Here is a 121896-nt window from a genome sequence, read left to right as displayed (position 1 = left end):
TGAAGGTGGGGAGAGTGATTGTCAGATATGAAGAGGAAGGGCATTCCGGGCCAGAGGCAGCTTGTGGGCGAGAGGTGAGGGGTGAGAAAGATGAGATAAGCTCATTGCGGGCAGGGAACGTGTCTGTTTATTGTTGTAGTGTACTCTCCCAAGTGCTTAGTACAGTGCTCTGCACACAGTAACCACTCAGTAAATATGATTAATTGAATGAATGAGATCCAGGTACAGTGAGTAGTTGACATTAGAGGAGCAAAGTGCGGGATTGTAGTAGGAAATCAGGGAAATAAGGTAGGAGGGGGCAAGGTGATTGTGTGCTTTAAAGCCTATGGTGAGGAGTGAGGAGTTTCTGTCGGATGCAGAGGTGGATGGGAAATCACTGACTGTAATCTCTTTGGATTTGCAGTTGCAATTTAACAAATGGTACTAGAGCATAGGACAGGGCCAAAGGTAAATCCGGTGGCGTTCATTCCCTTTCCGTCCTTTCCTAGAGAGGACGTGCCTTTTCTCCACTCTTAAACTGAGCTAGGGGGAGGGCAGGAAGGTGGTGGGGGGCGGGAAAGAGGGTGCTGGGGCCGAAATAAGAGCCCTTTTGGAGGGGGTGGAATGTTGTGTTCCAGGGGATGAAGCATCATGGATCTCCCAACAACATGGCCTAGTGGATAGAACACAGGCCTGGAAGTCAGAGGACCTGGGCTCTAATCCTGGATCAGCCACTCATCTGTTGTGTGACCTCGGGCAAGTCTCTTTACTTCTCTGTGCCTCATTTCCCTCATCTATAAAATGGAGATTAAGACTGCGAGCCCTATGTGGGACAGGGACTGTGTCCTACCTGATCATCTTATATCTACCCCAGCATTTATTACCGTGCCAGGCACGAACACCATTTAAAAAAGAAATGCCACAGACTTTTTCTGAGGCCATCTTGATCAATCGTGGGCTGGCTAAAATGGTCCCAGAGAACCCACTGCAGCATTCTACAACCACGGTTCCATCAACCGTGAGCGTAACTGTGACCCCGGCTTCCACCTCAGCAATGACCGCAAATCTGTACAGGTGGAACTGCCCACACTATTTGTGTTATTTGCCCTGCGAGCGGGTCTGGCTGGCACATATGTGTGGGAAGCAGCTGCGGCCTAGAAGCCTCTTTCTCTGCTTCAACAAAGTGGTTGCCAACGGACAGTAGAGGTTGGAAGTGGGAGTCAAATGATCTCTGAGAAGCAAAAGAGTGCCAGGCTCAGTGATGATGAGAGCTTCCTTAGTCACTCTTTCTGCCCCTCTCCTCCCCCAGTTTTAATACATTGCCCAGATGGATTTTCTGGCTTCATGCTTAGCAGACTGTTAGCTGCAGGGAAAGGAGGAGGGGAAACTAGCACCCAAAATCATCTATTTTTAGCTAATTCCCAAATGCTCATTTGGCTGAAATTTGCAGAGGTTTGGTCTTCACGCTCAGGACTAGGGTCATTTGCCATTAAAAAGTTAGTACGGCACAGAGAGGGAGCTCGGTCACCGTAAGTTATGCAAAAGTGTGAAAAGGAAAAAGCATATTTCTCTCTGATGTTGACTGATATAGGGCCAAAAAGACCGCCTCTAATTCAGTCAAGTTCTCCAAAACAAAACGTGTCTGATCAGTTGTATGTTCCGAAACAAATGATTGTGCACTTCTACCAAAGCTACCATATTCGCCCGTAGGCTGGCTATGTGTCTGGATTTTATACAGAAGCTCAGCTCGCAGCTGGTCTTCCTCCATCTGGTACTGATCCCTTAATGGATGGTATTTTATATTTTAAATTTAATTTTTCCTCAGCTTGAGTGACTGAGCCCAGCAGCTCAACAGAGGTGCCCCGGTGTAGAGAGGGCCGGGAGCAGAATATGACCACATGAAAGTAAAGGAGGGGCCCGTACTCTGCCCCTGAGATACTCTGGGTTCTGCATAATTCCAAGCACTTTATGACTTGTTTATGATGCTTATTATGTTTACATAATCTTCCTACCTTAAGTCTGATGCTTCCAGGTCCAAGTTACATCCAGTAACTGCAGTACCTTCGGTGACCAGTTTGAGGACCGGCCTGGGAGTCAGAGGACCTGAGTTCTAGTCCCGGCTCTGCCCCTGGATGACCTTAGGCAGGTCATTGGACTTCCCTGGGCCTCAGTTTACTCATCTTTAAAATAAGGATCCCCTGCCTGTCCTCCCTCCTATTTAGATTGTGAGCTGCAAGAGGGACAGAGAGAAGCAGTATGGCGTACTGGATAGAGCACGGGCCCGGGAGTTAGAAGGTCATTAGAAGTTAGAAGCGTTCTAAATCCGGATTTGCCATTTGTCTGCTGTGTGACCTTGGGCAAGTCACTTCACTGTTCTGGCCCTCAGTTACCTCATCTATAAAATGGGGATTGAGACTGTGAGCCTCACATGGGACCGCCGCTGTGTCCAAGTTGATTCGCTTGTATCTACCCCAGCACATAGTGTTTAACAAATGCCATAAGTGTTTATTATTATTATCAGGTCTGATCTGATTGTATAGCATATACCCCAACACTTAATCCAATACTAGTCACATAGTGAGTGCTTAAAAAAGCCATTATTATTATTGTGCCGCTGTGGGCCATATTTACAATAGATTTATGTTTTATGCCTTTTTGGCCTTTAGTTTTTTCCCTGACTGTTACAATGCCTCTTTCTCACATTCCCCCTCAGTTTTAGGATTTTTCCTAATACTGAATTCTTATCCGTTTTAGATCACAGAATTATCTGTTTCCGCTGTCTCCAATTTTTTTTTACAGTATTTATTAAGGGCTTACTATGTTCCAGGCCCTGTACTAGGTGCTAGGGAGGATACAAGGTAATGGGTTGGACCCACTTCATGTCCCCCGTGGGGCTTTCAGTCTTAATCCCCATTTTACAGATGAGTTAACTGAGGACACAGAAGGGAAGTGATTTGCCGGAAATCACTCAGCCTACAGGTAGCAGAGCCAGGATTAGAATTTAGGTCCTCTGATTCCCTGTCCAACACTCTTTCCTCTAGGCCATGTTGCTTCATTCCTTCGATCATATTTATTCAATCACATTTACTGAGCACTTACTGTGTGCAGAGCACTGTACTGAGCACATGGGAGAGTACAAAATAACAGTAGACACAACCAATAAACTTCTCTGGGGACTTTCAGTCTGAGGAACACTAGGGATATAGAGTCCATGCTTTTGGGCAGCACTGTCTTTTCTACCAACTACTCTTTCTTAGCTGTTTCCTTGTTCCGGAAGGGTTCTTCTTTTCAACTTTGTGTGACAGAGTATGATGGCATTAAGGCACCTGAGGGGTTCTTATTCTCTTTAATAACCACCACAATCTCACACTTACCACTCTACTTTTGTAGCAAGAATTTAAAAAATGTGTTTATAAAGTAAAATCAAAATTTCAAGTAACTCAATGTACCGTCTGAAAGAATGTTCTTTGATATGGATGGTGAGTTCTACAGTTCATCCTTTCAATCATAGTCAGCTCTTTATTCTGTATGATATGGATCCCACTTTAAGTTGTTCTAGCTAAAGACTGCTTTCATGTTTGCAGAGTTTCATGAATTTGTCTTGCCAGGAAAAGCATCAGACCTTGGAGAATTGTACTAGAAAAAGGTGTTATAGTTGGGGTGTCCTTCCACTATATGTGTGACTAAACACACAGAAGGTACAAACACAGTAAAAACTCTTGTACAGTCTGGAGAGGGAAATGGGGGCAAACAGCACGAAAATGTAAGTTGGGAGCAGTAGAGGAATTCTCTACTTGTACTCGTTGACAATGAGGGAAGAGAGGAGGAAGGGGAATAAAAGGAAGGGAAGGGATGGGACAAGAACTCTTTTCTCTAGTTCATTTCCAGCTCTTGTTCTCATCACCGGATTGGGACGCGGTAGGATTATAAACTACCCATTTTGTCCTCCCCCTCTGTAGCATCAGGACAAATCTCTCATCTCCTCAATCTATTCTTTCCAGGGTAAAGAATTCACAGTATTCTACACTATGTACACCAAAGTCAGGGTGGTGGTTGCTCCGAAATATATATCCCTTTTTTATAGTGAGCCCTATCTGGTACAGGGACTGTGTGCAGCCCGATTTGCTTGTGTCTATCCCAGCCTTCAGTACAATTCCTGACACATGGTCAACATTAAAATATCATTAAAAAAAATACCTTTCCTCTTCACCCAGTCTCCCACTATTTGTAAACAACTTGTTTCTGCCCTGCCTCCCACACTGTATTATCAGCTCCTTGATGGTGGACAGTGTCTTGCTGCAGCTGAACTCTCCCGAGTACTTAGCACAGTGCTCTACACAAAATAGATGCTCTGAAAATGTTAATGATTGATTCCAGATGGGCTACTAGGACGTATCACTGGAACACAGGGAAAAACTTGTCGGCTTAGAAGAAATGGAAAGTAGAGACTCAGAGTGTCATAAAGATTTTGAAACATGTACTTCAAAAAATTACCTTCCCAGTTTAGTAAAAGCTCTTTCAGTATTGAAGGGAAAAGATAGACTGGACAACTAGACCATATCTTCTTTGAGAGCATGAAGCATGTCTTCTAGCTCTATTGTGTTTCTCAAGAGAAATATTTTGCATAGAGTAGTTGCTCATTGAATAGATCAATCATATTTATTGAGTGTTTACTACGTGCAGAGCACTGTACTGAGCTCTTGGGAGAATACAGTAAAACAGAATAGGTAGACACGTACCCTGCCCACAAGAATCTTACAGTCTAGACGGAAGAGACATCAATATGAATAAATTACAGACATGTACATTACTGCCATGTTGACGTTTTGGGAAATAAGAAAGGTAAGTGTTATCTTGAGTACTGGATTTCAAACAAAATTCTTTCATAATTTTTCCATGTCTCAGAATTATTTATTTTTCATCCTGCCTGGCCTGATCACCTGTGAAAATTTGACAGAAAAAGTCATTTCAAGCACACAGTACAGTGCTCTGCCCACATTAAGCTCTCAGTAAATATCACTGATTGCTCATTGGAACTATCTCTAATTGCATTTCTAGAGTATACGCAACATTCCTACAGCATTTCTTTTAGTCACTAACATAATGCAGAAGAAAATTAAAACGAGCAACCTCAGATTATGTTTAAAATTCAGAAAGGGTAGGAATATTTCCTAGCGGTTGGCATGAACTGTCTGCCGGGAACCATTCTGTGATTTTCATTCTGATTCAGGTTTGATGCTCCTCTCTGTCTCCCTCTCTGAGTACTGTCTATTCTCAGGACCACTCTGACTTCTCAAAAGCTCTTGGCAGAGTAAACCCTGAACTCCTTAATGACAACTGTCACAATTTCAGTGGAATGCCACTTCAAAGAGTGATTGCTAGCTCTTCCCACATAGCAGACATTTAATGGCAATACAGATGACAAAAGCGTCTGAAGAGGCTTTTTGAGAGACTCATTGTAGTCACTTTTGACAAAAGCTGCTAAGAACTTCCAGAAGGGGGTCTTTGTGTGAGCCTAGTAATTGCATTCTAGAACTTCTGAATCCTTTCCTTGCGATCAGTAAGCTGTCTTCATTAAGTCCGTTTCAATTTGTCAACTGTACTTTTAATCCCTTCGCTGCAACTCCCTAGCATGCCCTTGCTTTCCCAGTGTCTAAAACTCGGCACCTCCTAGCAATCGCTTCTCAGGTCCCTTCACTTCCTTTAACTGGAATGTGGGTGAGTAATAAATAATCGTGTCTCTGCTAATGTCCTCAGTGAAGCAATTGTTGCTGATTGAATCCTGATACTTTCTGAGACTGAAAGGCAAGTAAGTGGCTTATATCGATCATGATAGTTTGGATCAGTCAGCCCATCTCCAGAGTTCAAGATGACATTTCCTGTTGAACAGGATGGAGGCTTAAGTTTATTAATACGTGCGTGCACTGTGAGAAATGCGGAGCCATTTCCAAATGCTTTTCATATGAGGGTAAGGAAAAGTAGGATTTTGGTTTGTTTTTACTGGTGTCGAGCTTGATTAGTCTTGACTTTAGAGCTGAGTGCATATGGGGGAAGGAGAGATGGGGCTCAACCACCTAGAGGCAGCAGTTCAGGCAGGCGACACCCCTCCAAAGAAACTTCCCCGACTCCACAGGTGACAGAGATGCCACTGCTGGTAAGAATGCAATTCACCTCATTCCCCGGCCCCTGTGGCTGGCTAAGCAGATTAAGAGCTTTATGCGCTGTACAATCTTCTTACTGTCTTCTCCACACCTCTTGAACCCTTTTACCCTCTATCCCCTGCTCACTACCTGCTCATGTGCACTCTTGAAACTGCCTGCAGTGGGGTCACATCGTTCTGAAACCCTGAGTGTATCCAAAACTAAAACCACCACAAAAATCCACCCTGCCACTCATATCACTTCTGCTGTGTGGATTTCCAGCCTCATTCTATCCTGGTCTTTTGGAAAAGCTTCCAGTCTGGAATAGAGATACCTGAAACAATGGCTTTCTGGCCAGTTAGCTTTTTGAGGTGTTTCCCTCCCAGTCCCCATACTCTCTAAAATCCCTTCTTACCATCAATCACACTGTATAAAGCATTTAGTTGAGCATAGTAAAAATTAGTATAAATGATCCCTGACCTTAAGTAGTTTTTACAATCTTGGCTAACACCAAAATTGCAGCTAGGTGAAAAGTACTAGAATATATAAGATATGTAAGTGATGAGAGAGAGAGAGAGAAAGCGAGTGAATGAGGGCTGAGAGGGTTGAGTACTTAAATGCTTAGGCTGTGTGGAAAGGTTGAAGTACAGTTGGGCTGTATAAGATGGAAGGGTGGGAAATTAATTGAGCAAGGACTTCTGAACAAAGTGTTACTTTTTAATTAAATCGTATTTATTAAGCATTTACTGTGTGCCAGGCACTGTACTAAGCACACCAGACTTAGAGAAGCAGCATGGCACAGTGGAAAGAGCCTGGGCTTGGGAGTCAGAGGTCATGGGTTCTAATCCCAGCTCCGCCGCTTGCCAGCTATGTGACTTTGGGCAAGTCACTTAACTTCTCTGCGCCTCAGTTACCTCATCAAACTGTGAGCCCCACGTGGGACAACCTGATCATCTTGCATTCCCCCAGCCCTTAGAACAGTGCTTTGCTCACAGTAAGCACTTAACAAATACCAGCATTATTATTATTACACAGGTTAATCACTTGGACACAGTCCATCCCACATAGGGCTCACAGTCTTAATCCCCATTTTAAAGATGAGGTAGCTGTCAAAAAGGAGTTAAATTACTTGTCCAAGGTCACCGCAGACAAGTAACAGAGATGGGATTATAACTCGGGTCCCCTGGACTCCCAGGTCTGTGCGCTATCCACTAGACCACACTGCTTCTCAAATTTCAGCTGAGTTTGAATGTGGAGGAGCTATATGGTCTGTGAAAGAGTGGAAGCTGGGGTACATGGGGATGGCAAGTGAGAGGTTGGTGAAAGGAGAGACAACAATGAACCACGTTGAGTAGGTTAGCTTGAGAAAAACGAAGTGTGAATTGGGATGAAAAGAGAGTGGATAAGTAATGGGGAGACAGTTGATGGTATTATAAAGCCAGTGACCAGGAGTTTCTGCTTGATGCAGAGAGGAATGAGCAATCATTGGAAGTTTTAAGGAGTGGGGAAGTGTTGGCAGAATGGTATGGTAAAGTATGAAGTTCGGGCTGGAGAAGGATAGGTCACTGAGAATGCAGATGCAGCAGTTAACAAGACAGTACTAGTACTGATTCTGATATGCGGACCATTATCAGTTAGTTATTCCTCACATATGGAAGATTTTTCACCTCTATTTCAGGGCATCCAACGATCATCCAGTAGACTAGAGACTGGAGGGTTAGTGCTATTCCCCGGAGCAGTTTCCTCTCCTTGTCCAGGAGATTTCTTAACTGGTCAGAAGGCCACCATTTGAGATGTCTTTATCTCGGCCCGGAAGCTCTCAGGTTTTGCAAGAGCCTTAGATGGAGTGAAGCTGGGAATCTTCACGGCGGAACTGATATGAGCTACAGGGCTGATTTCTGTGGAGGGTTTGGTTTAAGTGAGTGGAGTGGATTCAGGGTTCCACAGATTCACTGTTTTGCTAAGGCTCTGCTTCTTTGAGGGTAAGGATCTCTTGTCTTGTCTCTGCTACCTGAAGTCCTTCTTTAAACAGTTCAACAGTAATCCTACGGATGTAGCAGATACCGACAGATGCTTAATCTGCATTTCAACCTTCAACTTTCTTGGAAGTATACTCAGTGCTGTTGCCCTAAAATAATAATAATAATGATAAAAATATCATAACGAATCCATCAAGGAATCAGACCAAATTGTGCTAATAATGGAAATTTATTCAGATTAGCTTTCATCTTTTATCCTTGAAGTCTTATTTCTAAAGTTGTTATGCTAGGTCAGGTTAGTTTTGAGGACAGTTTATCTTGCAGTTTCATAACATCTTTGGGGAAAAAAAAATCTTTTTGTTGTGTTGCTAGGCCATTCCTTTGGAAGCAGAAGTTTCCTTCAGCAGGGATGTCTGATGTTTCTGCAGCCAGATGGCTTTCCACGTACCTTAGAATTATCACTAAGAAGGCTGTCTCCTTTCCTACTATACATTCTTAGCTTTTATTGGGCGTAATTTTGCCATGCAAGTAGCTCTAGAATATTTAAACGAACTAAACCCTGAAATACTGTAATGCATATATACTGGAGTATAAATGGAAGCTTTGAAAGTGTCTGTTGTCCAACGTGAAAATAGACCGATGGAAGCAGTGTGGCCTAATGGAAAGAGCAAGGGCCAGGGTTCTAATCCCAGTTCTGCCACTTACCTGCTTTGGGACCTTGGGCAAATCACTTAACTTATCTGGGCCTCAGTTCCCTCATCTGCCAAATGGGGATTCAATACCCGTTCTCCCTCCTACTATAAGAGCCCCATGTGGGGCCTGATTATCTTGTATCTGCCCCAGTGCTTATTACAGTGCCTGGCACATATAAAGTGCTTAATAGATACCACAGTTATAATTATTAAGTGTTTAGATCTGAACTTGAGTGCAGAACTACCATCACCCGGATCCTTCTATAAAAATGGTTCTGAATAGGGGAAAAATATCTCTAACCACATTCCTCGGTACTGTATTTCATGCTTCAAGAAAGGTAACTTATTGGATTTTACAAGTGGACCAAGATCAAAAGTTGACAAACTTTCCACATCAATTCAACAGGAGTGAGATAATTCAGTGACATTAATATATTCAAACTGTGCATATCTCCAAATTTATAGCTGGTGTAGCTTTAATTGTCTTTGGAAATTTCAACGGGAAGGACTGGATTGAGATAAACCTTCACTTGCAGTGAGCTACCTGCTGTCCACAGATTTCCAACTCATTCCCTCGTTGTTTTAAGCACTGTTCTAAACTTGAGGGTGGATATAAAGTAATTAGATTGGGCACAGTCCCTGTCTCCCATGAGCTCACAGTCTAAGTAGGAGGTTCTACGATTTCATTCTCATTTTCACTGATGAGGAAACTGAGGTGTAAAGTGACTTGTCCAAGGTCACAGAGCAGACCAGTGGTGGAGTTGGGATTATAACCCAGGTCCTCTGACTCCCAGACCTGTGGTCTTTCCAATAGGCAATACTGCTTTCCAAGTGCACATTTCTATATATGTAAAAACCACCAATACACAACTTGTTCGCCTGAGGTACTAGGTTATGCAATTCCCTTAATTACATAGTACCATACTTGCCACATTATTGAGATGTGGAAAAGTAACAGACAGGAAACATGTCTGTTATACTGTACTCTCCCAAGTGCTTAGAACAGTTCTCTGCACCCAGTTTGCACCCAATAAATATGATTGACTAACTGACTTGGGTCGGTGCAGGATGAATGATTTTTCACAAGTGACAGTTCTGAAGTCATGTCCAAATGGCATACGCAACCCCTTCCGGGTGGCTGGGTGTCAAACTCCAGGAGAAGACAGACACTCTCAAGAGGTTTTACAAACAACTAAGTAACTGTATCTGATGAAGAACCTAGTCTGTTACCACAACCAGCAAACGAATGCCTTGAAGATTCCTCAAGTAGGCAGCTATTAGGACAATGACCATCATTACCAAGCCATCCTAGGACTCTTTGGCGATAGATTGGAAAGCTATTTGCAGAAGAGTAAGCAAAGATACCTCGCGCTAACCCACGTACACACACAAACACACACCTTCCCCTCCCACCCCCCACCCCCACACCAAGAAGGATGGCATATCTTCTGGAAACTAAAAAATAAGCTTCAAACTCAACTGAAAATCTGGAGTAAATGTAGCTCAGTTCAGGTCTCCTGAAGGGGCCAAGCTTCCTTCCCAGAGGAACTTCTTTTCTTTAAGAGTTTGGGCTAAAAATGCAATGTATTTTTAATAACCCTGGTATTTGTCATGAATTCTAATGAGTGGCCTCTGGACATTTATCTCACCAACACTGCACTTGATAATGAGCCAAGGGCCACCTCCACACTAGTTATTGTAGAACAGTTACCTCAAGTTGGCAGATAAGCTATAAGACATTTTTCTTTCTTGGTTGAACTTTAAAGTCCCAAGACCTAGCAATTGAAGGTAGTTAAGTTGGCTGCACACAGAAGCTCATTACACAGTGATAATATGCAGAATTGAACTAGATATTAGAGAGAGAAAAAAAAATAAGGACATACTTTTCAGATCAAATGTCCTACAATAGAAGGACTGAATTCGGACTCCTAATTAAAAGGCTCTAAATAATTCAGAAATATCCTGGTAACATGGAAAGAGCCTGGTTTAGGGGAACAAATAAGGAGACTTGAGTTCTAGTCCTGTCGCTGCCACTGGTCTGTTGAAGGACCTTGTGCCAGTCACATAACCCCTCTGTACCTCAGTTTCCTCATCAGTACAATGGAGATCACATACTTGCTCTCTCTCCCTGAATATTTTTAAATGATATTTGCTAAGCACTTACTATGTTCCAGGCACTGTACTAAACAGTGGGGTAGAATCAAGATAGGCAGGTAGGACACAGTCCCCTGTCCCACAAGGGAGTCCCAGGTTTAATCCCCACTTTACAGATGGGGTAACACGCACAGAAGAGTTAAATGACTTGTCTGCTCTGTGACCTTGGACAAGTGGTGGAGCAGGAATTTGAACCCAGGTCCTGACTCCAAGGCCCATGCTCTTTCCTCCAAGCCATGCTGCTTCACAGTTTGTGAAAGACAAGTTTTTACCTGTCACCAGCCAAATGGATATTAAATTCCCTAAAATATCTCCATATAAAGTTGACTTTTGCAGCATGGCCTAGTGGATAGAGCATGGATGGCATGGATGGGCCTGGGAGCCAGAAGGACCTGGGCTCTAATTTGGTTCTGCCACTTGTCTGCTGTGTGGCCCTGGGCAAGTCACTTCTCTGTGCCTCTATTCCCTAATCTGTAAAATGGAGATTAAAACTGTGGGCCACATGTGGGACATGGACTGTATCCAACCTTATTATCTTGTATCTACCTCAGCACCTAGTTTTAATTCAGTGGTTGGCACAGAGTAAACTCTTACCTTAATATGTATATGTATATATATATATATTTTTTTTTCTTGGTCAGATTTTATTGGTTCTGCCACTTGTCTGCTGTGTGATCTTGGGCAAGTCTCTTCACATCTCTATACTTCAGTTACTTCATCTGTAAAATGGGGATTGAGACTATGAGCCCCTGATGAGACAGGGACTGTGACTAACCCAATGTTCTTGTATCCACCCCTATGCTTAGTACAGTGCCTGGCGTATAGTAGATGCTTAATACCACAATTATTATTCTAAACCAGAATGGTTTAAAAAAGCCTTGAACCAAGTCCAAAGGTTTCCAATGATCCACCCCCGTCCAGTGTCTACTTTCTCCTCCTCTTGCACAGCTGTTCATTAGCCAAATTTTCCCACCTGAGACTCCACGGGCTACTATAGCCTTATCTCCCCTCACCAAAGAAATAGCCACAAAACACTGCAGGAGCTTCAGGGGGCTCAGAAGAGAAATAATACCTTCCCTTAGCTTTTTAATTTTTAATAAATCAATTGTATTTGAGCGCTTACTATGTGCAGAGCACTGTATTAAGAGCTTGGGAGAGTACAGCAGAAATAGCAGGCATGCTCCTTGCCCATAATGAGCTTACAGTCTGGAGGAGGAGACATGAACATGAATAAAAGTAATAAATAATATTTGTTAAGTACTTACTATGTGACAAGCACTACACTAAGCACTGGGGTACATACCCACATGCCACATCGGACTCACTGTCTAAGTAGGAGGGAAAACAGGTATTGAATCCCCATTTTACAGATGAGGGAATGGAGGCTCAGAGAAGTGTTAAATGACTTGCCCAAGGTCACCCAGAAGGTCTTTTGACTTAGTCCCACGTTCTTTCCACTAGGCCCTGCTGCTCCTCAAGAGGAGAGGGAGAAGCATGGGAAAGGTAGGGATTAAGAATATTATTTTCAAGGTTCTCTGCTATCTCCATCAACATCACTGTCCTCATCAAATATACAGCTGAACATGCTCTCCGTTAAATTGTCAATCTGCCATTCATCCATGCTCACCTCTTTCCTGCTGCTGAAACTCTCCTTTTTATCTAGAAATAAAACTCCTGAAGCATAGTGAATCTGTTTTCTACTTGTATCGTACACTACCAAGCACTTAGTACACAGTTGGTACTCAGTAACTGCTATGGATCAGTCACTTCTTAGTCTCTACTTGGATGTCTACTTGAATGTCCTTCCGCCACCTCAGACTCAACATGTCCAAGACAGAGTTCCTTATCTTCCCTCCCAAACCCTGTCCTCTCCCGAACTTTCCCATCACTGTGGACAGCACTACCATCCTTCCCATCTCATAAACCCACAACCTTAGTGTCATCCTTGACTCCACTCTTTCATTCACCTCACATATCCAATCCTTCGCCAAATCCTGCGGGTGTCCCTTCACAACATCACCAAGATCTGCCCTTTCCTCTCCATCCAAACAGTTACCATGTTACTACAATCACTTATCCTATCCCGACTGGATTATTGCATCAGCCTCCTTTCTGACCTCTCAACCTCCTGCCTCTCCCTATTTCAGTCCATACTTCACTCCACTGCCCAGATTATCTTCCTACAGAAACTTTCAGGACGTGTAACACCCCTCTTCTCCAAAATCTCCAGTGGTTGCTGTGATGACTGTTTGTGATCCCATGAACAACAACGAGGAAGAGAATAGTGAAGGCACTGGAGACACGCAAAGGGCATGCAGGAGACATGCAAGAAGGGCACACAGAGGAAGCAGCACCGAAGCACCAGGAGGAGCAGCAGCATTCTTGAAAGCAGCAGAAGGCACCACCACTTGGAAGCAGAAAGAAGCAGCATTGGCAGAAAGGGTTCCCTTTACCTGCTTGCAGAATGGTAGTGGACCCTTGGTGGAGTGGAGTGAGTGTGTGGATGTGTCACTCCCTTGAACTTTGGGAAAACCTAGTAAAAAACTTCCCACAGTAACCTTGGTGGGCAGTGGTGTGATCTGACCCTACTATGTGTCACCAAAGCTCCCCCTGTCCAGGAAGGTCCCGGTTGGTATGAGCCGGGGGGATTTGCGACAGTTGCCTATCAACCTCAGTATCAAACAAAAACTCCTTCTTATTGGCTTCAAAGCTTTCCACCACCTTGCCCCTTCTTACCTCACCTCCCTCTCTCCTTCTACATCCCAGCATGCACACTCTGCTCCTCTGGTGCTAACCTTCTCACTGTGCCTCCATCTCTCCGGTCTTGCTGCCGACACCTGGACTGCCCTTCCTCCTCAAATCTGGCAAACAATCACTCTTCCCCCCCTTCAAAGCTCTACTGAAGGTGCACCTCCTCCAAGAGGTCTTCCCAGACCAAGCCTCAGCTCCCCCTCCTTCCATGTCACCTCTTCTCCCCCGCCCCACAGCACTTATGTATATATGTATATGTCTATAATTCTATTTATTTATATTGTTGCCTGTTTACTTGTTTCAATGTCCGTCTTCCCCCCACTAGACTGTAAAACCGCTGTGGGCAGGGATTGTCTCTTTATTTGCTATATTGTACTTTCCAAGCACTTAGTACAGTGCTCTGCACAAAGTTAGCTCTCAATAAATGAAATTGAATGAATGAATGGGAGATATGATGCTCTACAAATATCCATTATTAAATTGAATTAAATATAATTTATGTTTATTATTATTATGTTATTGATGTTAGCATTCACTCTGACCACTAAAGTTACACATATCTCTTACTCATCACAAGTCAGCAACCACTGTAACCACAAGATGATGACAGTATGTTTCAGTGGCAATAGAACAGTAGGAAGAGGATCAACCAAGTTGTCTTCCTTCTCATCGCCGCCTCTTCTTGCTTGGCAATATAAACGTGGTGCTCTGCTTAGAGCAACAATCTCAACAGCTGCTAGTTCCTTTCCAACCATGATAACACACTTGCTGGGTTGCAGGTCTAGTAATCTTTGCAAGATTCTGCCCAAGGCCCTCCTTGTCTTGTCTTTATCGTTGAGTCATTTCCAACCCATAGCGACACCATGGACACATCTCTCCCAGAACGCCCTGCTCTCCATCAGCAATTGTTCTGGTAATCTATAGATGTTTCTTGGTAAAAATACAGAAGTGGTTTACCATTGCCACCTTCTGCGCAGTAAACTCGAGTCTCCGCCCTCGACTCTCTCCCATGCCCCCGCTGCCCAGCATGGGTGAGTTTTGACTTATAGCAGATTGCTTTCCATTCACTAACCACTGCCCAAGCTAGGAATGGAATGGACAGGCTTCTGCTTGACTCTCCCTCCCGTAGTCGAGACTGGTAGAGGACTGGAAACTCTCCAGGTGCGACCCTGAGAGGGAAAAGGCCCTCCTAGTTGTCCCATATCACCCTCTTCTGTGTCTACCACCTCTTCTCACCGAAGGAACTCAGCCTCATGATCTGCTCTACCTCAACCATTTCATTCACCACTCCCACCCTGCCTCCCCCTTATTTATTTCCTCAGTCAAGGGGCAGGACCTTAAAGGACAGAACTCCAGTTGAGTTACAACATAAAATTACAGTTATACCTTGGGACAAGATACTGAATTCCACCACTTGGTATGCGGTTTACTTGGTTAGAAGGAAAATTACATTTTCCAAAAGCAGTTTAAAAATTCAAAAAGAGGAAGAATTTCCTAAATGTCCTTATTGTGCAAGCCACCGGGTGTTCAGCCTAACAATGATCGGTCCTGGAATCCATTCCCTTAGTTTAAAAATGAGAAAGAGCAAGGAAAGAGGGCCACTATTGTCCTGTTCCAAAGCAGAGCCTTCTTCTCTTAGAAAAACATTACAGTGAATTTAAATGGAAATATAGATCATATTTAATGGAGAAAATACTTATAAATTATTGAAATGTGAGGTCTGCCAAAGCAGGTTTTATACAAACCAATAAATATTTTAGCATCTTTAAATATTCATCCCTTATTATATTTCTTTTTTTTTTTGGTAACACCTGCCCGACCAACCTGCAAAGATGAAGAGAAAGGGGTGTTTACAAAAAAATTGTACCATTAAACTGGCAATCCTGAGGATTGTGGTAAGCAAGCAATTATGGTTCATATAATTGCTCCAGGAAGTTTCAAATAAATAGCCCAATAAATGACAGCTGTTATTGTTGATTAATTAATCCTGTAACAGGAAACACCCTCTTACCGACAGGATTAAACAGAAACCTTTCAGAGTAGAGTAGAGATAAGAGATAAATGCCTAACATGATATGATCTTTTTCACCACCGAATCTTTATTCCACCCCCACTTAAAGTTACTTTCTAGCTGTTCTGCTTTTCTATGGCATCGCTTAAAGAAAATCTGCTTCAGGAGTCTTTGATAAAGTATATAGTCTCAGATTATACTTGATAAATCTAATTACTTTTACCAAAGAGCTAGAATGTAGCTTTTCTTTCCTTTTCATTAGATCCCTTTTCCATTTTTTCACCCAAAGGAGATTTAGAAGGTTCTGGATTTATCGGCATTGAAATTTAAGTCCACCATCTTCATGAAATATCAGGCAGGATTAAAACAACTGTGCTGGCCTAATGTTTGGGGCCAAGATCAAAATGAAAAATTTGCTGTATAATTTCTGTAGGAGGCCACAACACTTTCTAATGGCTTTTGCTGCACCACAATAGGGTTTCAATAGTGTCCAAAGCATAAAAGCAGTTAAGCATGCGAAGGGCCAGGAGCAGAGGACTGCATTCTCCACCCACTAATATGCTTCTCCCTGGTTCTGGAGAAATAACCTCTGGAACCTTTGGCCCTCGCCAACATATGGATCTGTGTCAGGGGTGCAGAAATTAGAGAAGGGGAAATTATACTTGATGATACAGTCTTGCCTAGGAGACCTGCCGCTAGCCTGGGTGGTCAACCCAGCAAAACAAATAGTAATCTCTACAGTCGACCAAAGGCCTGGCTTCCTAGAAAAGATTTCCTCATTGCTCATTAGATACCCATGTGGCAAAGTCTCAGATGTGATTGACAAGAGGAGAAGGGGAGGTGGAGTGCCCAAAAGCCAGTCAATCAGTCAACTGTATTTACTGAGTGCTGACGGTGTGCAGAGCACTCTACTAAGCACTTGAGAAAGTACAATATAACAGAGTTGGCAGATATGGTCCCTGCCCAGATTGAGTTTAAGCCAAAGGTCAGGTCTCTTATTATCGGTATGTGGTTTACCACATAGGAATATTATATGGTATTTGGTTTATGGTATGGGAAGCAGAGTGGCTTAATGGATAGAACACGGGTCTGGGAGTCAGAAAGACCTGGGTTCTAATCCAGACTCCACCATTTGTCTGCTGTGTGGCCTCGGAAAACTCATTTCACTTCTCCGTGCCTCAGTTACCACATCTGTAAAAGGGGAATTGTGTCTAACCCAATTACCTTGTCTCTACCCCAGTGCCTGGCACATAGTAAGCTCTTAATAAATACAATAGTTATTATTATTAGTTGTCAATAATCCGACGTAATAAGATGGCTGTTAATAATATTAGTAACTGTGATATTTGTTAATACTTACTATGTGCCAAGCACTGTATTGAACACTAGGGTAGAAACAATGAATGCAGATTGGATACAGTCTTTGTGCCACATGGGGCTGTTAGACTGTAGGAGAAAGAACAGGTAATAAATCCTCATTTTACTGATGAGGCTACAGTCGCAGAGAAGTTAAGTGACTCACCCAAGGTCACACAGCAAGCAAGGGGCAGAGACGAGTTTAAAACCCAGGTCCTCTAACTCCCAGGTCTGCACTCTCTGCTCTAGGCTATGTGGCTTTCAAAAGGAGCAGTTTCCTTAGGAATCACTTCGCTTTTCACTCCTCTTTGCCTCCGGCTTTCTGCAGAGCGGAACCTAAACAGCAACTTGGAGTGAGAGAAAGGGAAGCAGAGCCTTCCAGAAAGAGCCCCAGGAGGTGATCTGTCAGTGAGGGTAGGTAGGTTACGGAAGCCGATCTCTCCAGTAACTGGCCCGCATAATCCACCTACCACAGGAATAAGGAATTATAGAAATATTAATTAAAAATTGTGTTTTTGTTAAGTGCTCACTATGTGTAAAATGCTGTACTAAGTGCTGGGGCCGATACAAAAGGAGTAGCCTCTTGGAGCTCACATTTTAAGAGGGAGTGAGAACAGGTAATTTATCTCCATTTAACAAATGAGGTAACTGAGGCACAGCAAAATTAAGTCACTTAATCAAGGTCACATAGCAGGCAAGTGACAAAGCCAGGATTAGAACCCAGGTATTATGACGCCCAGGCTATGACTCTACTGGCCCACAGTGCTTCTCTTATTTCCAGGCTCATCTTTATTGGCTTTCCTTCACCACCAAATCCTTAAGGACTGCCCCTTCCCCAGGATTTGGTGGAAAAGTAGGTCTTGTGTTTAGAGCCAGAGTGGCATTTTAGTCCCAAATGTCTTTTGTCCTCTGTTTATTTCCCTCAGCCCTCATCTCTTCTTCCTATCCCTCTCTTCATCCCTTTAAAAGGTTTTCTCGATTTACTTTCTTAACCTTCTCCCAAGAGAAACTGGGAGAAATTTCTTTAATAAAGATTGAACAATTAAATCAGATTTATGTTTTAATATGTAAGTGACATGAAAAGGCTACTTCAAAAATGGCTAAGGCAGTGACCTCCTCTTTGGGCAATAATCAGCAGAAATGTATTTGCCTGTGCCTGTGTGTGCATTTGTGTGTGTGTGTGTGTGTATGTGTGTTCTATAAACCATGCTGTTGGTCCAGTAGAAAAAGCACTATCCAGGGAATCAAGCTAAGTACTGATTATTATGGCATTTGTTAAGTGCTTACCATGTACCAGGCATGTACTAAGTGCTGGGGTGGATACAAGCAAATCAGGTTGGACACAGTCCCTGCCTTACACGGGGCTCACAATCTAAATCTCCATTTTACAGACGAGGTAGCTGAGGCCCAGAGAGGTTAAGTGACTTGCCCAAGGCCACCCAGGAAACACGTGGCAGAGCCGGGATTACAGCCCATGACCTTCTGACTACCGGGCCCGTGCGCTATCCACTACACCATGCTGCTTCTCGATAATAATGGTATTTGTTAAACGCTTACTACGCCAGGCACTATACTAAGTGTTGGGGTGGATACGAGCAAATCCGGTTGGACACAGTCCCTGTCCTCTACGGGGCTCACAGTCTCAATCCCCATTTTACAGACCAGGTAACTGAGGCACAGAGAAGGGAGGCGACCTGCCCAAGGCCACGCAGCAGACAACTGGCAGATTCGGGATTAGAACCCATGACCTTCCGACTCCCGGGCCCGTGCTCTATCCACTAGACCATGCTGGCCCAGTTAACGAATGAATGACTACGTATACCCGACTAACAAATACAAATACTACCCGTGCACTTCACAGTGTGCTGCACACTCTGTCCACCTATTCACTTGCTGTCTTTTATGCTACCAGAGAGATTGAAAATGGTTCCACATAAGCTACTCCTCCGTGCTGGTTCTGGGTCCTGAAATCTTAGGGGTGAGGCTCAACCATGGATCCTGATGGGAAACTCCACTCGAATTTCCTACTTCCTCTATTTCTCTGGATGGGTTGTCATTGTCCTAGGCTTGGAGATGAAAAATTTTTGGCAGAACAAATTTTCCAACGTTTTGTTTCTGATATGGATATAAATTTCTTCATTATTTCTTTTTTACTCTTAGGGCTATTTGACTCACTTGTTGAGCACCGACTTCTCCTAGCCCAACAATTCCCTAGCATTTTGAAAGGCAAAGAGACGGTGGATCTACTACACAACAAGAGAAATCACAAGTCCAATAACTAAAGAGTGAGTGTTTTAAATGCAGAGTTCCCAGGTTTAGCAATCTGCTCATTATATAAATAAAGCTGCCATTTTTCCCATGTGTTTTACACAATTTTGTTCTTAAGGTCAGTTACTAGGATTTTCAAGACATTTAAAATAAATGAAAATCCTGAAATTTTGCTGTTAGTATTAGTTAAGGATTTGACATGGGCTCAAATCCTCATCTGTTTTTCTTAATTTACTCTACTTCCTTAAAGGGGATTCCTTTAGGATTTAATTTTCACAAGAAATCATCTTGTCTGTCTGGATTATTCTCTATTTGCTTTTAGGCTTCAACAATTCTGCTAACTACCCACCATGGGAAAAGAAACTCCAACTCTTTATGATTTAAATAACTTCAAGGAGGCTAATTCTTCTAAAAACTGTTTATTTGCTTATCTTAGTATTGTCATCTTGGTTTACTGATGTTACTTTGCATGTGTTCATAATTTATTATCATTCTTTGAATCTTCTTACCCCCATTCAGACTGTGAGCCCATGCGGCATAGGGACTGTTACCTGTTTTAATTATATTCTATCAACTGCAGAACTTGGTACAGAGCTCTGCACATAGTAAGCACTCCATAAATAGCATTACTACAATACTACCACTTCAGTCAGCTATCCTAAAATTGAATACTAATTATGCCTCTGGAAAAATTAAATACTTGTGCCAAGCATTGAACTAAGTCAATCAGTGGCGTTTACTGAGTGCTTACTATGTGCAGAGCACTGTACCGAGTGCTTGGGAGAGTCCAATATAACGGACACATTCCCTTCCCACAGTGAGCTCACAGTCCAGAGGGGAAGGCAGGCATTAATATAAATAATATATAACCAGGTCAGACACAGTCTGTGGCCCACATGGGACTCACAGTCTGAGGGGAGGAAGAACAGGGGTTAATCCCATTTTACAACTGAGGATGCCAAGGTACAGAGAAATGAAGTGATTTCCCCAAAGCAATACTACAACCAAATGGCAGAGCCAAGGTTGGAACCTAGGTCCTCTTTCCATTACACCACGCAGCTTCTCAGTGCAAAATAATTAAAGTGTATAACTTCTTTATAAGCAAATCAGTTAATTTTAAAATCTATAGTACAAAAACTTCACTCCTTTTTCTGAAAAGAATAAAACCCCCTCCACGAAAAGGAAAGCATTAAAACTTGTAGGGCGAGTGCATTGATTTTGTGACCTTTCGTTCTGCAAAATCTTTCTACAGACTATCTATAATTTCCCTTAGAAAAGGTTTCCTTTTCAGTTGCCGGAAACGATGAATATTTATTTATTTCAGCTGCCTGAAATAATGAAGATTTAAGCTATCAACTCAAAAGACATCCAGAGGGGAAAAAAGGTGCTTCATTCAGCAAATCATACGAGTGACTCTGTGAGAGGCTGAAAGGAGAAAGCACGTCCTGCTCTACACAGTTAAGTTAGAAAGGCATGTAGGAGGAGGGTCTTCTGACCCTTGGGGGGGGGGGGGTGAAGGCCTGTAGGAGGAGGGTCTTCTGACCCTGGGGGGGGCGTTGCTCAACTAGGCTCCCAAAGCAAGAAGAGGGGCAAGAGAAAAAGAGGGGTCTTCAACCAAAGTGATCCTGCTGTGGCCTCACTAGGTGGCACCAGGAGATGGTGCTCTACTCTTTTGAGTTGGAAGGAAAGATGCCCCTTTGGAGCGAGCTGGCTTCCTTGCACTTCTCTTGGAGACGCTTTGGAAAGGCGACCGACGCTAAAGGGGCTTTCAATCTGTTTCCTGTCTTCAGTGGGAATGAAAAATATACCAGAGATGGACAGAGGGGATACGCACCTAGAAGTTATTTTTCTTTTGAGCCACTACAAGTAAAAGGACTGAGTATTCAGGGCCTTAAAGTGGGACAGAAGGTGGACCACTCGGCCAAGAGTAAGGGGGCCGGGGGAGGGTGGAAAGAAGATACAAGAGCCACACCCAAATTTGTTCACACACATACCATCCCCAAGAGAGCCACCCTGTTCACGGAGACAGCATCTCTCAGCCCCAGCAAAAGCAGGTGAGTGCGGGATAAATGAATAGATAATAATCGTGGTATTTGTTAAGCATTTACTATGTGCCAACCACCGTACTAAGCACCGGGATAGATATGAACAGATTGGGTTGGGCACAATCCCTGCCCCAAGTGGGGTTCATAGTTTCAATCCTCAATTTACGGATGAAGTGACTGAGGCCCAGAAAAATGTAGTGACTTGCCCAAGGTCACCGAGAAAACAAGTGGCGGGGTCAGAATTAGAATCCACGATTTTCTGACTCCTAGGCCTGTATTCTACTCACTTGGCCATGTGCCCCTCTCCCCAACCACTACCATTGCTTCTGCTTTTTTTAATGGTATTAGTTAAGTGCTTACTGTGTGCTAGGCTACTAAGCCCTGGGTTAGATCCATGATCATAAGATTGGACAAAATTTCTGTCCCACCTAATAATAATAATCGTGGTAATAATTGCTAAGCGCTTAAGTCTTGATCTTCATTTTCCAGATGCGGTAACTGAGGCACAGTGAAGTTAAGTGATTTGTCCAAGGTCACCCAGCAGACAAATGGCAGAGCTGGGATTAGAACCCAGGCCATTTTGACTCCCAGGCCCATGCTCCGTCCACTAGGTCATGCTGCTTCTGCGACACTGTGCGTAGCCGGCCGGAGCTTGCCTCGGTTGGCCTGGAGATGGCTCCTGTGGGCGCCTAAGGGCCGCACGTTGGAAATCCTTAGAGGAGAGCAGCCTGTCATCACAGCTTGGCAGCAGTGATGACCCTGGCGGGTGGGGCAGCATCAACCGTTTCTATGGCCTAGCAAAAAGAACGAAGTCCTGGACTCCTGGCTCCACCACCTCCCTGCAGTGTGACCTTGGGCAAATCACTTAACTTCTGTGTGTCTCAGTTCCCTCATCTGCAAGATGGGGATTCAATACCTGTTCTCCCTCCTCCTTATAATGTGAGCCCTACATGGGAACTGATTATCTTGCCTCTACCCCAGCACCACTCACCGTAGTGCTTGGCACAGTGTAAGTGCTTAACGAATACTGTTATTATTATTATCACTTGCTGCTAAAATTGCTTCCTGCAGAGCACTGGGCTCCAGGCTTTGGCTGCCACCACCTGGGGGAAGAGTGATGATAAGGATAATTCCCACTCAATGAGGGACTGTTCATTTAAACCAAATTTTGTAGTTAATCACGAGGCTCTCCCATGATCCCCCTCATCTCAATAACCAAAGCGCTGATGAACTTATCACAAACTTCCAATATAACACTCGAGAGACTGGGACAAACACCAGCTGAAAAACCTGCTCCTTTGGGCCCTCAGAATCAAGTTTGCAGGAGTGAATATGTTTAGTCTATGATGGTTGCGTGCTCGTTGAATGCATTCTGTATACTTTAATGCCAATTCTCACAGACAAGTCAAATTGAATTCCCCTAAATTGCTCTCAGAGGTTGCCATGGTAACCGGTGCTCCTTCATTTCCTGCTCAATGCTGTTGGGAGGTATAGTGCTATACTGCCCCATAATTACCATTTCTACCAAAGGAATGGCATCATTTCAGGGCTCCCTAAATTGGGTCCTAGGTACAGTTTTCAACATCATGAAAGCAGGGACTGGGCCATAGCTCAGGACACTGTGGATGCAGAAACATTTTCATACTAATAACCTCATTTCTTATGGGCAGGCATCATCGTTCTATAACCTACTCTTTCGTACTGTAACTTTCTCAAGGGCTTAAAGCAGTATGCCGCCCACAATAAGAGCTCAATCAATACCAGTGACAGAAAGAGTTATTGTTTACGTCCCCCTCACAACGTATACATTTCTTTATTAGAATCAGACTCCTGAGTTGACTGATGATTTTCCCTTGCTCTCTCCTTCATCTCAGTCAATCACCTCGGTTGAAGAAGAGAGTGAGGGAAACTAATGATGAGAAAATCACCACAAGTGCATCCTCCTTAGGTTTATTGGGATAAATAGGAGTGGGAGATGTCACTGATATGCCAGGGGAAGACCATAGGCTCCTTGTGAGCAGAGATGGTGTCTACCAACTCTGTTGTATTGTCCTTCCCGAGCACTTAATACAGTGCTCTGCTCATAGTAAGCACTCAATAAATGCCATTGATGGAGTGATTTGATTCTCTAATTACCAGTATTGAAATGAAGTGCACTTGTCTATATTCTCTCTCTCGGCCCTGATCTTTGCATTCTCTGGCTCTCTGGTCATTCTGGATGTGAGAGCACAGGGAGAATTAACCAGAAGACTCTGCAGGTGTAAGTGAATCTCCCAGCTTCGTCCATAAAGCTCGAATTGCAAAGTTTAAGCAACTTAATTGATCTTTCAATCTCAGGGACCATTTCCCACCTCCTGCTTTTTCTTCCATTGTTTATTTTATAACAAGATCCAGAACATAGGAGGAACATATAAATTATGAACTGTGATGTTCTTTTTTCCCATTATCCCTAATGGTGGTCAAGCCTGGAATCTTTTTAGGCATTAAAAAAAAATTACTTTGGGCATGAATTATGCAGCCATTTGACTATTGATGCGTGGGTCAAAGATTTCATATTTTATTTATATTCCGTTATGATGAGCGGGTTAGGTCAAAGTAAAATATAGCCACCGCTCATAAACAGATCCTGATTTCTATGATATTCTGTTTGCCAGCGTGAAGGTTGGCTTACCCAGGAAATGTTGCTTCCTTTGAATATCTTGGCCTTTAGAGAGACACTAATCAGTTTCTCGTTCAGTTTCACTTACTATTCACATTCCTGCCATTCAGTGGGGCTCCCTCAGGTGGATGATATTACATTTGAAAATTCTTCATTTCCCTCCTTCATCTCCCCCAGCTCCCATCTAGCCCAGTGCAATAAAGTCATGACTGACTTTAATTTTGAAGGCTGAGTCTGGATGGGGTGTGTTCCATCCCGTCTCTGAGATTTCCACCCAGCCTAGGGTAAAGTGAGGCATTTCTCCATCCTCCTTTTCTTTAGCCAAAGTAAAGAAATGATAGCCAGTTAAACAACCCAGGGGCAAGGGGAGACTATTATCAATAATCAACGAGGGTGTTAATAAACGATGAAAACAAGATCTCACGTACATTTATATATGGAAAAGAGCACTGTTCTGGGAATCAGGAGAACTTGTCCCCGCCTACCTCACCTCGCCGCTTTCCTACTGCAACCCGACCCACACACTACGTTCCTCTAAAGCCAACCTTGATTTCACTGTACCTCGAATTTCGCCTCTCTCCCCGCTGACATCTCATCCATGTCCTGCCTCTGGCCTGGAATGCCCTCCCTCCTCATATCTGACAGATAATTACTCTCCCCCACCTTCAAAACCCGGAACTTTGGCGTTAATCTCGACTCCTTTCTCATTCAACCCGTATATTCAATCCATCACTAAATCCTGTCTGTCCCCCCTTCACAGCATCTCTAAATTCCACCAGTTCTTCTCCAATCCAAACTGCTACCACCCTAATACAGTCACTCATCCTATCCCACCCGGATTACTGTTTCGGCCTCCTCGTCCGACCTCCCAGCCTCCAGTCTCTCCCCACTCCAGTCCAGACTTTACTCTGCTGCCAGGATCATTTTCATACAAAAATGCCCAGGACACATTCCTCCGTTCCTTAGAAAACTGCAGGTGTTGCCCATCCAACTTCCACATCAAACAAAAACTCCTCGCCATTTGGCTTTAAAGCAATCAATCAACTTCCCACCTCCTACTCACCTCACTACTTTCCTATTACAACCCAAACTGCATATTTTGCTTCTCTGATGCTAATCTTCTTACCGTGATTTGATCTCGCCCGCCTTACTTCTGACCCCTCACCCATATCCTGCCCCTGGCTTGGAATGCCCTCCCTCCCTCCTCAAATCCGAAAGACAGTTACTCACCCCCTCCCCACCTCCTGTCAAAGACTTATTGAGGGCACATTTCCTCCAAGAGGCCTTCCCCGACTAAGGCCTCCTTTCCTCTTCTCCCACTCCCTTCTGAGTTGCTCTGACTTGCCCCCTTTGCTCATCCCCCGTCCCAGCGCCACAGCACTTAAGTACATAGTTGTAATTTATTTATGTATATATGTATTTATGTATTATTTATTTATTTATTTATTTATTTTAATGTATCTCTCCCTCACTGCAGACTGTAAGCTCACTGTGAGCAGGGAATGTTTCTGTTTATTGTTGTACTACACTCTCCCAAGTGCTTAGTACAATGCTCTGCAGTAAGCACTCAGTAAATGTGATTGATTGCTTGATCTGATTTCAATCCTGGTTCTGCCTGCTGGGGTTATGTTATGTGAGCTAAGAACCATCGGGGACATTCTGCAAGGTGGATGGGCCCAGCAGGAATCCTGAAAAAATAGCTTGCTGACAAGGGTGTAGAAACTACTGCAATTCACAAGGTAAATCATCGCTGAGTCTGGAGCTCAGCGTCTGCACAGTGCTGTGATCACTTTGGCCGTAAAGGATTCATAGCAAACCTTGGGCTGTGAATAGTAATAATGATTAAGAATAATGATAATGACAACTGTGGTATTTGTTAAGCACTGTGTGCCAAGCATTCTTCTAAATGCTGGGGTAGATACAAGATCAGCAGATCCCATATGGGGCTCACATTGTAAGTAGGAGGGAGAACAGGTATTGAATCCTCATTTTGCAGATGAGGGAACTGAGGAACAGAGAAGTTAAGTTCATTCAGTCATACTTATTGAGAGCTTACTGTGTGCAGAGCAGTGTACTAAGCATTATGTGACTTGCCCAAAGTCATGCAGCTGGCAAATGGCAGAGGCGGTATTAGAATCCAGGTCCTCTGACTTCCAGGCCCGGGCTCTTTCTAATAGGCCAAAGGCCGTGGGTTTCAGGGCAGATTCCTCGTCCCCGCAGTAGTGTGATTGTAAAGAAAGAGAGAGGAGTACTGTGCTAAGTGTTGGGGTGGATACAAGGTAATCAGGTCCCACAAGGGGCTCACAGTCTAAGTAGTTTGTTGCCTGCTATAGCTCCTGCATGGGTGTTGGATCCGTGCTCCTCATCCTCTTCTTCCCTCTCCTTTTTCTTCTCTCATCTTCCTTTCCCTCCGCCTCTTTTCTTCCTCCTTCTCTTCCTCCTCCTCCTTTTCCTTTCCCTTCACCTCTTTCTCCTGTACCTACTCCTCTTACTCTTCCTTTTCCTTCTCCTTTTCTTCCTCCTCCTCCCCTTCTCTTCTTCCACCTCCTTCTCACATTCTGACTGCAGTGCTCTTCTTAGCCAGTCCTACCTACTAGTGCCACCTCAGGGCCGGATGTTCCTCGCATGACTGTCACAGCTCTGCCCATCGGTGACTGCCCAAACACACAAAAAAACTGGCTCAGCTTGAATCCTGTTATCCAGTCTTTTCAATTATGATGTAAGAAAGGTGTGCGTGTGTGCATAAATCCATCTAAAAATAAAACAGCTTGGCAACCGCTCTGTTATCGCAGCTACTTCTCTCTGCAGAAATCGTTCACAGGAATGAAAGTTCTTTAATTCCACCTCTGTTGCTATTTTAGCTTTCAAATCAGAGTTCCCTTTGTGGAATGGGATAAAGGATGCTGGGTGGAAAGATGGTGCTTTGTTTAGCCTTTCAGTGGGTGAAACATGCCTGTCCAGCTCTCCGATTCCATATGTAGCCTTCTGTTAACTCTACCTCTTAGCTTGGTGCTGCTCAAGTATAATCCGTGGACATGCCCTGGTCTCCCAAATTTCTGATCATCGAACCATTGGAACTGGGGCAGAGGGGTGCTCTGAGGCAGATCTGCATGCCTTCGGCGTGGTGCTTAGATGCCAAGTTATCTGTCTGTTTACTGTTACATTATACTCTCCCAAGTGCTTAGTACAGTGCTTGGTACACAGTAAAAGCCCAATAAATACAATTGAATAAATGAATTCTGAGTATAGGTGCAAAATGGGGACAGGAATGTTAGTTGTGCAGAGGGACTGGGAGGGACCTGGCTTCTAAGAGCTGAAAAGACCAGAAAACAACCATTTTGAATATTTTCGGCTCTAGTTGGAAAGTCTCTCAATCGTAAATCTCTATTGAGCACTTCTGTGGGCAGAGCACTGTACTAAGTGCTTGGAAGGTTACATTACAAGGTGGAAGATGTGATCTCTATCCACAAGGAGATTACAGTCTAGTGGGGGAGAAAGACATTAAAATAAATTATAGATAGGGGAAACGGCAGAGAATAAGGATATTGACGTATTGTGGGGTTGGGAGTGGGGTGAGTATGAAGTGCTTAAGGGGTAGAGTCTCAAATGCATTAGCGAGGATGAAGAGAGAGCAAATAGGGTGGGGAAATGAGGGGTTAGTCAAGTCTTGCCAGAGATGTGGGGTGAGAGAGGCAGGGACAGGTTGAGGAGCTCTTAATCCTCTCTTACCCCACAGAGTTGGCATCAAAATCATTGTGGATTTATACCTCAAAGGTGTAGGTGTGCCCACTTGTGACTACAGTGCCTCACACGTAGTAAGTGCTGAACAAATTTTTTTGGTCTTGTTTTGTGCCACTGAGTCTGAGTATACTATACTATTATACCGGGTCTGTTACCGATTTGTACATCCCAAGCACTTAGTACAGTGCTCTGCACATAGTAAGCACTCAATAAATACTATTGAATGAATGTCATCTCCAACCCATAGTGACTCCATGGACACATCTCTCCCAGAACACACCGCCTCCAGCTGCAATCATGTTGGTAGCGAATCCGTAGAATTTTCTTGGTAAAAATATGGAAGTGGTTTACCATTGCCTCCTTGCATCAGTAAATATGAGTCTCTACCCTGGACTTTCTCCCATTCCACTGCTGCCCAGCCCAGGTGAGTTTTGACTTGTAACAGATTGCCTTCCACTCGCTAGCTACTGCTCAAACTAGGAATGGAATGGATATGCCTCTGCTTGACTCTCCCTCCCATAGTCGAGACTGGTAGAGTATTGGAAACTCTCCAGCTGCAACCCTGAGAGGGAGCTTAACAAATATCATAATAATAAAATAAAAAATGGCAGTGCCCTGGAAAGTCCAGTCTCAGGTGAGAGGTTATCAATCCCACTGGCTGGAAAGCACTGACATCTCACACACCCTGAAAATAACCCAGGGTGACATTCCTTTTCCTTCTTGCCCCGTGAATCTCGTAGGCTATAAACTCCTTGTGAGCAGGGATCACATCTACTAACTCTATTGTAATTTCCCAAGCGCTTAGTACAGGGCTCTACATAGAGTCCAGTGTCCAATAAATACCATTGATTTATTGATTTAATTCCTACTTTTCATTTGGCTACTTCCTGGAGCTTGTTTCTTTTATTTTCTCCTCCAATTGACTGTTTTCCCAAAATCCCAAACGGTGAGATAGAAGAACAAGTGTCAAGGATGAACAAGTGAAGCAGCTAGTTTGTTCGAAAAGCAGCAGCTTGGCCCAGGGAAAGAGCAGGGGCCTGGGAGTCAGAAGACGTAGGTTCTCATCCCAGCTTTGCTACATGTCTGCCGTGGGACCTGAGGCAAGTCACTTCACTTCTCTATGCCTCAGTTACCTCATCTATAAAGTGGGGATTAAGACTGTGAGTCCCATGTGGGATGGGGAGTGCCCCACATGATTACCTTGTATCTACCCCAGTGCTTAGAGCAGTGCTTGACACATAGTAAGCATTTAACGAGTACCACAATTATTATTATTCAAGCTTAAAATGATCACTTCTGCTTAGACAATAGGCTGACATAGCAGATTTGACAAAATGAAGTATGGGAAAAGTAAGAATGTTTCTCCCCTTATATACCAGACCCAAAGCACACTGGCTCAAAGCACTTTTCTAAACTCTAAACTCCTTTTTTTCCCCTTATGGTATTGAGAGAAGGACTGAATGGGGAGCCTTTGGGAAACCATTAAACTATTTGGGAGCCCGTTGTTGGGTAGGGATTGTCTCTATCCGTTGCCCGAATTGTACTTTCCAAGAGCTTAGTACAGTGCTCTGCACACAGTAAGTGCTCAATAAATACAATTGAATGAATGAATGAATGAATGAAACTATAGAACTCTTTAGCACGAGGGAGCTACTATAACAAGTGTCAATTTGAGAAACATGTGGGTCAGGTACTGTTTCTCACCCAATTACCTTAAATCCACCCTTGAGAATCCCTAATGGAAAGAGCAAGAGCTTGGCAGAGGATCTGGGTTCTAATCCCGGCTCTGCCAGTTGCCTGCTGTGTGACTTTGGACTAATCACTAAACTTCTCCATGCTTGTTTCCTCACCTATAAAATAATGTTGGTATTTGTTAAGCGCTTACTATGTGCAGAGCACTGTTCTAAGCGCTGGGGTAGATACGGGGCAATCAGGTTGTCCCACGTGAGGCTCACAGTTAATCCCCATTTTACAGATGAGGTAACTGAGGCACAGAGAAGTTAAGTGACTTGCCCACAGTCACACAGCTGACAAGTGGCAGATCCGGGAGTCGAACCCATGACCTCTGACCCCGAAGCCCGAGCTCTTTCCTCTGAGCCACGCTGCTTCCCCGTGAAGGAATGAGGATTAAAATGAGGATTCAATACCTGATCTCCCTCCTACTTAGCCTGTGCAGCCCATGTGAGATGGAGACTGTGTCCAACCTGATTGTCTTGTATCTCCCCCGTGCTTAGTACAGTATTTGGCTCAAAGTAAGTGCTTAATAAATAGCATTATTATTATTAGGGACTAAAGTACAGAATCGGCACCTTCCTCTTTCCTTCAGCTCTCTTTGTTCTTTTGACTACTTGCCATTCCAGCCATTCTGTGGCTAACTGACACCATGCCCAAAGATAGGGAGTTGGGACAGGGAGGAGATGAAATGCAAACCAGATCATTTTGTTATTTGATGTATGAAGATTTGGTAGTGTAGGAGGTAGATGCAATTTCCAAGTGAGATTTGAGAGTTTCGTTGATTCAGCCCATCTCTGTCCTCCACTCCCTATCTGAGAGTTAAGATTATCGGCGCCCTCCATATTTTATCCTTTGTATGTAGAGATTCAATTCCCTATGAGAAGTCCAGCAGAGTTGCAGGAAACGGTAAGAGAGCAAGGGAATAGCTCTTGATTTCCCAGCATGTTGCGGCAAAAGGACAAAACTAACCCTAATATGACCATCTGTGACTAGCAGGATGTTAATAAATTTTATAGGAGTACATAATCACTAATAATGAGACACTACTTCACTTCAATCCCTCAGAAAAACAGCCAGAAATCACCAGTTGTCTAGCTTGATTTATTTTATGGATCTTCAGGTTCCCGCAATAATATTATTACAAGTGACAACTGAGAAAAGTACACTGGTCGCATTTGAGGTTGAACGAATGACAAAAATCCCTAAAAATCAATCAAAATGTTTTGTCTTTTTAATGCATTCATCATGCAAAGTTTAGCAATCAGCTCTTGCCTGGCCCCTCCAGAGCTCTAAAATACATTAAGTTGCTGTTTTATGCCAACAGGATTCAGACAAATGACACTCTATTGCTCTCCAGAGAATCTTGCCAGAAGCAGTTTCAGTTCCGCATGTGTGAAATTTCTCATTTTAGAGGCATTTATTTCCAAGTGCCCTGTTTCTCCAAAAACACCAACTTAACTTTTGACCCCTTTACAAAGAAACCACCTTTCTCTCCAACTCTCCCTGGCTACCCCCTACACAATTTCCAGACATTTGATGAAAGATACATCAGCCTGTCTCTTCTGTGATTTGAAGATTGGGTAAACTCTCTATTCTGGGGCAATTATTATAGATTTACTTGTTAACATAGTCTACCTTCACTGTCAAAATTGTGTAACATCGCTTCTCAAACATTCCACCCCACTCTCAGCTCCACAGCATTTATGTACATATTTCTCGACTTCCCCATTTCAGTCAGGCAGTCGTATTTACTGACTGCTTACTGCGTGTCCGAGCACTGTACTAAGCACTTAGGAGAGTACAATATAACAATATAACAGACGCATTCCCTGCCAACGATGAGCCCGTAATTTATTTGAATGTGTCTCCCTCTCAAGTCTGTAACCTCCTTGTGGACAGGGACTGTGTTTACCAACTCTACTGTATTGTACTTTTGCAAGGCCTTAGTATAGATCTGCTTACGGTAAGAGCTCAGTATATACCCTTGCACAACTGATTCATTAATTCACGTGGGGCCCACAGACTAAGTGGGGAAGGACAACAGGAAACCCCATTTTACCGATGAGGATACTGGGACACAGAAAAGTTAAATGACTTGCTTGAAGTCACTCAGCAGGTAAGTGGCACAGTCATGATTAGAACTCAGGTCTTCTGACTCCCAGATCCAGGTTCTTTCCACTGGCCTATGATCTTTCCTGAGGAGCAGCATGGCCTAGTGGATAGAGCATGGGCCTGGGAGTCAGAAGGTCATCGGTTCTAATCCCAACTCCACCACTTGTCTGCTGTGTGAACTTGGGCAAGTCACTTCACTTCTCCGGGCCTCAGTTACCTCAACTGTAAAATGGGGATTAAAACTGTGAGCCCCACCTGGGACAGGGACTGTGTCCAACCTGATCTGCTGTATCTACCCCAGTGCCTCGTACAATGCCTGGCACATAGTAAGCACTTAACAAATACTATTATTATTATTACCAATGATGAACATTCGGATCCCAGACGCATTATATTACAAGCACATTACAAATTGAAATGAGGGGTTACTTTAAAGTGTGTCATTCAACACTACCCTGTCCTGTTTATCAAATCCTTCTAATCTCTATCCATCAGTCCCCTTTTTGGTGTTTAATTTCTGCGTCTCCCCCCAGGGTTCCTCTTCTATTTCATCTTTATAAATCATTTTAGGGATTTGGTTTTCATTTATTCCCTTTAATGTAATAACCGTATTGGCATTCATTTGGGTTCTTTTGTTATTCCATGAGAAAAATGTAGGTAATTGAACCCCACAGCCAACCCTGTTTGTTTGACAAATGAAGAAATTCAGAAAGGTTCACGGGCGTGTCTAAGATCAGGTAGCATGTCCAGAGCCAAGAAAGCAGTGACTCAGGTTCCTCATTCAAGGATTATTCAACTGGGAAGTTTAACAGCAATAGGGGCCCTTCCAGTCTGGGAGTGTTGAGAAGAAATTTCCCCCCAGGACACCATATATGGATGTTCCATGCATTAAAAAAATTAATAATAATAATTATGGTATTTGTTAAGTGCTTACTATGTGCCAAGCATTGCTGTAAGCACTGAGATAGATACAAGCTAAGCAGGTTGTCCCATGTGGGGCTCAAAGTGTTAATCACCATTTTACAGATGAAGTCACTGAGGCACAGAGAAGCTAAGTGATTTGCCCAAAGTCACATAACTGACAAGTGGCAGGGTTGGGATTAGAACCACTGACCTCTGACTCTCCAGCCCAGGCTCTTTCCACTAAACCATGCTGCTTCTCATAAGGTGACACCATTGTTGGTGAAGTTCACTTTTGAGTGCTAGTTTGACTGAGCAGATCAGTGTGGCACACACAGTCCTGGTCGCATTGGGCACACAGAGAGGTCCCCCCTGGTTTGTTTTTTTGTTTGTTTGCTTTTTTAATGGTATTTGTTAAGCCCTTAATATGTACAAGGCACTGTACCAAGTGCTGGGGCATTTTTGGCTGTCAGAAAGCTTGTGTTGAAGAATTGCATTACTGTTGGAACTTTCAGGACCTCTCAGGTTTTCCCAAAAAACAAAGAGGTACATGTGCTGTCTTAGAATTTATCCTCTTGCTGCTTTTTTAATGGAATTTGTTAAGTACTGTGTGCCAAGTAATATGCTAAGCGCCGGGGTAGATACAAGCTAATCAGGATGGATACAGTCCATGTCCCATATGGGGTTTATAGCCTTAATCCCCATTTTACAGATGAGGGAACTGAGGCACAGAGAAGTTAAGTAACTTGCCTAGGTCACACAACAGACAAGTAGCGGAGCTGGGATAGAACCTAGGTCCTTCTGATTCCTAATTGTTGTGCTTAATGTTTGCAATACCTAGCATGGTTCCTCTTTTCCCTCCTTGTTTCACTTTCCATGCCAAAGTTTTGCTCCAAGAGAGCCACTTCCTTTTTGATGGCCATGAGCCATGCAGGTCTGACTTCATTATCTGACTCCAACTTCTCAGCTGAGATGTAACACTGTCTGAAGCTTTGTTTTACCATGTGCATAAACCGTTTCTTCTGCCCTTCTGGCTTTCAGTTTCTCAAATTCAACTGTCCGTTCAGCAGCTGTTTGGGTATCCTCCTGTCACTCCTTCTCCTCATGTATCCCAGCCTGTAGAGCTGTGGGAAGATGAGCACAGCTTTGATACTGGGTGAGGACTATTTCCCAAACTTCACTGCTCATGATCTTTTCTTTCAGTTCATCACTTATGATGGGACAAAACAAAGTCACAACTGCTACGCAAAACTTTCCTCTTCGGGACCATTTGTATTCCCCAGATTTTCTCCCTTCACAAATCTGTCAGTTATCTCCCTATTTTTCTGGGAGTATGGCCAGCGGATTGATGAAAAATCAGTCTTTTTGGCAATGAGGTGACAGATGCTGAGGTCCTCCAATTTGTCCGAGATAGCCAATCTATGCCAATCGATCAATACCATTCTCTCAATATGACCCGCTGAACCACTGTCTGATCGACAAAGAAAAAGCAAGAGTCGGTATTGCCAGTTATGGATTAAGGGATGGTATTCCAGACCAAAGGAAAGAAAATCATTACCAAAATTGAGAATAAAGTTTCCTGAGTTTAGGAATTAAAATACATAGAAGCATAATAAGATAGAAGTATGATAGAAGCATGATAGGTATAGGAAAGAAACTTGGGATTTCTAAGATGATTTATCTTGCAGCTGAAAGTATAACTGTGAACTTGCCCACTGTGTGACCTTGACAAAGACACTTAATTTAACAGTCCCATGTGGGACTGTGTCCAACCTATCTGGCATCTACCCCAGCATTTAATACAGTTCTTGGTACATAATGAGCCCTTAACAAATGCTATCATTTAGCACCTTGCACTTCCACTCATCCCCATTCTCTTTTCATGTCAGTCAATAGTATTTATTGAACACTTATTGCATTCAGGGCACTATACCGAGTTTTGGGAGAAAACTATGGCTATTAGTAGACATGATCCCTGACCTCTAGGAATTTACAATCTAGGAAGGGGAGAGACACTAAAATAATTTCCAGTGGAAAAAAGAAAATGGGATACATACATGGTGCTGCTTAAGTCTTGAAGTGTGTGTAAGATAAGTACACAGGTGTTAAACAGAAGGAAGTACACTCCTGGATTGTTGTTCTTTGAATATTGAAGAGATGCTACTGAGGGATTTGCATCGGTAAATCAGATTGTGGATCAAAAGACCAAAGGATGACCACCAATCCTTTAAGCCAGATTAAAACATGGGTACTATCCTTTGAACTGTGCCTTTTGTTGTTGCTTGTAGAAATGAATGCTAATTCCAGTCTATTTCTTTGTCTTCTGTTTAAAGGAAGCAACTCTCTTTCTGACTGCTACTTGCCAGAAAATCCCTACAAATAAGGAAGCAAATTCTGCTTTCTGGGCAGCAGACTCAATGACTGACTCAGTGACTCAAACGCTATTCACTGATAAACCAAAAAGCAGGATGAAATAGAGTTTATCTTTCAGGAGACAATACATCAAACCATCGTATCCTTAATTTTTCAGCTTTTTTTTTACAGTGAAACCTAGAACTCATCGCTATTACCTATGGTTTTGAGTAAATGCTTCAATATCAACTATAAGTCCATCTCAATATCCAATTAATAGCAGATTCATCATTTATGCTAGTAACCTTTTGTCCACCAACTCTACTCTATTATACACTCCTAAGGACTTAGTACAGTACTCTGCATGCTGTAAGTACTCGATAAATATCACTGATTGATTTAACTCCATACAAAATGTAAGTTTTGAGCTCTCACTACATCTTATTAATAATAATGATAATAAAACAATAATAGTGGTATTTGTTAAGAGCCTACTATGTGCCAAGCACTGTATCAAGTGCTAGGGTAGATAAAATGCAATCATGTTAGGACTCACAGACAAGAGGGGAGGAACGCATGGCTCAGTGGAAAGAGCACGGGCTTGGGAGTCAGAGGTCATGGGTTCGATCCCCGCTCTGCCACTTGTCAGCTGTGTGACTGTGGGCAAGTCATTTCACTTCTCTTAGTTACCTCATTTGTAAAATGGGGATTAACTGTGAGCCTCACAGGGGGACAACCTGATTATCCTGTATCTACCCCCAGCGCTTAGAACAGTGCTCTGCACACAGTAAGTGCTTAACAAATACCAACATTATTATTTAATCCCCATTTTCAGATGAGGGAACTGAGGCCTAGAAAAAGTAAAGTAACTTGCCCAAGGTCACACAGCAGGTAAGTATAGGAGCCAGGATTAGAACCCAGGTCCTTTGACTCCCAGACCCATGCTCTTTCCATGAGGCCATGCTGCTTCTCATTTTGCCTTTTGAAGTCTTTAGCTTGCTCAGTGCAGGTGGCCAGATAGTTGCAAGACAAAGCTGTGGAAGATCATGGCCATAATATGGCGAAGAGGAGGGAACTGAAACCTTTAATTATTTAGAAGTTTTGGGCTCTGCAAAGTTGACACATTTCCCAAAACATAAAAATTACTCAAAACCAAGTTAAAAACAGCTTGGCTGAAGTGGCCATTTCTGAAAAGCAAGGAATCTTAGGGTGGACAGCAGCCTGACAAAACAAATCATCCAGCAGCGTGCTATCAAAGCCTCTTAGAGCTTTTTTTATCTGGGCAGAGTGATCAGCTATAGCTTGATGCACTGTCACCAAGAGGGAACAGCTGGAGTGAAGCTGTCAAGATGATGAACAGCAGCGTGGCCTAGTGGAAGCAAACCGGGTCTGGGAGTCAGAGGATCTGGGTTCTTATCCTGGCTCTGCAAATGGTCTACTCCGTATGATCCTGGGCAAGTCATCTCGCTTCTCTGGGACTCAGCTATCTCATCTATAAAATCGGAATTAATACTGTGAGCCCCATGAGGGACATGAACCAGATCTACCCCAGAGCTTAGTACAGTGCCTGGCACATAGTAAGCGCTTAACAAATGCCATTGAAAAAAAAAGAGGTCTCCCTTTTCCTAGATGAGCCACCAATCAGTATCTGGTTGCTACTGGCTCATTCCTCAAGCTTGGCAGGGGCTAATGGATTGAGCTGTTTTCTCTTCTCCTCACCAGCATAACCAAGGCTGGTGTAGAGGGATCCCAGGAGTACTTTAGTCCCTTAAGGCCACACGGTTAGCGAGTGCTTAGTGTCTGAGAAGCCATTCTCCTTATAAAGCAACTCGTTGTCTTAATTCAATCAATCAATCATATTTATTGAGTGCTTATGTGCACAGGGTTCTACTAAGTGCTTTGGAAAGTGCAATATAACAGTTAGTTCCCTGCCCACAAAGAGCTTACAGTCTAGATCTTGCAGTCTCCTCTCAAGCCTCCCTTCCCTTTGCTTCCGGTGAGCCATTAAAATTAGATTTATAAGCAGAGTGGAAAGGGGAAGGCCTGGGAATAGATGGACTGAACACAAAGCTCATCGCTGAGTTAAGAGGGACCCTTTTCCAACCCTTCTCCTGGCCAGCAGTAGCTCACTAACAAATTTGGAACGGCTCCTAGGAAAATGACGCAAACCATCAGCTAATGACCACAGCCCTTTGAATTCCCATTTTTATTTGTTAATAAAACCCAACATGTCCTGCAGAATTTCTTCCACCCTGAGATAGTTTTATTGCAAGCTCAAATCTAGCGGTAAATTAGAGAAAAATCACCCTGCAGAATATAACCAGAAGGGTTTCTTTTCTTTTTCCATGGCCAGCATATTTTGGTTATGTTGTTTTTAGTCTTTATCAGTTTACCCTCCATGGAAGCACGAGGAAGCAGAAGCAATTAAAAATATGTAAATGAAAATTTTCTGGAGTCTAGTGAGTGACCCATCTTTTTTTTCTAGAAATACTACAATAGAGTTCAAGTTTAGTATGGCTTAGTGGATAGAATGTGAGCCTGGGAGTCAGAAGAATCTGGGTTCTAATCCCTGCTCTACCACTTGTCTGCTGTGTAACCTTGGGCAAGTCACTTCACTTCCCTGTGCCTCAGTTCCCTCATCTGTAAAATGAGGTGAAGACAGTGAGTCCCATGTGGGACATGGACTGTGTCCAACGTGATTAGCTTGTATCTAATCAGTGCTTAGTACAGTGCCTGGCACATAGCACTTAACAAATACCGTAAAACAAAACCCAAAAAAGTTCCTTTACTTTGGCCAACACGAATTGATCCGTCAGTGGTACCGATCATGATTCTGGTATTTTCAGAGTGCTTTACTATGTGCTTAACATTGGAGAAAATAAAAATAGAACGTTTCAGACATACTCCCTGTCTCACAAGGGGTTTACAGTCCAATCAATCAATCAATCAGGGGTATTTGTGGAGTGTTACACCTTGCAGGGGCAGAAGGACACATAAGAAAAGGCAAGGTCGAAAACAATGGGCACCATTAAGAAACATGTAATTAGGCAATTAAGATCATTTACAGAGCAGTCCACGGAGGCTGGCTACTCGGGAGACTTTCTGCTCCGAACCACAGTCCTTGGTTACTACATCGTTATCAATGATATTTATTGAGTACCTTCTATGTGCCGAGCACTGTACTTAGCGCTTGGGGAAGTAAAATGCAACAGTATCGGTGGACACAATTCCCTGCTCATAGCAAGTTTCCTACAGGCTCAGCCTTCTCAACCTTCTGTCCCTCTAGATGGTCTGACCCTCTAGACTTTAAGCCCCTTGTGGGCAGGGAATGTCAACAACTCTGTTGTATTATACTCTCCCAAGTGCTCAGTACAATGTTCTGCACACAGCAGATGCTCAGTAAATACCATGGATTGATTGATTCTATCCTCTGGGGAGGCAGGCCCCTGGGGGTTCCACTTTCCTGGGGCTGGTGCCCTGTGGTGGTGGTAAGGAGATGGGGTAGGGACGCTGCTCTGAACATCTGCCAGCCTCTGGTGAGAATCGGAGCCCAGGCTGACATAGATGGGTGGGGAATCTGGGCATCTCTGGAAAACCACGTCAGAGTTCATGGACAATAGCTTCTGTGTACTAAGAAGTTCACAGAGGGAGAGTATTTGCCGAGATTCGAAATTCTTCGAAACACATAATAAAACAAGCCTCGGTATGAAAGATATTAAAATATCTACCTACGTGTTAAATGGCAGCTTATGAAATTATGGGTTATCGGTTTTAAATCCCTGAGTGGTGGAAGGGGGTGTTGGGGGTGGAAGACACCAGACAAATGCAGTTGTGGATTAGTTTTCATGAAATTGGATTGAAAAGCACTCAGTAGAGCAGCCGGTAGTATGCTTGACAATCTGGTTTACTGCTGGGCTGTACATCGGCAGAGGAGAGGACAGGGCAGGAGGGAAGGTGGGCAAAGGAATTTCTGGCGTACTTGAGTGTTGTCTGAGGCCACCTTGACTCTAATAGTCCTAAGCTCACAGAGTTACCCTGGAAAGAATAACACAATTTGAAATTGATCAGTTGGTCAGTCAATCACATTTACTGAGTACTTGCCGTGTGCAGAAGTAATAAGTGCTTGGGAGAGTACAGTATAGCAATATAACAGACACATTCCTGCCCACACTGAGTTTACAGTCTAGAGGGAGCTTACAGGGCTCTGAACTCAAACGGCCTCGCTCCTCATATCCGACAGGCAATTATGATTCCCCGTCCACCCCCACACCTTCCTTATTGAAGGCGTCTCCTCCAGGAGGCCTTCCCTGACTAAGTCCTCCTTTCCTCTTCTCCTACTCCCTTTGGAGTTGCGCTGACTTGCTACTTCTGTTCATTTCCCCTCCCAGCCTCAAAATACACAGGTACATATCTGTAATTGATTTATTTATATCAATGTCTGTTTTCTCCTCTAGACCATAAGCTCACTGTGGGCAGAGAATGTGTCCGTTATACTGTTACACTGTACTCTCCCAAGTGTTTAGTAGAGTGCTCTGCACACAGTAAGCTCAATAAATACAACTGACTGACTTACAATCTAGAGGGAGCTGGAACACTGAAACCATTCATTTGTAACAGCTCACTGTGTCCAAGACAGAAATTCCCTAGTATTCATTAGAGAACCATATCCCTAATTAATGTTATAGGCAGGGAGAACTACTATGGCAGTCCTTCCAAGTAAGTCTGACCTCCCTCCTTTCATCAAGTTGTTTCGATTTTACGGGAAAGGTCATGGCCAAAGATTTTTGCACATTTGATGGGACACGCAATTGAAATTAAATTGAAATGAAATAATTAGGGGGCCTTGTTTGTTTAGTGCTGTCTTCCGTCAAAGGAAGGCTTCTGTGAGGCAAGATTGCAAGTTTTTTTTTATTTATTTTTTTTTAATGGTATTTGTTAAATGCTTATTATGTGCCAGGGGTGGATACAAACTATTCAGGTTGGACAGAGTTCCTGTCCCGCAAAGGGCTCACAGTGTAAATCCCCACTTTACAAATGAGGTCACTGAGGCACAGAGAAGTGAAGTGATTTGCCCACGGACACACAAAAGACAAGTGGCACAATTGGAATTGGAACCCAGGTCCTCTGACTCTCAGGCCCATGCTTGAACCACTAGGCAAAACTGCTTCTCTGATTTTCCAGTCTGATTTTTGTTTTAGGCTACCTGTCCTATTGATTTTTCTAATTAAGAAAAGCAGTGTGGCACAGCGGAAAGAGCACAGGCTTGGGAGTCAGAGGATGTGGATTCTAATCCTGCCTTCACCATTTGTCTGCTGTGTGACCTTGGGCAAGCCACTTAACTTCTCTGTGCCTCAATTACCTCATCTGTAAAATGGGGATTAAGACTGGGAACCCTACATGGGACAACCTGATTACTTTATATCTACCTCAGAGCTAAGAACAGTGCTTGGCACATAGTAAGTGCTTAACAAATACCATAATAATAATAATTATTATTATTAAGTGCCATGGGGTGGATGGAGGGTGAATAAAGAAAGCAAATCCAAGTGCATGGGTGAGGTAGAAGGGAGTGGTGCTTAAAAATCCCACTATTATTATTATTAATAATAATGATAAATCCATTAAACTTGCACTTTACTGAGGGCAGAGTCCTTCCCTTTCTTTACCTTGAACAAAATAAATGCCATTAGCAGAGACTTTAGATTTGATGAAGTTTCTCTGTCTTTCTAGCCTTGCCTTCCGTTTTGCTGCCCAAACAGCAAGCAGTAGGTCCTCTTTTGGATTCTTCTTTCCTCTCCTCTTCAAAGAAACAGCTGATTGCACACGCGATAGAAAGTGTCACCAGGGATAGGAACACTGCCGAGCTGGAGTGAGACTGTGGTCAAGTGGAAGCAGAGAATTAGAATCTTGTGGGTCTGGATATTGGATACTGTTTCTCCTCTTTGAGGGTAGTCACTGCTATATATTCTGGTTTGTAAACTAATCTAATGGTGTTCTGAAAAGATGACACTAAGGATGAATGATTGTTGTGCCACTTTCATAAAGGGAATGGTAGACATATTAAATTACAAAACCCCCAACAGAATGCTACAGAGCCCAATTATTTTTGCATTTCTAAATCTCAGAAAATGAATTTCAGCCATTTAAATGTTGACAGCGATTAATAAAATGGGTCACTGCTATATTTGTTACCTCAAAATGGCTGGAGCTGTTCTTTTTATTATTATTCCCCCACCTTTGTCGCTTGCACATCACCTGGTAGAGTATAATAGTTTAATCATAGAAAATCCGACAGAGGAGTAATGTGGAATAAATGGTGAGTGAGATAGCAATAAAACATATGCACGTTTAACCTTGGCTTGCAAAGAGAATTGAGTGATAGCTACCAGAAAGAGAAATAAGTATCAAGGGTGAAAGAAATCATTAGAAAAATCAATATTAAATCATACAGGCTATCAGTGAATTAAAAAATACACATGTATATAAAGTCACCTAAACAGAAGGGCCCATTTAAAAATTATTCGAGATACTTATAGAAGCTAACAGAAAAAAAAATAAAGCTACAACCATTATTTTAAAACAACATTTCCTGAATTGGAAAATATGAATTAATCAACAAAATAACCAACAGCATTTATTGAGCGCCTACTATGCGGAGCACTGAACAATTGAGGTAGAAGACAAAATCTCTGCCCTCAAAGATCTTTACAATCTAACAACTATAAACAAATTGCAGTTTGATGGACTGTAAGAGGTGATCCCTAAAATAAACATGACTAAGAGATATATAAAATATTAGTAAGGGCTATTCTCACACATGGTAATACAATCCATCAGAACTATTTATTGAGTGCCTATCCTACGTAGGGCACTGTACTAAGTCCTTGGGAAAGTATGATAGAGTTGGTACACATGATCCTGGAGAGATAGACACTGGAATAAATTACATGTAGGAGGAAGCAATAGAGTAAAAAAGACATGTACATAAATGTTGAGGTGAAATATGATTACCCAAGTGCTTGGGGTGACTGGAAGTACTGAAATGGCAGTGTGGGGTGGAAAAAGGATAAGGAGATGAGTGATTAATCATGGAAGGCCTCTCGGAGGTGATGTGATTTCAGATGGGCTCTGAAGATGGGGAGAAGAGTGCAAGGGGGAGAGAGCTCCAGGCAGGAGGGAGAGTGTGCGCAAGAGGTTGGTGGCAGTAGAGACGAGTCGAGTCGCAGCAAGTCGGAAAAACCAGAGGAAAGTACCTTCAGTGACATAAGATTTATAAGATAAATAGATTGAGAGCCCTTCAGGAATTAAAAAGAAATGAGGAACTAATGGAAGGATTTAGGAAACAAAGAAAATGGAAAGGATGCGTGAAAGAAAGGGCCATTTGAACATTGCAGAAGCAGATAACAGAACAGAGATCACCAGGAGAGAATGGGGGGAGATGGCATGAATCTAACAATCACCAAGTCTACTATTTGAAAACAAGAAGATTAAAGATGTTGAAAAGAGTATTTTCATATTCTTCGTAGGAACGATCACGTAGAGCCGAGTGATTCTGGCAAAGCCTGTAATGTTTATGTGAAGTTCAGGAAGGCTGATTTCACCTAGGCAATGGTAGTTCTCTAACTACCGTACTCCCTCCGCAATTACTCACCCCATCCCTCATCTCCACAAGACTTATGGTATCTTTTTTTATGGTATCTGTTACGCTGTTACTGTGTGCAAGGCACTGTACTAATCATTGAGATAGATACAAGCTAATCAGGATGGACACAGCCCAAGTATCACATGGGGCTCACAGTCTTAACCTCCATTTTACAGGTGAGGTTACCAAGACGGAAAGAAGTGAAGCGACTTGCCCGAGGTCACACAGCTGACAAGCGGAGCCGGGATTAGAACCCAGGTCCCACTGACTCCCAGACCCAGGCTCTATGCACTAGGCCACACCTCTTCTCATCTTTCTACTCAATCTGCTTCCCCTCCCTGTAATTTATTTAATGTGTGAATCCTTTAAGGGCAGAGATTTTTGTCTACTTACTCTGGTCCTTTCCCAAGTGATTAGTTCAGTGCCAATGGCTAGAGCACGGGTAGAGCGTGGGGCGAAGGCTCTGTGGAGGGAACTGGTTCTGTCGGACTTGACGGTGGGGCTGAGAAGATCGAGGACCCTTAATTCTCGAGATGGGTGAATCCTCCCTGAACTCACAGTCCTGTCCCCAGGGTCACCCTGCACGTCTTTCATCCCTCCAGAGCTGGAGTCAGAAGGACCCGGGGTCTAATCCCAGCTCCGCCACCTGTCTGCTATGTGACCTTGGGCAAGTCACTTCAATTCTCTGTGCCTCAGTGACCTCATCTGTAAAATGGAGACTAAGACTTTGGGCCCCATATGGGACAAGGACTCGGTCCTCTTGATTAGCTTGCATCTACCCCAGCACTTAATACACTGCCTCGCACAAAAAAGTGTTTAACAAATACCATAAATAAAGTTCAAATACCATTCATTGAATACATAAAATCCCCACTGAGGAGTAAATTCAGTCATTCAGCTGCTGAATTAATCTTTTCAACCCATGATGATATACTTGAGCAAACTACAGATTTGAAAGAATATACCGACTCTTGGCTAGGTTAAACACTTTGCTTCTTCTTCATTGTCTCTTGGCTGTTAAGAATAATCCTTTTCACAAGCACTCGAGTTGACTGATCAATCAGTCACATTATTGAGCACATACTTTGTGCACAGCGATGTACTAAATACTTGGAAGAAAATACCAGATACAAAACACACATTTTGCCCTGACATCGAGGCGCTTACAATCTAATACAAGTGATAGGAAGATATACACTATTAGAGTAGAAGGAAGAGCAAAGTTGTAAGAGCACACATAGGGCAGGCCCAAAGAGTTGAATAAATAACTGAATATACAATTGAATGTGCATTCATGCATATGAACTGAGTTGAATTATTTAGTGCCTTTTGTGTGTAGAACACTGTAATTTGGAAAGGCAGGTCTGGACAAATAATGGGGAAAATCATAGTTGTTTTGAAGGATGTACCATTAAAAAATACCCTATTTCTAAATATGCTTCAACTTTATCTTGGGTTCTCTGCCCTATTAAAGCTCTGCTTCTCTGCTTTGATAGCTATTAGATTCAGCTCTTCGGTTGGTAGCCAACTCAGCCTTTAACAACTTTCTCTGAGAAAGTGTCTCTCCTCGGGAAGCATATGAGCTGAGAAAATGTCAGAGGCGGACAGTGATATTTCCCTCGTCTGGACTCAGAAATAAAGGCAAAACGGTACACATTAACCTTTTCCTAAACCCAGTTTTGAGAAGAGTACAGTGCATTGCTTCAGTGTCCAGAGGCAGTGTGGTCTAGTGGATAGAGTCCGGGAGTTAGAAGTATTTAGGTTCTAATCCCGGCTCTGCCACTTGTCTGCTGTGTGACCTTGGGCAAGTCACTTAACTTCTCTGTAACTCAGTTATCTCACCTGTAAAATGGGGATTAAGACTGTGGGCCCTCTGTGGGACAGGGACGGTGTCCATCCTGATTAGCGGTATCTTTATCCCAGTCCTTAGAACTGTGCTAGACACATATTATGTGCTTAGCAAATACAATCATTATTATTATTATTATTATTAGAATGCTGCAAGAAATCCTGGGAGCTCTAAATAAATATTTTATTCATTCAGTCAAAGTATTTATTGAGTGCTTACCTTGTGCAAAGCACTGTACTAAGCGCTTGGAACATACAATTCGGCAACAGATAGAGACAATCCCTGCCCAATGACGGGCTTTATATTGGTGATTTTAATGAGGGTAAGAAAAATAGCCTCCCAAAATTAGATAAATGCTTTTTAGATCTAAGATGCTTGTTCTTGAAGAAGGCATTATTGATCTTATGATTTTGTGCAATTGCAGTGATCTTGATCTATTATAATCAACAATTGATGGCACTGATGTCCATTTTATCTGATATACCAGAAAGCTCCCCTCTTCACCACCCCTACTCCCTCCCTCTGCTCTACCCCCCCACCCCACAGCACTTGTGTATATATGTACATATTTATTATTCTATTTATTTTATTAATGTGTATATATCTATAATTCTATTTATTTTTCATGCTATTGATGCCTGTCTACTTGTTTTGTTTTGCTGTCCGTCTCCCCTCTTCTAGACTGTGAGCCCGTTGTTGGGATTGTAGGGATTGTCTCTATCTGTTGCCAAATTCTACTTCCCAAGCACTTAGTATAGTGCTCTGCACACAGTAAGCACGCAATACGATTTGAATGAATAATAGATTTTCATTGCTCTAATGCATCAAAATACAACAGCTTATTAGTTACACTCTGATTACTTTGGATAATCTTTAGTTAAAAACCACCTCAGCTTTTTATCATAGAATAAATGCAGCAAAGCCTAGTTCATTTCAAACACAGGAGCCCAATAAGAACGGACTTCGAATGAATTAGCTGGACCAAACGTTATTTTAGTTTCAAATCTTAGGGCATTTGGTTAACTGAGAACATGTTTAAACTAGCACTACTTAAGCTACTTAAATTCACTGTTTAAATCGGCCATATCTGCTGAATGGCGTTTTACTGAATTATAGAATCTTTTTGTTTTTCAAAAATAAGTGTATCTGTGTTTTACACGAAATAATGGTAAAACCACTCAGCTGACTGAACGGAAAGCCATCCCGTGAAGCCGTTTCCCAGCCATACATCATAAAAATAATAATTATGGTATTTGTTAAGCGCTTACTATGTGCCAGGCACTTTACTAAACACTGTGGCAGATATAAGCAAATCAGGTTGGACACAGTCCCTGTCCCACATGGGGTTCATAGTCTCAATCCCCATTTTACAGAAGAGGTAACTGAGGCATAGAGAAGTGAAGTGACTTGCCCAAGTCACACAGCAGACGAGTCATCATCATCAAACCACGTTCCAAACCCCCATCTGTACTTAGCACTGCGCTGGATACTGTTCAAAACAAGTGAAATAGCCACACTCCCCCATTCCTTTTGAGCTTGCAATCTCAAATGGACAGTTAAGTGGAATAATATAAAAAGACACAGAACAAACACATTTGGCTATATACACGAAATAAGTCAATATGCCCTGATTATGTCTTATGCTCCAACAACATACAAGTATATTTGGTGTTGTCGGCCACGAAGAGTGAACCCCATTTGGCATGGAATGTTTGGCTAGTCACCACCCCAGATTTGGAAGCCCCAATCAGTGTGAACACTACAAAGTGTTTTGAATGCCACTGGCCAAAGGCAAACACTGTGGTCTAGTGGATAGAGCACGCGTCTGGAAGTCAGAAGGATCTGGGCTCTGATCCCAGCTCTGCCACTTGTCGGCTGTGTCGCTTCACTCCTCTGTGCCTCAATTACCTCATCTGCAAAAAAAAAATGGGGATTAAGACTCTGGGCCCCACATGGAACATAGGTTGTGTCTTGTGTCCAACCTGATTAGCTTATATTCTACCCCAGCGCTTAGTACAGTACCTGGCACATAGTAAGTGCTTATCCAATACTATAAAGAAGAAGAAAGTAGACACAGGCTGCCATTAACCCTTTTAGACGGCCAATGACCTACTTTGGCAAGTAGCAGTTAGAGGTTCTTGATGTGCTCAGATAAAGCACTTGATGAGAGGAAAGATGAGTCAGATAACTTTTGCTAATGCCACAAAAATAAACCATTTTAATAGATACATAAATAAACTGTTTATCATATACCTTTTTCGACAGAACAAAATTGTCCAGCAACAAAATTGTCCAGCTGCTATCCAGGCACTGAACTACACTATTCCAAGTGACCACAAAGCAAAATAATCGCCTTGAAACATTCACAATGATTGGCAGCAGTGAAGGAATTGCCACCCGGATCATTTTTCCTTTTGTAGTCTATGTGTTCTGGCAGTGTTTACAGTCAATTATGGTTTTACAGCGCTTGGTACAGTTGAGAAAGTAAAATAAAATTCTTCCAATAGCGTGTCAGGGGAAAACCTCAAAAAACCCGAAAAGATCATTCGCATCCTCACAGATGACAAGAAAATAATTAATCTGTTTCTTTGTAAAAATAAATTCTGGATTTTATTCGGGTGAGTGTTGTGTATTTCTAAAAGTGTATGAACATTCATTCCATTTATTCTGGCAGTGTGAACAAAGGCTTCTTTTGGCCTTCTCCTAACGTGATGATTTGAGGCACGTGCATAGTTTTTCATATGGGTACAGACTTAAAGCTTTTTGATTTCACAAGAAGGGCAAATGCAGTTGGCAAAAAGGCCCCAAATTTCCTTTCCGATGCCTATGATAGACATGATGCAAGGGGAAGCCCTATCACTTTGGGAAGACATTTAGGCTGTTGCTCAAGGTCAAGAGTGTCAGCATAGTGCTTTTCCAATTGTTCTGATGATCGGTTTCGAGTGCATGCCTCTCCGGATATTTTATGGGGGAGCCAGTCACTGTAGTTCTGGCAGGTTCCGAGTCACTGAAACCTAGGTATCTACATGAGGCAAATCTCTTTTCTAAAGGTGATTTTTCGGTAGAAAAATCTAGTCTGGACCGAGAGTAGGCCCAGATCAATCTACCATTAAAACCAACCCCGTTTTGATTAGGGATTGTTCCCCGGGGGGTGGGGTGAGATTCGTAAGGCACCGCACCCTGCGAGTCTCACCCCTGACCGGCCCGGGGACATGTTCAAGTCAATCTGCCCCCCTCGATGACTGATTGCACTTCCCATTTCTATACTAAGCCTCACCTCTCAGGTTAGATGGGCTCAGGGCCAGCCTCAGACCACAGGCAGGCTAGCAGTGGTGGTCCGGGGGAACCCCAAGAATGTAAACCCCCTCCCCCAAAAGGCAGTTGTCAATCCAGCCAAGTAGGAGGGACCCCCGCGGACACACTCTCACAGCACGAGTTCCCTGACCACATGAGAAAAACCTGCCATTTTTTAGCCCTGTGAGTCTGGGCTGAGACCTCAACCACTAGACTCCATAGTCCCCCTTGTTCTTAGCTGGCCGATACCAAAAGTGACAATACGGCAACGACGGTGGACTCCCTGAAGGTTTTTCGCACAGACGTGTATTTTGCCTAATGCAGACAGCAGCTACTGTCCCCGCCCCTCCCAACATTCGACCAGGAGCCGGGAAACAGCTAACTCCAACAACGTCATCTGCAGTGCAGCTCTCATAAATAATACCCTCTAGGGGAGAAGGTTCTTCATGTTGGTGTTTTGTAATTCTCCAGCTGGTGAGGAGGGTTGAGGCCCAGCGGGAGAACTCTCTGTTCTGGCCCAAAGAAGGAGAGAAGCGGACAGTGAGGGCACAGAGCAGATTGTTGCCAACTGGTTCACGAGAGAGAAGGGCTCAGGATAGCGTCATCTATTTTCCACCCAACCCCACCTCATCGGGTCTACCCACGAGCGAGGCCCGAGTGGCAGAGCGGAAACGATCCTTTTTTCCGCGAGACTTTCTTCTTTGTCTTATTCTTCTTCTTTTTCTTCTTCTTTTTCTCCACTTTGCTCTTCCCCGGTCTCTTTTTCTTCTCCTCCTCCCGATACCAGGGTCCCCACACCCCCCCGTTGAGCCTCGGGTTACTCCGGGGGTCCCTCGGAGGATACCGGACGGGGACGGCGGTCTTATTGAACTGCGAGAGTCTCCTCAGAAGCTGTTTCACGACGCCCGGATACCTCGCGGAGAGGTCTACCCGCTCATAGGGGTCAGCCGTGATGTTGAACAGCCACACGCTCTTGCCCGCCGACCAGGAGATGCGCTCGTTGTGCCAGCGGTTGGGCCCGAGGTTGCTGAAGGCCTGTGGGGGGACCCACTCGCTGAAGCCCGGGTTTCCCGTCAGGAGCTTCCAGTGGCGCACTCTGATGGCGGACTGGATGGCCGTGTTCCAGATGCCGAAGCCCGCGGCCCAGGACCCGTTCTTGGCCTTGGTGTAAATGGGATCGATGTTGTGCAGGATGTCCACCCGAGGGGAGCGACGGCCTTCGCTGATGGTCTCCCAGACGTCGTAGCCGTCCAGTCGGACGCCCTCGTCCAGCTGCCCTTCCGCCAGCGTGATCAGAGTGGGGTACCAGTCCGTGATGTGCACGAGCTCCCGGCACACGGTGCCCTTGTTCTTCAGGAGGGGGCTGTGGACGAAGCCCACGGCCCGGATCCCCCCCTCCCAGTATGTCCCTTTGCTCCCCCTGAGGGGCCAGTTGCTCCCTCCGGCCGTCGGCTGGCCCCCGTTGTCCGACGAGTAGATCAGGATGCTGTTGTCGTAGAAGCCGTACCTCTTCAGCGCCAGGGTCACGTTGTGGATCGCCTCGTCCAGGCACGAGAGCATGGCGGCGTATCTCCGCCGATTTATGTTAATGATGGACCTGTAGTGTTCAAAGTACCTCCCCGGGGCCTGCAGGGGCGAATGAACAGCCTGGTAGGCGATGTAGAGGAAGAGGGGTCTTCTGGGATCGTGGCTGGCAAGGATCTGTTGCACTCTCTGCGTGTACATTTGGGTGGAGTAGATCCCGTTGTCGTACTCCCAGGCAGCATCGTCGTTCTCGTAAAGATCGTACCCGCACATCCCCGGACTGTCGCATTTGTAGTGAGTGTAGTAATCCCCGCTCCCCAGAAGGGAGCCGAAAAAGGTATCGAATCCTCTCTGGGTGGGCATGCATTCCTTACGGTAAAAGCCCAGGTGCCATTTCCCGACCATGTGAGTGGAGTAGCCAACCTCCTTCAGTTTCTGAGGCAGGGTTACGTTGTCCAGCGGTAAGCAGTTTGGCTGCGTGGGTCTGATGATGGAGTGTTGGAGGCCTGTATGTATCTGATACCTGAGGGGGAAAGAAGGAAAAAACAGGGATTTAGTATTGAGAACCGGGAATGTTTCATATCCTATAAGCCATGTCTAAACGGACACCTTTATTCACCGACCCATCAGTGGAATTAATGGCGAGGTTTAAAACGTTCAGAGCACTGTAGTAAATGCTCAAGAGATTCTAGAGGAGATTCTAGCATTCGCGAGGGTAGACTGTAGAGAAGTAGAGCAGATTCTAGAGTCATAGAGAAGTTCCCAGTACTCTAGGGAGTAGATAATAATGTTGGTATTTGTTAAGCGCTTACCATGTGCAGAGCACTGTTCTAAGCGCTGGGGTACACACAAGCGAATCAGTTTGTCCCACGTGGGGCTCACAGTCTTAATCCCCATTTTACAGATGAGGTAACTGAGGCACAGAGAAGTGAAGTGACTTGCCCACAGTCACACAGCTGACAAGTGGCGGAGCCGGGATTCGAACCCATGATCTCTGACTCCAAAGCCCGTGCTCTTCCACTGAGTAGATCAGCCTGGTCTCCCTCCTCAAATCGGACAGACAATTCCTCTCCCCACCTTCAAAGCCTTACTGAAAGCTCACCTCCTCCAAGAGGTCTTCCCTGACCAAGCCCTCCTTTCCTCTTCTCCCATTCCTTTCTACATCACCCTGACTTGCTCCCTTTAATCATCGGCCCCCAACCTCCAGCCCCATAGCAGGAGAGGCTAGCTAGTGCACTTAGTACAGTGTTCTGCACAGAGTAAGCACTCAATAAATATGATTGAATGAATTTTCTAGAGTCATAGATTGAGAGAGTAAATTCTACAGAAGGAGAGTCGATTACTTGACTATGAGCCCCTTGAAGGTCACGGAGTGGGTCTAACATCCAGGTATTTCTTTCTCAACACTTAATACAGTGCCTAGCATGTAGCAGGCACTTGATAAATAAATAAAATAAATAGATGTTGGTATTTGTTAAGCGCTTACTATGTGCCAAGCACTGTTCTAAGCGCTGGGGTAGACACAGGGGAATCAGGTTGTCCCAGTTGGGGCTCACAGTTAATCCCCATTTGACAGATGGGGTAACTGAGGCACCGAGAAGTTAAGTGACTTGCCCAAATTCACACAGCTGACAAGTGGCCGAGCCGGGATTCGAACCCATGACCTCTGACTCCAAAGCCCATGCTCTTTCCACTGAGCTTTCACTACTAGAGAGTAGAACACACATTCCCTGCCCTCATAGATTTTACACCATAATGGGGCAAAGGAGAAGCCTTATTATTTACAAATAGTGGAAAGGAGGAAGAACAAAGGTTTAACTGATAGCATGAATATGGAAAGAGGAAATAGATAAATAAGCGAGTAACACATGTTCATGGAGGCATGTCACTGATCTTCATAAGGGGAATTTCATAAAAATGAAAATAATGAAAATATACTGCTATGGCATCCTGCAGAATGCACAGAGTACCCGCATTCATGTCACAAACCTTTCCACTATGTCATTTCTAAGAGCTACAGAAAAAAAAGAAACACCCTCCTTTTATTTGCTTGAAAACCCCCAAAAAGAAAGTCCTTTATGAAAAATATCTAAATGCTTCTGCAATCAATAAATCAATCAATCCTATATATTGAGCGCTTACTGTGTGAAGAGCACTTTATTAAGTGCTTGGGAGAGTACAGTGTAACCGAATTGGTGGACACATTCCCTGCCCACAATGAGCTTACGGTGTATGGACTGCCCTGTATCTGAATTGAAACTTGTAGTCATTTTTATCCCCACCTAAATTCAGTCTTTTTCTTTTGGTAGATCTGTATCTCTTAAAACACGCATATAGTTCACGGTCCCCACAGTAGTTGAGAACTGATTATATTACGAGCTAGTGGAAAGAGCATGAATCTGGTTGTCAGACTTCCAGCTCCACCACTGGTCTGCTGTGCTGTGTTAAGTAAGTCACTTAACTTCTCTGTGCCTCAGTCACTTAACTGTAAAATGGACATTAAGACTGTGAGCCCTACTTGGGACAGGGACTGTGTCCAACCCAATTATCTTGTTTCTGTCCCAGCACTTCGAACACATAGTAAGTCCTTAACAAATTTCATAAAGACAATATCTTTTGCTTCTATAGTTAGAAGTAACTTTAACTTACTTCTTAAGTAAGAAGTATTTAGAAAAGTAAAGCGCTTTGTAAATTGCCTGGCACATAGTAAGTGCTTAACAAATGCCATAAAAAAATGTGATGCCCTGGAAGCGAGCAGGGGAGAGAGCATTTGCAAAAATACTGTACACTTATTGTGGGCAGGGAATGTGTCTACCAACTCGTGTGTTGTACTCTCCCTGGAGCTTAGCACAGTGTTCTGCACACAGCAAGTGCTCAATAAATGGCGTTGATTTATTGGTTGCTTAATTGACTGAAAGGAAAGAAAAATAGGTGAAGGGAAAATCTTCATTTGTTTGCCCCTTTTGCCTCACTAACTTAGAGAACTCGATGTCCAAAGGGCAACAAGACAAATAGGAACTGATACATATCTTCCTTCCTTTCTCATCCCACCAGGCTCTAAACACATGGTTTTCTGCAAAGCACTATAAAAAATGGTCTGAGGGGAAAAAAACACACAAACTTATAGGATTAAATCAAAATGGACATTATTTCCATCACATCTCTCTTTGCCAGGAAAGAACATGGATTTCCTAGGGATAAAAATAGTTAATTAACTCTCTAGTATATGAGTTTTCAATTGGTTCAAGATGGGCCCAAACGTTGACTTCGATTTTCAAAAAAAAATCTGTAAAGTCTGAATTTATTAGGAAGTAACCAAATGTTGCCTTTTTCTAAACTCGATAGGAAGTGGGAGGAAGTATTGTATATGTTCTGGGAAACCTTATAAAACACATTTCCAGACTGACTTACAAATGTCAAACCAGGAATCAATTAAATTCAGCTTTTGTTCTCAATCCATAGTGAATTCAATCTCAAAATATCACAATGTTAAGTAATGGTAACGATAATAATAACGATGATTATAATTTTAATGGTATTTGTTAAGCACTACATGTAAAGCACTCTTTCGAGTACTGGGGTAGATGCAGGTTTATCAGGTCGGACACAGTCTCTGGTGCACAAGAGGCTCACAGTCTAAGTAGGAGGGAACAGGTACTGAACCCCCATTTTACAGATGGGGAACCCGAGGCACAGAGAAGTTCATTCATTCATTCATTCAATAGTATTTATTGAGCACTTACTATGTGCAGAGCACTGTATTAAGTGCTTGGAATGTACAATTCGGGAAGTGAAGTGACTTCCCTGAGGTCACACAGCAGGCAAGTGGCAGAGCTGGGATTAGAAACCAGGTCTTCTGACTTTTCAGGCCCAAGCTCTTTGCACTAGACCATGTTGCCTCTCTAATCACAGTTAAGCGACTCCTAAGTTTCGAGCAGTGTGCTAAATCCTTGGGGTAGATACGATACAGTCAAATTGGACATAGGCCCCGTTCCACTTGGGGCTTTCGATCTCTAAGGGGAGGGAGAACAGGTTTTTAATCTCTAGAGATGAGGAGACTGAATCCCAGATCAATCAAGTGATTTGCCCAAGGTAACAGGGCAGACAAGTGGTGGAGCCGGGAGTAGAACCCAGCTTCGTCAGACTCATTCATTCTTGTATTTATTGAGCTCTTACGGTGTGCAGAGCACTGTAATAAGCGCTTGGGAGAGTACAGTACAACAATAAACACACATTCGTTGTCCACGATGAGCTTACAATCTAGAGGGGGGAGACAAACGTTAATATAAATTACAGATATGTACATAGATGGTGTAGGGCTGGGAAGGGGGAAGAACAAAGGGAGCAAGTCAGGGTGATGAAGAAGGGAACGGGAGAAGAGGAAAGGAGAGCTTAGTCAGGGAAGGCCTCTTGGAGGACATGTGGCCCCTCAATGAGGCTTTGAAAGAGGGCAGAGTAATTGTCGAATTTGAGGAGGGAGGGCATTCCAGGCCAGAAGCAGGAGGCTGGCAAAGGTTGGCGGTGAGATAGACAAGATCGAGGCACAGGGAGAAGGTTAGCATTAGAGGAGCGGAGTGTGTGGGCTGGGTGGTAATAGGAGTAGCGAGGTGAGGTAGGAGGCGACAAGGTGACTGAATGTTTTAAATCCAACGGTGACTTTTGTTTGATATGGAGGTGGATGGGCAACCACTCGAGTTTTTTGAGGACTGAGAAACACGTCCCGAACGTTTCTGTAGAAGAATGACCCGGGCAGCAGACTGGAGTTCAGACCGGAGTGGGGAGAGCCAGGAGGCTGGGTCAGCAAAGTGGTTGATGCAGTAATGCAGGTGGGATGGGATGAGTGATTGTATTAGGATGGCAGCAGTTTGGATGGAGAGGAAAGGGTGGATTTTAATAATAATAATAATGTTGGTATTTGTTAAGCGCTTGCTATGTGCAGAGCACTGTTCTAAGCGCTGGAGCAGATACAAGGTAATCAGATTGTCCCACATGAGGCTCACAGTCTTAATCCCCATTTTACAGATGAGGTAACTGAGGCCCAGAGAAGTTAAGTAACTAGCCCACAGTCACACAGCTGCCAAGTGGCAGAGTCGGGATAATGCTAATGGCACTGTGGTATTTGTTAAGCGCTTACTATGTGCCAAGCACAGTTCTAAACACGGGGTAGATACAAGGTAATCAGGTTGGATACAGTCCCTCACCCACATGGCGCTCGTAGCCTCAATCCCCATTTTACAGCAGAGGAAACTGAGACACAGAAATTAAGTGACTTGCCCAAGGTCAGACAGCAGACGAGTGGCAGAGCTAGGATTAGAACCCATGTTCTGTGACTCCCAAGCCCGTGCTCTTGCCATCTACCTTCCGCAGTAACGTACGCACATATTCAATGATTCATTTGGTCACTTCACTCTAGTATACTGATGTTACTAACCACTACTAGAGAAGCAGCGTGGCTCAGTGGAAAGAGCCTGGGCTTCGGAGTCAGAGGTCATGAGTTCGACTCCCGGCTCTGCCACTTGTCGGCTGTGTGACTGTGGGCAAGGCACTTAACTTCTCTGTGCCTCAGTTCCCTCATCTGTAAAATGGGGATTTAACTGTGAGCCTCAAGTGGGACAACCTGATTCCCCTGTATCTCCCCCAGCGCGTAGAACAGTGCTCTGCACATAGTAAGCGCTTAACAAATACCAACATTATTATTATTATTATTACTACAACTTTGTTCTCGCTCCTCCCATGCTTTACATGATTGACATCTGCTGCCCCGCTACGTCCACAGCAGGGATCGTGGTCTTGGCTCCTGGTTGTGCTCACCAGAACAGTAAGCACTAAAATACCATCACTGATTTGACTAGCGAACAAACTCAATACAAACCAGTGCAGGCAAAATGTCCCGCTTGGTTAGAACTTTGTTTATGAACCTAATCTTCAAGAAGCGTGCCCTAGATAACCCTGTAGTATTATTTATAGTCACAGCAGTCTTTCTCTTGACCATAGGGATCATTTCAGTTTTCTCCTCATCTAACAGTGTAGTTCAATCAAAGTTTTGAATGAGTCCAAGTTCAATAGCCCCATATTCAAAATAATATCCAAGTCATCCAACTAATGAAAACTGGAATCTCACGAGGAGACGGTCCTCCCAACTATGACGCCCACTATGTTCAGCTCTTGGGTTTGATGCAGGTAGGATTATGGAGCCGCAGACCTCCAGGTGTCTGCTGCGGTAAGCATCTTCTTACTTTAAAGGACCGAGACACAGCCTTTGATGGTGGGAGCTTTATTTGATTGCCAGAACAGCCTTCCAACACGGATACATGAATTCCACCACCTTTCGACAGAAGCATGATAACCTGCTGAAATAGAATACCACTGTTTTGAGGGGGAAGATCCCTGGCAGATTGAGAGCAAATCAGTCACTGGAGAACCTCTCTACTTTTGTTGGAAGCAACTTCCTTCATTTTGAGGACACCCGGGGAGAGCTGCCTTAGCTCCCGAAAACCTCTTTTTCTCAAGTTCCGATGAAATGAGGGACACCATTATCTTGGAGCTAGTTCTCAGCCTCTCATGAGTGACCCAAACTGGAGCCCTGATGCAGCCAACTGATGGCCCTGGGGAGTTGGCAAGGTTCTGTGCCTCTCAACGTATGGGTTGAAAGGAACGTAAACCTGACCCAAAGAATTTCTCCCCAAGAGCAATGTAGTTTAGCAGCTAATGCAGTATTGAGATTGACAAACATCAACAGTCATTATGACCAGTGTACACAACTTGACACTAACCCAAACAAAAACAACAAAATGCAGTACTGACATTGACAAATATCAACAGTCATGACTAGTTTATGCAACTCTGCACTAATCCAAACAAAAAACAAAATGCAGTGTTGATACTGACAAATATCAGCAGTCATTATGACCAGCGTATATAACCTTACACTAACCCAAACAAAAACAACCACCCAAAAAATCCACAGATGCTTTCTATGCCTGGATGGCAGATATAGAGAAGCAGCGTGGCTCGGTGGAAAGAGCCCGGGCTTTGGAGTCAGAGGTCATGGGTTCAAATCCCGGCTCGGCCATTTGTCAGCTGTGTGACTTTGGGCAAGTCACTTAACTTCTCGGTGCCTCAGTTACCTCATCTGTAAAATGGGGATTAAGACTGTGAGCCCCACGTGGGACAACCTGATTCCCTTGTGTCTACCCCAGCGCTTAGAACAGTGCTCGGCACATAGTAAGCGCTTAACAAATACCAACATTATTATATAGCCTAAAAGCTAATGCCAAAAAGTGGTTGGGTTAACTTGAGTTTTCTATTTCAACACAGCAGAGGTCACAGTGGAACTTAAGAAAGCAAAATGACTTAGGTTATTAGTAGCAGATAGGGGATTTCTTCGTGTTATATTTTATTGAAACCATAACATCCACAGGATCTCAAAATTAGATTCAAGCAATGCAAGATATGGCCTGCCCCGCCAAAGGAGTACCCTTTACTTCATATAAGGACATGTGTTAGGAGGATCAATTGGTTTCCAAATATATTCATTCATCCACTCATTCATTCAATAACCTTTATTAAGCACTTACTGTGTGCAAAGCACTGTACTAAGTGCTTGGGAAAGTACAGAACAAAAATGAACAGTGATATTCCTGCCCACAGAGGGCTCACAGTCATGGAGCTGTATGGAGGCGCTCACAGTCTAGAAGTGGGGGATAGTTCATATTTCAATTCTGATGCAAAAGCATCCTTGGGTTTCTATTACTACTACTAATAATTATGATACTTAATAGCTTATGATTTACCACGCACTCACTGAATTACGAGCTGAGTAGATACAAGATAACCTGGTTGGACACATTCCCTTGTCCCGCATAGGAGCTCATTATCACTTAATTTCTCTGGGCCTTATTTACCTCAACTGTAAAATGGGGATTAAGACTGTGAGCCCCACGTTGGGCAAGGACTGTGTCCAACCCAATTTGCTTATATCCATCCCTGCACTTAGTACAGTGGCTGGTACATAGTAAGTGCTTAACAAATACCGCAATTATTAAGTAGAGGAGAATAGGATTTAAATAATGATTATGGTACTTGTTAAGCACTTCCTATGTGTGCGGCACTGTTCCAAGGGCTGGGGTAGACATAAGCAAATGGGTTGGCCACAGTGTGTGTCCCACATGGGGGTCCACAGTCTCAATCCCCACTGTACAGATGAGGCAACTGAGGCCCAGAGAATTGACTTGCCCAAGGTCACATGGCAGACAAGTGGCAGAGCCAGGACTAGAACTCATGATCTTCTGACTTCCAGGCCTATGCTCCATCCACTAAGCCACGCTGCTTCTCTAAAAAGTCCATCAGGCCATCTGTAAAAAGTCCATTTTCCAGATGAGGAAACTGAGGCCCAGAAATTAAGTGACTTGTCCAAGATCGCTCAGTAGACAAGTGGCGGAGCCGGGGTTAGAACTCGTATCCCGTGACTTCCTGGTCCGTGCTCTTTCCACTAGGGCCCGCTTCTTAAACAACTTAAAGAAATACAAAATTGGAGAGTCAATTCCAAACAAAGGGGACTCAACCAACAGGATCTAGTGGATTGAGCACAGGCCTGGGAGTCGGCAGGACCTGGATTTTAATTCTGACTCCACCTCTTTTCTTTTGTGTGACCTTGGGCAAGTCACTTCACTGGGCCTCAGTTACCTCATCTGTTGAATGGGGATTTAAGACTGTGAGCCCCATGAGGGACATGGACTGTGTCCACTCTGATTAGCTTATATGTACCCCAGCCCTTAGTACAGTACCTAGCACTTAGTCACGGCAAAACAAATACCATTAAAAAAATTCTACGCGAGGTGCGTTTTTGCAAAGCCCCATGTTGAGATTAGTATTCCTCAATATGGGTGCAATACTCATTATGCTTGACTCCACATGTCTGCATAAAATCATTTGCAACACTGCTGTGTGCTCTCTCCAGAGAGGCTTTTGTGGTCAGAGGAATGCTTCCTAATTTCCTACCAGCGTTCTCCCAAAACATATAGTGAAAACACATGTTACGGCAAAATGGGGAAAATTTTGCTTCTGATGGAAAAGCAACAGGATTCTTGGAGAAACTGTGTGATGAGGAGGGAACATGTCTACCAACTGGGTTGTATTATACTCTCCCAAGCACTTAGAACAGTGTTCTGAACACAGTAAATGCTCAATAAATACCACTGCTTGACTGTCAGTTGCTAATAGCTATGGACACTCAATCTCATGGCATAAATTCCATCTGGTTCTATGTGGCCAGAGCCCTTAGAGCACTTCAGTGTTGAGTTCTGACAAATATTTCTAGCTTCACATTTGTTCAAATTAGCTGTCTCATGGGTCAGGTATGACCAAAACGCCATTAAAGTCACGGTGGATTTGGTGATTTTTATACAATCTGCTCTTAGGGTTGTCCATAAACTCAATACTGATTTATCTACCATTTTAAAAGAGTAAATTGATGAACTCTGAAAGGAAATGGCCATCTGCTAGCCACATGAAGAGAAAATTCAGTCTGTACAATGGTATCCACTGCAGTCAGTGCCAAATCTGTTAGTATCAATAGCCTTTTCCTTGCTCCCCTGACAACTTTTAAAAATGCTACTTAAGGCAGCAATATGCCTTCCTTGAGGTATTGAGTTTTTTACATAAATCTAACTCTTGAATTTTTCCCTGATAATAGTTGTAGGCTTCTGTCAATTTTTATAGGTTTTAACCCATTCTTTCACTCCAGAGTTGGGATTTTCCATCATGTTTAGATGGATCCCTTCATCAAGAACCTGATATAATTTTGGCCTTATCGACTTAATTCTCACCAAATTTGGATGAGGTGGGTGAAGTTCAAGTACACCACTATCATTTGACCCATGTGTGACCCCTTTGGTGAAACTGAGGGATGGGGTGTGAAATGGCAGAGAAAGAGATGTTGTTAGGGGCAGAGGGGCGGAAATGTAAGCAGAGGAGTTTAGATAATCCACCAAAAGTTACTGTAGTGGATGAACGGAGAATAAACCAAACCCAGATGAGGAGATCGCTGTATATGACTTCTCTTACTAGATAGACTAGATGCAATTCAGCTTCCTTTTTTGTAAAATGGGGAGAAAATACCTGTTTTTCTCCCTTTTTGAGATGGTGAACCCCATGTGGGGCAGGGACTATCTTCTACCCACCTCAGCATTCAGTACAGTGCTTAATAAATGTTATCAATATTATATCATTTCTTTCCTAAATGTAATTCCTTGCTCAGCTGCCTCCTCTACTTCCATGGAGAACTCTTCCTGGATAAACACCTCTTTTACAGGACACCTGGTTCCACAAAGAAAGGAACTGTGTCTTGAAAAGTAATGTATCCTAGTGGAAAAGCACAGGCCTGGGAGTTAGAACACCTGGGTTCTAATCTTGTTTCTGTCGATTGTCTGCTGTGTGACCTTGGGCAAGTAACTTAAGTTCTCTGTGCCTCAGTTGCCTCATCTGCTAAAATGGGGATAAAATACTTGTTCTCCCTCCTATTTCAACTTTGGGCTGCACTGGTGCAGGGTCTCCGCCCAATCTGATTAACGTGTATATGCCTCAGCGCTTAGAACAGTTCTTAACACAAATTAAGCGCTCAACAAACACCATAATAATGATAATGATAATAATTATTATTAGAGATCAGGCAATTTTTGTAGGGCTTTGCGGGGAAGGAAGGGATGGAGACCATTAAGATGCTGAAGGGAATACAAAACCAAGCCAAAAAAGTTACTGCTATCTACGGAGGGCAGGTGTGATCAGTAACTCCGACAAAGACTTGTCCAGACAACTACTACATGGGAATTAGTGGCAGGGGCTGAGTTTTTGAATCTGGAAGGTGTTGAATCAGATGTATAGGATTTGGACACTTTCATCTCTAAGAATAGATTTAAGATGAAGAGAGCAATCAGCCTACATAAAGTCAGCTCTAAGTAAGGCATGTACAATGCTCTTGGAGGCTGGGTCAGCCCAAGACTTCTTAGATGGAAAAGAGGGTTGATGTCTACTGGATTTGTAATATTTGCCTCCCATATGGTTTGGGAGCTGCAGCTCAGCCTCCTGAACTGCCATCCCAAACACTCTAAGGATTGCATTTCTCAGTTCTGCCTACTCCTCTTTCCCACCAATCACTCAACCAATCAATGGCATTTATTGAGGGCTTACTGTATGCAGAAAGTCCAAATATGCCAGCTGTTTGCCATGAATTCCCAAATGAGGAACAACTAAATCCTTCTCGTTCTCTATTCTGTAAGCTCACTATGGTCAGGAAATGTATCTATCAACTCTGGTATATGGTACTCTCCCAAGCACTTAGTAACGTACTCTGCACACTAAGCACTCAATAAATATGACCGATTGATAATGGAAAAGAGGTATTCTGCTTATTCTGAGTTAGAAAAGGCTACCATGGTTAACAGTACATTTCCCTAAGCACTTCTTGTGTTATAAACCCTTTTTTACAGAGAGCTATTTTTAAACATTTTGCTGCCAACTGGAGGTAAAGTTGTATCTTACAGCTTCAAATGATGAAAACCACTTCAGAAACCAAGTGTACCCAGCTCGCCTATCAGGGTTTGTTTTTGATTTTTTCTGGAATATTGCACTGAAGAAAATGATTATTTATCCATTCCCATTCCCTGTGACCTATTCCAACGCAGTGTGCGTGGGCACAAGTAGTGATCCGAGAAAGACGGCACTATTAGATTCTGACGAGAGTTACTTTCTAGTCAGGTCAAATGTATTTTGGTTGTCTGATCTAGTGCATTACAACCTCTTCCTTAACTCCGGCACTCAGGGAGGAAACCGGATGGAGAGAAGTTTCTGTCATCCACCATCTCGGAGCCAAAGAGTCTTGCTTCACCTCTCTCTCACTGCACACTCAGTTCTGCCATAATTTGTGCTTTGACTCTACTTTTTGACCACGGTCTTATTAAAGAATTAGCATCCACCTGGCAACCTGAGCCTATTTGGTTAGGGTTTACTGAGTATCGGAAGAAACAGTCTACGCTTGTTAGAGAACAGTACCGCCTAATGGAAAGAACATAGGCCTGGGGATCAGATGATCTGGGTTCTAATCCCAACTCCATGTACCTGCCGTATGACCTTGGGCAAGTCGCTTAGCTTCTCTGTGCCACAGTTTCTTCATCTCTAAAACAGGGATTCAATGCCTGTTCTCTCTCCTACTTAGACTGTGTGTCCCACGTGGGGCAGGGCCTGTGTCTGACCTGACTAACTTGTATTTGCTCCAATGTTTAGAAAAAAGTGGCTGACACATAATGAGTGCTTAACAAATACAATAACAACAGTAAAACTTGTGCATTCGTACTCATGGTGCCGGAATAGGTAGGAACTGAAGCATGTTTTCCTTAACATGATTCTCGGTAACCTGTAACCCTTGTGTTCTAGGAGAAGCGGGTGCAAATTCAAATAATGGAATAAAGTCCCAATCATGTATTAATCAATCAATCAATGATATTTACTGCGCACTTAGTATATGCAGAACACTGTTTTTAAAGCACTTGTGAGAATACAGTACAACCGAATTAGCAGTCACATTCCCTGGCCAAATTGAGTTTACACTCTAAAGGAAATGATATTTATTGTTTGTTCACTTATTGTTATTATTATTAATATTTTTATTGAGCTATAGTATTCTTCCAAGTGTTTGGTTACAGAATGTAGAGCACTGTACCAAGCACTTGGGAGAAGATGATAAAACAGAGTTAGTAGTCACGTTCCCTTCCCACAACAAGTTTACAGACTAGAGGGAGCTTACAGTCGAGCACCGGAGTCCCAAACCCACAGTCCTATTCTCATTCTGATTAATCTGGCTCTGTAAATCAAAACCACTGGAATTCAGAAGCAAAGCAATCTTTTCATGTGATTTTTGAATGAGAGATGTATGTCACAGTACAAATTAGGAAGTTGTTAGCCTCACAGGAAAAAATTAATAAAAACATTTCATCATAATGATTACTGAGGCTTTGTCATATTGAAATGACCCTCTTTTATCATCAAAAGGGGGATGATTATTAAGATGTATCATGAAAATGGTGCAGCATAATGCATATATAAAAACAACTTTGCAGTTAGCCTTGCTAATTCATTTCATTAGTGGCTTTTTAGTTGTTTTCAATAATGTGCCAGGAAAATAAATACGATGCTGTTGAAGGCTTAAACAGCATTATGGAGTCCCTGCAGCAAACATATTTGAAAAGGCTGACTCTGTAGGTTGTCCCAGTCACGCCCACCCTGGAGAAAAGAGATTGTTCTTCTTTAGGTACCCGATCCCACCTGATCAGATATAGCACATAAAAGTGGTGATTAAGCAGCTACTGTATGCAGAACACTGTGCTCAGGGCTTGGTAGAGTAGATCAAGGCATGCAGAAGATGCAAGGCCCAGACTAGACTGTTAAATTAGACTGTTTCTCTGCTACAACTGTTCTGTTGTCCCCACCGACGCTCCAGTGTACTCCTAGTATCCACTTAGCTCCACCATTAGATCAAGTCCAAAAGATATCAGTTGGACCAGTTCATCTATGCCTTAATAATAATAATAATAATAATGGTGGTATTTGTTAAGCGCTTACTATGTGCAAAGCACTGTTCTAAGCACTGGGGGGATACAAGGTGATCAGGTTGTCCCACGCGGGGCTCACAGTTTTACTCCCCATTTTACAGATGAGGGAACTGAGGTACAGAGAAGTGAAGTGACTTGCCCAAAGTCACACAGCTGGCAAGCGGCAGAGCCGGGATTAGAACCCATGACCTCTGACTCCCAAGCCCGGCCTCTTTCCACTGAGCCACGCTGCTTAACAAGAATTACAGAAGACTACAGCCATAAGGTTTAATATGCCAGCTCCAGAACAAAAAAATAATAATGATAATGATAACAATAACAGTACTTGTTAAGCACTTACTATTTGCTAAATACTACACTAAGGGCTGGCATAGATTAAACACAGTCCTTGTCCCACTTGGGGTTCAACGTTTAAGGAAGAAGGAAAACTGGTATTTAACCCTCATTTTACAGAAGAGGAAACTGAGGTACAGAAAAGTGAACAAAGTAGTCATGATTCAGAAATTTAAGCTATGATAAATATCAAGACATTTTGCCAGAATTTTATTACTTTCTTAAGACTCAGTTTGGCACTAAAATATAACATCTCTCATCTTGATCTTAGTCTTTAATTACCGGTTGGTGACTAACGCATGTAGGCATTAATTTCTGATTACATTTCTAAATGAATTAATTTTATCCATATGAAATTTAAAAGGGTGCTTTAAAAAAGCGTATGCTCATTCGCCAAGCAAAAGCCCAGCTCACATCTATTACTGTAGCTCCGCCTTGTCTAAATTTAATAAAGATATAAAGTAGGATTGTACACTGTGGTCTATTTCCAAAACAACTGTAATGGTTAGGAACGCAACTTTTGGCAAGCAGTGTGTGCTAGACAGTGATTCTGGTGGTAGAGAAATGTGGGAGAATCTGAAGGAAAGTCAGTACTTAAGAAGAGTGTGAGCCAAAGCAGTTAGTAAAGGCTAAATTATTATTATACATTATGTAAGGTATAATATATAAAAGTACATGTAATATATGAATTATATAATAAATTATATAATATTCCCTGTGGGCAGGGTATGTGTCTACCAATTCTGTTGTATTGTATTCTCCCATGTGCTTTGTACAGGCTCTGCACAGAATAAGTACTCAATAATGATGACGATAAACGCAGAACCACTTGGAATAGTAATAGTCTCTATTGAACACCAGTGCAACACACTGTACTAAGCACTTGGGGAACTCCAAGTCCAACCAACAAGGGTGGGCTTCTTTATCTGTTGGAAGCTCCTTTAGGAAGGCAGCTCCTTTATGACATTTTTTGAAACATGTCATAAATATGACTATTAGTGGTGTTTAACAAATACCAATAAACACTAGCACTTACTAGGTGCCAAACATTGTAGAAAGCACTGAGAGAGATACAAGATAATGAGGTCAGGTACGTGGGGCTCACAGTCTAAGGGGGAGAAAGGTATTTAACTCCTATTTTACAGATGAGGAAACTGAGGTACAGAGAAGTGAAGTGGCTTGGTCAAGACCTCAGAGCAGGCAAGAGACGGAGCCAGGATTAGAATTTAGATTCCCTGACTCACAGGTCTGTGCTCTTTCCACTAGGCAACACAGCCTCCTGTGTTCAATAGGGTAAGCAGACATAACCCCGGCAGTCAGCGAGCTTGTAGTCTAGAGTGGAATATGAGCATTAAATAGAGCAGGAACATCCTCCGCCCCTCATCTCCCCTCCCTTTCTAAGCCATAATCATAGACACACCCCACCTGCCAAAATTCTCACCTGTGTGTCTACGCCCCACCTGATTATTTTCTATCTACCTCGGTGCTTACTTAATACAGTGGTTGTCAGGAAGTAAGCACCCAGTGAATACCATCATTTCCATGATTAAAAAACCTTTACACTAGAGGCAAAAGGCACTAACCTGAGTTCTCACAAACCTGAGGGGAAAAAAGGGAACGACGTTTATCGTTTTGAGAATTGCAGTCGATAAGGGTCATTGCTCCAGGTTTATTTGATCCACTTTCATTATAGATGAGGATAAGGCACAATAAAATGGAACTGAATTGAACAATTACCAAAAGAATTGTGAAATTGATCCTAACAATGAAGGTGAGCTGATTGAAATGACTGGGATGGAGTCTATTGACTTTACGGTACTGAACTGTACTTTCCCAAGCACGAAGCACAGTCCTCTACACAAAATGAGCTCTCAGTGAAAACCATTGAATGATTGACTGATGGATGTATTTCCTCATCGCTGGTGATGACAATTCAGTGCCCTTCACCATTCCACTTGTTCTGAACTTCTGAACTGGTAATTGGCAACCCCAGTAGCGTGGGAAAATTTATACCAGATCATAGTATTTACACGCTGACAAATCCATCTTTTTAATACTTGAGTGTATTTAATCTAACTGGTGTTCTCTGATTCAAAACAGTGTGGCCTAGTGGAAAGAGTACGGGCTCGAGAGGACCAGGGTTCTAATCCCAACTCTACCACTCGTCTGCTGTGTGACCTTGGGTAACTCACTTGTCTTCACAGGGCCTCAATTACTTCATATCTAAAATGGGGATTAAGACTGTGAACCCCATGTGGGACAGAGTCTGTGCCCATCGAGAGTTCTTCTATCTACCTCAACGTGCAGTACAATGCCTGGCATATAATAAGCACCTAAATACCATATTTCCAGAAGACTCATAGGGAATTAAGAATAGTATGACATTTCCCATTTTTGTGATGTCTTTAAAAACTAATCGTAGACATCATAATGAAAAAGTTTATTTTTTGTATTGTTATTCATTTCATTGTTTTCAACAGGCATTGAATCCTGCCAGCATCCAATGTAATCATACTAATACTGTTGGTATTTGTTAAGCGCTTACTATGTGCAGACCACTATTCTAAGCGCTGGGGTAGATACAAGGTCATCAGGTTGTCTCACGTGAGGCTCACAGTCTTCATCCTCATTTTGCAGATGAGGCAACTGAGGCACAGAGAAGTGAAGAGACTTGCCCACAGTCACACAGTTGACAAGTGGCAGATCCAGGATTCGAACCCATGACCCCTGACTCCCAAGCCTGGCCTCTTTCCACTGAGCCATGCTGCTTCTGGAATTGAGGTTAATACCAGAGAAGATTTCAATTCTCCCAACCAAAGGAATATTTAGATCTAGTGTGTCAAGCTTGCCAGATGACAGCTTTTCCCAACTTTAAAGCCCTCGTTAAAAAAAAAAATCCCACGTCCTCCAAGAGGCCTTCCGCAATTAATTCCTGCCACACCAAGCAGATCGGAGCCATCAACCAATCAGTGGTATTTATTGAGTACCTTCTATGTAGAGAGTCCTGAACTAAGCACCTGGAAGAATAGAATATAATGAGACTTTGGGTAGGTCACAACTTTTCTGTGCCTCAGTTTCTTCATCTGAAAATTGGGAATGCAATACTTTTTCTCCCTCCCACTTATACTGTAGCTCTAAGTAGGTCAAGAACTGTGTCCAGTGTGATTCTCCTCAGAGTTATAACTAACCAGGAAACATTTTGCAGGATTTAGCATCCCCTGTAGTGCTTTGCACCAAGTAGATGTTTAGAAAATAATGTTGATTTTAATCACATCCTCACCCGTCATGGCTGAAGTTACCAAACAGGCAAGTAGTGAAGCCAGGATTAGAACCCGGGTCCTATCACTCCCAGAGCTATATGCTTTCCACTATGCTACTGAGCAGCAAATGAGCAGAGGTAGCTACTAGCCATTTACCAATTCCAGGGCGGAGGGGACTGATAAAGAGAGATATGTATGGGCTTTAGGAGAAGAACAGACCAATTTACAGGTTGGGTTTTCACATCACCTGCTGTCTTCTTCACTGACCAATCGTCTGGACAAGGAAACTAGCCAGAAATGGTCCTTTCTGACACCAGCTGCCAGGATGGAGATGGAGTTAGCATGTTTTAAAAGGCCAGGATCAAGTGTCAGGAAATCCGGGTTTTATTCCAGTTATTCGGTTTGCTGTATTAACCACAGATGGGATGTAGGCTCTTACTGTTGCACCTTTAGAGCTGGGGAATGACAACAAGCTGAACAGGGGAAATTAGCAGGCCTAAAATTCTAACTCCCAACTGTAACCTAGCTTGTATTTACTCAAATTGCAAGCCAGTTGGTTCACAGTAGCTTACGATTTAGGTATGGACTTATTTTAATGCAGGCTAAGGATCTTTACCTTTGGGCCTTGCCAAAATGAAATAAAAATCCAACAAAAAAATCTAGCTGAAACTGGTAAAATCAATACTTATTTACTCTGTAGGAAAAGGTAAGGACTCGATTGGCTTTTGTGTGCCAATTGAACTTCTTTATGATTGCAGAATTTTCCCACCTAATTTTTCATTTCTAAGCAGAACTATAAACCCTAGAACATTTTAGAAAGCACTATCACAAAGCATACAAAGCATGACAATTTATGGTTAGAAGTTAATAGGGTCTCATGATGTAGAAATTATTCTCCAACTTGGCATGCATAAGCCATGGGTGACGGATAGCTTTTGAGGCAACTTTTAAACCACGTTAAAGATTTCCTATGTAATATTTCAGAATTTCTTTTTGAAAAGCAAACTGGACATGATAGAGTATCTTTTAAATTAAACATTGCTTCCTTGCATTTTAAGAAAACAAGAATCGGGCATGATACAGGTTTGGATCTGAACATTAACTGAAATAAATGAATGCTTAGTTCAGTGCTCTGCATAATGTGATGGTGATGATGATGATGATGATAAATTGAAACAAAGATCCTCAATTTCTGAGGATTAGAAATAACATACCCTTCGGGCAGGCAAAACCTCAAACAATCTCTTATCCCTTTACGCAAAATTAAGTTCACAAAATTTCTCAATCCCCCACAGAGGAAAAAAGAACATTTTCCAGAAGCTTTATGTATGCTCAAAAGGCATTACTCTATAAAGACATTATTCATTAATCCCCCAATTTTTCCTTTTTCCAAATAACTTAGACGTTCTCTCTCTAGGCAAAATGCAAGACCAGCTCTCAGTTGGCAGATTCTATTTCGGTCATTAGCAATTTGCTGCAAATGGGAATGAGACCAACCGTGAGTTTTACATTACAGAAAGCAGGAGAGCACCTAGGGTTTGATGTCGATTTCACACGCTCAAACACCTTTAGGAGCCCATAGCAATGTGCTATTTGATTTTACTGTCTCTTGTCAACTTACATTAAGTTGTTCGTTAACCATATTAAGTTTTAAGACTAATCATTACATGGAAGCACTTGTATGAGGCTATTAATGCTAAAAATGTCATACTTGATTATGTGATTTGACATACATTTAATAGTGGCCAGAATAAAGCCTGGAAAGGTAACTCTGCTATTCTTCTTTTACTACATGATACCAGGCAGACTGACTGACAAGTTTTGTCTTGACATTTTTGAAGTGTGAGTGCTGTAGCAGCGGACTATGGCAATTAGTCCCAAGTCCTTAGTACAGTGCTCTGCACACAGTGAGTGCTCAATAAATACAATTGATTGATTAAATTAAGGACAGAATCACTGTCGAAGGCCTCAACTGGATTCTGACTAAAGCAACCCACAGTCGCTACTCTACTAGAGAAAGACAGGGAGAAAAAAAAGAGGTGCATGGAGAGCGATCCAAGATAAAGTATGTGTTTCAGGAAGTGAGTGGGGCTTCTATTTCTAATTGGCATTAGGACTCTCCCCTGCCTTGCTGAAGTGGGATTGAATGAGATTTTTGTTCTTTCAGATGGTACTACTTTTTCTTCGCAAACCAAAAGAAAAACAGGAGTTGGGGGAGCCGTGTATACCTTCCAGATTTGTTGAGTATGTACTACACCACACCCTATTTGCATTGGATCCTTGGGAAAAGTGATAAATAAAGCATTATTTTGTCCTAAAACAACTGCACCTCTATTTTCCAAGGGCAAAAAGAGTCTGGGATGAAATTGAGATATATTTCTAAGTATGTTAAATTCAGTTTTACCGGTCAGCATTTCTTCAAGGTAAAATGCAGAGTTCCCCTTCATATTCTCTCCATGTACATGTGTTTGGCTGGAACAACCAATGCTTGAACCAGGGCCCTTTCACCAGTGAACACAACCAGTCACTGGGAGAATCTTCCAGCTCAATAGGTTCCAAGCATCTTACTATTGCTAATAATAATAATGATGGTGGTATTTATTAAGCACTTACTACGTGCCAAGCACTGTTCTAAGCGCTGGGGTAGAGACAAGGGAGTCAGGTTGTCCCACGTGGGGCTCACAGACTTAATCTGCATTTTTTAGATGAGGGAACTGAGGCACAGAGAAGTTAAGTGACTTGCCCAAGGTCACACAGCAGACAACTGGCGGAGCCTGGACTAGAACTCACGACCCCTGACTCCCAACCCCGGGCTCTTTCCACTAAGCCACGCTGCTTCTTCTAGTAGTAATAGTGACAGGAGAAACAGTATTCATTAAGTTGCCTACTATGTGCAAAGCACTGTACTAAGGTCTGGAAAAAAGTACACAGATGAGTGGTAGACAGGATCCAGAGAATGTGTCAATCAACTCTGCGTATGGTACTCTCTCCCGAGTGCTTAGTTCAGTTTTCTGCACACTGTAAGCACTCAATAAATACCACTCAATGGCTAATTGATCGATTGATCCCTGGCCCCTGAGGGGCTCAAAATCTAAAAGTAGGAGACTGGAAGCAGACATAAGGAAATGTGAAAAAAAGAACTAAAGACGAGGATGATGAGACAAGGATGAGAAGTAGTATGGTGTAGAGGATAGAGCACGGGTCTGAGAGTCAGAAGGTCATGGGTTCTAAAGCCAGCTCCGCCACCCAGTGCTTGTGATTCTTGGAGTGGGCCATGAGGAATTTAAGACCCTGCACCTCTAGCCCAAGTACCCCACTCTTCTGTATTTATCATAATAATCATTAATAGTTATGGTACTTGTTAAGCACTTACTCTGTGCCCAGGCACTGTACTAAGCGCTGGGGTGGGCACAAGCAAATTGGGTTGGACACAGTTCCTGTCCCATGTGGGGCTCACAGTCTCAATCCTCATTTTACAGATGAGGTAAGTGAGCCACAGAGAAGCAAAGTGACTTGCCCAAGGTCACACAGCAGACAAGTGGTGCAGCCGGGATTAGAAACCACGACCTTCGGACTCCCAGGCCCGTGCTCTCTCTTCACCATGCCGTTTCTCTAGAACTCTTACCTCCTTACCTCAAGCCCTGCAGTGACAGATTTATTCAGAGCCTCGAAGAAAGAGAGAGTCCTAGAGAAATAGAAAGCGGCCTTTTGGTGAGAGATACAAATTCACGATTCCACCACATTTTCAAGGACCATGAACTGGTTAAATTAGGGGGCGGGTCTTGGCTTATAAGGGGTGAAGCCACAGCTGTTAATGACCACTCAAAGCTGCTGCTTTGGAGGCTGCAGTAGGTCATACATGGGCTGTCTTGTCTCATCCACACCCAGCTTGAACCCGGCCTCCACCATCCGGTGGCCTGGAATTCTCCGGGCCTGAAGCTGTGCTGGGCCTGATCCAGTCAGAGGTCTATGCTCTCTGCCATTCTGATTGCTTTACGCCAGGAGAGACTTCTAATTATGCCTCAAATTATCCCCAGAGTGTTTCTTCGGTCCATTCTGTTTGGGGTTGCTTTACGCTAGCACTCCACACAGAAGTCACCAGGGGTTGTGCTGTCATTCACTCTTCTCCTGTGTCCACCTCAGGAATATAACTGGCCATAAGCGATGTTTCAAGGCGAGGAGACTGACTTGGATTCAGTAATTCTTTCTATTTAATTTGAAGCTTGGCTCACAGATGTTTCTGATATTCAGTTACCATTGTGAAAGTGAGATTTCAGCAACAGAACATAGGAGGAAATTTAGAACTAAGGGGTTGTGAGACATTTGAGTCTCATTCGGTTATTTCCAAAATTATTATACAACCCTTGTTTCAATTAGACTCTTCCACAATCCAACAGCAATAAACACTTTGAACATTTGAAAAAGGAGAGACTGATTCTGTTCTTCCCTAGAGTCTAGTATGGTATACTGTCCCAAATGGAGAAGCAATATTGCCTAGTAGGAAGAACTCGGGCCTAGGAGTCAGAGGACCTGATGTCTAATCCCTCTCTGTCCCTTGCCTGCTGTGGGACTTTGTGCAAGTAATTAAACTTCTCTGTGCCTTAGTTTCATCACTTGTAAAATGGGCATTCAAGTTTGATTCTCCCTCTTACTTAAACTGTGAACCCCAAGTGGGACATGAATTTTGTTTGACTTGTCTGTCAATCGTATTTATTAAGCGCTTACTGTGTGCAGAGCATTGTACTAAGCATTTGGGAGAGTACAATATAACAATATAACACAGTCCCTTTCCATAAAGAGTTTACAGTCTAGAGGGGGGAGACGATTAATTTGTATCTACTCCAAAGCTTGGCACATAGTAAGCTCTTAACAAATACCGCAAATATTATTATAAATGTTACTACTAGAATCACTACTATTACTATTACCACTAGGGATAATATTTACATAAAAATGAGACAGCAACCAGATAAATAAAAGTCACTGTCGAATGGCACAGAGCATTTGAGGAAAAAAAAGTAAAAGACATCACTGTATAAGAAGCAGAGTGGAAACAGAAAGACATGCAATGTGACATCTGAATGCCAATCACGACTTATCATAGATTCAGTGGACAAGGCATAAATAATTGCTGACTGACAGAAGGAGAAGGAAAATGGGATTATAAATGGTAACCAAGGAAGGGAGAACTGAAAATCCAAAGACTCAGGAGGGATTCAGGTCTAGATAGCAAAAGCCAAATAAATACGTGAGAACTGCGAACAGCTAAGGGAGAAGATAGTGGAAAGAACTTGAAGAACTAAGAGGGAAAGGACAGAACCGAGAAATAGAAACAATTGTAAATTATTTATTCAGCTGGAGGACCTGTGGACTCTGGTCTCAATGATCTTCTACGCAAGAAGTAGAAATACAGGGATTTTGCAAATAACTCTGCTTGATTCCCTACCTCAAGCCAAGGAACTAAACCATCCAGAGGTGATCTGGTTTAGAGACTGGGGGGAAGTGTGGAGAATATGGTGGGGGGGGGGGAAAGGAAGTGAATAGAAATAAAGGAATTTGCCAAGTTGCATCTTGCCAAGATCAGAGGGGAAGTTAATGTCATTGTGGAAATTAGCACTTGGGAGTTCCTAAAACCTTGCCTCATGCCCAGACCTTACAATATATCCACATGTTACTCCCTAAAGATGACATCACTTCTTTTTACCTGGAAATTCTAGCTATACTTTGAGTGTTGCCAAGGTGAGTAAGCCCCACCAAAGTCCTAGCCCCTATTTTTTTCTTGCTTTTTGTCATCCCCGATCCTTCTCCGCCAAAAGCACTTCAAAATCAAGGATATTACTTCTATAGATTATGACAGGCAACCCAGGCTAATCACAGGTTAGATTTGACATGGTTTGTAACTGATGGATCAATATGTAGTTTTTACTGAATGCCTACCATGTATCACTGCACTAAGCACTTGGGAGAGTGAAAGAGAAATTAGTAGATGTCATCCCTCCCTACCTTCAAGGAGAAAGAAATTGGTGTTCCAAACTTCATCATTATCATCATCGTCCATGGTATTTATTGAGCGCTTCCTGTGACACCAATGCCACTCTCTTCTCTTGGAAATGCTATCTAATAAGTGTGGCTTTTCTGAGACCGTTGTTTTTTGGTTATCCTCTTTCTAAATGGCCAATCCTTTTCAGTTTTTTTCACTGACTCTTCCTCTGCCCCCCATCCCTTAACTGTGACTATCATTCAAGACTCGGTTCTGGGACCCCTTCTATTCTCCATGTACACCTACTCCCTTGGAAAGCTCATCTGTCCCCATAGCTTCATCTACTATTTCCATGCAGATGGCTCTCAAATCTACCTCAGTAGCCCTGCCCTCTCTCCTTCTTGGCAATCCAATGTTTCCTCCTCCCTCCAGGACATCTCTATGTGGATGTCCTTCCCAAGTCCCCTCTTGGCACCTAACTCCCCATCACAGTTGATACCACCACCAGCCATGCTGTTTCTGAAGACACAGCATTATCTTTGACTCCTCTCTGCCTTTCAACTCCCGTATTGAGTCTGTCACCCAATGATGCCAGTTTTTACACCATAACACTTCTAGAATCCACTCCTTCGTTTCCATCTAAATGGCCACTACGGTGGTCCAGGTACTTGTCATATGGCAGGTTAAATAATGCATCAGCTTCCCCACTGATTTCCCTGCCTCTAGACACTCCCACTTGTAGTTCGTAATTCACTCTACTGCCTGGATCGTTTCTCTACAACTTCATTCCGTGCCTGTATTCCCACTCTTCAGAAACCTCTGATGGTTAGTCCAGTCCTCTACACATCATGCAGAAATTTCTGCCCACTGGTTTTAAGGCTCTCAATTGTCTCTCTCCCTCCTACTTAAACACTCTCTTCTCTCACTACTCTCCAACTCACATTCCTCTTAATGACTCTTAGTGACTCACTGTGCCTCATCTTCATCTCTTGCACTCCTGAACTCTTGATCATGTCCTCCCTCCTGCACGGAACTCCCTCCCCTTCTAATCCAAGACACCACAGCTCTCCCCAGTTTTAAAACCTTCTGATATCCCATCTCCTCCAGGTTGTCTTACCTAATGTATTGTCAATCTTCCCTCTCTATAGTCCCCAACTGAGGTTTTAAAATTGCTATGCCACCTAAGCATTTAAGTACTCACCATCTGTGAGCCTGTTGTGGGCATGGATTGTGTCTGTTGCTGAACTGTACTTTTCAAGCACTTAGTACAGTGCTCTGCACGCAAAAAGGGCTCAATAAATATGATTGAATGAACTCACAATCCTATTACTTCAAACTCTCTCAAATTTATTTTAGTGGTTGTCATCCCAGTCCTTAAGATCCTTGAGGGCAGAACTTGTGTTTGCTAATTCTTTTAAATTGTCCCAAGCACTGGAAAAGGTGCTCCTCAAACAGTAGATGCTCAGGAAATACTTTTGATTGATTGACTGATTAATCCCTGTTGCCAACGGGCTTACAATCTAACAGGGAAGACACGCAGGTGTAAATTATTCACAAATAGTGGGAGAAGACTCAATCAATCAGTTATATTCATTGGATACTTGCTGTGTGCAGGGCACTGTACTAAGTATTTGGGAAACTACAATCCAATAGAGTTGGTAGACACAATCTCTGTCCTTAAGGATCTTAAAGTGTACAGGGGGAGAATAACATTAAAAAAGTTACAGAAAAGGGAGATAGTAGAGTATACGGATACATAAGTGTCGTATGCATAGGGTGAGTAATGAGGAAGAATAAGTATGAAATAACTAAATAAATGAATAGGCAATTAAATATAAATGTATACATGAGCTGAGGATGCTTATATGTTCACATGTGCTAAGAGTGACTGTGAGGTGATACAATGTATACGTAACAAGGATCATGGCCTTAGATGAACTAGAAACCTGAAAAACTTTCCAACACGATCACCGCAAGAGTATTTTCTGTGGATTCACTGCTTATGACAGTGTCCCCAGCAACTCCTGCCCTCTAGGAGTTTATTTTGTGCTTGAACCTGGGGGATTCTGAAAATAGACCGAAGGATAATTGTATTTGATACCTTGTTCCCTGTGACTTGGAGAGGTTAACAGGTTCATTTTGGTCCAGCCCTTTGACTTTTGGGGGAGAGCAACTCAGTATCACAATAAAAGAAGAGTTTACATATACTAATCACTATTAAAATCTTTTAAAACACTGGGATTCCTGTTTTCAAATTCTCACTTCGAAAGTAGCCTCTGAAAGCATTCTCACAAATGTAAGCACTATATTAGCTGTTCTAATTTAGAGCTCACTAGAGTCCTGGTATGAATCAGCACCAGATTTATTATAGGTTTTCCCGACTCTATAAATAATAGTAAGTGGGCCATCACTAATCCCATGGATGGGGATATTTCTCTATAGTTTAAATTATAAATCTATTTTTCAGTGACTGACATAAGCAGAAGAAAATGGATCAGCAAAAAAAGAAGTATAAGGTTACATATGAAGAAATTTTGTTTCCTACAAAGTTAACAAGGCCTTATTTTTTGCCTTTTTACACATCTATGTCCTCTTCAACTAATGACAGCTACATCTTCCTCAAGAGCACTTAAAATCTTTATCTCAATTCAGATCTTGAAAATTCAACAAATGAAAAGAATAATAATGTCACTTTAAAAAAAACATTCCACCACTAGGAAGTTCATGTGCCATCTCTTCCAAATATGTGGTGCTCTGTTAGAATCAAATTCAGTCTACTTAAGATAAGACCTGGGTTTAGACTTTCTAGTACAAAGCAAATTATTGGAGAAAAAAGAAACATCAGTTGAATTAGGAGAATTAATCTTGTTGCTCATATGTGGCCGGTAAGAATTAAAGTAGGGCAAACAGCATGAAGTCGTATTATTTTATGAATAAAAGTCACATGCTATTAGAGTTGGCAAAGTGTTCATTTGCATGTCAGGCTGAGACAAGTTTAAAGATTTTGCAGTTGAATTTAAGATGCCCTTTTTGGTTCAAAAACACAAGAAAAAAATGCTATGAAATCTCACATATTTGAACTTGCAAGAGACATGCAGACTGTGTCATCATGGTGATATTCTAAACAGCAATCCCTGATGTGAGGGGCCTGACTTTATACCAAACAAGGAAAACCCAAAATGGAAGAAGAGGGAGGAAAAGGTTTAAATCTGATCCTTTTCTCTCGACACTGGAAGTTGATTGCATACAGTGTGCTCGCAGGACCTGATTTGGTGACCTTGCCTGAGATTCTAGGAGCAGGGAATGTTCCTTGAATCTTTAGACCATAAATTCTTCGGGGGCAGGGAAAGTGTCTACCAATTCTGTTATTTTGTGCTCTCCCAAGCGCTTAGTACAGTGCTCTTCATACAGTAAGCACTCAATAAATATGATTGGGGGAAGTTTCCTTCCCAGATTCCTGACTCATGCTCCTCTACGTCATGGTGGGTTTCAACAACTGAGTCACTTTTCAGTCAGTCAGGGGTATTTCTATGTTGCTTCCTGAGCATAAAACACTGTACTTGGTGTGTGGGAAAGTACAATGGTATAACTTGGCATTATCCTTCCTTTGGGGGGCTAGAGTTTAATTTTTCTTCCTTAAGTATTCTCTTACTGGGAGTGTGGTTTTGAAGGTTCCTCTGAGGTTGTGAGGTTATATGCGCTGTCATTTTCTGTAATATCAAAATAACCGTGAAAATAGCTGCAAACACGGTTTGTTCCAGATTAATGCCTACTGCACCGCTAAAGTTTTCCCTAATTGGATCATTTACATATTATCCTTCAGACCATTTGTCTGGGAGAGGCAGGTTGTGGGGAACCCACTGTTCTTTGAATGTGAGTCACATTGGACACTAGATTCAACAGAACATACTGGAAGGCCTAGTAGGATATAATGATAATAGTAATTGTGGTATTTGTTAAGCGCTTACTGTGTGCCAGGGACTGTACTAAGCGCTGAGTATATACAAGCAAATCAGGTGGGATAGAGTCCTGTCCCACGTGGGGTTGAGTCTCGATCCCTATTTTACAGATGTGGTAACTGAGCTACAGAGAAGTGATTTGTCCAAGGTCATGCAGCAGACAAGTGATAGAATGGGGATTAAAACCCACAACCTTCTGACTTCCAGGGCATACTCTATCCCCTACACCGTGGAGGTGTTTGGGCAACTTAATGTCATCATATATTTGGTCCTACAGCCCCAAATTCTATAGTCCCAAAGATCAACAGCAGAGTCTCTGCCATGTGAGAGAATCACACATCCCAAGAGAGTGGTTTTACAGTCCCTAGTATGTGTGCACCAGCTAAACCAGAAGGGCTAACTTTCCTCTAGGCTGGAAACTCATTATGGGCAGGGAATGTTTTTACCAGTTTTCTTCTATTATACTCTCCCAAGTGCTTAGTACAGTGCCCTGCACCCAATAAATGTTCAAAAAAGTCACTGATTGACTGATTCATTTGACACAAAGACAGATATTTCCCAAAGTGAGATGAGATTACTGGTAGCCTATCAAGTCCTCCTTAGCTATTGGCTGCCAGAGGAAATGCCAGGCGAGCGAGCTTAGATTGAGATGTTTTTTTCACGGCCTGCAGATCAGAGTACAGTCACTTCAGAAATGAGCTCACAACCTAATCACCTCCAGCAGATCTTTGTCCAATTGCCAAAAGCTAAATTGGCAAGACAGGGCAATGACCCCTGCTGCTACTTCTGGATAGTAGCCTGAATCCCAATTTCTCCTGCTCCACTAAAGATATGGCTTTTACTATTTTCATGCAATTGTCTATATCTAGTCTATTCGTGACATGTTGGAACCCACCTCTTTCAAAAAAAGATGATTATCTTTGGGAGAAAGTGTTCCAAAGCTTTCACTCATTTATTTGCAGTTAATTTCTTACTAGCACACAATGGCAGGAAGTTCTTCTTCAGAGCTAATCTACATGTCTCTGCCATGTGAGAGAATCACGCATCCCAAGAGAGTGGTTTTACAGTCCCTAGTACATGTGCACCAGCTACCACCCGCCACCCCCACTGCATTTTAAACTTCCTCCCTTTTTCCTTAATTTTCCCCTAAACAGTAAGCTCAATGTGGGCAGGGAACATGTCTACCAACTCCATTATACTGTACTCTCTCAAGCACTTACTACAGTTCCCTGCACACAGTAAGCCCTAAATAAATACAGTGATCGATTGATTGATTTTTGCTGATCTCCTGGAAGTCATTATTCATTATATCTCATTAACTCCATGCCATGCTTCCACAGCTAGGAGTATAAGAGATTCAATTTCTCCAGTTTCTCACTACAGTCTATAGCATTTTAAATCTGCAGATTTTTTTTCTTCACCATACATCACAGCAGTCCAGTGAAACAGGCCACTAGGACTTCAAATCACAGCTCAAAAGTAGCCCTGCATGAAATACTGTGGAATAATAACAAGAAGGATTTTGGTCTCTCTTCTTTGCCATTCAATCAATCAAGCAAACAAATTAATTGAGCACTTACTGTGTGCAGAGAACTGTACTAAGCTCCTGGGACGGTACAATATGACAGAGTTGATAGGCACATCCCCTGCCTATAAGGAGCTTAACAATCATAGTTATATGTATTTATTCTAAAGTCTTACAATCTAGAGGGGGACACAGATTAATATTATAAATAAATTACAGATACGTACCTAAATGCTATGAGGCTGAGGGACGGGTGGATAAAAGGTGCAAATCCAAGTGCAAAGGCAACCCAGAAGGGAGTAGGAGAAGGGGAAATGAGGGTTTAGTTGGGGAAGACCTTTTGGAGGAGATGTGCTTTTATAAAGACTTTGGAGGTGAGGAGAGTGATCGTTTACCAATTACAAGGAGGAAGACGTGGGTGAGAAGTTGGTGGCGAGATAGATGAGATTCAGGTATAGTGATTAGGTTGGCATTAGTCAGTCAGTCAATTGTATTTATTGAGCACTCACTTTGTGCAGAGCTCCATACCAAGCACTTGGGAGAGTACAATAAAATAATAAACAGACACATTCCCTGCCCCCAACGAGCTTGCAGTCTAGAGAGCATTAAAGGAGCAAGTCCTCCGTCTGGGATTCCAGGCAGAGACTCTGGATGCCATATGTTGAAGGGGCCACAGGAATGTGTGTTACACACAAAATATTCAGGTTCTCAGGAAATGACAAGATATTTTAAGGAAATTCCCTGAAAAGTGACTGTATGGAACTAGGAATTCAGGACTGTCTGGAAGGAGAAGCGTGCTGCTGAAACCTCTTTTCCCTTTCCCTCCTTTTGAATGACGTCAGCTGTTGTCCGGCTTCAAAAAGAAAATCGTCTCCACAAAGAAAGAACATTTTCCCTCTCCCTCTTTCCCTTGCTCCCTCATGTCTCCCTGACCTTTCCCCCTGCCCTGCAACACCCTGTCTTCCCAGCCCTTTCCTCCCTCTATTGTCCGCTCGCGAATGGAAAACCCGTCTTCCAACCCTAACCCAGCAGATGCCTGGAAACGACAGCCAGACTAACTTTCAACACTGGCAGGCAGTGGGATTTGGTAATGAGAAAGCAGCTTAACAACCTCAGAGGAATGGGACTCTGAATCATTTTGCCGAGAAGCATTGTGCAACAACACAGACCTCGCTTAGAAAAACCAAAACGCAAACCCCAGTAAAGCATCCCCCAGGGCTAAGTCACCCAAGAGGCATGTAAGCTTTCCTTGTCCATGGGATATGCAGGTCAGAATATTTCATAGTGACTCCTTAGAGGCACATAAGCTTATCTAAGACCCTCTTCCTCTCTATTTTATTGCTACATCTAGAGGTTTTGTAAATTGAGGCTCCGTTCCTCTGACCAACAAGGGAGATTCTGTACTCTGGAAACTTAGCCTCTATTTTTGCTCAGTCATTTGTGCAGTGTCGAATGTCTGTCCACCAATTGGGCTGAGAGATGGGGATTGTGCTTTTATGCCTTCTCGACCCTTCACGCTAGTGGTTATTATATTAAGGAGCATATTTTCTCAAGCAAATAGACCACGTGTGTCTTTTGAGAATCTCAACTAGATCTGGACTCTAATCCTACTCTCAACGTTGATTAAATGTGGGATAGTAAAAATATCTTGAATTTGTATGGTCCATTAATTTTCCCAAGCACTTTCACATTACTTATCAATCAATCAATCATTCAATTGGTGGTATTTAAGGAGCATCTACTGACTGTTTGGCACTCTATTGAAAATTTTGGGAAGGACAACAGCAGCAAGACATACATTTCCTCCCCTCAAAGTCCTTTATTATGATTATCAAATGCCATCAAGTCACTTCCGATTCTTAGCTACTCTATGGTATATTTTCTCTAGAACGTCCTGTCCTTACAAACATACAAGGTCCTTACAAACACGCATTTCCCATCCTCGGTGTGCTTATGAATTCACATTTCCCACATCAAGGTGCTTACAAACCCAGCTTTCCTGTCCCCAAGGAGCTTACAATTTAATAGGGAAGACAGGTAAAATCAATGTACATACAGTGAGAGCCACAGATAGCGAAAGTCAGAGAAAGAAAAAGGGTAATGCGGGAAGTGATCTAGACACATCCGGATACAACATCTGAACAAATACTAGAAACCACAGATACGTATAAGCTGGCTACAGCCTGCCCGTGCCCCCATGGCTGTGGTCACGACAGTACTGGTCAAAGATTCCACAGGGGCTGGTGCCAACGCTAGCCCGGTGGCTGTAGTCACGGAACAAGTAGCTTGAAACCCTGTGGCAGTCGGGGCCCAGGCATTCACAGTGGCAGTGGGAAGTTGGGAGATGCTGGTCACAGCACGCGGGAGAGGGGAGGATGGAAGAGGGTGATGCCAGTATGCCATGGTGGGGATGGGAAATGAAGGTGGGAGGAGGAAAATGAAGGCGCTGGAAGCATGCCTAGGTGCACAGCTTTACCAGTGGCAGAGCTTAGCGGGACTCCCTTATTCTCATCGTATAAACGGAGCGGTACGGGCTTCTCAATCCCCACAGGCTCTCGAGGATGGGCTCCAGGGCTCAATTCCCATGAGCCCCTTCAATAATCCGGTCCCATCTAGCAGGCATGGGAGGGGAAGAAGTTCCAGAGTGGGAGACTGAGGTATTGAAGGCTGATGGATCAAGAGTGAGCCTTGGCAGGAGCAAAGATAGACTGCTGAGAAACAATGTTGAGGAAGAGAGCTAATCAATAAGGAGAGAGCTGGTAGTGAGCCTGGGTACAGATGGTCAGGAGTTTCTCTGATGTGGAGCGGGGTGGTTGACCACGGGAGGTTGTTGGGGAGGGAGAGTAATATGATGAATGATGCTTCAAGAAGGTGATCCATGCGGTAGCGCAGAGTATGGACTCCACCCAGGAGACTGGAGGTGGGGAGACCCGAAAATAGGCTGATGTAAATCTCATTTTTTACTTCACAACATCTCTGTATTTGTAAAATGGGAATAATAATATCTGCTGTCCCTACCTTTTAATATTATTATTATTATTCTTATATTTGTTCAATGCTTACTATGTGCCAAGCACTGTTCTAAGCACTTGGGTAGGCACCAAGTTATCAGGCCGGGCATAGCCCCTGTGCCACATGGGGAACCCAGTCTAAGTAAGCTGGAGGACAAGTAGTCAATCCCCATTTTACACATGAGGACTTGCCTAAGGTCACACAACAGGCAAATGAGAAACTAGGAGTAGAGCCATAATCTTTTGACTCCCAGGCCCATGCTCTTTCCACTAGGCAACACTGTTTTATCCTAGATCATATTAATTTGCGATCTTAGGCCAGTCATTTTGACCTTTCTGTCCACAAAATGGCAATATATCTTTCCCCTCCCTTCTTCCCAGAGACATTCTTTTCTTACACCCTTGATTGTGAATTTTCAGGGAGTGAACAGAATGACTTGAAATGAAAGATGTTAACCTTGGGTATTGGGTATATAATACACTGAGTTTTAAGTATTTAAATAAGTGGTTGTTATAGGTACATGACACCACTTAAATGTACAAATCAAATATCTGTGAGTTTGTCGAAGTAAATCAGTTCTATAAATCACCCCCGCTATGGGCTCCACTCTTCCTACCTGGCTGTGTATAAAGAGACAAAATCAGACAGCACCCCAGTGACACTCCTAATGGCCCAAATGCTCCCTCCACATCTTGACAAGATGTGAATAACCTTAGTGAGTTTGTGAGCTGGAGAGAGAAGGGATTATATTGGGCGGGGGTGAGGAATAGTTATTTTAATGCTTGGAAGAGGAAAGGAACTGAATTGAAAAACAAGTGAAAAATAAGAATAAGAATTGGGGAATTTATTAAGCCTTTCTTTTAATGTTTTTTGTTAAACACTACTATTTGCCAGGCACTGTTCTAAGTACTGGAGTAGATCAAGGAAATCTGGTTGGACTCAGCCCCTGTTCCACATGGGGCTCACAGTCTTACCCCCATTTTACAGATGAAGTAACTGAGGCACAGAGAAGTTAAGTGACTTGCCCTAGGTCACATAACAGACAAGTGGCAGAGCCTGGATTAGAACCCAATTCCTTCTGACTCCCTTGCTATGTACCAACCACTGTGCTAAAAAATACAAACTAATCAGAACAAAATCTTGTTGGCCTCCACCAAGACAACCTTCCTCTCCCCTTAGCTCCAGTTCCTTTTTTGTTTGCTCATTTCAAAGGCGGGGTGAATGAACCAACCAGTGAGTTAATAAAACCACTGGAGGCTGCAGTGGGAATCAGAAGACCTGGGTTCTAGTCCTAACTCTGCTAATTATCTGCTGTGTGACCTGGGGCAAGTCACTTAACTTCTCTCTGTCTCAGTTTTCTCATCTGTAAATGGGGATTACCAGTTCTCCCTCCAATTGAGATTGTAAATCCCATGAGGGTCAGGGACTTGGTCCAAACTGTTATCTTCTTAGTGCATGCTTGGCACATAGTATGTGCTTAATGGATGCCATAATAATAATAATAACTATTATTTTTATTATTATTATTGTTAAGAGAGATCACCCCATTTTTGTAAGGTTTTATGGAGAAGGAGAGGATGGAGGCCTTTAAAATGTTGAAGGGAATATGAACCCAAGCCAGTGAAAGATACCGACAGCTATGGGGGTTGGGTGTGATTGACAACACTGAAAAAAGATTTGTCCAGACAGAGACTTTTGGGAGAAAGTGATAGGTGTTGAAGTTTTGGTTCTGGATTGTGAGGATTTGGATAAATCAGATTTGGAGATTTTCATCTCTCTGAATAGATTTAAAATAAAGAGAATTATTTTTCCCTCCTACTTTGACTGTGAGCCCCATGTGGGACAGGGGATGTGTGCAACCTGATTACATTCAAGGTACGGAAGTGCTTAACGAACGTTTCAATTATTATTATTACATGTAATAAAGATACTATTAAAAGAATACCAATTTAGCACATATCCTTAGTGAATTTCCATGTGTAAATTATTGAAATGATTTGGTATCCTTTGTGATGAAAATGTATTCGTAAATGAAAGATACTGGTAGTAAAGTCAGGAGAACATCAGTGTTCTCCTGGCTAGTTTGTAGGACATACAAAAGTCCTGTCTCTATAGTCTTTGTTCTTCCCCAATGATGATTCTTGTAACTTCCTTTCCTCCCAGCCCAGAATAATAATGATAATAATCATTATAATTATAATTCTATATATAATATAATAATAATGTATACAGTATCTAGTTCTTCTTCTGTTAGGTTGGTTCAAAGCCTGCTCGTCTCCCAGCTGGGTTCCTGTAACAGCCTTCTTTCTGGCCTACCTCAAGCGTTTCCCCACTTCCGTCCCCCCTATGTGCAACTTGATGTACTTGTTTACATCAAGTGCCAACAGGAACATACTATTTTCCCCACCAGAAACCTCCAATGAATAGCCTCCTCTTGCATAAAGCTCAAACTCCTAAAATCAGCTTCTAGGAGCTCCTCCAATCCTTCCTCTTACCTGCTTTCCCCTTTTGTTAATGTATTTGTTAAGCACTTACTATGTGTCAGGCTCCGTTTGAAGTGCTTGGGTGGATTCAAGATTCACAGTGTTAATCCCCATTTTACAGACTGAGATAACTGAGACACAGAGAAGTTAAGTGACTTGCCTAAAATCACCCAGCAGACAAGTGATGGAATCCACATTAGAACCCAAATCCTCTGACTCCCAGGCTTGTGTTCTTTCCATTTGGCCATTCTGTTTCCTCCCACCCCAATCCAGCTTGAGCTCTTTGCTCCCCCAGGACCGACCTTCCACCATACAAGTGTCAGAGATGAATCTAAGAACACAGCGCCTGCTCCAAGACCCCAGTCAAGCCTGGGAGGAGCTCGGCGGGGAGGGGATGGAATTCTCTATACTCTCCAGCTCCTCAATCTCAAAACTCTGGGAGCGAGGTTCTTCCCACAAGCCTTGGGAACACTGTACATAAGAGGGACAGAATTGGATGTCTGCTGTGCAAACTTGGGCAAGTCACTTAAACTTCTCTGGGCCTCTGTTACCTCATCTGTAAAATGGGGATTAAGACTGTGAACCCCATGTGGGACAGGGACTGTGTCCAACAGGAGTACCTTGTATCTACCCAAGTGCTTAGAACAGTACTTGATACATAGTAAGCGCTTAACAAATACCATCTTCATTATTATTATTTTTATCATTATTGTTACTGTTACCAGCCTTTGCCCACTGTGAGGAGCTGCGGGTTTCCGAAGCCACAAGATTTCGATGTCTCTGGAGAGGAGAGCTCCTGGGACAAATGTGAAAACAATTCCATGTCTCCAGATGCAGTAACCCCCACTGCACAGACCTTCCCAAGTAAGGAGATGTCTTGCAACGGCCTTTCTGCACAGTTTTGATGTCTGTGTTTCTTCAAGGGGTCGCAGGATGGGAGGTGGGGGTGGGGGGGGAACATATCACTTACCCATGCCTGGCCTCGGTCCTCTCCCTTGAGCCAAGCATTTCCAGACAATGAAGCAGAGACTTTAAAAGGGTTGAGTGCTTCTGAAAACCTCTTTAAAAACTAAACAAACCCATCCCACCCACGAATGGGTTTATGTCTTCTGCCTCCCCCAGAGATGAGATCAATGTCAGGACAGCTTTCTTCTGTATGCCCGTCTCTGACACTCGTCCGGACATTGCCTCGCACTCACAGACTTGAGCCTTGCCTTCATCTTCCTTTCCCCTCTGTATTGATTCAATGGCACTTATTGAGCGCTTACTGTGTGCAGAGCACTTTACTAAGTGCTTGGGGGAGTACAGTACAACAATAAACAGACTAGTGATTGCCTAGATCCGCAGGTCCCCCCCACCATTTTCAATTTCATAGAAACTCCCCGCAACTTTTTCTATTTAATGGAGCTGCAGCCCCCTGCCTTTTCTGTTTCATGAGACCTCCCCCCACCCCCAACCCCAAAGCCCCGCTCCCATGCTACTGAGGAATCCCTCCTAAACCCCAATCCAGGGTCCCCCATCCCACAACACCTCAATCGGATATTCCAGCCCAGCTTCTGAGATTACGTGCTGAACAAATAAACAGTTCTTTGAAATAAGTCAGAGCAGAAGGGTTGTTCAGGCACTTAGGTGTTTAATGGGATCAAATCCTGGGTGGATCTGGATTATTTTCACTTCCATTTAGCCCCATTTGACTGATGAGGAAATTAGGGTCCAGAGAGGTTAAGTGACTTACCCAAGCTCACACAGCAGATCACGGACAGAGCTGGAACAGAACCCAGAACTCCTAATTCTCAATCTCATGCTTGATCCCCTAGGTCAAACCACCTCCAAACTGCAGTAATGGGTTTTCCCTAACGTGAGGAAAACTTATGTACATATTCATAGTTTATTTATATTAATGGCTGTCTCCCTCTCTATACTGTAAGCTGATTGTGGGCAGGGAATTTGTCTACTACATTGTTATATAGTAATCTCCCAAGCACTTGGAACAGTGCTCTGCACACAGTAAGCACTCAGCAAATATTACTGACTGATGATATTTTGCAAGAATGCATCTCCCACATTATAGAAGAAATGAATGTATAGTGTTATGCTCTTCTGGGTACTCTGAAAACACAGGGTTGATGGTTGAGCCTGAAGCCTGCAACAAACCAATCCGTACACATCGATCCTCTAATTTCAACCAATGCTATGTACCTCAATCTTATCTATCCCACTGCTATCTCCTCTCATATATCCTCTGCCTGGTTTAGAACTCTCTCCCCCTTCGTATTCGACAGCACATCACTCGTCCCACCTTCACAACCGTCCTAAAATCACATCTCCAAGAGACCTTCTCTGACTGAGCCCTCATTTACCTCACCCATCTTCCCATCTGCACCACTTCTGCACTTGGCTGTGTACCCCTTATATACTCTGATACAACCCAGATCCATGGCATTTATGTACATATCTTTATCCTCTACTTACTCTAATTTATTTTAATTTCTATCTCCCCCAAAGACTATTGCTCTCGGTGAGCACACTTCACTACTCTAACACCACTTGCCTGCTGTATGACATTGGGCAAGTCACTTCACTTCTCTGTGCCTCTGTTACCTTATCCGTAAAATGGGGATTATGACTGTGAGCCCCATGTGGGACGTGGACTGTTTCCAACCTTGTATCTTCCCCAGCTCTCAGAACAGTACCTGGCATATAATAAATACTTAACAAGCACCATAAAAAATGCTCTTCAAATGTTTTAATATTCCTTTCGATAACCTACTTACTGCACCTCGATCTTGCCTATCTCACTGCCGACCTCTCACCCACATCCTGCCTCTGGCCTGGAATGCCCTCCCTCGTCATATCCGACAAACAATTACTCTCACCTCCTTCAAAGTCTTATTAAAGGCACATCTCCTCCAAGAGGCCTTCCTGACAAAGCCCTCTTTTCCTATTCTTCCTTTCCGGTCTGCCTCACCCTGACTTGTTCCCTTTATTGATTCCCCTCTCCCGGTGGAGCAATGGAGTGGACATGAACATTACACAGCCTAAGATGAAGGCCACCCTGAAATAGAGGGACAAGGTATTTACTTCCCCTTCACTTTAGGCTGTGTCCTGTTAATATCCACTCCACTGCTTTGCACATGGTAAGCACTTAATAGCAATTTCTATTTTCCCATTTTTTCATGGTATGCTTATAGCTCCCAAATCCCAGGAGGCTAGGTGATCCATCTGCCTAATAGGGGTTGAAAAACTGAATTTAAATGGAATTTATTGGGAGGGCAATTTAGGGGAAAGACTCAATCAATCAACAATCAAACAATGGGATTTGTTGAGTGCTTACTGTGGGCAGAGTACCACACGAAGAGCTTAGGAAAGTCTGCCACTTGTCTGCTGTGTTACCTTGGGAAAGTCACTTCACATTTCTGTGCCTTAGTTACCGCATCTGTAAAATGGGGATTGAGACTGTGAGCCCCATGTGGGACAGGGACTGTGTCCATCCTTATCTGCTTGCATTCTAATCCCAGTGCTGAGTACATAGCCAGTGCTTAACAAATACCATCATTATTACGATTATTACAGTAATAGAGTTGGTAGACATGATACTACCCACAGGAACTTACAGTCTACAGGGAGAGATATATATTAAAATGCATTATAGCTAGGGGAAAAGGCGTGATAGTGGCATGAGTATCAAAGTCTTCAATGTATGTTAGTGGAGAAAGTAGGATGGACACCATCAAAGGGAATGGTGAATGTAAGAGAATTTGAAGAACCATCTGTCTCTTTTCAGCAAAGGCTCTACAATTTGAATTTGAAAGCTCCTTGCAGCCGTCAAGCTGATGCTGGCACTAAAGCCTTAAGTGAGAAAAGCAAGAAAATGGATGAAAATCATTTTTACATTTTTAAGAAGAACTGGTAACGTCAACAGCAATGGGAGTACTAATTTGCCCGGCAGTTCCCTCTTGCGAAGGACCCCCCGGCCCCGCAGCTGAATCTTCCCAAATTTTGGGAAGCAGAGATGGGAGCTTTACTCCTGCAGAAAGAGACTGGTTGAACCAGTGGCAGGGGCAAACAGGAGCAGGAGAGCCAATATGGGTTGAAGACTCCTTTGCCCCCATTTTCATTTTATAACAATGATAATAATAATGATGACGATACTATTTGTTAAGCGCTTACTATGTGTCAAAAACTTTTTTATTTTAAGCCGCAAACTTACCTGATGCAGAAGCGGCAATTCCATTTGACATAGCATTTTTCAAGTTACCAGCTCCGTGAGGGGGTCACCCAGTACTTAATGAAAGAGAGGAAAAACAAAGTCATAGTTTGCTTCCACTAGCATAAGATAATGCTGGAGTGGATGGTGTGGAGACAAACTTGCTGTGGGAATGTGTCTCCTTATTGTTATAGTGTTCTCTCCCAAGCTCTTAATACAGTGCTTTGCGCAGAGTAAGTGCCCAATAAATACAATTGAACGAATGAATGATGTGGTCCTGTGATTCAACCAACAATAGACCTGCCTCTCTTCCCTTCCTCTGAGCTGTCTCTTAACCATCCCCAAGGAGAAAGGCTGAGAAGAGTCACAACAGAGGGTAATGCAAGTTGCCGTTTTCCAGGCCGAGATTCTCTGCTTCATCAGACCAGACTGCAAGGTGTGGTGATGCCACCTGAGATGCCAATCGAATGTTTGAGGCTTTGCTCTTCTGCATATGAGTGCCTGAGTGACAGTTCTCAAAAACAATTTCCCCAGATTGAATTTCCACTCCTTGTTGCACAAAGAGGATCTAAAAATTGCCCTCTTTTCGCATCTACGTTCATCTAAATGAAGTCTTCTTTTTCCCATTTAGATAGCTTTAGGATCTCCAAAGACCCATGAAGTTGATTAGACAGATTAAGCCTCTATGATATTGGGGCATTATGTCAACGTTATGAATTAACTTGGTAATAAAACGCATAAATAATACTGGGGAAGTGCAAGTAGGTCTTTGAAATTATTTCTTCCAGCTTAGTAGAAGGAATTTTAACTGAATCTTTCCAGAAACATGCAACAGTACCATCAATACAGAGCACTCAGAGTTGAACACGTAGCCAAAGTCATAAACACACATCTGTTGTTGCAGTTCATGTCCTCTCATTTGTTTGTTTATCAGTACAAATGGGACACATTTATTTATTTCGGTTTTTTGTTGTTTCAAAACCCTTAAACACTATATCACCAAAAAGTCCCAAACTGCTTTTGGAAAAACACAACAGAAGGTGGTTTCATTCAATAAGACTGAAATGCATCTTTCAGCTAGATGTTGTAATGACAATTGATTAATTCTGGTATTTATTTGTCAGTGCTTGATATGTGCCAAGCACTGCACTAAACACTGGGGTAGACATATGTTAATCAGGTCGGATGCAGAGGAGGAAGAGGGATTGAATCCCCAGTTTTAAGATGAGAAAATGGAGGCATAAAGAAGTTAGTGCCTTGCCTAAGGTCATACTGCCGGCAAGTGGCAGAGCTAGGATTAGAACCCAGGTCCTCTGACTCCCAGGCCTATGCTCTTTCCATTAGACTACTCTACTTTTCAAACAAAATACCCAGGAGTAAATAAGAGAACTCAACCAGGCACATCGACCCACCAACACATTCCTCCTGGAAATCCTGATATATATTGGGGTATTGTGATTAATCTTCTGAAGTCAATTTAGGATGCCATAGATAGAAATCCAGCCTTCATGGTGGGTGAAAATATACTTGCATAACAAATCTTGAAAATCTGAGTGTTTCTGGTGAAATGTTTTAAAAGAAATGCAGCCCAGGCTGGCCAAAACCCCAAGTATTAATTCATTTATTCAATCATATTTATTGAGTGCTTACTGTGTGCAGAGCGTTGCACTAAGCACTTGGGAGAGTACGATATAACAATAGATACATTCCCTGCCCACAACAAGCTTACACCTCCCAGCACTTACCAGTGCCTGGGGCCACTATTAACTTTTTCCCTTCCTCCTCTAGACTTTAAGCTCATGGGCAGGAGATACGTCTACTGATAAGTCTCAATATTTCACAAGCTCACAACATTTGTAACTTTTCCTTTCAAAATCTCCAGGTCTGAGTTCGAAGTATGGAGCTCAGTTTCGACCTAATAAATCTATTCCCAAAATAGGGAAGTCTTCCGGTGACACATATTGCATTGCCAAAGTCCAAATTTCCTACATGCCTGTGAGGGAAATTTAGCCCTTGGCATTTTATGTGATACTGGGGGTGTGAGTGTGGTTGCCAATGATTTGCAAGTTGTGGAGAGAGAGCAAATTGATCTTCTATGAGATACTGACAGAAAAACAACATTCATTATTCACCTTTCGGCATAATATTAAAGATCACCCATTGTACCTAAAGGTGGCTGCAGTGTTTTGTTTGTAATATTATTTGTTAGCAATTTAAATAAAATATTTTTATAGCAACAAGGAAAATTGAGTCACTAATATAAAGTGCACACACCAGGGTTCTTTCTTTAATCAAGTGAAAAATTACAGTATGCTCTACATTTTTATATATGATTGTATATATATATACATATATATATATATAAAACTATCATATTTATGTGTGTGTCTGTATGTGAAGCAATCACAAACTATCTTTGCTACCTATAAGAAAATGAGAACCAGAACCAGGGAGTTTTATGGTTTCTCTACATTTTTAAAAGGAGGATCACAATTCAGTCCAGATTGGCAGTATTTTATATTACCATCCTTTTAACACTTCACAAGACTTACTGTGTTGCCTCTTGGTTTTAGAAGAGAAAAGTCTCGATATTAAGCTTCAATGTTCCACCTCTGAAACAAAGTTATTTCTAAAGATTACTGGTCACCATGACTGCATAATATTCTCCCTAGCACATAGTACAGTGCTCTGCATATAGTAAGAGCTCAATAAATATGATTTATTGATTAAATAACTGACTCTAAATGAACTATCCTCTGACCTCTTTGGAAGTCCTGTATGTTATTCAAAGTAGCTCAATCTGTAGAACTGTGAATAAAGAATATCATTAAAATTGACCAAATGGAGTAAAATGAATGATGATGTTCACATGGGTGACACGGACCTAACATCACCAAAAAAAGAAAAAGAGAGAGAGAACTGTTGTTGTGAAAAGGGCCAACAGAAGTGAGTTCTTCCATCTGGGAAAAGATTGAACACACCAAGACTTTAATTAGTGGGCACTGTAGGGACAAATGGGAGATGTGGGGGATACTGAAGGTAGAAGGCTGTTTGGATTCCAAACCTATATCTGGAGCAGTAAAAGACAATCAACTGAGCTTACATACACCAAAGTCCAGAAGTGACTCTAAAAAAAGTCTGACAACCTTGGGAATGGGCCTCTAATTTATTCAAGTTTAAGTCATTAGGTAACAAGAATCTTGCCCCAGGGATTTAAGTACTGATGCTCCTAATTAAACTATTCATAGCTGAAGCAATCGACAGTTCGATTCAATCTGCAAACCAACTATTTAATCTGTTGGTGACAAACGGCTGTGATCTGGTCAGCTCCTTTTCTAAGAGAATAAGTAACAGGAGAAGAAAACGAAATGCACTCTGTGTGTGCATGTGCACTGGCAAGGAGGAATGATATACAAACATCTGGTTCAGTATCCTGGACCGAGACATAAAATTTTAATGAAATGGAAGTAATTACGTGACAAGGCCTGCAAGTCTGACCAACACCTTCACCTAGAGGTGAAGGAGGCCTAAGAAGAGAGATCGGAAATCACACAACTGTTAGAGAAATCAACCACTCAAGCAGAAAGGCTCTTTTGGAATCAGCATCCTTTGAGGGAAGAGAAACAATCGAAAGTAATTGACCAGAATTGAATACTGAATGTCCTTTAAAAAGCCCCTTAAGGGAAATCTTGGACTAAAATGTTAGAACATCCAGATGTTAGACCACCTCTATGATTTCAAGGGTAATAACTAATGTAAAGGCAATAAAAGGACCCCCTCCCTTGATAAAACCATCAATGATATCGGTACAGATGTGGAAATCCTGGCACCACAGTTATTAGCACCTGCCACAGCAGCAGCAGGGATCTGACTTATTCCAACTGTTGGAAACTGTTTACTGACTTTTTTGGGGCTGGGAATAAAGAAAAGTTACTCTTCTAAGTAGGAAAAAAGTGCTGAATTTATTGAAATAAAACAGCTGGGTTTTCCCCCCATCACTGTTTTGGGTTGTTGGTGGAATTTTTGAAACCTTCCTGGGAGAGAATTAGACAACTAAGGCTGTAAAAAAAAAAAAATCAGATGAGCACATCTTTGTCTTCATGTCCTGTTCTGGTTCTCATGTTCTTCTCCCCCTTGAGAAATCATGAGGAATAGGAGGCCAGCACTTATGATTTGGGAGACTGAAAATGAATTTTAAATGCCAGGCTCTGGGCTGTGTTCCTCTAGCCCAGTCGTGGTGATTACTGTTTACACCAAGAACCCTACGACATCCCCGAGATTTTCTCAGCATGAGTGATGCCAACCATGGGCCATGCCCTTCTGAAAATAACAAAGGCATTAGACAGCAATTGAATTAATGGAAAAAAACAGTTACAACAGTTGTGCAAAGGAGGGAATACAAATCCCGGTACAGAGGATAGGTTGCCTGCTTATTCAAAGAAGGGTCAAACTAAAAATCAAAATTGTGTGTGTGTGCTTGTGTGTGTGTGAGATTGTCTATCTGCATACTCTACAAATTCATTTGCCCAGTAGTGCATCTTGGCTTTGCTGAGAAAAGGTAAAATATAAAGGAGAGATGCTCACAATTGCTACCAAAAAATTTCTAAATATTTTACAGCCCTTAACTGTACTCATTGTACCACTCAACTTTTCAGTTCTTCTGTTACCTTAAGTGAAAACATACTAAATAACAACCCCGGTGCCCCAAGTAATTACAATTATTTCCCTGGCCAATTTTGTAAATAACAAAAACAAGTATCTGAAGGATTTAGTAAGACAGTTGGACTGGGATGAACTAGATGGAAATGATAAAAAAGAGCAGTGTGGCCCAGTGGATAGAGCATGGGCCTGGAACTCAGTAGGACCTGGGTTCTAATTCCACCTCTGCCACTTGCTTGCTGTGAGCTGCTCGGGCAGGTCACTTCATTTCTCTGTGCCTCAGTTACCTCATCTGTAAAATGGGGATTGAGACTATGAGACCCATGTGGGATATTGGACTATATTCAACCTGATTATCTACCCTAGCATTTAGTACAGTACAGTAAATTTAGTACTGAACAACAAGCACTAAACAAATACCATAAAAAAACAGACTGAAATTATAGTACGTCCAGAATCGGAGAAGCTTGGTCTGAGGGGAAAGTAAGCAGAGAGACCAAACGATCTGAAAGTTTGAAGTGTGGAATGTAAGTTGTTTAGAGAGGATCTTGGAACTGGGGATGATCCGAAAAAATATAAAACAACATAAGACAGACATTTGGATCAAATCTTTTTTGCCTTTGCATTTAAGCACAAACAGTAAATCAAAGAAAAATAGCTATGTGTGAGGCAAACCCTAATGCCACTGAAAAACTACATTGATTGTATGCTGGCTTGGTGGTGAGCCCTTACAGCTTTTCTGGCAAGATGGGAACTTGCCCAGAGAAATGGAAATAATTCAAATTCTGATGGTATCTTTGCTACCGACGAAGTTAGCGGCTGCGTTGTGGCCAGTCAATGGCAAGTACCTGGTGTTTTGGTCAGTGTCTTCCCACGTATAACACATCCTAGGAGGGCTAGACTGTAATTTCTTTGTGGGCAGGGAATGTGCCTACCTATTCTATTGTACTGTATTCTCCCAAGGGCTTAGTGCAGCTCTCTCTAAACAGTAAGCACTCAGTAAATACCATCGACTGATTTGTCAGAGCAAGAATTGGTGAGTTTTCCTGTCCAGCTCTTCCCCTCCATTCAGGAGGAGAGGGAGGCATTGGAAAGAAAGCCCTTCTATGGGAAGAATTCTCTCCTAAGTGGGGAGTGCATTTCTCAGGGATTACTGTGGGAACATTTACCAGAATGATCCCAAAAAAGTCCAACTCCTTGCAGGGACTTTCTGTACTATCCCTCTAGACTGTAAGCTCATTATGGACAGGGGATGTGTCTGCTAATTCTGCTGTATTGTACTCTCCTAAGCACTTAGAACAGTGTTCTGCACATAGTAAGCCCTCAGTAAATACCACTTATTGATTGATTGATTAGTGGAGAAGTATTGCACCACTAACATTCTTCTGGCACAAACAGAGGGGCTGGAAATTAACAATAACTCTAGTGTTTAAGGCAAGAATTAATCAAAAGGGTTTATTGAGCACCGCTCTTAGCTATTGGAAGAGTATAATATCGTGATCAGAGTCCCTGCCTCCAAGAAGCTTACAACCTGGCAGGGGAGATGAACCCTCAAATGATTTACAAATAGGAAGAAGAAGGAAAACTACACAGTCAGTTAAAATAAAACATACAATGAAATTAAACAGTACTACATTCCTATCAGCTGGCTTTGTTGATTCTGATAATATTTAAGAAATGCTTAAAGAGATTGCCAGAACCAAAACCCTGTAAGAATTTACTTTGTAGAGATGCTCTGGGGTCAAGTTATATTGAAATATTTTCCTGGAGGCTTACTCTTAATGATGAAAAAAACCTTGAAATCTCCTCAAAATCCAGGTAGGTTTCCATGGTCTCGCTTCCTCAGAATGCCCCTTGATGACATTCCAGGGGTAACAAGAATGGCACAGACAAGGGATCTGTGATGGAGAAACAGTCCTGCTGAGTAGCATTTTTAAATGTGTCCCTTACCATTACATGACAAGCCCCACCTGGCTAATGGCACACGGGTAGCCTCTGATGTGTCAAACCTAACAGAAAACATTCACTTTTCACAAGCTGGGCAGTCAAGGACACTGAAGACATGACTTAAACCTCTGATTTCTTAAAAAGCACCAAAATCGTACACGTTTCCCTAGACCTTCCTTCCTTCTTCCTCGTCTCGTTCCCTCAACACACTAATGTCAATGAAGTAGGGATCAGCAGACACGATGGACATAGTAATTCCAGGATATGAACATCAACAAGTTGGTTTAAGACAAACTAATCCTTTCTGAATTTAAGTGTGAGAGTTTTTGTTTAACCACTACGATTTATGCTAACAAAATTAGAAGACTGAATTTTTTTTCAAGCATTTTGTGTGTTTAAATTTTATTGTGCGATAAAGGGGTTTAGGACAGGACCAGAGTCATTCTGCAATTCAATCCATCATATTTACTGAGTGTTTACTGTGTGCAGAGCACTCTACCAAGCACTTGGGAGAGTACAATATACAATATAACAGAATTGGTAGACATATTTCCTGCCTACAATCAGTTTACAGTCTAGAGGGGGAACTCTATTGCTATCTCCGGTTCTTATTACTCCTTTTTTTACCTCTACAAGCTAAGGTCTACGCAAAGGTGAATCACTGAATTGAAATGTGAGGATTGGAGAGGTCATCTTGATGCATCTTTGTGTTCAGGCAGGATGTCAAATAAACCAAACTGGACAGATGAGAATGATTCCTATTTGTAGAGATCTCCTGTGGCTAGATTCCACAAATTTCCCCTCTAACAAATTCAATGCTTGCCAAACCTTCACTCTCATGCCACTAGACCTAGGCCCTACATTTGCATTCTGGTATGGTGGTGGTCAGTCACTCAAAGGTATTTACTGTGTGTGCATTGTGTGCAGAGCACTGTATTAAGCTCTTGGCAGAATACGATACAATAGAGTTGTAGACGCAATCCCTGTTCTCTGGGACCTTACAGTCTACTGGAATGTGAATCTGACACATTGTCTCTTTGGGATTTAAATCAGTAGGCGATCTATCAATCAATCAATTGTATTTATTGACCACTTTCTGTGTGCAGAGCACTGTACTAAGTGCTTGGGAGAGTACAATATAATCGAGTCAGTAGATACATTCCCTGCCTCCAATGAGATTTCAGTCTACAGGCAGGGTAGCCTAGTGGAAAGTTCATATGATTGGGAGTGACGAGACCTAGCTTCTAATCCCAGCTTTATCACTGGCATTCGATATGATCTTGATAAAGAAATGAGATCTCTCTGTGCCTCAATTGAATCATCTGTAAAATGGAGATAAAATATCTCTTAGATTGTGAATACGGTGGGAGGCAGGAACCATGCCTGATCAGATTATCCTGGATTTAACCCAGTTCTTTAGCACAATGATTGGCACATAATAAAGCATTTTTCTTTTTCTCCCTTTCCCAGAGCAAAAATGTTTTATTAGATTTATTAAGTACTTGGCCCAGTGAAAGCCCTCAGTCCCCTGTGTGCAAAGCACTGTACTGGATGTGGAACCTGCTCTAGAGAAGCTTACAAGGGCCCTGGATCAGAAGGTCTTGTAATTCACAATGGAAGAAATTCTTCTTTGCTAGTGAGAAACGTAACTATCTAAAATGTTAAGGAAAATAATCGTTTAGAATTTCCTAATAATTAAGACAGATTAAACTCTCTTCTTGAGGCAATCTGAGATGGGACTCACCAGGTGATGGCCTGTGTTTGGAAAATGAGTTACACTTCATTCATTTAAGGTGTCTTTTTATTACTTTTTTAAAAAAATAAGGAATATATTACATCTAGAACAGAGGAAAGAGAAATTTGAATTTATCAATCAATAGTATTTATTAATCATAGACCATGAGCTTCCTGAGGAACAGGGACCATGCCTATTTCCCACCTGTGTACTCTTTCCCAGCATTTAGTACAGTGGCCCAGTAGATAGAGCATGGGCCTGGGAGTCAGAAGGACCTGTGTTCTAGTCCCAGCTCCCCCACTTGTCTGCTGTGTGACTTTGTATGTCACTTCACTTCTCTTTGCCTCCGTTACTTTATCTGTAAAACGAGGATTGAGACTGCGAGCCCCATTTGGGACAGGGACTGTGTCCAACGTAATCTACCCCAGTGCATAGTACAGAGCCTGCCACATAGTAAGCACTTAACAAGTACCACAATCATTATCATTTTATTTTTATTACAGTGTTCCACAAAAAGTGGTTAATGCTAGTAGCACGAATGATCTTGATTTAGCACTTAATATGTACAGAACACTATACTCAGCTCTGGGAAAGAAATACAAAACATGAGATAAGCACCCAATCCTTGACCTGGTACCGGGAGTGGGAAGGGAAACGGACCGTGGTGCATTGGCAACAGACAGGTAAGGAAAGGTGAGCAAAAATATAAAAGAAAGACAAACGTGAGGAGCAGGAGGATTTCAGGTTCCGCACAGCTCGAACCAACCATCACTGGGGTCATACTGTGCGAAGCACGGTACTAAGTTTTTGGGAGGGTACAATAGAGTTAGCAGACCTGATCAGTGCTTGGAGAGAGTATATCGGGGAGAAATCCTATATAGGATCCAGTCAATTAACCTGAGGGGTTACACGCTCACTATGGCACAGATCTGTTCTGAGTGCTGAAGAGAGTTACAAAGGTAAAGCGAGATATGGTCCAGTTTGTCTTTGGGGAACTTACAATCTATTAGTGGAGAGACAGAAAAAAGATAGCTAAACATAAAAAGACATGGAACACACAGCTGACGTAGCACAGAACAGAAAAGTGAAAAACAAAAGAATCACAAAATCCCACTTTAGAGCATTCTGCTGGCACGATCGATGTTGTCATTGAAGTACTTCACCATTGCCAAAGTTTCAGCCTTCTTTTACTGCTGACAATTGGAGGTTTTCTAGATGCTGCATGGTAAATAAGAGTTATTCTATTAAAATCCTCAAAAACAATCCAATATTGAGTTCAGTGAGAGACAGTTAGAAAGATGATAAGATTGAAAGGAATGGCTAAGACCACCCGGAGAAGCCAAAAAGCCTTAGAGATTTCACAGGAGGTTTCTCTACGTACCTCTTAGCTACCCTGTCTGTCTGATCTCCCACCTTTTCTGGGAAAGAGACAGTCTTTGGATTGAAGCCATTAAACCTTCAAAGACCATCTTCAAATCCCTTCTCAAATCACACTACCTCCAGAAGTAATTCCCCACTGTGGTTTCTTCTCTCCAGGTAACACCCTCCCAATTACCACTTCAACAATTTTGCACTTACAAAACACCTGTAACATTTGACTTATTTATTCTGCTCTTTGAGCAATTACTCATCCACATTATCAACTTCTTCCTTCAATCTGTAATTTCCTTGTGTCAGCCTTACCCTGCCCTAGGTTACCTGGTCCGAGGGCAGGCAGCAAGTCTCAACTCTACTGCACTCCTTCAAGTGCTTAGTAAGCAGTGTTGAGCACACGATAAAGCACTCAATAAATACTGACCAATTAATTCATTAAGTAAACTCTGCTGTACTTGTGTTGTTGAGAATGGCATAGTGGATAGAGCACGGGCCTGGGAGTCAGAAGGTCATGGGTTCTAATTCCGGCTCTGCCACTTGTCTGCTGTGGGACCCTGGGCAAGTCACTTCACTGCTCTGGGACTCAGATCCCTTATCCGTAAAATGGGGATTGAGACTGGGAGCCCCATATGGGACAGGGACTGTGTCCAACTCGATTTGCTTGTATCCACCCCAGCGCTTAGTACAGTGCCTGGCACATAGTAAGAGCATAACAAATACGATTATTATTGTTATTCATTATGGACAGGGAAGGTGTCTTCCAATTCTGTTGTACTGTTCTCTTCCAAGTGCTTAGTACAGCGCTCAGTAAATACCATTGATTGATTCGCTGACTTTTCACAAAGGACAAGCAGATATTTAATAGAGAAACAGTCTAGTGAGGCCATTATATTGTAGAGGATTATGCTAGGTAACATGGCCATTGAACAGGAAAAAAATTCACCCTTGTTTTCTATCTCTATGCCTGTTTATTCTCTTAGGTTAGTTCTGACACTTTTCAGTGTAATCTGAAAGGAGTCAAAGAAAATCCACATTGAAAGATCATCCAAGTAAAACAGCACCTATTTCCTAGCAGAAATGACATGCAGCTTTGATAGGATTTTTTCTTGGCTCCCTTGGCTGAAAGCAGATTGAATCAATAAATCAATAACATGTACGGAGTGCTTAGTCTGTGCAAGGCATTATACTAAATACTTGGGACAGTACAACAGAAGAGCACTCTATTTTATATGATCCCCACCATCAGGAATCCCACTGTAGATTGTAAGCTCCTTGTGGGTAGTGATTTTGTCTACCAACTCTGTTGAATGGTACTTTGGCAAGCACTTAGTACAGCACTCTGCACAGAGTTAGTGCTCTATAAATACCATCGATTAACTCAACTATATACTTGTCCTTCAAAAGTTGTAAAGCACTTCACTGACCACTGAATAAAAAGCAAAATTATCCCTAGGAAATGAAGTTAGAGATGCACTCTGAGAATGTCCAATGCAATTTCAAAAGGTGTTTTCTCAGAGCACTTGCCAGCAGAGGTGACTAACAGTGCCTGCAGGAACTTTTGGAGAGCACATTTTTGAGGGAGAAAGGCAGCGCTGTTTGGTCTAAAGAAACGATCCAAATCTCTTCTGACCATTTCATCTTTTCTTTATTAAGGACTTCTGGAAAAACATAGCTAAACCCCCTACTCTTTTGCCCCTCACTTCTCAAGTCAGCAGAGATTAATGCCCTGAAAAAGGGGCGCAGAACATGCTTAGCACACAATAATTCCACAGTTATTAGTAGTAATGATAATAGTAATAAGCTTAAAACTGAACTTTGTCCCCTAGTAGACCTTGACTTTTTTTGACGGAAATAAGCAAGAGAGAAAATTTAGGCAAACAAGAAGGACATACTTAAGGATTTAAAAAAGAGCAAGCACTTGATTGTTGACTTGTGGTCCCTGGGAGTCTCAAGAACTGGGGAAACTAACCTGAAGCTTCAAATTAAAAACAACTACTCTACACACACAGGAAACGAAAGGTGAAACCAAAATTTAGATGTAGAATGCTTTATTTCATTTAAATTACAAAAGTTCAAACAGGACTTTCACAGAAGGCCAGCTTTGAACCTGAAATCGTTGTGCAGATTAATATCCTCAAGTCCCTAAACCAGCTTTGATTTTTGGGGGATATTTTGGGGGGGGGGGGGAGAACAATGAATAGTCTCCAGCTCCTTGCACCTGGATAAACACCTCTCTTTCTGGATGCAGAACAGAATCACCTGAGTATTATTCACTTCAAAGCAGATCTTTCAGAAAAGAAGTTTCAATCCTGAGGCTTTGATCACACAAATCTTCCAATTATTTGTTGTCCATGAATCCACAGTCATTAAAACACACGATTCAATTACTAAATAAGCAATTTTTCAAGGAATAATATTAACTTCTGAATTGTTCTGGTTGAAATATAGCTTTAAATCTTTGAAGCTTTCCTCTCGTATCTTCCTAAGGGCATTACCGTCTTCACCAAACTAGATACCCAAATAATTTTCAGGGCTCAAGGAAGGCACTCCCCACAAATCCATTTTATCAGAAGATGTATAAGTTCCTGGTGTTTTTATTCCTCTGCTTCTTCCTAATCCTCCTAGGCTTCCCAGCTGCTAGGAAGCACTGTGGACCACACCTTTCTCCTTTAGAGCTTCAAGACGGAAAACTCACCATGGGCTGGGAACTCTGTTGTATTGTGCTCTCCCAAGCGCTTAATACAGTGTTCTGCCCATGGAAGAGTACAATGTTACAGAGTTGGTAGCTACATTCTCCTATTTACCGTGAGCTTGCGGTCTAGGGGAAGAGACAGACATTAATATAAACAGTAAATTACAGATATGTACATAAGTGCTGTGGGGCCGAGGGAGAGGAGGATAAAGGGTGCAAATCAGAGTACAAGGGAGACGCAGAAGGGAATGGGAGAAGAGGAAACGAAGGCTTGGTTGGGAAGACCTCTTGGAGGAGGTGTGCTTTTAATTAGGCTTTGAAGGTGGGGACAGTGATGGTTTGTCGGATATGAAGAGGGAGGGCATTCTAGGCGAGAGGAAGGATGTGAACTAGAGGTCAGAAGTGAGATAGACAAGTTCAAGGTAAAGTGAGTAGATTGGAATTAGAGGAGCGAAATGTGCAGGCTGGGTTGCAGTGGTTAATCAGGGAAGTGAGGTTGGGGGGCAAGGTGATTGAGTTCTTTAAAGCCTATGGTAAGGAGTTTCTATTTGATGCAGAGATGGATGGGCAACTACTGGAGGTTCTTGAGGAGTGGGGAAACATGGACTGAATGATTTCACAAAAAGTGATCAGGGCAGCAGACTGAAGTGTGGATTGGAGTGAGGAGAGACAGTGAGTCAGGAAAGTCAGCAAGGAAGCTGATGCAGTAATCAAGGGGGAATAGGAAAAGTGCTTGGATTAATGTGGTAAGAAGTTTGTATGGAGAGGAAAGGGCAGACTTTAATGATGTCGTGAAGGTTGAACCGACAGGATTTGATGACAGATTGAATATGTGGGCTGAATGAGAGCGATGAGTGGAGGGTATCTCTAGGACTATGGGCTGCTGAGACTGAGAGGATGGTGGTGCTGTCTACGGCGACAGGAAAGTCAAGGGGAGAACAAGGTTTGGGTAAGAAGATAAAGAGTTCCATTTCAGAAATGTTAAGTTTTTGGTGTCAGCAGGACATCTGAGTAAATACCACTGATTAGACACAGTCCCTGCTCACATAGACTAAAATGGAGGGAGAATAGGCATTTAATCTCCATTTTACAGATGAGGAAACTGAGGCACAGTAATGTTAAGTGACTTGACTAAAGTCACCCAACAGGAAATTGGTGGAGCCAGGATTGAACCCAAATCCCCTGACTCTCTATCCTTTATTCTTCTCCGCAGGCCAGGATACCTCTTTGCTGACTATCACCTTCACTATAATTAATCACATTCAATTACCTTCTTGCTCAGAGAAGACTCGTCTGTCCTCATCAATTTCTGTTACATCACATTCCGGCAACGAATGAGTGGGATTTATTTAGCGCTTACCATGGATAAAGCACCAGAGCTTGGGAAAGTGCAATAGGCATAAATGACACCCTTAAGGAGTTTACAATCTAATGATTACTATGATCACAACTGGACAAAGGATTGGGCAAGACCTGGGTGGAGGAGGTTTGAAGTTCCTCTGCTCTGTGTCCTTCCTTCCCAGGAAAACTCTTACCTCACCGCCCCCCTCCCCCCGTCCTCTGAGGAGCTTCATTTTTCAAAGCTCCTTCCCACCATTCCCCCATCATTCGGGGCCCACACCACCACTGTCGCCCGTTCTTTGGTTGTTGGGACTTGAGTCTGACTCCAAACTTGGGGCCTCAGTTGGCACTGGGCCTGGAACAACTGACCCCTTCATCTCCCTTCCTCCAACCTTGCTGATGGTAAACCACACCCACTCACTCATCAAAAGTCAAATCCAGTTTTCCTTGGAGGAAGCCCTATAACCAAACCCAACCTAACCATCTTTGACTTTGACCCTTCTATAGGTTTTTTTATTAGGAAATCTGAAGCACAAAGAGGAAGTTGGAAACCACTGCCAAGTCTTCCAAATTCAACCCAGGTTCCTAACTTTCTTCCCGCCTGAAATTGATGCTGTAAGGCCGGTGTCTGTCAAAAACCTCCCCTCTTACCTCTTTGACAATTCCCCTACTTCAGACAAAATCCCAGTGCTTTCTGAAAAGGAAGCATGGACTGTAGAAAGTTTAGTAAAAATGCTGTGGGCTGGGAGCATGTCTACCAACTTTGTTGCACTGTACTCTCCCAAGTGCTTAGTACAATGTCCTGCACACAGTAAGTGCTCCTTAAATACCACTGACTGAACGATTGACCATTGATTGATTTTTTCATTTCACGATTTACAGATTTCTTGAATGGGTGAGGACACAACTTCAGTTGTTACTAATAAAAATGAAAGTTCTGACTGTTCAGTGAGATCCACTGTCAAAGCTTTGTCTTAATCCCTCATGAGGCTGAACTGATCTAATGAGTTAACAGAGATCTGGAATCCGTCCAACTCCTCTTCAGTGACATAGACCTGCTTGGACTTTGACTGTTCAAACTGGTAGTGATAAGAGGGGATTGAAGACAAAGGAGTTGGTAAGTGGATGACAGTATTTACCAACATGGAGGAAGTTTTTCATAAATTTCCAGCACTTAGCACAGTGCTTGGCACATAGTAACAGCTTAACCAATGCAATTAACCAAATATATAGACAATTATAACCTCAGTTTCAAAAATTTACACTATGCTACACTATGGCAGGCTTAGAGGACATTTGTTTCTGTTCATGAAGAGTTCCCTTTACCTGCTTAACTTTTCAGCAGCATAATTCAGATGTTATATTTTCATTGCCTCTCTGATCTGCCAGAGCCAGAAAGCATAAACCACCTCTGACACTTCATGGAAAGGACACGACAGTAATCTTTTGGCTCTGCAATATTAATATTCTGCCCAGAACTAGCCTTCCCTAACCACTTCCTTTCGTTATTCATGTAAAGGAAAATTTCCCTTTCAGCAGATTTTCTTAAAGGAGAAGAGCAAAAAACAAAAGTTTTCACGCAAATACTGAGAAATAAACATGTTTAAATGGCAAATGATTAACGTTTTACTTTTCATCCCAAAAGAGTGATGTGGGCATTTTAGGAAGCTGAAACATTTTTAGTAGGAAAAGAATCATTTTTATTCGATCATCTAGTTAAGAGAGCAGGTGAACCTACATTTACTCTACCGGAGTAACTTTTAGTACCCAATTATTAAAGTATACGTTTTCATGACGTTGCAGATAACAGTTCTCTAAGCGTTTCTTCGGCACTTAAGCATCAAAAGATACTGTCTGTAAACTCTGCTAGTAATCTATTCTCTTTTTGTTGTTGTTCTTGAAAGAAACTTAAGGCTATGTCTAGAATGAAAAAATGCCCACCCATCAGCCCTGCAGTCTTATTCCAGCTAAAAAATCGTTTGGTGGATCTCAATTCCCTAATCAACTAGAGGATTCATACTCTCAGTTCAGGAATATGTGGCATTCCTTTTGAAGTCCACATGCTTTCCATTGAGGACTTCTGCAATGCTCAGCAAAATAAATATAGAATTTTATAGAAATACAGAACTTTAGTACCCGGCTACGGAAAACACTTTTTAATTTCCAGCCAATACATACTCCGTATATGTTGCCACATCCCTTGGCCTTCTTAAGAAAATCTGTAAATAACTTGTTCAATTTTCACAAACTTTAAGCGAGATTTCTGCACATTTCTCCAAGGAGAGGGAAAAAGAAGGACATCTCTTTCTAGTAGAGGAGAAACTGCTATGAGGTGGAAATCAGGTTGAAAGCAAAAGGATTTTGCAGGTCATAGATTCCTTCAAAATAAGCCTTATTTTTTCCAGTGGATACTGGCCACTCTTAGAGGATTCAATTCCAAGAACAACTTCACAAAAAGCAAAAGTTCACTGCAATGGTGATCACATGACAGAGAAGCTGAACCATTCTGAGACTTTTGTTCTTTTTTATTCTAAAAGTAGATTTTCTATTTATGGCTTTCGCCCGTAAATCCAAAGTATACTACAAAAAAACCAAACCCTTCTACTTCACTGCCACTTTGTCGCCCAGTTACCAAAGCCTGAATCACCCCAAACTATAGTGGCAACCCACCGTATTTATAAACAAATGTGCAAAATGAGACACTCCTTCAAAATTGGCTCTTTGTGATTCGGCATCTGATAGGCTGCAAGATGACGAATAGAGATCGTCTAAACTGTATCAGTTTCACAAATACTGTAAGACAACTATTTTCCGGGCAACGCGGAGGCTATGGAAGGGGCGATCAGAGCCAAGAGGTTTGACCTGGAATCTGCTCTGACTATTGAGCCCTGCCCTGGCCGTTGGCAGGAATACTTGAGGTGTCAGAATGCCCACTTTTTAAGTCTGGGGCATGAGGCAGGGAGCGGAGGAAGAACAAGAACCACCAGTCTCCCTGTGAGATTTAAGTTAAACCGTGGCTGGGGAGTAGCAAGGCAGAAAGGCCCATGAGCGGAGGAGGAACTGTCATCCACGAAGAGACCTCTGTATCCCCGTGGGTCCATTTCTCAGACCCAGAGAAAAGAAACTTGAAGACGCCACCAACGTGCCACCCTTCTCCCTTCTCCTCTGGACCATGCCCAACGCCTGTCTGGCTTTGTCCCTACCCTTCCCTCCAAGTGCCATCTTGGGGTTCCCTCCCCCGAATGATCCTTTCCTGGTGGAAAGACCTGGACCTTCCACATCTCGGGAACTTGGTGAACGGGCATGAACCGTCGCCCGGCAGGGGCCCGGCTAAGAGAGAGGACAATGAAAGACGCAGAAGTGGGGGGAGAGGAGGGAGGAGGATGGTGGGGTAGGATGGGTGGGATGGGGGGCTGGAGAGGGAAAGGGGAGTACTTGTCTCGTAGGAGAGGAGGATGGTGGGGTAGGATGGGTGGGCTGGGGTTTTTTGGGGGGTGAAGGGGAGTACTTCTGTCTTGTGCGAGAGGAAGGAGGAAGATAATGGGGTAGGATGGGTGGGCTGGGGTTTTTTTTGGGGGGGGAAGGGGAGTACTTCTGTCTTGTGGGAGAGGAAGGAGGAGGATGGTGGGGTAGGATGGGTGGGCTGGGGTTTTTTGGGGGTGAAGGGGAGTACTTCTGTCTTGTGAGAGAGGAAGGAGGAGGATGGTGGGGTAGGATGGGTGGGGTAGGATGGGTGGGCTGGGGTTTTTTGGGGGTGAAGGGGAGTACTTCTGTCTTGTGGGAGAGGAAGGAGGAGGATGGTGGGGTAGGATGGGTGGGGTAGGATGGGTGGGCTGGGGTTTTTTGGGGGTGAAGGGGAGTACTTCTGTCTTGTGGGAGAGGAAGGAGGAGGATGGTGGGGTAGGATGGGTGGGCTGGGGGGTTTTTGGGGGGGGAAGGGGAGTACTTCTGTCTTGTGGGAGAGGAAGGAGGAGGATAGTGGGGTAGGGTGGGTGGGCTGGGGGCCTGATGGGGTGGGGGGGAATAGGAGGGGAGTGCTCCTGTCTCGTGTAAAGGCCTTTCCAGATCCTAAAACCGCAAACCCCTGCAGCGGGTCAAAGCGAGAGACCCCCCTCCCCCCCCCCGAAAGTTTTTAGTTTGTTGTTTTCTTTTCCGACCGGGGCGGCAGGACCCCCACCCCAACCCGGCGTGGGAGAAAGAAGCCCGAGCGGTCCCACTTACTTCCCGGTGATCAACTGGCTTCGGGACGGCGTGCAGATGGGCTGGACGTAGTAGTTCTCCAGCTTGACCCCCTCGGCCGCCAGCTGGTCGAGGGTCGGGGTCCGGATCTCCGACCCGTGGTAGCCCACGTCGCGGAAGCCCTGGTCGTCGGCCAGGATGAAGACGAGGTGGGGCCGGGAGGCCGGGGGCTTGCTGGGCTCCGGGCCCCGTCCCGGTCCCGCCGCCTCCTCCTCCTCCTCCGGCCCGCGGTGCCAGGTGAGGTACCCGTAGGTGAGCAGGCTGAGCACGGAGAAGCCTGCCAGGGCCCCCACGGCCAGCATCTTCCCCTGGCCCAGCCAGGGCGGCGGAGGACCCGAGCAGACCCCGGGGGCCATGCACCCACGCCCCTCCTCCTCCTCCTGTCCTTGCTGCTGCTCCTGATCCCCCTGCTGCTGCTGCTGCTGCTCCTCCTCCTGCTGCTCCTTCTCCAGCTGCTGCTTTTGCTCCTGATCCCCCTGCTGCTGCTGCTGCTCCTCCTTCAGCTGCTGCTTTTGCTCCTACTTCTCCTTCTCCAGCTGCTGCTTCTGCTCCTGATCTTCCTCCTGCTGCTGCTGCTTCTCCTCCGGCTGCTGCTGCTTCTCCAGCTGCTGCTTTTGCTCCTGATCCTCCTCCTGCTGCTGCTTCTCCCGATCCCCCTGCTGCTGCGTCTCCTGCTGCTGCTGCTGCTGCTGCTTCTCCAGCTGCTGCTTTTGCTCCTGATCCTCCTCCTGCTGCTGCTTCTCCTCCTGATCCCGCTGCTGCTCCTCCTCCTGCTTCTCCTGATCCCCCTGCTGCTGCTGCCGCTTCTCCAGCTGCTGCTTTTGCTCCTGATCCTCCTCCTGCTGCTGCTCCGCCTCCTGCTTCTCCTGATCCCCCCAGCTGCTGCTTTTGCTTCTGATCCTCCTCCTGCTGCTGCTCCTCCTCCTGCTTCTCCTGATCCCCCTGCTGCTGCTGCTCCTTCTCCTGATCCCCCTGCTGCTGCTGCTTCTGCTCCTGATCCCCTTGCTTCTCCAGCTCCTGCTGCTCCTGCTGCTCCTGCTCCCCCTACTTCGGCTTCTCCCGCTGCTGCTCCCTCTGCTTCCAACTTGTGGGCCTTCAGGGTCTTCGTCGCCCGGGCCCCGGAGGGAACGGTGCGCTCATCCCGGCTCCCGCCAACTTCCACAACTTTGTCCTCCAATCCTTGAAGGGAGGGATGCCCGGGCAGCTCGGGGGAGGCTGCCCTTGGCCCTCCCCCTGGACGCCCACCTGTTCCCCCGCCCCCTCCTAAAAGCAGAGGCTCCGAAGAAGAGGAGGGGGAAGATGCTGGGCTGCGACCCAGAGAAGGGCTTGGACCGTCTCACCCACTCATTCATTCATTCAGTCGTATTTATTGACCGCTTACTGGGTGCAGAGCCGGGGGGAGGGTGGGGATGGGGTCCGGGGCTGGGCGGGCGCGGGTCCCACAGGGGTCCCCGACCCTGCCCCCTGATCCCCGCCCCGTGGTCCTCGTCGGGGCCCGCGGGAACCTCCTTCCTCTGCCCTCCCATCCCCTTTTCCCTTCCTTTCCCTTTCTTTTCCCTTCCCTTCCCCTTCTTTTGCCTTCCTTTCCCTTCCCCTTCTGCTTCATTTCCTTCCCTTCCCCTCCTTTTCCTTCCCTTTCCCTCCTTTATTTTCCCCTATTCTTCTTTTTCCTTCCTTTCCTTTCCCTTCCCCTCCTTTTCCTTCCCTTTCCCTCCTTTCTTTTCCCTTACTCTTCCTTTTCCTTCCCTTCCCTTTCCTTCCCTTCCCCCTTTTCTCTTCCCCCTCTTTTCCCTCCTTTCCTTTCCCTTACTCTTCTTTTTCCTTCCTTTCCCCTTTTTTCTCTTCCTTACCTTCCCCTTCCCCTCCTTTTTCCTTCCTTTCCTTTCCCTTCCCTTTCTTTTTTCTTCCTTTCCTTTCCTTTTCCTTCTCTTCCCCTCCCCCTTTTTTTCCTCTTCCCTTCCCTACTAGGCCACCCTACTAGGTGTTTGGGAAGTACCGAATAAAGGCGTGACACATTCCCATCCACAAGGAATTTACACTCTAAAGGCAGAGGCAGACGAAAGTATTTACAGCTAGAGTAGTTGGCCCCATAACTGGAGTTTGAAGGGCAGGATGGGAAGGCTCCTCTCTCCCTCTGTCTCTTTTACTTCACCCTCATCGCTGTCATGGTGGCCATTCCTCAGCCCCTCACAACCTAGTGTCAGAGCTGTTGGGTTGCCATTACCCTAGATCTTTGTATGCTCATTAGGGGAAGGGAACATGTCGGCTAATTCTGTTGAATTGTACTTTCCTAAGCGATGAGTACAGTGCTCTGCATGTAGTAAGCACTCAGTAAATGCCATCGATTGATTGCGTTAGCTCTGAGGGAAAATCCAAAAATGTGGAAGATTGGGGTTGAGTCAGGAGTCAAGATTGGGGTTGGGCTAAGGGTAGCTGTGTCTAGGTAATGTTTTGGCAGACCAGCCCAGTTCCCGGGTTTCCTGGTTCTATCCCTTGCAAAATAAAACCCGTGTCATAAAATCAGTGTTAGAGGAATGGAAAACATATACTCACCCTCCTCCCCTCTCAGGGTCGCACCTGGAGAGTTTCCAGTACTCTACCAGTCTCGACCATGGTAGGGAGAGTCAAGCAGAGGCATACCCATTCCATTCCTAGCTTGGCCAGTGGCTACCGAGTGGAAGGCCATCTGCTACAAGTCAAAACTCACCCATGCTGAGCAGCAGCGGCATCGGGTGGAGTGGAGGGCAGAGACTCAGGTTTACTGCCTGGAAGTAGACAGTGGTAAACCACTTCCAAATTTTTATCAAAAAAACACTATGGACACACTACCGGAATGATTGTAGATGGGAGTGGGCCGTTCTGGGACAGATGCGTCAATGGCGTCACTATGGTCAGACAGGAGTCGACAGCAAAAGACGACAACGACTCACCCTCCTCTCTCTGTACTTTGTCCTCCTCAATCCTCTCTCATCCTACGCCTGAAACAGTGAAGAACAATACAATGAAAGCATTTAACAGAACACTAACATAAAAATATATACAAAAAATAAAGATGGGGGGAAACCAGACAGAAAATTTAGCAAAAAATCTATCCCCCTAAAGTTAGCATGCATTCAAAGCAAACGGGCCTGCTACGGACAATGGAGGGAGAGAAATTGAGTTCATGGAAAAAAACAACAATTGCAAATGCTACAAAAGCTGTATTGGTTGTAATCCTAGAAGAATTTCTTTCTTCCTTTCACTTCAGAACCAAGCTTAAATGCAAAATAGCAAGATAAGGATCATCACCAATGAGATGGTGGAACACAGTTTCAATAGTATAAAGACAATATTCATGGGAACCTAATTTTGCAGGATGGAACTTGTAAGGAACTTGTGACACAACATAAAAGCATAAGCGGAGTCATTGCTAGGTCAAACAAAAATCATCCAGCAAGCAACTGCGTCCAAAAGTGGCAAGAAGATGCCATGTGATGGTTCCTGTCCTTGACATCCATCCTATCAATCAGTCACGTTTACTGAGCACTTTATTATGTACAGAGCAGTATACTATGTGCTTATGAGTGTACAATAAAACAGACACATTCCCTGCATTACGCCAAGTTCTCTAACGATTTAAATACATAGTGAAGCATAATCTAACCATGTAGCACAACACTTTTCTGTGCAGAAAGGGATTTGTAGCCACGAGGACAACCGCACATATGCACACTGACCACGAGAGAATGACAGAATAGAGCCTTTCATGGGCCAGATCCCCAGAAATCATCTTAATCCAGCTTTCCTAGGGCCCAGTAGAACACAGGAACTGTGACACGCCAAAAGAGCCCTGGAAAGTTATTTTTGGACCATTTCTGGTTTTATAATAATAAAGTAATAATAATCATGGTATTTGCTAAGTGCTTACTATGTGCCAGTCACTGTATTAAGCAATGGGGTGAATTCAAGCAAGACAATCCCTTGTCCCACATGGGGCTCACAGACTCAAATCCCATTTTACAGATGAGGTAACTGAGGCACAGAGAAGTGACTTGCCCAAGGTCACAGCAGAGAAGTGGCTGAGCCAGGATTAGAACCCATGACCTTGTGACTCCCAGGCTATTCTTGATCCACTATGCCATTTGATCTGGCACACATCTAGGGTAAGCATTCGATCCATTTGGCCTTTCCTATCTTGCCTCATTGATTTCCTACTCCAACCCAGCACGTTGACTTCACTCTAACAAACACCTTCTCACCGTACCTTGATATCATCTCACAGCTGACCCCTTGCTCACGTCCTGCCTCTGGCCTGGAACTCCCTTCCCTTCATATCTGACAGATCATCATTCTTCCCACTTTTATTAAAAGCACATCCCCTCCAGTAGGCCTTACCTAAGTCCTCATTTCCCCTGCTCCTTCTCCCTTCTGTGTCTCCCTTGCACTTGGATTTGTACCTCTTTATTCACCCCTCCCTCAGTCCCACAGCACCTACGTACATACCTCCGATTTATTGTAGTGTCTGTCTCCCCTTCTAGATGTGAGCTCCTCGTGGATAGGAAGCATGTCTGCCAACTCTGTTGTGTTATACTTTCCCAAGTGATAATAATGATAATGGTGTTTGTTAAGTACTTACTATGTGCCAGGCACTATTCTAAGCACTGGGGTAGATACAAGGTAATCAGGTTGTCCCACGTGGGGCTCACAGTCTTCATCCCCATTTTACAGATGAGGTAACAGAAGCACAGAGAAGTTAAGCGACTTGCCCAGAGTCACATAGCTGACACGTGGTGGAGTCGGGATTAGAACCCACGACCTCTGACTCCCAAACCCGTGCTTATTCCAATAAGCCATGCTGCTTCCCATAAGTGCTTAGTACAGTGTTCTGCACACAGTAAACATTCAATAAATACTGTTGATAGATTGATGGCCCTGTGTTTAAATGGCGGACTGTTGGTGATGGTCTAAAAGGTTTGAGAGTGGGTCATTCACTCAGTCATTCAATCATATTTATTGAGCGCTTTCTGTGTGGAGAGCACTGTACTAAGCATTTGGGTAGCTACCATATAACAATAAACGCACATTCCCTACCCACAACGAGTCTAGAGTCAACACTAGTCTGGTCCTTGCAGGACGATATGGCAGCACACTGGCTTCTCTTCTAGTGGACCTATTTCCTGGCATTCCCAGGTTCAGGTCCGGTGGGAACTGAGGCTGACCTGGAATGGGGTGTGTGACTGAGGATTTTCTGTTCTCCACTATTACCTCTAGCCATTGGGCATCCTGCGCTTGAAAATTCCAAATATTCACAAATGCCAACCATGTTGAGTCAATCAGTAGTATTTACTGAACACTTACTATATGCAGAACCGTGCACTAAGTGTTTGAGAGTACAATTCAACCAAATCGGTAAACATGGTCCCCGCCCACTAAGAGTTTACAATCTATAAACTATTTCAGAAGAATCCCAAGATTAAGGATTACTCAAAAGTATAATTCCGCACCAGAAGTACCAGTCGTTATAAACTCTTTCCTGCTAGAAAATATATCGGAAAGCATCTCCAAATCGTTGAGCTGAATCTACTAGCTTTTGAAAGGGTTCCTGTGAGGGAGAACTGTATTAAACTTCAGCACAGTGGTGAGAGAGCTGCGTTTGCATGCTACGAAATATGGGAAAAAAAAACGCTTGCCCTACTTTTATCACCTAACGCTAACCTAACAGAGTAAGCACTCAATAAATATGATTGAATGAATGAACCTAGTGGATGATCTTAAATGAGCAGAATAAATTGTCATTGTTGGTAGGGTGGTGGCTTCTGTTAACAGGGCGACTCCCTCAGAAGTAGTCCGCGCCCCTTGGAGATATTCAGTGAAGCTGCATTCCCATCAAGAGACCAGCGTCTGCTTCTCTGGAAAAGACGGCAGTCCCTCTGCATCCCTGACAGGATCTTCACCAGAGTGTCCCTGAGCTCCCGGCAGGCCCAGTTCTGCATCATAAATCCCAGGATTGTCTCAGAGTGGCCTCGGGGGTGGGGGCTGGGGGGAAGGGTCTGTATTTCTAGGAAGTTAGTTATGGTACTTATTAAGCCCTTAATATGTGCCAAGCACTGTGTCGAATTCTAGGGAAGACCATCAGATCAGACAGAGTCCCTGTCCCACATGTGGCTTTCTACCTAAGAGATAAGGAGAGCAGCTATTTCATTTTCATTTAAAAGACAAGGCAACTGTGGAATGCAGCAGGCGAGTAGGAATACGAAGACTAGAAACCACACTTTCTTGTATCCAGTCCCATGCTCTTTCCACTAGGTCACACTGTCCTCACGCTGCTTGGAATTGACCTGGAATTTTATGGCAGGGCAGGGGTAGGGTCCATTACTGAAGTTCCTGCAAGTGATTGATAATAATGATGATGGTATTTGTTAAGTGCTTACTCTCTGTCAAGCGCTGCTCCTCTTAGATCCATCACCACTCCCTGAAAATTATCCCAGTAATCTCCCCCCCGCCACCATTATGGGATTCCAAAACAAGACATGATCCAAATCCCCCTGGGGAATAAATGGGACTCTGACACATCTAGGATGCAGCCAGAGGATTGAGAATTTGAGATTCTAGACCCTCAGATAATGATTCCATTTGGCAGTACATTGTACTTTCCCAAGTGTGGAGTACAGTGATCAGCCTGCAATAAATGCTCAGTAAATACCATTGGTTGGTGGCGGCTAATTCTCTAGTAGTGAGATGGAGATGGCTGTTGTTCTAGCTCAGAGCTGAAAGCAAAAAAAAGTGTGTGTGTGTGTGTGTGTGTGTGTGTGTGTGTGTGTGTGTGTGCGTGCGGGTGTTTGTGTATAGAGAGGGAAGATGGAAGTGTCGCTGTCTAGAGAAGGTAACAGGGACTTCATTCACTCAGTGAATGCTTATTTATTAAGCACTTATTGTGTGCAGACTACTATACTAAGCCCTTGGTTGAGTACAATATAACAATAAACAATGACAATCCCTGCCCACAATGAGCTCACAGTCTAGAGACGGGGACACAGACATCAATACAAATAAACAGACATTAATATGAATAAAATTACAGATATATACATTAGTGCCATGGCGCTGAAAGGGCAGGGGAGAGCAAAGGGGGCAAGTCAGGGCAATGCAGAAGGGAATGGGTGATGAGGAAAAGTGGGGTTTAGTCTGGGAAGGCCTCTTGGAGGAGATGTGCCTTCAATAAGGCTTTGAAGGTAGGGAGAGTAATTGTATGGCAGATTTGAGGAAGGAGGGCATCCCAGGCCAGAAGCAGGACGTGGGCCAAAGGTCGGCGGCGAGACAGGCCAAATCAAGGCACAGTCAACACTAGAGAAACAAAGTGTATGGGCTGGGTTGTAGGAGAGAAGCGAGGTAAGGTAGGAGGAGGCAAGGTGGTTGGGCTGACTGCTTTAAAGCCAAGGGCGAGGAGTTTTTGTTTGGCTTCATATTTATATGAATTTAATCAATTAACTGACTTGCAATTGGAGGCTAAATTCTAATACAATTTTAAGAACATTTATTGGGCCTATTGTTACAATCCACTAGCATAACTTCCAGTTACATATTCAATTGTCTCATTAACGGTCATTCATTATCTGCACCTCCTAGCAATAAATCAAGTATTAATGAAGTAAATAATACTCTAGTTACCCGAGCTAATGAGTTTCCCTGAGCAATCAAGTGGAAGAAATTTAGAATGGGGATAATCTTGTTTATTATTTCACTGTGCAAGGTCAGATAAGAATGTAACAATAGCAGTAAATCAAAGCCTGTAATGTCACTCATTTGTAGATGGTAAAATGCAGACTGCAGAGATCTAAGGATATTAAATAGCACATTAGCAGAATACTAAACATAGAACATCTTGGATAAGAAATTAGGAAATCATTTTTTGCATAGTAACTCCTGAAGATTGAAATTCATTAATGTTGAATTTACATTACTGGTTTTGGTTCTAACGGTTTTGCAGGCTTTGAACAGTGGTCAAGGTCAAACTCATTCACTAGGAATTAGAGAGTGTATCCCGTGTACAGTCTAGACTGAGGACCAGGATGGGGGACAGTATGGTATCATTAGGGCTGTTAATCCAGTGGGAAACTCTGCCCCATGTCTGATTCTGTGGTTGATTGAATGGATCTAGCCATACCTTGTACTTTTCTTATATTCTGCATTTAAATTTAGAAGGTGAAAAGGAAGGAGTATTCCTCTTGAAATTTGAAGAGGTAGATTACTGATGAATCAACTATAGTGGAAAGTGCAAAGGTAGGAAGATCCGGGTTCTAATTCCAACTCTGCCAGTCAGCGGCTGCTCCTCTCCTGCTCTTCAAAGCCCTCCTGAAATTCCACCTTCTCTATTAGGCATTAGCCAATTCTTGTTCACTGCCCCTGTTGATGTCATCCAACACACAACAGCCAACCTAAGACACAGACATACACACACACACACACACACATATATAGATAGTATATGTTTATATTAGATGACATAGTCCCTGCTATAACCGGTTCAGTCAATCGATGGTATTGACTGAGTGCTATGCGCAGAGCACTGTACTAAACGCTTGGTAGCATACAATGCAACAGAATTAGCAGACGTGTTCTCTGCCCATAATCAGCCTGTTCATTGTTGCATTGTACTCTTCCAAGCACTTAATACAGTGGTCTGCACATAGTAAGCACTCGATTAATATGATTGAATGAATGAATGAATAAAGTTCACCAGTGGTATCTTTTTTTCCTCCTTCATCTACTCTCAATTTATCATCCAATCTCTCCCGATAGGACTGTAAGTTCTCTGAGGGTAGGGACCACATCTTTTACATTGATTAACCTCTCCCAGATGCCTATACACCAAGTTGGCACGCAATGAATAATGTGAACAAATCAGAGTTAAATTAGTTTCTAACTGTAACCATCTTCTACCACTCTTGGACTTTCCTCCATTGTAAAATAACTGTCGTCCAAACACCCTTGAGAAAACTCTATGTTTCTCCATGAAGAGTTTAATCCTAGCGAATACTGGGATGGTATCAAATCAATTTATTCGATAAAACAGCCTAGGATAGTCAAGATTTATGCTCATCCATAAACAAACAAGGAGTTTCAATACACACGTACCTCAGTAGGGATTTATATATTTTTTTCCTGTTCGTACAAAAATAAATTATTGGTAATAAAAAGTGTTTTTCTTGACACAACTTTTACATAGGGATTGAAAGATTTGTGAAATAGTTGAAGATACTGATCCTATATTACAGGTCTTTTGGGGAAAAGGGGCATATTTTTCTCTTTTGAAATGTTTTTACTCTATGAAAAAGCTGAAATGCACTATTTTGCAGTACATTCTTGTATTCCTAGGAGAAAGAGATAAACATGGAAACATTCATTCTAAGAAGGTGCTTGCAGAATGCCACTTTGGTAGGGAGATTTTGTTTTTCCCAAGTATTTCCTGTTTTGGCATATGAATTTTCATACCACCTTTATAGTTAACATTATAAATAATGAGACTGATAATGCCTTCAGTTGAGAGGTTCCCTTTCTACAAAGGGACTCTGATTCTTTCATTTATATTTCCTGATTGGTTCTCACAGGATTTCCATGAGAAATACTAGATCTACTTTACAGATGGGGAGAAAGAGAGAAACTGTCTTGCCTAAGGTCCAGAGCAAATAAATATTGGCAGTTAGAAAAAGTCCTTGATGTTCAGAAGAAAGCTTTTTTCTATTTCATGATGCAGCTTCAGTTGGTGTGATATCTTCTTCAATCATAAGTTTCCAGAAGATTTTAAATTCAATAAGAAGCAAAGGGACAACACTCTAAGTCAATAGCTAATATTATTACAGTCCATTAATTTGGAAGCAATCTCATTTTCAGAAAACAGGCGGGAAATGGATCAGTCAGTGGTTCAAACAGTAGCACTTAGTGAGAGCTTACTTTGTGCAGAGCACTGTACTAAGCGCTTGGATGGTCTTATTGGTCAACAGGGGCTACTGGTATAACAAATAAATGTTCTGCATTGTTTTCTTTCCAACCTCAGAGGACGTAGTTGATTTTCAAACGTGAAGTCAACTGTTTTTTTATTACATTGGAACAAATACAAATCTTAAAAAAATTCAGAACAAGAACTCTTGTCCAAATCGAGAAATTCTAATGTTGCTCTTTATGTTTTCACAACTTCAAAGTGTTTCATTTCTGCAACTATGACTAAATACTACACAAAGATAATGAATTTAAAGTAACTTGGACTACACATTTCAAAAACTTTTCTAATTCTCTAACTGAAAGCTCACTGTGGGCAGGGAATGTGTCTAGGAAACTCTGTTGCATTGACTCTCCCAAGCGCTTAGTAAGGTCCTCTACACATACTAAGAGCTCTATAAATAAGATTGATTTAGTCATGATTTTTTTTCACTTTCAATTTCTGGCCATTGAAAATATAAAACATTCAGAGCCTTCTTCCCAAAAATGGACAGAACATCCGCTTCCTACTTAACTTGGACTAAGTTGGACAGTTACCAGGAAAGTATATTTCTCACAGATGTTCGGATTACTGCATTGAATTTTCTGTCATGAAACTTGATATTAACATCAGAAATATTTTACTCCTACCCTTGGAATTGCAGAGATATAGTGGCTTCATTGTCTTTAGATTATTTAATTATATGTTTTACATTTAAAGCCATGTTAGAGAATTAGAGACCACCTGTATCAAATAGCATAATTTGCCACATTTATATATGATTATTTCAAGACCATCCCATTCCTGCCTGTAAAAAAACCAGAATGCAAAGTAATTTAATTCTGCTTTGTTTCAACAAACATTCAAACAAAAAAACGTTGTCATTTACCAATTAAATCTATCCTACCACATGTATAAACACACAACAGGAACTTGCTTTTAACATTCCAGAAGGAAAATATTTACTGTTTGATAGCTCTCAAGACCATGGGCTTCTGGGGAGTTTTTCACCTTCAAAATTGCTAGATAAATGATCTACAGACCAGTTGTTTATTCAACACTGAAGCTTTGTTGGAACAGCTAGGCTAAAATAGATAAGGTTGTGAAAATCACAGAGCCCCCACTGAGAAGCAGTTTACTTTAATGGAAAGAGCAAGGGCCTTGTAGACAGAGGGCCTGGGTTCTAATCCCAGTCTGCCAATTGCCTGCTGTGTGATCTTGGGAAAGTTACTTCTTAGTGCCTCAATTGCCTCATCTGTAAAATGGGATTGAACCTACTCTTCTTGCTTTTGTTTTAAAACAATGCCCAAGAGTCAAGCTTTGAACATTGTTTGATTGTTTTAAGTGGATAGACTCCCTTACAAAACATTCATCTGAAGGAAAGAAATTTGGAGATACTTTAATACGGAGAGAAAAAATGTGACTTGCTTTTCTTTCATATGTTTTTTGGTTTGTCTACATGCTGCTTCAGGCCTCCCCTAAAAATCCACACCAAAATCTGGACATTTAAATTACCGACATGAATATTTTTGTTTGAATCCTTTCTCTGTTTATCCACTTGTTTGGCTCTTAATGACAACTAACGGCAAATGGAATAAAGATCAATAAGTAAGACTGGAGCTAGAAAATCGGTAACTCCAGCAGACTGGAATTTTGCAGATATGGTCAATCTGGAAATGAGGAGAGGGAGAATGAAGAAGAAGAAGAATGGTGGTATTTGTTAAATGCCAAGCACTGTGCAAGCACTGGATAGATGAAATACATTTTGATCAGATGCCACCCCAATCCCATATGGTTATCACAGTCTAAAGAAGAAGAAGAGGTGCTTTGGCGAGGAAGGCAGTTAAAGAGTTGAATCACTTACTTCAGCAGTAATTCCTCTCATTGAACCCCATTCTCCAGATGGCACAGAGGAAACATTTCCAGATTGGGTTCCGGAAAGAGTAGATTGGCTTTAGATGACAGCAATTCCGCTCCTTAGTCCTCGCCTCTCCATCCGGCACCACTGGAAGTCCACACTGTCAGTGTAGGAGGGTAAGGCAGCAGGGAGAGCTGGGAGAGGTTGGCAGGTGGATGCTGGGAGAGACTGCATCATCCCTTCTAATTGGTGGCTGCAGGTGATCACTTGATTTACCCTCTCCTGTAACTCTATCTCTAAGGAGGTCAATTAGTTCCCTGTGGGAGGGGATGTGTCTTCCAACTCTGTTATACGCTATCAAGAATTTAGTCCAGTACTCTGTACACAGTAAGTACTCATTGGTGATGATGATAGGGGCACTCTTATCTTGCATCTGCCTCAGCACTTAGTACAGTGTTTGGCACATAGTAATAATATGAAGAATAATAATGACATTTGTTAAGCATTTACTATGTAAATACTTAATAATACTTATCATTATACATAATTCTGCCTTAGCAACGATTACTAGGGGTAGAGGATTCTGCTGCCTCCTCAAACCATCTTTCAGTTAGGACATGCATGAAACGAATATTGAACGTGAAAGCAGCTAACAACATAACCACAGTGCGGCCCTAACTATAACATTGCCAGAGTTAATGCTCCCCTTGCGAAATATAAAGATTCTTTCAGAAATTTCCAGACAAGATCTCAGAGAAGATTGATATTTCCAGATAAACTTTTACTCAGCATAAAGCCAAAGTCATGGAAAGTGGCATTGAGAACCTTTCTGGAACCATAGTATTTACTGCCTATAGCAAGGCATGTGCAGCGATGTTCTTTAGAATTTGCACTGAAAGAGCTCTCCTTCTAAAATGGCAGAACTGCAGCTCAGGGAAGTACCTGGAATAGACACAGGAAATCACTTCCCTTTTGAAAGCTAAAACATATTTTTGACTGTGCGTCAATCAGTTAATTATTCAATCAATTGTATTTATTGAGAGCTGACTGTGTGCAGAGCACCATGCTAAGACCAAGGGAGAGTACAATATAAAACAGTTGGTAGACACATTCCCTGCTTACCAGGAACTTACACTTTAGAACGGGAGACATAGACTAAAATGAAGGGATACTTACATGAGTTTTGAGGGGCAGAATGTTAGGTGTATCAAATGCTTGAAGTGTACAGATCCAAGTTCAAAGGAGACACAGGGGAGAAAATAGGGGAAATGAGGACTTAATCATGCAAGACCCCTTAGTGATTTGAGTAATACTTTCCAGATGGAAAGAGTGGTGGTCTGTCATATGTAAAGGAGAGAGTTCCAAGCCAGATCGGGATGTGCTTAACATTTAGAGGCAAGATAGACAAGATCAAGGTAAGCTGGCATCAGAAGAGCAAAGCAGGCAGGCTGAGTTCTAATGGGGAAATCAGCGATGGAAAATAGGAGGGGGTGAGATGAGTGAGTGCTTTAAAGCCAATAGTAAGGACTTTCTGCTGATATGGAGGTGGATGGGAAACCACTGGAGGTTCTTGAGGAGTGGGGAAACAAGGACTGAACTTTTTTAGAAAAATGATCTGGGCAGCTGAGGTGAAGTATGGAATGGAGTGGGGAGAGACAGGAGACAGGGAGCTCAATGAAGAGGCTGATGCAGCAGTTAAAGCAGTTTAGGATAAGTGCTTGGATCAACATTGTAGCAGTTTGGAAGAGAGAAAAGGGTGAATTTTAACAGTGGTGTGAAGGTAGAGCCAAGGGGATTTGGTGACAGAACAAATGTGTGGGTTGAATGAGAGAGATGAGTCGAGGATAATGCCAAGATTATGGGTTTGTGAGACAGGGAGGATAGTGGTGCTTTCTACAGGGTGAGAAAGACAGGGGGAGGAGAGGGTTTGGATGGGAGGATGAGGAGTTCTGTTTTGGACATGTTAAATTTGAAGTGTTTGTGGGACTTCCAAATAGACGTGTACTAAAGGCAGGAGAAATTGCGAGACTGCCAAGAAGGAGAGAGGTAAGAGCTAGAGAGGTAGAGATGGGAATCATCCATGTAAAAATGGCAGTTGAAGCCATAGGAGTGAATGAGTTCTCTAGGTGAGTGGCTGTCAATGGAGAATAGAAGGGGACCCAGAACTGAACCTTGAGGACTCCCCCAGTAAGGGTGGGAGGCAGGGGAGGAGCTTATGAAAGAGATTGAGAAAGAGCAGCCAAAGGGATAGGAGGAGAACCAGGAGAAGGCAGTATCAGTGAAGTCAGGGGTGGAGAATGATTCTGGGATAAGAGGGTGATCCACAGTGCTGAAGGTAGCTGAAAGACTGAGGAGGATTTAGATAGAGGACATTGAAATTTGAAAGAAGGAGGTCATTTTTGACCTTAGAGAGAGTAGTTTTGTAGACTGACTTGGGAGGAAACCAAATTGGAAGAGGTCAAAGAGAGAATTGGACGAGATGAATTGGATGTGGGACCTTGGGGAAGTCAAGGTGACCCCGGGGTACCCACCACCGCTACCAAGCCAGCAAGGTAGAATTTGGAGGTGCGGGTGAGATACTGCCCCCCAAACCCAAACTGCTAGATTGACAGCCCAAGCCGGGAATACAGAAGGTGTCCCTCACCCCCGGGCCAATCAAATTAGGTATGGAGGAGGGGGGAGGGCAGAGATTGGATAAACTGAGGACGGAAGCTGGAACGGCCTAGGAGCACAAGTAATAAATACCTGCAGCCTCTGACCTTCTGTGCAGTGGATAGAAATTTGCAGCAGGCGGCTGTGGGTCACCTCTGCCTCGAGTGTGAGATGCCCTCTAGCTGCACCAAGTGAGGAGCCATGGGGTGGGTAAGTATCCCGTCCTTCTGAACACTCGTGGGGCTGGAAGCCAGGTGCTTCACCACCGGTGTGTAACACATAAGTGGATTCCTCCCGAGTGGGAAGTACTCGTGGATGGGAGTTGGGTGCTTCACCATGGATTTGTAACGCATAAGTGGATTCCTCCCAAGTGGGAAGTGCTCGTGGGTGGGAGCTAGTCACCTCACCACATGCGAACAAAACCATAAGTGAATTCCTCCTGGGTGGGACCTGAGTGTTTTACCATGTGTGAGTAACACAAGTATATTCCTTCTGATAGGGAAGCTCTAATATCAGAATTCAATCAGCCTCATGGAATAAATTTTGTATAAAACTCAGGCTTTCTGTTGTCGCTTTCTGTTCTCTCTCTCTCTCTCTCTCTCTCTCTCTCTCTCTCTCCCCCCACCCCCTCTGATTCCCAAATGAACCCATCCCTAGGCGAAGGCAGACAGTACCTCAGTTAGCTCATCTGTAAAATAGGGATTAAGAGTATAAACTCCATGTGGGACATGGATGGTGTCCAGTCTGTTTATCCTGTATCTACCCCAGTGCTTAGTACAGTGCCTGGCACATAGTAAGTACTTAACAAATACCATAAATAGTGGGTGAAAACAACTCACTCAAGGAGTTTGGGCAGGAATGATAGGAGGGAGATGGGGTAATAAGTGGAGAAAGCTGTTGGGTGAAGGGAAACGTTTTTTAGAATCAGGGATAGATTAGCATGCTTTTCAGTTCCTCTCTAAGGTCATTATAGGGAAAGATCCTTATATTTTGATACTGATGAGCATTATGGGTTCCCTTGAAAATATAAATCAGTCATAGTAAGGACTTCCATCTCCATTGCTCACAGACAGGGAGATTAGTGATAAAACTCTTATCAGGACCAATTGAGAAATTAGCCAGCAAGAGAAAAATCAGTTGACATGTAAGTGAGCCTGCAGCTGCTAAAATTGCCAGGATCCTTGGCATAAATGCTGTGCCTCAGCTGCTAGCTGGCTGATCTAGAATCACTCCATCATGACTCTCATCTTGTGAATGTGATGGTGAGAACCAGCCTAAAATAGGAGAGAAGGGGAAGTGTGATTAGTGTGGGTAAGAGTAAGAGAGAGCTGGAGATAATAAAGCTGGTGATTTATTGGATCCACTGGGCAGGAAAACACATCTACCAGTTCCATTATATTGTACTCTCCTAAGCACTAAAAGTAGTGTTCTGTACAGAGTAAGCATTCAATAAATATGATTGATTGGAAGTGTTGAGTGAATGTAGACCATCAGTTACCAAAGAGCATTTTTCTATGATTTCATTCACAGCCACCATTCTATTTCTGTGGCCACCCCCACCGTCTATAAATCAGGCTAATAGAGTTTAATTCTAGGTTAATTTGAGTTTGCTGAAAATATACTTTTCCACACTTTACTGATAGCTAATTGTTTTAATCAGCTTTTGATCTGATTGTTTCACTGGGGATCTCAGCATGTCTCAGAGGAGGGTTTTTGCTCACTTTTTGCCAGATTTTTCCTCTAGTATCCAGAGTTGTACTTAGTACACTCTCTTGGCAGGTCACTGCCTTAGCCACACTAGAAAATAACTAGTCAAATGATCAATAATATTTATTGAGCACGTTCCCTGTGTAGAGGACTGCATTAAGCACAGTGTAGGTACTGGCTAGGAGGAATGCA

General features: G+C 43.1%; 1 protein-coding gene, 1 long non-coding RNA gene and 3 other non-coding genes across 5 annotated transcripts; 2 read left to right on the top strand and 3 right to left on the bottom strand.

Moving 5' to 3' along the window:
• Positions 1-12406: 12406 nt before the first annotated feature.
• Positions 12407-13501, top strand: LOC120638742. The gene is made up of 2 exons (XR_005660644.1): positions 12407-12447; positions 13175-13501. It is a non-coding gene; the product is annotated as an uncharacterized LOC120638742 (long non-coding RNA).
• Positions 13502-14736: 1235 nt separating this feature from the next.
• On the bottom strand, positions 14737-14874 carry LOC114815878. Its single transcript, XR_003763678.1, has one exon. It is a non-coding gene; the product is annotated as a small nucleolar RNA SNORA7 (small nucleolar RNA).
• Positions 14875-28209: 13335 nt separating this feature from the next.
• LOC114815845 lies at positions 28210-28347 on the bottom strand. The gene has a single exon (XR_003763646.1). It is a non-coding gene; the product is annotated as a small nucleolar RNA SNORA7 (small nucleolar RNA).
• Positions 28348-46574: 18227 nt separating this feature from the next.
• On the bottom strand, positions 46575-105888 carry ARSJ (arylsulfatase family member J). The gene is made up of 2 exons (XM_029076418.1): positions 105515-105888; positions 46575-49705 (listed from the first exon to the last, which is right to left on the bottom strand). The coding sequence occupies exons 1-2, from the start codon at positions 105886-105888 to the stop codon at positions 48295-48297; spliced, it is 1785 nt and encodes a 594-aa protein (XP_028932251.1). The 3' UTR covers positions 46575-48294.
• A 2203-nt stretch (positions 105889-108091) lies between these two features.
• LOC114815691 lies at positions 108092-108229 on the top strand. Its single transcript, XR_003763494.1, has one exon. It is a non-coding gene; the product is annotated as a small nucleolar RNA SNORA7 (small nucleolar RNA).
• Positions 108230-121896: the final 13667 nt, after the last annotated feature.

The sequence above is a fragment of the Ornithorhynchus anatinus genome, chromosome 12, assembly GCF_004115215.2.
Source record: "Ornithorhynchus anatinus isolate Pmale09 chromosome 12, mOrnAna1.pri.v4, whole genome shotgun sequence".
NCBI lineage: Eukaryota > Metazoa > Chordata > Mammalia > Monotremata > Ornithorhynchidae > Ornithorhynchus > Ornithorhynchus anatinus.
Note: the sequence above shows the minus strand (reverse complement) of the source record. Positions and strands in the feature narration are given on the sequence as shown.

Excerpts from the sequence above, each read along its gene's own strand:
- ARSJ (XM_029076418.1), bottom strand. The coding sequence starts at position 105,888 with ATGGCCCCCGGGGTCTGCTCGGGTCCTCCGCCGCCCTGGCTGGGCCAG. Across the intron at positions 49,706-105,514 it reads AGCCAGTTGATCACCGGGAA|GTATCAGATACATACAGGCC; the intron begins GTAAGTGGGACC and ends TTTCCCCCTCAG.